This window comes from Manis javanica, chromosome 4, assembly GCF_040802235.1.
Source record: "Manis javanica isolate MJ-LG chromosome 4, MJ_LKY, whole genome shotgun sequence".
In the NCBI taxonomy this organism is placed as follows: Eukaryota; Metazoa; Chordata; class Mammalia; order Pholidota; family Manidae; genus Manis; species Manis javanica.
In genome coordinates this window covers 81,190,696-81,334,874 of record NC_133159.1, presented here as the reverse complement: position 1 = coordinate 81,334,874, position 144,179 = coordinate 81,190,696, and the positions used below count along the sequence as shown (strand labels likewise).

The 144,179-nt window shown below is 37.9% G+C and overlaps 1 long non-coding RNA gene and 1 pseudogene across 2 annotated transcripts; both read left to right on the top strand.

The window, feature by feature from the left end:
• Nucleotides 1-37,286: 37,286 nt before the first annotated feature.
• On the top strand, nt 37,287-105,407 carry LOC140848710 (uncharacterized). 2 transcript variants are annotated; one of them, XR_012129819.1, is made up of 8 exons: nt 37,287-37,754; nt 48,266-48,387; nt 54,680-54,772; nt 55,698-55,792; nt 73,890-73,984; nt 91,346-91,454; nt 96,335-96,409; nt 105,231-105,407. It is a non-coding gene; the product is annotated as an uncharacterized lncRNA (long non-coding RNA). The 2 variants fall into 2 exon arrangements; XR_012129820.1 differs by lacking the exon at nt 73,890-73,984.
• LOC108398037 (rho GDP-dissociation inhibitor 2 pseudogene) lies at nt 76,850-77,620 on the top strand (annotated as a pseudogene).
• Nucleotides 105,408-144,179: the final 38,772 nt, after the last annotated feature.

The following is a 144,179-nucleotide window of genomic DNA, read 5'->3' as shown; positions in this document are numbered from 1 at the left end:
CACTTCTATAACCACTTGCACCAGCCTGTATTGATCCCTCAGCAATATGCTTCTTTCTTTTATGTCCATCTCTACCAGTCCTTTCTGCCACTGAGAATAAATTCCCGCTGAGACAGCCTGGGTAGCAGTTAGAGCATGGATCAGTTTGTCCTGACTCCTTCACTGACCAGGACTATAACTTTGAGAAACTTCTTTGCTTTCTTTACCTCTTTACCTCAGTTGCCTCATGTACAACATGGAAACCTGTTCCTACATCAGATGGTCATGAGGATAAAATGAGATAATACGTGTCATATGCTAAGCCCTGTGAGTGGCTACATGGTTAGGGTCTGAAGATATAATGCTTCCTTTTAGGTCAGCTATAATATTACCTAGCACATAACCACACTGGGTAATATTCTTTACTAATGCTCCTGAAATATAAATATTTGTAGTTAACTCATTTTCTACACAACTCTTAACCAAAGGTATTGCTATGTTCAAATAGTGAGGATGAACAGACGCCAGATAGTTGCTGGGAAATCCAGTTTAAAGGGACCTACACCATCACTGGAGAGATGATATTGGTGAGTACGGTTTGTGATTAGTGGGTGTTTTGAAAGCTATTTGGAATGAGAGGTGGGGAGACATGGGGAGGAGGTGAGAAGACTAAATAGCTTCATTACACACATTCAGCAGTGGGTGGTTCTCAGAGCCCATGGATTATGAGGATGCATATCTGCGGCCAGACCTGTGCTAAAGAGGACATCTAAAAGCTGCCACCAAGGGTATGCGTCTTGGTCCTTCCACCACAGATTACTCAACCTGGCTTCTAAGTAGACAAGAAACACATATTTAAAAAATTTACTTTGGAGAGGTGACAAATATTTGCTGCTTAGGACACCGTCACAACCTTAACCCACCTGACGGTGAAGCTGCTTAAAAACTTCACTTATCACCAAATAATGTAATCAGGCAATTACCAAGAGACAAATGAGTGATGATTATAGAATCAAAGCAAAAGGGCAGAAGGCTTAAACTCCCAGGAAAATCACCTGGAGGTGGAGCTGCATTACAACCCCCCACTACCTGCCCCTCTCAGCAGCTTTTCTCCCAGACACGGTTCCTTCTGTTTCACACAAATAATGATTTTCCTTTCTATCCTTGCCTTTTAGTATCCCTCCTGACCACCTTTTATTTCTCCTTTAATTTTTCATTTTTTAAAAATTCATTCAAACACATTAATGTTTAGGCATCTATTATTTAGTAGTGTATAAAACTATGAGATCTTTGCTAGGCTGAAAAAAGAGATGCTTTGTATTTTTTATTTTTAAATTTCACTTCATTCTTTTATTTTATCATTTTCTAAATTGAGATATAATTGACATATAACTATGTTAGTTTCAGGTATACAATATAAAGATTCAATATATGTGTATATTGCAAAATGGTCACTACAGTAAGTCTAAGTAACATTCAGCATCATTAAATTCAGATGCTCTGTATGTTTGAAACAAGGTTTTAACCCTTTCCCAGACAAGATATTTAAGATATTTAATCCAAAAGCTTGGAAGCCATTGTTCTACTCTAAGATCTGACATCAGCTGTTTAATTTGTTCAGTCATCACTGAACCCCCAAAAATTTTTTGAGCACTTACTAAGTGCCAGGCACTACTTTGAGCTCTCTATAGGGTATTGAACATCAAACAATTAAACATTAAACAAGCAAGGTCTTGAGGAGAAGACAATAATGAAAAAAATACAAGTACATAGATAGGTGATAAATGATGATGATGATGATAGATAGATAGATAGATAGATAGATAGATAGATAGATAGATAGATAGATAGATAGACAGATAGACAGACAGACAGAGATAGAATGATATCAGGTGGAGGTAAGTGCAATGAGGTGAAGGAAAGCCAAGCAAAGGGATAGCTCCACATGGAGCTACTCTAACTAGTGTGGAAAAGACTACAATGAGCAGGTTGAAAATTTCTTTACTAATCACCACCATTTTCATTCTTTTTCATCTCTCTTTGCCTTTCTTCTCTGATAATCTTCAAGGATTAAAGATGACTCAGTCTTTCACATTGTCCATGGTGTCTTACATCACTCGCTATAAGAAAGGTTGGGTGCATTTGCTTCCAGCTTTGGATAGTAAGGTCAAAATAAGAGGGTTAGAGGCCTGTATCTAGGATGAAGGAGTGTGGGACTTCCGAGCTCAGGACATGGCAAGGTTGTCTTGGGGATACTGGAGAGAATAAAAATGTTTGACTCTTCTATAGGTGTTCTAATGAATATCATTAAACCTGCAGCCCCTTTGAAGAAACAAGTAAAATCAGTGAAAAAAACTAATTAGAAGAGAGGCCAATGATTATTTACATTAACTTTCTTTATAAATGTTTATTCACCTAAAAATTAATAATGTTGAAAATTTCAAGTGTTTATAGTGGTATAGTCAATAAACTCATTGTATCCTGAAGTATCAAGTGATGCTCTCCCATCTCTCAATATATCAGTGTCAATAGAATCCAAATATTAAAAATTCATCAGCTTAAATTTAAAGCTTTCATTTAAAATTTTTAGTATTAAATTCTCTCTCTTTAATCTGAAATTTTGTTAGAAACATTCCTAAACTGAAGTGGGAAGGAAAAATGCTACCTGATGCCAAGAGGTTTGCACATTAAATATGGAGTGATCTCAACACATTGTAAATGCAAGTGATCTCATGTATTCAAATGGGCATTATGCAGACAAAATGTCACCTATTGCCTCCACAGGCCTTGTATCTTCTAGGCCCATTCTCTATTTAGACAGGGATTATTTCTAACGATTATAATAAGCAAATGGAATAATGTTATTTTGGGGGTCCTTAAGTCACATTTTAGTTACTTTTAAATTCTTCCAGTTAATATATGAAATTATGGCAAATTTATTCATTTAGAAAGTGTTCTACTGTTATGCTAGGCCTCTAAATTAATCCAATTAAGTCCTATTCGCATTATTATTTGTGCTATAGAGAGATGATTGAATTTCATCAATTTCTTCCCTTACAATCAAATTAGACATAAACCTATTAGACTTAAAATCATAACTTTCTCTTCCCTTGTTCTACCTTTAGCCTCTTCTTGGCCTTTTCCAGGTACTAGAAAAACAATTACTTTAAAATATACAAATGAAGAACTCTTCATCACCATTCCAGTTATATTTTACTTTAGCAAGTTTATAAATAATATTTTTCTCCCTTGTATATATTCCAAATATTTAAACCATAAATTTATTGTTTGTACTTTCCCACTCTAGTTATTGTCACAAAAATCCTCCTCTTTATCTTTGCAATATAGAATTTGTAGCTTAGGAGGAATCTTAATGCTTCCCTGACTAGTCGCTTCACTTGTCAATAAATACTTCTGAGTTAATATTTTGCTTAACAACTAGCCAAAAACATACATATTAGCCTAACTTATATTATCCTCTCTTTGCCTAGAAGAAAATTCCAGGAAGTACAGACATGATGCATTGAGCAATAGCAGTTCTATTAGGTTATGCCAACATTCTCCAGACCTCAGTCCCACGAATGCTGTCCTGGCCAAATCAAAGTGCCAGCATTTTAGGTGAAAGACACTGTTTCTATTTTTTCTAAAATACAGTGTTTGACTCTGAAAATACTATCCCATCAAATAATAACCCTGAACTCAGTTTCAGAGCTTATCACCCAAGCCATGGCCAATCTGCTAAGTCAGCTTCCTCTGTTTCTTCAAGTATTTTTTTTTTCAAGTTTCCTAGAAGTTCTGGGGCCAAAAACTCCCCAGAAGGTGTAAAAGAAGGAAAGATATTTCTTGTAATAAAAGAATAAGAAAATCCATTGCCCAAATCACATGGGTCATTCTATGCTATCAGCAAAGGGGCTGGCTATTCTTGAGATAGAGAAATGAAAGATGGGTGATTTAATAAAAGTTCTGAGGCTTCATTGGTTTTATCTCCCATCCTTTTTATTTTCAAAGATATTTTGAAGGGAGTTCACACAATAGAAATGATCTGTCATCAATCTGGTGCTCTAAAAGCTCAAGTCATCCAAAAGGTTTTCTATTGGCATTCCATCTTTAAGAAGAGTAATTGCCCCAATAGTTCCCCAAATTTCTGATCATTCTATCTTAAACATACAAAGTCAAAGGTGGTATATTTCATACACTTAAAAATGCAAATATATAAAATTTTGAAGCAGGAAGAGTGTTGTCAACCCAATTTTCACTCCATTTACATTCAGGAAGAAAAAGGTCTCTGTGTTCTCAGAGGTGTCTAAAGCATTTTGTTTTTATGGAAATATTAGAAAGAAGGAGCCAATTATGCAAGAATCCATTTAGTTTTGATTGCCTTAAAATACAAACTGCCAAGGCTTTATAGGCTTACACTAAAGAAAGAAAAATATATACCACCTAATTTCAGATATTTTGTAACTTCAGATGTAAAACCATTTACTCTCCAGGGCAAGAAAGGACCTAAAGTGGAAACAAGGAAATCAAGCCATTCAATAATGAACATGAAAAATAAAAATGTTCATTCCTCAATAAGCCTTTTTTTAAGTTTTGCAGGTGCCCTTTTTAAACTTGTGATTCCACCCACATCTGGTCACAGTCTTCTTATTGTTCATTTTTAATGGTTTTCCTGACCCAGCTAACATTTAAGGTACCTAATTCACCAGGCAATGGTAGGGCTTGATAAAAACTAAAACAGTTATATTTTATTTATTTACTTAAACCAAGGTCACCCACTCAAATGCTTTCAGGAGTCAAACTGACAGCCTGTTGCATTGCACAACTCCAAGGCACTCACTCACACTATATTCCATATTAATGGTGGAACGGTAATAAGAAGAGCAAAATTATTATTCAAAGTAATAAGTAAAAATAAAATAGAAACAGAAATGTATATCAGAAATATATTCAAATAATATATAATAAAGATAAATATAAATAATAAATAAATAATTTAAAGAGCCAGAAAACCCAGTGGTATCAGGAAAGGTAAAGTGAGTCCGCAGAGCAGACTTGGACAAATCAGTAAGAAGCAGGGCACCTGTCACCAGACTGGAGGGCACAGACCCTGCACACAAAGCAAATGCTTATCTGCAAGCTGAATTTGGGATCATAGGCCACCAGTTGATTATATCTTTCTAGAATTATTTTAAGGAACTATGTATCTATGGGAAACTGAATTATACTTCCTGTTTTATTAAATTTCAGTGCAATATCTGCTTTTTGGAATGTTTTATTATTAATTCTCTTTTAATTACCTGATAAAATCAAAAGGCAGTACAACAGTAGAGTCTATCCTATGCCAGAAGCAGATAGAGCAGTGAACAACTTACTATTATATTTTCTATTATTATTGATGTGTAATCTTTGTGTTCCCACAGCAACACAGCAACAAATGAAGTTATTATCTGGAATAAAATATCCAATGCATCTCTGCATCTTCCTCCTGTTGTGCCTTCCCAGTGTTTGCTCAATGAGATGCAACCTTGCTAATCTTCCCCAGTCCTAGGGAAGGCACTCTGCAAGGTGGCATGGCCCTTATCTACCAGAAGCGTATATCTGGAGAAGTAACAGACATGTACAGAAAGGACTATAACAAAAGGAATGTGGAATTGCTACACATGAATTGTTTTTAGAATGTGGTAACAGTACAAAGAAAAGGGAGTAATTTGGTGATATAAGAAAGGCATTTAAAATGGTCCTTAAAAATGGACTAGGACAAAGCCTTATCCAGAAAGAGCTGGTTGGCATCAAGCTACACAGAGAAATTCTGTTAGTGAGGATATGGAGACGGGAAAAGCTGTGTGCAGTTTGCACCATGTGGCCAGACCACATGGAACCTGCGGAGGAGTAGGTGGGATGATGAAATTATGAGAAAGACAGGTGGGCTCTTCCCTTCCTGACTGCACCTCTCACACTCCTCTGCTTTATCCTCCTTATCTTCCCCAACTCCACCCTAAATGATGGAGTCCAGGGTTCAGTCCAGGGACCTCTTCCAATTTCTATTTACACTCACACCTTTTATGATCTTATCCACTCTCATGGCTTTAAGTACCATCCTATTCCATTGACTCCCTGGTTTATGCCCCCAGTAAACATCTTGAGCTCCAGATTTTTACATCCAATTGCCTACAGACCATCCTACTTGGGCATTTAATAGGTGCCACAATATTATGAGCACAAAAGCTGCCAGGCTTTCTTTGCCATGTGGCCTCCCCCTCCAACTTTCCTCAGCCTGATTTCCTGTGAAATGGTCAGGCCAAAGATCTTAGGCTCATCCTTGACTCCTTTCTTCTCTCACACTCACAATTATTAGAAAATCCTGTTGACTTTATTTTCAAAATACAACCAGAACTTGACCAGTTCTCACTACCTCCCCTGCTTACGCTCTGAATTGAGCCACACCGTCTCACCTGGATTTCATCAATTCCTTTCTAACAGGTCTCCCTGCTTCTACTTCCCTTCTCACCTCCCACAAGCAGATTCTCAATGCAGAAACCACAGACATTCTGTTAAAATGCCGATCATGTCTTTCTTCTGCTCACAATACTAAAAGGCACTCATCTTGCCCACAGGAAAGACCCAAATCCTTCCAATGGCTGGTCAAGCTCTTGTTCACTCAGCTCCAGCAGAGGTGGGCTCCCTTTTGCTCCTGCAGTCCCCCCTCACCGTCTTATCATCCTCTCTGCTTTGGAGGCTCTTCCTGCTGATAGCTCCCTCGCTTTCTCATGCCTTTTCTTACGTGTCACCTTCCCACTGAGGCCTACTCTGTCCACCCTGTCAAGAACTGCATCCTCTCCAACTCTCACAAGCCCCCTTCTTTGGTTTATTTTTCTCATTTGCACTTACCACTAACATATGTATTTTATATATTTATCTTCTTTATTTTCAGTCTTCCTTCTTTTGATGTAAACTCCAAGAGGGCAGTGATGTTCATGGGTTTTGTTCACTGCTCTATCTCCAGCAATAACCTGTCAAAAAAGGGAAATACATAACAGTATCTCCTAGGTAATAGAATTCAATATTTGGTGACTTGAATGAACAAAGAAGAACCTTAAATGGTTTCAGGCAATTAGGAGATATTTGAATTGAGTCTGAAGAAAGAGCAACAAGTCTGTCAAAACCTTGCACTGTACCTTTGAGGTACAAATGGCATTTCAGGGGCAATGGTTCAAAAACAAAATGTCAGAAAAAAATACCATGACTTCTTCCCCTACCCCATGATAATTCCATTCCTGTTTTTCTCAGACTTGATAATTTCATCAAGTCAGCTTGGCATTATGGAAAAAGTAAGAACATTGGAGTAAAAAATTACCTAAGTTAAAAATGCCTGATTCTAACAGTGAATGTCAATTTCATCTATAAAATGGAGGCTTATAATTTTTTATGGGTTATAAGGATGAATAGTCATTATTAATATATATAAAAGATCTAGTGGATAATAGGTATTTATAAAATCTTAGTTCCTTTATTTTATTAATAAATTAGGAATGACAGAGCACAATTTCTTAAACTTATCTACCTACCTCTTCATACTTTATTCACTAAAATTTCTGCTAATGTTATTAGTAGAAATTATCAACCAACATTTGATTAACATGCTCAGCAATAAACTGCATCTGCTATATAAGTCCTCTTATTATGTATCATTAATTTTTCTATGATACAGGCTTTCAAATTCTGTAACCATCTCTGGCTATACTAACTCCCAATCTCTTTCAGTCCCCTAAAAAAAACAATTTTACCAAGTATTTCATTAAATTATAATTGTATTCATTTCTTTTATTCCATACTTAGTTCATTTAAAAAAAAACCTTTGAAAATTAGATTAAAGAACATGGGAACTCATCCCATCACATACCACTCCAAATTGCCCATATACCTTCTATATTAGGCAAAGTAGAGTAAGTCGTGGTTCTCAAACCCTTTGATCACAAGACCCCTTTAACATTCTTGAAGATTAAGGACTCCTGAAGAGCTTTTGTTTATGTGGGTTGTACCTATCAATATTTACCACATTAGAAATTAAAACAAAGACATTTTTAAACACAAGAATACACAAAGAAACATTCCATTAGACATAAGAGCAATGATATCATCACACATCATACAGCAGGGGAAAAGATCTGCTACGGAAAGATCTGCCACATGATCATGAGAGAATGAGAGAGAAAAAGACAAGTAAAATCTTAGCATCATATAAAAATTGTTTTCATCTACCAAACCTTCTGAAGGGGTCTTAGAGTCCCCTGCAAGCTCCTGGGCCACACTTTGAGAACCACTTGCCTAATCTTTGTTTAGTAACAGATAAACCCCAAATTCTCAATGACTTAACACAATAGGACTTATTTTTTGGTCACACAGAGTCCATGGTAGCCTGCAGAAGTCTTGATGCATCTTATAGCTATTCCATCTAGAACATGGCTTTATCTCGACAAGAAAGTGACAGATGGAAGAGGCACCTAGTAGGCTCCTAGCTGCCCTGATCCAAAGCATATATATCCCTTCTACTCAACAATTCATGTGCCAGGAGTAGCCACGAGGCCCCAATCCACTGCAAGGAAGGACCACAAATTGGAAATCTACCATACTGGACTACATTAAAATTTCTGCCTGAAACACCCTTCTCCAAGTACAGCATTTATAATCAGAATATGTAAGTTTCATTTAGTCTGCTGAGCAGAACCTAGATTTGAGTTGTTCAGCTAGGCAGTGACCAGCAGAGAAGTGGCAAACAAATAGCACAGAGATGAAATTCTCAAAGAACATCAAGTGAATGGATCCAGTTCAAAATCAGTACAATCGAGGACTTTTGTGATTTAATGAGCACTTACTATGTATGTGTCAGAGTTACATATTTTGTCTCATTTAATCCTCACAAAAACCTTATGTATCATGCCATTATTTATCCCATTTTTGAGTTAGAGAAACTGAGACATAGATAGACTTAAATAACTTTTCCAAGGTCATGTGGATAGCACAGGGTATGGGTCGGACATGAGTCCAGATCTGTTGGACTTGAGACAGACTTCTAATCACTCAGCCTCGCAGTGCTATCTCCCTCAGACAGCTTTTTCTTAAGAAAAATCCTTCCTCTACCAACACAAATGATGATATTTCATCAGGTTAACATTATCTGCCAACCCAGATAAGGGACATGTGACCCAAATGCCACAGAGCAATAGCATCAATGACACCTGGCAAATCAAAATCCTCCTAAAGGCCCCCTTTGCTATGTCTTTCTTAGTATGTTTTAACTGCTTCCCTTGAGAGGTCAAAGAATGGAACTTAAAGTGCATAGAATACTGGGTTCTAGACCCATCTCTGCACAAGGCAAATCATGTCACCTCTGTTCAGTTTTCCCCATTTTTATAGATGAGTAGGCATAGGAGGTGCAGAAATTTGGGAATCAGACAAAATTTTGCCAGGATTCCAGCAGTGCCACTCACTGTTTCTGCAACCTTGCATAAGGCAGTTAAGTTTTCCAGGCTGGAATTTCTTGCAAAATGGAATCAGTAATGAGATAATTTAAGTACTAAAGTGAGTTAATACATGGGCAACACCCTTAAAAGTCGATGCCCCTCACCCTACACATTCCACCTGTTCCCTACCTGTGTGCTCCAAACAGTGTGCCAAGGTCTGCTCCCATACAAAACTGTATGGCTCCATTTCAATCTTTACTCAGATTAATGCATCTGCAACCACTCACTCCCCAGAGCATCCACCTTGATAAATATAAGGAAAACCTATTTATATTAACAATTATATAATAAAAATGCTTTATTTTATATAAGGTTCTTTTATATTTTTATATTTTTCAAACAAGTTGAAACACATATCAAGGCAGTTTTTTTCTAAGATGAAAATGCACGGAATTTAGACAACAGAGTTCCTAGATTGTCCATGTTCTATATTTGTGAAACAAGGATAGAGTGCATACAATACAGTGTTTTAAGAGCCAAAATGTTGAGAAATGGTACAAACTTTTTGTAAATCATTTGTTAATATGTGTTAAGAACTTTAAGTTATAGGAAGATCAATCCTGAGTAAGTAAAATAACTATTAATATGTAAAAAGCTTTATATATAAAAAAATCCAACATAGGATTACTTAGAGTGGTGCAATCTAAATTATCCAAAATTGGGAACTAGATATGTAAGCTAGGATGAATCCCAATTATGGTATTTTAAGTGTATAAGAAGATTTATAATGGTCATATGAGTTATATCATCAGTTAATCTATGACAAAGGAGCAAATAAATAGGATGGGGAAAAAGTTTCTTCAACAAATAGTACTGGGAAAACTGGAAAGCTACATACAAAAGAAAGACACCGGACTATATTTTTACACTATACACAAAAATCAATTCAAAATGGATTAAAGACTTAATGTAAGACCTGAAACCACAAAACTCCAAAAAGAAAACATAGGCAGTAAACACTTGGTCATGAGTCTTAGCAATATTTTTTTGACCTGTCTCCTCAGGCAAGGACAACAAAAGCAAGAATAAACAAGTGGAACAATATCAACTAAAGAGCTTCTGCACAGCAAAGGACACCATCAGCAAAATGAAAAGGCAACCTCCTGAACAGAAGATATTTGCAGATGGAATATCCAGTAAGAGGCTAATATCCAAAATATATAAAGAACTCATACACCCAAAACCAAAAAAAAAAATACATTTAAGAAATGAGCAGAGGACCTAAACAGAGACATTTTTCCAAAGAAGACATACAGATGGCCAATGGACACATGAAAAGATACTCAGCTTCACTGATGCTCAGGGAAATTTAAATCCAAACCACAATTAGCATCTATCACCTTACACCTGTCAAAATGGCTATTATCAAATGTATGTAAATGTCAAATCACTATGTTGTACACACGAAACTAATATAATGTTGTATGGAAACTATACTTCAATTAAAACAAGATTTATAATAATATAGTGTGTAATTTAAGAACACATTTAGCTGCCAGTAAGAAAAAGTCCTCACCAATCGTAGCTTTAGCAAAAAGATTTGTTCCTCTTACATAACAAGAAACCAGGAGGCCAGTAGTTGCTACTTTTGGTGCAGCTCTCAGTGATAACATCAGAACTCAGGATCTCTTTAATGGTTCACTCTGTCCCTGACAACCCGTGGCTTTTTATTCTTAAGCTCATTACCTCATGGTAGCAAGATGATTGCTGTGGCTTCCGGCATCACATCTGTTTTCTATGAGGGGACAAGGGGAAGAAGGTACTGTCAGAGGTGTCTCCTCTGTGCCTGTGTCTTTCATCACAAAGTGAAATATCTTTTCCAAAAGACCACCCATGGTCCAGCTCCTTCTCGTGCTACCACTAGCTTTCAGAGAGGTTGAGTATGTGGTTATTTGGCTTTCTCACCTCCGTAATGAAGGCAGTAATGGCAAAAGGAAATAGCAAATCAGTAGTATGCAAAGGAGTGACTGAAGGTGAGTGGGAGGGAGGAAGCAAAACGTGAAAGAGGCTGAAGTACGCATATGGGAACAGGGCAGTATGTTAGGGAGAATGACTTGAAAATCCTGTCCCACTGTTATGACCAATGTTAGCTTTCTCCCAAGGCTGGGGACTGGAGAGTGGGCTGCCTGGAGGGAATCTTTAAATGTAGGCTGAGCAAAGCTGATGGAAGGCTGTTTCCAGTGCCAAGAAGGGTCTTTATTTTTATAGAATTTTCAACTAAATATCTCACTGTGTTGAATCTCTCCAATCTATGCAGTATCCTGGAAGTGTGATGCAGTATAATGTGGTGGTTAGGACTGGTCAGCCTGATGATTAGAATAATTGGAGTCTTACAAATTTAGGATCAAATCCTACCTCAGCCACTTACTAGATGTGAGCAAGTCATATAATTTCTCTGATCTTCAGCTTCTTCATCTTTAAAGTGTGAAAATAAAAATACCATGGGCTTTGTTATTAGCATTATTATATTAATAGCTACCTTACTCTTACTCTTTTGATCTAAGAATAAATATGATCAGAAATGTAAAGGACACATCTATATATTACAGTTCAGCTGATCTTATTTGAGATGGATATGAATGTACCTCATGTCAGAAAAAAAGTAAGAGAGCAGTCAAAGTAATAGCAAATAATGATAATAATAGCTAACACTGTTGAAATTGTATAGTGTACAGGAAGTATTTCACCTGCATTACCTCAAGACTCCCCACCACAATGGCTGTGGTAGTACATTATTCAGGGTAAGTAGGTTATGTTGTGGTAAACATAACTCCCAAATCTCTGTAGCTTAATACAACAAAAGTTTGTATCTTACTTCTGCAGTAATGCAGGAGGCATGAACCCCTAGCAGCAGACCCCCAAGCTGCTTTGATTGTGTCCCTCTCCTTATTAGCACATGCAACCATGCTTTTGGAAGCAGGGGTTAGTAACCATGTTTGTAGCTTCTGTAAGTTTGATGGTTTAACATCTTCCCTGCATGCATATGCTGGACATGCCCATTCTAGGTAACCCATAATATGCCTGAGTCACTGCACTTTGGCCTCTTACCTCCCTAATCACCCCTGACCTCTATTCCTTGGGAAGAATCTTCCCCACCCCAAGGCCCTGACACCCAAGGGCATGCTCTCAAATAAAAACAAGAGCCCACACCTCAACTACCTGTCCTATTAGGCTCTCACACCCAGAGCCACTGTCTGCTTGCCCGAATCACTCCAAGTCCATGGACGAGACAACTTAGGACAGTTCCCATGCCCTAGAGCCAGCTGAGGTCATTCAGAAGAACCAATCCTCAGCCTGCCTACCCTGCCCCACTCATTCCTCCCTGCAGAAACCACAGTAAAGGCTTTTGTTCACAGTTCCTTCCTCTCCCTCTGCCTCCGATCCCACCCTGGTGCTTCCTATGTAGCCCCCTGTGACATGGCGTGCCTCTTTCTCCTGGGAAATGGGAGTAGAAAACTGTCTTTATAAGGGCCTTAGCATACTTCAAGTTTTGCTGTTAATACACTACATTTTAAATACATGGGGAGAAGAACATGCAGAATCACACATCAGCCTTTGAAGGCATCCACCCACACAGGTGCGCACCCACCTGCACAGGGATGGGAGGCTCAGTCCTCCTTTGTGTGCACAGAAGGGAAAGAGCTGGAACCTCCCATGACCACGGCTCTGTCTAGAGGTGGGCTTGCAGCCAATTTAGGAGTGACAAGCCCTGAGACTGTATACAAGGCAGGTGAGGGGATGCAAATAGGTGACTACCTGTGCTGGAGCCCTTAGAGGCTCATGTTTGAGCCAACAGGCAAGTTAGGTTGATCACTCAGCCGTTTTATTAGTTTTAGTAAGAGTTCACCTTGATACCAGTAAAGCCCACCAAATCCACAAATACTCTGTGACCTACTTCAACACACTTTCACCACACTAAAAAAATAAGGATTTTGTACCTTTGCCTTTTCAAATTCCTAGTAGTCCTAGAAAGTTTCAAAAGTAATTGCCAGCTGGCCTGACCACGTCCATTCCCTCATTTTGTGCTCTGGAGTGACTTTGCTACCCTGCATATTCTGAACCCCGCTGCTTGTCTGCACTCTCTCCTCACTGACTCATTACCTTAACTGTTCTGTTTGTTATCACCTTTACCACCAAGCCTGCACCCCCCTTTTTTTCCTGTAATTTCTTATTTGTTCTTTTTCGCTATTAAGAAACCAGTCCGCCATTTCTCTTTGCCATCTATCTTTTTGTTTCTCAAATACTTCCACATTTTATTTTTCTCTCCTGTGACTTTTTTCCCTTTACTAATAGCATCTATTTTATGGATCTGCCATTACCAACTTTGTTCTTTCCTGTCTACTTCTTCCCCCGCCACAGTAATTTTTCATGAACATCTTTTCTATGTTCCTTTTTCCATTTTTTTATGTCTTTTAAAACATCACCCTGTCTCTCATGTTTATGTTTGAAATAGTATAGCATTAAGTCATTAAAATCTGTATCACTTAGCTGTGTCATTTTACTGCCTCCCTGTCAGAGACCTTTAGGTGTAACAGTATAATGGAAAATTACTCTCATGTATACAGTGAAAACCAGAAGGGGAAAAGTGACAGGAAGAGGAAACAGAGACTGGACATAAAAGTAAATTACAAAGGGTCTGCACAATGTGAACAGAAGAATGGAAGCATCAATCAATGAATTTCTTCAATGTAGATGATCAGTTCAAATGATTCTGGTAGGAAGGCAGGCGGGAAGGTAGGCAGGCAGAAACTAGCCAATTCCTTTTTCCTCCTAATGTCATTTTCTTCCTAAATTATTTCTTAATTTATCTTATCACCTTACTTAATCAATATTTACTGTGTATTTATCATCTGCTGGGTGTAAATGAGATATACTTTCCATTTGCACGGATCCTGGAAACCCTGGGGTTTGATCTTGGCTCCAGCTCTTACAGGTATATGTTAACAATGAGCTTCAGACTGAAATTTCAAACATGATTTCTCACTAGGCAAGCTGTCAGAATGCAAGCACTGCATTTCCCAGTGGGCTCCAGGTGCTCCTCTTTGTAGGGAACCAGGAGATCTAAGTTGGTGGAGGGACAGGCAGTATGGCTTTCCAGTCCACCAGCCCCTCCCACAGCCTGGTGAGCCAGCCATTACTCATGACCTCAGGGCACTCCCTCCCTCGGTGGAAGGAGGATAGCTTAACCCATATATGTGAGGTTTCTGGGAGACTTTCAGGGAGTGATAGGAGGAAAAAGAGAGGCTTGTAGAACAGCATTTGAGGTCTATGTGTAATATGCTAAGAAAGGAAGCAGTGGAGAGAGAAGACGACTTTAGTCATTTGTTAGGAATACACCTTCTCTATCATTGCCTTGAAGGACCAAAACATGATTCAAAATACATGTAATTATTCTGTGTTTCTACATTGTGTTTCTTTGCAGGGACAGAATCCCATGGGACAAAGATTGGATCACATGTGGTTCCAGAATGTATGTGGATTACATTTGGATTATTTATGATCTTAAGCAAGTATTTACCTTCCTTAGAGAAAGATTACCCATCTTGGAAAAAATAGATGATGAGATGACATATGAAAATTTTGAAAAGTGATCATTTAATCCATAGATGGTGGCAGGGAACTAGAGGTTGATTTCAGAGCTCATATAGGTAGATCTCTGGGCAAGGCTGATATATTTAGTTCAGTGGCCAGCCTCCATTTGGATTACCTAGTGTCTATGCAGAGTAAGTGATTAAATATTTTTACTACCACACCTGCCTCTGATGATTCCCACAGTTATCTGAATAACGACCTGTTCAGGTAACTATATCTAACCTTAGAGTCAAGGATTGTGGTGGAGAAATCATGTAAGTAGAACCTTTCACATAAACATCACAGTGAGACAGACTTTTGGCTGGGAGTGCTAGCTATAACACAATGGGAATAGTCACTAGCGTGGTTATCATCTCTAGAAGTTATTTGGATTTTGGTGTAAGGCAAGAGAGCCCACAGAGCAGGTTTTGCATGGAATAATTAGATGAAGTTATATCCAGAGATGGAGATATGCTCTCCATGGGTGATCTCCTGAGTGCTTTTCTCGGATACCCGGTGGTGGAGAACTGAATCATAGCACCAGCATAGTGAAACCCATTGTATTACTTCTGAGGTAAGTTCACTAGGCCAGCAGACAGAGCTGAACTGAAATCATCAGGTGCCCTCAGCACCCACAGCATCCTGCAACAAGCTGAGCTGTGCTGTGAATCTCAGCCTTTCTCAGAAGAGAAATGACAGGATTTTTCATCCCTACTCCTGGTCACTGAGATCAGAAAGTTTACCTGCCGGTGCCCCTCCCCCGCTTGGCCTTTGTCGCTGGGGCTCTCAAGGTTTGCTCTGTGAAAAAGCTGCTTAGGTGACTCATGAGCTATGCTACCCAGCCCGCATACCCACTGTAGAGAAGAGAAGTGGATTTCACCCTAAACTGAGGAAAGCATCTTGCTTTCAGCTGAACTTAAACTCCGGCTTGTCCTGAGAGGCTTGTTGGTGAGTGTTTCCACATCACCACCACCACTTGGAGAGGCCAGCAGAAATCTCCTCTAAGGCACGCTTAACACTTTCAAGCCCAGAATGGGCTTGGCTGCTTGAAGGATTGATACAATAGACCTTACAATAGAACGGTACCTTCATGCATCTAACTATTCTCATTGCCAACCCAGTAACGGGGTTTCAGGTACCAAGAAATAAATCTCAGTGTCCAAATAAGGCTGGGGCTATTGACACTGCTTATAGGAGTATAACGACTTGCAGGTATAAAAATCTTGGGGAATGGTGTCTTACAAATAGGTATTTGGGACACTATCTCCAATTTTCAAAAATCGGAGCAATCAAATTGCCTTAATGAATGGCCACAAGGTATCTGGCCAGTGTCAATTTTTCATTTACTTAATTCATTCATTTATTCAAAATATTTATGGAGCTAGGCATTGACTAAGTGCGTGGGATACATCGATGGACACATTAAATAACAAACAAACAATAAATGCCATAAACATTAATTTAATAGAATGGTAAAAGTGTTAAGTAGTATGGAACAAATAAAACACAGAGGAAGACAAGATAATGTGACTAGGGGAGCAAGCTGTAATAATTAAATAGGATTAAACTGAAAAGGTTAAATCATGAATAGGAAAAAGGGTGAAATTGCACTCTAACCAACATCTCTCTCTCAAATGCAAGATCTGATGTGGAATTGCAAAGAGGTTCGCTCGCACAACAGCGATATGTAGGTGCCAGGTCCTGTAGAAAACTTGGTCTGAAACTCATGATTCTAGCATGAGTTAGCCTTTACTGGGAACAGTGGCTATCTCCCCAATATCGATCCATTCTTCCTTCAGTAGTTTCCCCAAACATTACATTGATATCTGCACCTCTGCCATACAGCCCATGTGCTTTGTGGGAGACAGACTCGACCATGGCCTGGGAATGCAGCAGGTGCCTCGGGCCCAAAGCCAGTCAACATAATCCAATGTCCTGCCCAGTTATTAACTCATGGGTGTGTCCTTGACCCAATCATTCTGGAGAAGATGCCCTCATTTTCTTGCCCTCGTATGGCAGGCTGATGAGCCCTGAGTAACTACTTCAGGAATTTTGCTGCCCCAAAGCAGCTGGCCTTGGCCTGAGAACTGTCAGCACATGTGAGGGCAGAGTTAAGAAAATCCCAGAGGAACAGACCCAAAGCCTGGATCAAACCATGACTCTGGACACTCTGATAACACACACCAGTGAATCTGTTTTCTGTAAAGGCTAATCAAAATTAAACTTTTCATTACTTGCAACTCAAAGCATCTTAACTAATAAACCAAACAAAAGGCAGCTATGGACAGGAGGCCCACCTTATGACCTCATGTGAAATGCCTTATCCCAGCAAGCCCACCCAAAATTTAATCTCTTTTTACTAAAGACAAAATGTATAGGCAAAAATCAACATTTTTATTGTGAGTCTCAGAGAAACTACTTAAATCAGTAAAAGAGGTACTTCCGGAAAACTAAAAGTAGTTGAACATATTGAATTAGAAATGAAAGGTGCAGATGTTAGGCAGGTTCAGGAGGATCAATTCTAAGGTAATTTAAGGGAAGGAAATGACGGACGCTCTCAACCTCTAGCATAGTAAATTGTTTCTTGATTCCCTCTTAATGAAAATATTGCATTCTCTTTTCTTTCCTGTAATATTGTCAATGGATTTTCTTGCCTTCTTTTTTTTTTTTGCTTTTACTTTTTGCATAGACTTAGTATTTTGTTTTTAATAAAAATGGAGGTGTTTCTGAGAATTTCTATTGCAACAGCAGGGCTTGAACTTCAGGACAGCTGAAAGGAAGAGTATGTGCTGTTTCCATGGAAACCATAGCAGTATAATGTCAGGTACTAAGAGACATCAAGGATGAAGGGATAAAATCCCTGCATCATTTTAATAAACACGTCCTACTTACAGTTATTTAACCACAGTGTGCATACATATGCTCTATCTCATAATAGCCACTCTTTGTAAATTTCTTCTGACCACATCTAACCTTTATAGGTTGGTTTTGATTATGCTGCTAAGTAAATAAAGATGAAAAGAATGCCCTTCGTTAGAGTAGTAGAAATGCCTTATCATTCTGGAAACTCATTAGATCTATATATGTTTTAATTAGAAAATAGTACTATGGGGATTCAATAACAGGGGTTAATTTTAGCCCTTGTTAGAGCTTTATGTGTTTTAATTAGAAAATAGTACTATGGGGATTCAATAAGAAGGGTTAATTTTAGCCCATGAAGACAAACAGGTAAACTAACAGGACTTACATTTTGTCCTTACTTCCTCATCTTATATTGCAGGCCCTATTCTGGGTTATTTGCAGTAGAAAAAAAAAATAAACAGTTTTTACCCAAACCCTCACCTATTGATGTCTCTCCCTTCACGTTTATGTTCCAAAAAGTATCATGTCCGATTGGGAGCAAGAACACCTCCAAGCTTCCCAGTTTACCGGGCAGCAGGGGATGCCACCCAGGGCTAACCTGGCCTGCCTTGGGGAGGTTGGTACACAGCTCCCAGGGGCAGCCCTGTGAGGTGAATGTCTGTCAACACTTCCTGGTGCCAAACTGACCCCATCTGCCCCAACCAGAGGCCAGTTCTCAAAGGTCTCCTCAAGGTCTTACCTCCACACATATATTAATATGAAGCAGGCAGCAAGGAGGAAGATGAGGAAGAAAGGAAGAAAAGGAAAGAGGGAAAGAGAGAGACAGGGGAGGAGAGAGAGGAAGTGGGAGGGGAAGGTGCTGGACAGCACCATGAATCAAACTGAGAGAAGGAAGATTCGGTGTCTCTCCACTCCATCAGGACCCTGTAAGGGACTTTGGTTGTGATGAATGATTTGTGCCTGAAAAAGTCCCTTTATTTGTCTTCTGAACTCAGTTAAAGTAAATTGTGCAAAATTCCAAATAAACTGAAAAAATACTCTGTCAGGGCTAGTGAACAGAACTCGGCACACAAAACTGCCCTGTGCTGTGGCCTAAGGAGCTACAAACACTAAAGGGAGAAGGAGGCTTCTCTCCCTTCAGCAGGTGTAATTGGACTCGAAGCAGCAAAACCCTGAAGGTAATGACTTCACGAAGCCACTCAGGGTCAGCAGCCATGGCCAGAGGGCTGAGGGCCATATGTAACCGCTGGGCCACAGAATGAGGGGCCGCTAGCCAGCAGGGCGAGAGGGGAGGCAAGTTCTGAGGCAGCAGGCAGCCCAGTAATGGTCACTCAGGCTTTATGAGAGCTCCCCAGGGGTGCCTGAGCCAGAAGAGGGATGCAGGGAGCTGACGACCAGCAAGACCATGGCTAAGGACTACGAGCCAGAGACTAGGACTAGGGGCCCTTCTCCTTAAATATATCCCTCCTGTTGGGTTGTGGTGTAACCCAGAAAAAAACAGGCCCATCACTAAATTATGACCAAATCCAGGGGAACCAAAAGATTAAGGAACAGATTCCTGCCCCCAGAAGGTCATAGGCAAGATGCTAACAGAAAAATCCCTTGCCTGATCTAGTCACCAACCCCACCTCCACCCCCACCCCGACCCCCACCATACACACACCACTCATTTGAAACTTAATTGCTCCAGATTTTACATTTATATGTGACATTAAAATATTCAAACAACAGAGACATATTCACAGACAAAATACCAAAAGATAACCTGAAATCTTGTGAAACAATTTCACAACTTTTTAAAGACACAATGATCTATTTCATGTGATCGTCTGATTCTGCGTACAATTTTCACATGCAGTATTGAAAACTCTTTTGAGTTTATCACATCAGTGGCTCTTGAATCATGACACAAGTCAACCCAATCAATTCAGACCTTAATAATCTGGCCATTTGATCTTTAACAGTGCCTGATAGTTTGAAATGCAAAAATGACCTTTGGATGGGTTTCCTTCTCTAACCCTCATGAAGGTTCTCCTACAAAGCAAAAGGGTGATAACAGCGGAATGAGTTTACTATCTCAAGAACGGTTCTATGGGAGAAAAGGATTCAAGCTCATCGACAGCCCCAGAGAATCTTAAATAATTGTTTTAAGTGAAACAGGATGGGACAAGTTTCCTGATCCTCACTAAGTCTTGGGGAATGGGGAGAGTGGGAGAAAATATAGTAACTGTCTGCAGCTAATTCATTTTGTTCAATCTTAAATATAGTTTAGAGAGCATCTAGTATAGGTGTGGTTAAATCTTGCCTAGGGACATGTTAGATTTGGCCTCTAAAATTTAAAATGAAAAACTGAAGCCACTTGAATAGGCATAGTCTGGGTGTGCACTCTCAGGTGTACCACAGGCCTTTAGAGTCTAGCTCTGTCCACATATTATCTGCCTGGTCTTTGTAACTCAGCCCTGAGAACACCCGAAAACTGAGCACCAAGCCCATTAAATAATTTGCTCAAGATCACAGTGTGATAGAATTAACAATGCATGTGTTTGTGGGGATAGGAATGGAGATGGGCGAGAACAGGACTCACCCGGCCTCTCTCTAGCTCACAGATGAGGTGAGTCAGCTAGAGTTAAGGCAGCAAAGTCATGACCAGAGGAAGGATCATTTCACTGGCTCCCTTCTCTCCATTACTGCGGACTGAATTGTGTCCCTCCTACCCCCACCCCTCCCACAAATCCACATGTTGAAGCCCTACCCCACAATGTGAGGCATTTGGAGATGAGGCTTTGGAATATAATTAGGTTAGATGAGGTCATGAGGATGGGGCCTTATGATGGGGTTAGTGCTCTTCCTATAAGAAGACCCACCGGAAAGCCTGCTTTTTGTACACAGGATAAGGACACAGAGAAGATAACCATCTGCAAGCCAGGGAGAGGGCTCTAACCAGAGAACTGAATCTGTTGGCACTTTGATCTTGGACTTTCCAGCTTCCAGAACACTTAGAAATAAATCTCTATTGTTTAAGCCACCCAGTGTATAGTATTTTGTTATGCAGGCTAAGTTAAGATAGATTTTGGTACCAAGAAGTGGGACGCTGTTGTAACAAACACCTAATCATGTGGAAGCAGTTTGGGAACTGGGTAATGGTAGAGGCTGGAAGTATTTGGGGGTGCATGCTAGAAATATGGGCAATTCAGGGCAATTCTGGTGCAATCTCAGATGGAAATGAGGAATGTGTTACTGGAAACTGGAAGAAAGGCTGTCCTTGTTATGAAGTGGCAAATAACAACTGAACCATATCCTAATGTTCTGTGGAAGGTAGAACTTGTAAGCAATGAAATTGGATATTTAGCTGAGATTCCTAAGCAAAGTGCTGAAGTGAAATGTGAGAAGGGATAAATGAATTAAAGAAGAGAGTATTAAGCAAAAACAATCCAATGTAAAGATTTGGAAAATCCTCAGCCTATCCATATTGCAAGAAAAAAAATGAGGAAGATGTTTAGAGAACACCAACAATGTAGGCCAAGAGAGACAGGATTATTTCAGCAAAAATACTTCCAGTTGAACTAAGGGAGACAGAGCAGGTCAGAATGAAGGAAGACTCAGACGTCTTGGATTTTACAAGACAAGACCATAAAGCTATTTAGGTACAAATGTGCGCTATTCCTTAAGGAAGGGCAGAAAGGCCCTGAAAGCAATTCAGAGATGCTGCTGCTTCTTGAACACAGGCTAAGGGACAGGGCTGGCTCCTCCTGGGTTTCAAAGGATAAGGCTACTTCTCTTGTTTCTGGGGCCAGAATTCCACCCATCCTTCAGGGGTGACACCCCACCAAGCCAAAGGGCAGGGCCTCCCCGCAGAGTTGTGGGAGTGAAGCTTCCACCCCAGTAGGCCTGAGAGGTGGGATATCAAGCCAAAGAGAATGATTCTCCAGCCTTAAGATCCAATGGAATTTGTCTTGCTAGATTTTGGATTTGCTTGGGAAAATGGCATGCAAAGCAGCCTTGCTTTACTATTAATTCAGGGGTGTATGTGTGTGTGTAAGAGACAGTGAAAGTGAGAGAGGCTAGATTAAATGAGAGAGGGAAGGTTTCAATTTACCTGAAAATCGCACTATCATTACGACCTATTTAGAATGAGATGGCATTTGCAAGGTTGTAATAGAAAGGATGGACATGTAATGCTGCAGGACAGAAAGCCAGTATGCTTCAGACGTTTATTTCCAGTTGAACAGTACTGTTTTGGGTTGTAGCTGGCCTCTCCCATCTCAGATCAGCCATTGTTCAAAAGAAACATTTCAGCCTTATTTTTACTGCTCAGTAAGATATTTCTATTGGGAAAAAGTCCCAAAATTAAAACTTATATGAAGACTGGGTCAAGCAAGAAGAAAGTCTTTAAGAAGAAAAAAATTACTAATGGCACAACGGCCCTTCTCCACAATGGCCCGCTATGTTGGCTGGAGCTTCCTGTTTCTCAAACCAAAGCTCACCTCACCAGTGCTTATTTTCAGTTAAACATATTTCCTTATTCTTATTACATAATAGAAAATAAAGTGACAAGTGGATCTCATGCTTCTTGAATTAGCTTAGGACTTCCTTTATTTTTATTTATTTATTTGTTTATTTATTTATTTATTTATTTATTTATTTATTTATTTATTTATTTATTTTAGGAGAGCCAGGGAGACTTTTATTGAGAGATAAAAAGAGAGGACAGACAGAGCTCCTGGCGTGAGCCAGGAGGGGCAAGAGAGCCCCGGACTTCCCTTATAAACATGTTTTTAAATAGGTGAAGTAATCTCGAAAGGCCATGTTTTCCTTTTTTTTTTAATGAACACATTGTTTAAAGATCCTCACTCAATACATGATTTAAACCCAGACGTAAAATTGTTTTTATGACGGTTTTTCATACTAGTGAATCACAACTCAAAAAAGCCTACAAAAGAGGTGTAGAAACCCTGAGTGGGGTCTCCGTGGGCCTTCTCCAGCAGGAGGAGACCCAGACGCACTGCAGAAACAAGCAGCCCACTGACAATGAGCAAGACCTCTGGGCTTACCTCAGTCACCGAATTGAGTGGGGTGTCAGCCTACATTGTGAGAAATATCAGAGCGAAGGCAGAAGTTTGGCATTAGAGTTTACAGTGTGGTATTGAAGATTTACACTATCTTGAATCATATGCCAATTTTATTTGCTATACTTTGAACCAACATCAGAGTCTACCAACCCTGTCTTTGAAATGCTCAACATTATATTATTGGTTCTAATATCACTCAGTTCTTTGTTAATATTTTCCTCATAATTTTAAATTAGTGTTTGCTTTTTTTTAAGATTTAGGGAATAGTCAACATGGTAGCTTCAAGATCAATCACGTCAAGCTTCAGATCCTAGCTCTGCCCTATACTAGCTATGTGACCTTGGGAGTAATATTTCTCTCTCCAAACTTCAGTTCACTTATCTGAAAAGAGAACAGGTAAAAAAGAAAAAACAAAACAAAACATGGTCATGATGTTTAAGTCCATAACAAAGTGGAGGGTGTTACTTCCTCTCCAAAGATTTCTTCTCCAAAGCCACCCTTCTTCTACCAGTTCTTTAAATGTTAGAAGCACCCAAGCTTCAGTCTGAGACCTTCTTTTCTTCCTCTAGGTAGACTCATGACTCAGGAATGGTGATTATAATGTACTTTATTTTGGTCACCCAGTGTGCCTTCACATTCTCTTCATGCCACTAGTTCCTTCGCCACCCCCAGATGACTATTTCAGCTATTATCTTGCTCCTCTCAGCTAACAAAAAGTCCAAAAGTCACTTAAATAGAAAAATGCAGCCATGTCTGTTATTAAAATATCCAATATTGTCTACTCTCTGATGCTCCCAATTCAATGTAGAGTTGCAGTTTCTCATCTCTCTTAGCTGAAACTTGGTTCAGTTCAAAATCAAAAGGAGGCCATGGTCAGCCTTTTCCCTCTTCCCTCTCTTCCCTTCTACTCCTCCTCTCTTGCCTTGCTAACCAAGTCTGGAGCAGGGGTAACAGAGAAGCAAGCAGAAAGCAGGAGAACTCTCAACTGACTGTCCCTGTGTGTTGGGACATAGTGACAGACTCCAGTTAGAACTTAAATTAGGAAAATGTTTAGTCTCTCCAGCAGACACCTGGAACTCAGGTCATCCCAAACCAAACTCACTACCTTGTCCCCAGCACGTGTTCCTTTTAACATTTTTTTTCTGCCTTGTGCAGAAAAAACCACCACTGAGGTAATCTGATATATCCACAGTCATTCTTGTTTCCTGGTAGTCCCTCACTTCACATCAAATTAGTCATCACATTCTTCTAAATACATTTACTGACAGCTTCTCCAAAGCATCGCCTCTTCCACAGCCTCGCTGCCACTGCCCTGTTCTGGCTACTGCTCTCTCTTCTCCAGGTTACCCTCATGGAATAGTAGCTGGGCATCCGTTCCTTCCCAGACACCGCAAAGGTGTTATCTCTTTTCATGTCATTTAATGTCTTTCTTTTTATAAAGTGATCGTCACGTGACAATGTGACCATGTTATAGTCATGCTCCTGCTCAAAAACCTGCCATAACTTCCTGCCAGCACAGTACAGATCCATTATCTGCCTTAAAAGACCCTCCACCTTACATTCTTATCTACTTTCCCACCTCTTTCATCTCACTGTAGCCTGCTTCTCAAAAAAAGCCCATTTCCCGGTCCTTGCAGCGTGGTTCCAGACTCTGTCTTTGTATGCGCTTTTCCCACTGCTCAGGCTACTTCCTCCCTTGTTTCTTTACTTGGACAACTCTTAGCATCTCCTCCAAAAAGACTGCTCTCAGTTCTTCACCAAGCCATGTTTGGTTTTGCCTCTTGTTTGTTCCCACAGCATTTTCTTCATACTTCTCCAAACTAATTAGGTTTAAAATATCCTGTTTATATTTGCCTCCTCCATGAGATGTTCGTATTCTTGATTTGGACAAAAACAGAAAAATTCAAGAAAACTTGATAAATAAGTGAATGTATCTATGAACTGAACAGCTGGAAATGAAGGAAGAGGAGAGAATGCACAGGTGAGGAGGCTATTTTTTTTTTACAGAAAGGACTTTCTGTTCCCAATTCCTAGTCAAAATGTTATTTTTAAATACTGCTACTTATTATCCTTGGAATAGATGGTATAGTGTTCTACATATTTATCTTTCTGCTAATTTTGGGGAAAAGGAAGGAAGAACTGGACATATTTCTTTCAGTTCAAATAATCATGCTACTGTGACCCTGTAGTGTAAGACCCTGGGGGACAAAAACTATATTTTATTTGCTCTGTATGCCACACAAGGTTCCTGGTTCAATGGAGATGCCAAGGAATTGTTTCAAATAAATACAAGAAAATTATATGTCCCCAAGAATAAACTTGTAAATACTATGTTCATTTTCAAACTAATATCTCCAGGATACGTATAGAACACAGCCTAAGTTTTTTTTTTAAGTCCCTAAATGAAATGGATCTTCTGATAAACAATCTTGCATTCATTGGGTATAGAGACCAGAAGAGTCAGCTGTGAACAAACAGGCTTTTTCAAGTTCTTGGTCCCCCAAAGATTTCTTCCAGGAGTACTTGTACAGGAAGGTAGAGGAATGGGGATGATGAGGAGGTAGAATGGTCTCATTTTCACATTGAGAAATACAAAGCAGGAAGTGAAAAGGATGTCCCTCTCAAGAGCAGAATTGTTGGGGAACAGAGGCTGCCCCCGACATTATGATACTACTAGACTTCAGATTTACTCATCACATTTTACAGAATCATATTTCCTACTAAATGGCTCCCTTTAACTCCTCAATACACATTAAATCCATACCAGTGTGGCACTCAAAAGGTTAACATGATGGGCAAAGTAGTCTTGGGTCTTCCCATGTGGGCATCCTGGCATTGATCAGCTAATGTTCTACATTCTGCTAATGTGAATGACAACTGCGGAATATCCCAGTGCCCAGGAAGGAAAAGAATATCATCAAACATTTCAACATCTTCCAATTCTCCCTCCCAGCTCACTGTCTCTCTCTCTCTCTGTGTAAATGGCCTCATTTTTAACAGAAGTATGACAAACACAACAATAGCATCATTTTACGGCAGCACTAAAGCACATTTTTAAAATGCATTTCATTTTAAAGCAATTCGAATTTAAGCCTTTTGGAGTCTTTATTTTCCATCTTTCCAGAAGCAGCCTCTGGTTCTGAACGCCACCGGGAGAACTGAGGAATGTGGATAGCATCTGTCAGGGACAAGACGTTGCCTACCAAGTCTTTAGTGATTCACAGATTGTAAATACTTGATTGTGAGGCTGTGCATTTACACCAGGAATTCACAAATGGGCATTTGCAACTTTCAAATGGTTAGCAGTTAATATCACTTCATTTCTAATACAGTCACAAATGCCGACATTACATTCTCTACCATATCAATTTTGAAAGGTACAATTCAGATTTTTTTTTCTTAGTGCTTCCTTTTATCTAGTATATAAGAAAACACCATTTCACTTACTTTTACTTTTCCCAAAATCCATTTTAAATACATCTTCAGTTGCAAATGCATATTTTCAGACTATTTTAAATTACCCTGAAATACCTCTCATCTAATGGCCATATATACTCTGCAAAACAGGAAGCTTTTTTTAAAATCAATTTTGTGTATGATTTGGTCAACTTGACAGTTATGAACAAATGCTACACAGGAGCTGCTTATGTTGTCCCTGTGACCAAGTATCTACCACACACAGCCTACAGTATCACAAGGATTATAGCTCTAACTGGCAGTTTCTGTTTTTAAAATATCTCGGGGCAGAAGGACAAGCTGACCTAATCAGGAGGTCATTTGAATAGATTTTATAGTGCAAGGCAGAGCTAATGCCTGGTTGACATTCCAACCCGGAGAATTTTTTCATCTGTGATTAATGGACTTGACATCCATTTTTTTCCACTGCTTTTACTAAACATGTAGTTCAGGATTTATTGTTAAATACCACTGAGATCATAGGAAACTAAACTCTTGTGACTGAGAAAATATTGTGCCAGAGGCCAGAGTTTCTCCAAAGAGTTTGGATCACACTAAGAAAAATAAAATGGTTCATGGTCTGGATTCATTTGAATTTTAAAATGTGAGAAACTTTTTGAAAGGAAAATGGATTGTATGGATTAGCAACATGATATACCCATAGATGAGATGGTGATGAGACTTTTAAATAAATTTTACAAGAGTAGAAGAACAAGGAGGGAATGAGATGAAGAAAGAGGTTGTACTTCTAGTTTTACAAATGCTTGACTTTTCCGTTTGCTCTGCTTCTGCATGATATCTCAGTAGTCAGAAATGAAGAATAAGCACGTGAAAACCCAAAACTCATTTCAATGATATGAATGGTCCAGAATTTGCTAGTAGAGACATGAGACACATCCTCTTAGTTAATCTGCCACTTTTGAGACATAAGATGAGACCCTTAAAAGGTTCCCTATTACTTTCTAATAATTAAATGGTCTTTTCATGCACAGGCTAAGATCATCTGCCATTCATATCTCTACAGCAGACATATGACACAGCAATCAACCCTACATGGTTAAACTATCTGGGTGTGAAACCCTGTTTCATCTGACCTTGGGCATGTTATTTCACCACATGTAAAACAGGGATAATTATAATAGGTTGTTGAAAATATTTTTTTAAAAAAACAATGCACAAAAGGACTTAGTATCTCACAAAAAAATACAACCTCCACAAATACTAGCTGTTATTTTTATCAGGTAGCTGAACTAGTTAATTGCTTTTAGAAAGTGAATAACATATTTCTGTTCACAATTCACATTAGACTTAAATATGATTGGCCAAATCTCTCCTTTAATACAAGCAACAAATGACTGTGAATGCATATAGAAACCAACTGCCAGTGCATTGAGAAGAATGGCAATCCTCTTGTCCTTAGTAAGAGGGAAATGACAGTTTCAACATTTTGTTCATTTACTATATCTTAGAGGTGGAGTAGACATCATGGGTGAAGCCTAAACACTGGTTAACAGCAACAAGGAAGTACAATGGACCAATACATGAAGCTGAGTTCAGGTAATTGTTTTATGATAAAAAGAAATTAACTGTTACTAAATTAAACCAACATGTGTGAGTTACCAGTGTCACTACATCAATGTGTTGACTGACTGGGACTCTGCTGTGAAATGAAACATTGAAATTTAAGCATACTTTTGGAACAATATACACTTTTTTTTTTACTTGGGAAGTGTAATGCTTTTGTGAAAGCATAACATCTTACTTAGAGCATAAAATGATTAGTTTCAAAATGAGACGTGTAAACACCATGTGGGTTCATTAATTGTTCATTATTCCTGCCTGCTGCAAACATTAACCCCGTGACCAGGCTCTGGCTGCAGCATACATAACACGCACTCTACATCAGTTCTTCCCTCTTCTTCCATCCTGGGCTAAGAGAGTCCAGAATGGGCACTTACTAGCAATTCCTAATGGAGGCTCTAATTCCTACTTAGGAGCAAACAGTAAGAAATTAAATCAATTCGATCTAAAAACATACAGTGGCAATGCCATTTCACAAGGGATGCTGTTTAAACAGTTAACTCTGACTGAACTCTTCCTGTTCTTTGGGAAGCGTTTCAGACCTTAATTACTGTGTTCTGTGAGTCTGTGACAGATCGTCCCATTTTTACAGGCTTCTTGCCAGGATAAAGCAGGTTTTTTTTTTTTCTTTTAAGAACACTGCACTCAGAGCTAGAGTAATTAACTCTTTGTAGGTTTGATCTCATTTCTCCATTAAATTTTGATTCTGGCTGGAATCACCTGCTTCTGTTGTCTCTGTAGAAATTCATAAAATAAAAACAATTTAGAATAAAAATTTACTATCTGTATCAAAGGTGAAACTTTAAGATTTGTTTTAAGTGCAGTAAAAAAAAAATTGTAAAAATATTTAAAAGCAAATGGGAACATTTCCACAGCAGCAAGAGAGGTAGTGAGCAGGCATGGTGGAGTATGAGCTTTCCCTACAAGCCACATGGCCACAGGCAAATCATCCACCCTCCCCAAGTTTCTGTTTCTTCACATGTACAATGAGATTGGAAACGCCTAACTCACAAGGTTGCCATGACCATGCCTGGTATACAGCAGGCACTCAATAATTGGGAGCCATTTTTTCCTGTCCTCCCCATCCTCCATCAAAAAATGGGGTACTTTGCATTTTAATTCTTTGTACTATAGACCATGGCGGAATGGCTATCAATCTGATGAGCTTTCAAACCAGTAGCACCCCACCGCCAGCTTGCTCCTCAGACAGTGTCTTTTTGGGTGACACTGTCTGTTCATAGATCTAAGGAGATGAGATGACAGCCCTGACTTAAAACAGAGAAGGCTGGACATGAAAGGTTACACTGAATGATACAGAATGCTAGGAGCTGCAAAGAAAAAGAAGTCACTCTTCATCAGTGATACCCAAATAAAAATTGATCACATCAAGCTCACCATGACAAAGAATAATTCAGTCAGTAGTGTCTTTTAAGATAAAGTACAAAGTGTCTTCCTAAAAGTAATTTAGAAAAAGGTGAGAAAAAATTCATCTAGCCAAAGATGGCTCTGTTGCTGTCTCTATTTAATTTTTTCTTCAGAAAAATTGCTTCATGTATTTTATAAAAGTGGTGCAAGTGCATTATAAGAAAAGAAAAGGTCAAGCAATAAGAGAAAGAACAATGTAAGATTTTAAAAATCATCAAAACCTACCATCCCTAAATAGCCATGGTTAACAACTGGAGACCACCATTTTCAGGCATCTCTTTCCCCATATATACAATAGTAATTCTGATTACACTTGCACTAAGTAAATAAGACAAAAAGTCTCACTAAAGTTAAAAGTGTGATGAAAAATGCTGGGAGGTAGGGTTATTATATATTTTAAACTAAATGTGTAATTTTAGATGGAATCTCTTGATTCCTTGCTGCAAGAAAGTATGAAATGGGAACACTTAAATTTCCCCTTTTGATTATTTTATTTTATTTGTATATTGTTAAGGCTTATAACATTTATAATACATTAATTGAGGCAGATTTCTTATTTTAGTTCTTTATTTAGGTGGATTAAATGCTCATCGCTAGTATTTTTTATTGCATTTTCATTATTTCAAAATTTTTTATTTTGATTTATCTCTAGTTTGCCTGGATTATGCCAACCAGTTAAATATGGATAATTTGCTTTGTTAAATTCTGTATCCCTAAACTTATTGAACACAAACATGTTTGTTTGTTACGCTTCAAGGAACACCTACTCATTTGAAAATTATTGAATGCATCAGATACCATTTTCTAGCATTGAGTTTACAGGAATAAATCTAATACCAACCTGATATTTTCCCCTTTGTACATAACTTGGGTTTTCTCTTGAAAACATTCTTGAAAAAAATTGTTAACATTCAGGTACAGTAACTTCACTAGGACATATACTGGTATTGATTATTCTAACATTATTCACTTGGTATATGAGACTAGTTGGCATGATGATTCAAGTCTATTTTTAGAAAGAATTTTTAAAATTTTATTTCAATATCAATATTTCTAGAATCCCAATTAATGCTGCAAGCAAATGTAAGGCCAAGAGAATATAAGAGAGGGTACAAGGGGTGCCCAGTGTATCATGCAAATGATAACCAAAGAAAGCTATCAGGGTGAAACTAATACCAAAGTAAATTTAATGTAAGAAGGATTAGTAAGGATAAAGAGGGGGCATTTCTGAAGTTGAAAAGGTCAATCTCTAAAGAAAATCATATAATTCTATAATTGTGCATACTTAATAACAGTCCCAAAAAGCTAAACAAAAACTGACAGAATGAAAAGAACTAGATAAATCCATTATCATAGTAGATGTAAAAACACCTTTCAATATCTGGTCAGATAGGTAGATGTAGAAATATCATAGAAACACAGAAGATTTGAACAACATTAACAACTAAACCTATTTGACTTATGTGTAACACTACTCACAATGACTCCAGAATGAATATCTTTTTAATGCAAAATAAACACCAAAATTGACAGACACTATGGTTGCCTATAAAACATACCCCAACACATTTCAAAGGACAGAAATCAAAGGGAACATGTACTTTGACCAAGGTGGAAATAATTTAGAAATCAATGACAAAAGGATAACTAGAAAATTCTCAAATACTTGGAAATTAAGCAATGTACTTCTAAACGATTTATGGGGAAAAGTCAGGAAGGAAATTAGAAAATATTTTTAACTGAGTGAAACAAAAATATCAAAACTTGTGATTTGTAGCAGAAGAAGTACTTAAAATAATAAGTATGGCATTAAAATTCATATATATTAGAGAATAAAGACTGAATAATAAGTGATTTAAGTATACCTTTAAAAAAAACAGCAAGTTAAATGAAAAATTAGAAGAAAGGAAATATTAAAGAGCAGAAATTAATGAAACATAAAAGTCACATATAATAGAGAAAAATCAACAAAGCCAAAAGTAGATTGCTTAAAAAACATTAAAAGTAACAAATTTCTAGCAAGACTTTTCCATAATACATCAAGATAAAAAAGAGGGAGAAAAATCAAACACTACAACTTCAATAATGAAAAGAGGGCACCACCACAAATCTTACATTTCATAAAGAAGATATCATGAGGTACTTTATACACATAAATTTGATTAGCTTAGAAGAGATTTCCTTTGAAAAATAGAGGTTACCAAAGCTAAGATAAAAAAATAAAAAATCTGAGTGATCCTATACTTATGAAGCAAATCAAATGCTTTAATTAAAAAATCTTAACAAAGAAAACCTCAGCCCCATATGGCTTCACTAGTAAATTCCATCATTTAAGAAACACAGAACAGTAAATTTATACCTTCTCTATGATAAAGAACGAAAAAGGAGGGACCACATCTCAAAGTGACATTAATTTCCTACTACTGTTGTAACAAATTACCACAAAACTACTGGATAAAAACAATAAATTCACTTTAACAGTTCTGTAGGTTAGAAGTCAAAAATGGGCCTCACTGTTCTAATCAAGGTGTTAGCAGGGCTGCATTCCTTCTGGAGGTTCTAGGGAAAAATTCATTTCCTTGCCTTTTCCAGTTTCTAAAGGCTGCTGGCATTCCTTGGTTCATGGCCCCATTACTCCATCTCCAAAGCCAGCAACACTGAGCTGAGTCCTTCTCACCCTGCCATCTCTGATTCTCTCCCCCAATTCCCTCTTCCACTCTGAAGGACTCTTGTGATTACACTGGGATCCCCTAGATAATCTCCCCAGGATAATCTCCCTGTTTTGAGGTCAGCTGATTAGCAACCTTAATTCTGTTTGCAGCCTTAATTCCCCTTTGCCATGTAACCTAACACATTCACAGGTTCCAGCCAATAAAATTGAAAAAGTGCTCAATCTCATTAATCATTAGGGAAATGTAAATTAAAGTCACAAAGATATAGCACTGTATCCTTCTAGAATGGATAATAGAAGAAGGTCTCATAAGGGTATAGAACAATAGGAATTCTCATTTATTTCTGGTGAGATTTTTAATATAAACATTTTGGAAAACTAGCAATATCTACTAAAGCATAAAATATTAATAATCTAATACCCCAAAATTTTTATCTATAAGTCTATATCCATGAGCAGTGTATACATACATGTACCAAATAACATATATGCAGATATTCAAAGCAGCAGTAATTTTAGCAGCTACAAACTAGAAACTACTGAAATGCATACATCAAGTGGAATGAGTAGGAAATAAATTGTGGTATTATCATACAATAAACCATTATACAGCAAAAAAGATAAATTTCTGTTAAACAGAATATGGATAAATCTCACAAACATAATGTTGAATGAATGAAGCCAGACACAAAAAGGTATAAACTATTGCCAGGGATAAGAATGACCTGAAAAAGTTTAAGTGTGGATGACAGATAAGGTATGTAAATCCCTGGCACATAATACAATAGAGATGATAAGGTAAAGTCCATGGCAAATAGTAGGATTCTATTGCCGTGCATATAAAGTTCAAAGTCAGAGAAGACTAATATCTTGTAATAAAAATCAAAATAGTGGTTACTTTTGAGCAGTATACTTGAAAAACATCATGAATGAGGAGTTGGGGTATTTGCAATGATCCATATAGCAGAAACACACTTATACTTTTGCAATTTTCTGGTTGTTGTATTTCAATTAAAATTTCAATAAAGCTATTGAGATAGTATAAGTATGTTGTGTCTAAAAACTGGGGACCTTATTTAGCTTTCAAAGACATATGAAAAAAACTCCTGCTTAAGGCAAGCTATAATACTGAGACAAACTTCACAGTGGACAGAAGCTCCCTGTCAAGACTCAAATACCAAAGGGCAAGAGATTAAAATAAACTCAAAGCTACCATTATTAAATAAAATGAAAATGTTACAGACCCCAGACACTATTCTTACATTTGGAGTTTTTTGGTGACCTAAAAGTAGCCATTTTAAATTAGTTAAGTAACATATATTTCAAAAAAAAAGACTTCCTGAATTTTTATGAGAAATTGTCATTTTCATCACCAAATAACTACAAAACCTCCTTGACACAGTGATTCTCCAATGAAACCATTTCAATTTCTTTTAATAACATTTCAATTTTTATTTTAATAATGTGGTGACCAAGAGCCCAGACATGATCTGTCAACAGAAAAAGAACAGCAGCAATGTGTGCCAAAGGGAAAAAGAGAATGGAAATTTCAAACTGCAAAACCAGGAACCTAAAGCATTACAGTGAGAATTTCCGTAATAACATGACCAAAACCACTTCCTAATTTGACTGTGGTTTTAGTCTGTTTTTACAACATCACACATGGATATGGATAACAAAATAGTAAATAATATTTATTTTTATTTGGCACTTTATGTTTGTGAACACTTTCATATTGATGGGCTTTACCGGAAAATCAGAGTAATTTGAATGAGATCCGCCTTGGTTTTAATCCCTGTCAGGCCCCTTACAAATTACATAAATTTGGATGAGTTTCTTAATTGAGCTTCAGTTACCACATGTGTAACAGGGGATAAGAATTACATGAAAAGGTTTAAGGATGACAGGTAATATATGTAAATCCCTGGCACATAATATAATAGAGATCATAATGTAAAGTCCATGGCACATAGTAGGCACTTGATAAATGTCAGTACTTGCTATGATTGTCTCATTCGACTTCTGTAACAACCTATGAGAGTAGAGACTATGTTTATTTACTTACCTAAATGCCTACCTCATAGTAGGCATTCAGTAAATGTTTGCTTAATGAGTGATGAATTCATAAGTGGACAAATAAAAGGAAATAAGGCAGGATCCATTGTCCTAGTTTTTAGTGAGAAAAGCAAGGCTCAGGTTTATCTGAGGTCCCACTGCTACTAATTAGAAAAGTTGAGTTGCAAACTCAGTTTTTCTTACTCCAAGCCCAGTGGTCTTTCCTCTATTCCAGCAGCGTTCATGACAATGTTTACTTGCCTTGCTCTGATGTTGGCATTTTATCTTCATTTTGTATGTGTGATTTGTTCTAAGTTAGGAGTGTCTGGACTCAGCACAGGGAGAAGTTCAGTAAACAATTTTCACGCTTATGCCGATAGCATGTGTTATTTTAAATCTACCTAAACTATGATTAAATGCAGATGCACTGAATTTATATAGTATGTATGTTTAATACAAAATAAAAATATCACCACAGAAAGTATTGAGCAAATAAATCCTCCCTGTTTTTTTTTCTTCTTGATGCTATTGCCTTAGAAAATTAAACATAGCCAAATAAATGTCTTTCCTAAAGGCATTATGGTAATTCCAAAGTAGCATGTTAAGTCATTCAACTAAGGTTAAGAGAGTTTCTCCAAATAGCTGATATCTGTGTTATCAATGCCCCTTGCCTTTACTGATGAAAATATGTTCACTGTGGCCAGCATGCTGGGAAACTTATGTGTATGTCTATAGAATCATAAAATTGCATTTTAAAATGTCAATATGTTATCCAGTACAGTATGTGCAGAATGGAAACGATCTAGGAGCATTGGAAACAAAATGAGCTTTTGAGTGGAGAGAACTTTAAAAAGCAAGAATGAGGATAGACAGAATACACTAGAAATGAAGCCAGCCAGATTAAGGACAAGGGCATCAGGAGAAAACAGAGACTCGGGCAATTACCGCGCTTCCCCAGGAACTGAGTTTGGAAGGCCCCAGCCAAACGAACTCCACTCAGAGGAGCTGCTGCTGACCTGCAGAGCTAAATGCCTGTCTCCTTTGTCTCCTTATAGTAAGTGGAGGGAAGGTAGACTGAGAAGCGTATTGGGAGAGAAAACATTTCAATGGAGGCATGAATTGCTCAGAGAATTTTCTAGAAACAGCATGATACGATGAAGAGCACTGGACTAGATGATCTACATTCTTAGAGGGCCTCAGAGTAGAAACTTTGGTGCCAGTCAGAGCACTTCATACATATTTGCCAAGTAGCAAACAAATCCTTTTATCCCAAAAAACTTGTCTGAATATTTAGGCATCCATATGTTTTAAGGAAAATGCTTGTAAACATCAAATTTTTGTTAAAAATAATTAATCTCAATATATAAAAATATTGAACTATTGTGCTGTACAACTCAAACTAATACATTGCATTTCAATTGCTTCTCAAATAAAATAATCGCTTCTGTAGATAACTTGAGGTCTGACCATCCTTAACAATCTTTAAAACATCAGGATTTAAGAGCAGATTGTATTTTCTAATATTAAAACCACAAATAAAACTGGTATTGACATTAGGCCAATAGACACAGAGATTACAGTCCAGGGTACCCAGAGTACTAAAATGAGCAAAATATTCTTCAAAGTTCAGTACAACTATCACTTTTCTTTCCACATCGCATACAAACACTCAAAGGTCACCAAAGATGTAATCATCTTGAGCCCCATTTAAAAAGACCATTATCAGGAGTCCTCTCAAATACTGTAATAGCAAAGCTATCGTATAATGGAACTCACAATGCACACAAGCATTGGAAGTTACTATCCACTCACTCTCAAGCCTTCTCTGTCAACCTTCCCAGAATAACCACCACTTCATCAGGTGGTTCCTGGGCTGTGTGACTAAATGACCACACACACCTTGGAGGCATCCCCTCTGGAAGCCCTTCACTAGCCCTTTGACAGCAGACAGAATCCTAGGGATAGAACTAAAGAAATCAGGGGGCCATGAAGACAGAGCAGAAGCAAGACCTCCCAGGTCCCTAGTCTTCTGTTCTGCAGTTCCTTCCAGCATGGTCTGGACAAGTGGGATAAAAGGTTATTCTAATAAGAGCACCACTGGCTCGGCCTCCCCACACTGGGAAACAGGTTTTTGTCCCCTCTTGTCCATTGAGTTTGCCAACTTTATTTACCTACCCTGAAAACAATCAGAAAGTTTCTTTTAATTCTAGTGATTTTATTAAAAGAAGCTTAGGTGAGTATTACCAAACAATACAGTTTATTAAATAATAGAAATCTATGTTATATAGAAGCTCCCTTTATTACATTGCAGGAGATAAGATTCAGCCTTGATTTCAGTGCCACCCATGATGTGGACTCACCAACACCCAAGGCAGCCACTGCATTGCTAGACAGTGCTAATATTTGAAAGCCCTGTCTTAACCTAAACTCAATTCTCTCTCTTACTTTTAACAGCAACCATTAATAGAGTCATCATCCTGTGTCAGAGACTGTTACTTCATACAACACTTCCAACTAAACCTCAAAAAACCCTACAAGATAGACATTCCCTCACTTCCTAGTTGAGGAAAATATAGTTGAGGAAGTTTAATTTACCTTTCTGAGGTCACAGCAAAACTAGCATTTGCACCCTTTTTCTTTCCTTAATATGTATACTGCTTTCAGCAACAAAGAAATTAAATTCTTGGAAACCAAAACAGTTACTATTAAATAAAGTATCATCCTTTAAAGTCTCATTCCTTTGGGATATTTACATAGGCCCTCTCTCCAAACAGCTGCAACATCTGCTTTTAGGCAATAGAACAACGATATTTTTCCTTTCCTCCCAGTAGATCTGGTGGTTTGGAAGAAATAGACTAGTGCTTGGGTATTAAATTCTGTCTGTATGAAAATATACTTGAATACAAATAAGGACACCATGTGTCCCTCTTCTCATCTATGTACAGTCATGTACATCTACACATAAACACCTACACACGTGACCAAAATCAAGGAGACCTGATGTTCCATTCCTATATAAATGACTGAGGTTTCCCCCACCCACTCACATCAGAGAGAGTCATAATGAGCTCCAGTGACAGTGGAAGGTGGGACCAGATGTAGAAGAGGGAAAAGTGGGGAGGAAGCATTGCAAATGTGAGGCTCTTACATACCAACTCTTACATAGGCAGCACCCTCAAAAGATAAAAGACTGCCCTACCCCACAAAGCCACAAGGTCTGGGACAGAATGCAGGGCTAAACAAGGCCGCATGCTTGGCCCTAAGGAAGTCATGATCTCGTAGGAAGATACCAATATATAATTCCACTAAAAATGGCACACTACACTATTAATTATATATTTTTAAATCTCTATTCAGCACAGAGTGCTCCTCAGCATACTAATTAGAAGCAGGGAGGGTGGGTGTGAAACTTGGATTTACAGGTGGAGCTGTCCAGCCTCCGTGAAGGAGCATGCCTGACCCTGCCTACCCCGCTAACAAGCTGTGGTTGCTCTGCTAGATCCTTCTTGTAAATTGATCCTAAGGGTGGTTAGTGATTCTGATGGAACTTAAGAAGATGACCAGGTGAGTGATTTCTAATCATATGACTGTTATTTTACATATTATTAGCCAAATGATAAAATCCATCCCAGTCCTCCTCAATCTTCAAACCCACGTAATTTCCAGGGATTCAATATTCACCTGTAACTCACAACAACATTAAGGTCAAAAGCCTGATACCTTCAGCACCAAGGCCGGGATGACTAACCATCTCTCTTTGCCTGAGGGGCTGAGGGCTTTCCCAGAATGTGGGAACTTCAGTGCTAAAACTGGGATAGTTTGGGGCAAAACCAAACAGTTGGTCAACCTATCAAGGCCATCTCTTGGTTTAGTAGCAGACCCAAGCCCTTCCAGGTGCACTGATCCACACCTCCTGCTCAAGGGGTCTACGAAAGAGAACCAGGGAACTCATTCAATGGCACTCAGAAGTAAACCACCTGGTGAAATAAGGGGAAAAATTGAAGAGGAGAGTAATATCCATGCCAGAGGACACCTCAAAAGGAACATTTATTGCCAGTGCCCTCCCACACACAAAAGAAAGAGCCCTGTCATGGGGACTGATTGATGTGGTGACATTTCCTTAGCTTTAATATATAGCAGCAATACATTTTTACAAAGCTGCAACTTTCTCTTCTAAAAGAAAAATAACAATAATAAATTACTGAAAAGTTAGGCATATATGTCATTCTAGGGCTCAGTTTTGTGTCCAGAGAACACTGCAAAGGCAAGTTAAATAACTGTCAAAAGTGAATATATACATATTCATTCCTTTAGCAACAATGTCTATTGAGGGCCTATTACACACAAGTCTCTGCACATGGCTCTGGGGACCCACAGAGATGTGAAGAACTCAGTTCTTTTCTGTTAGGCATCTTATTTAAATCCTCCACTGTGCTTCCTAGTTTGAGGCTATTCTAACCTATATAGACTTGTTCTCCAGGGCTTGGGCCATGCACTGAAAATATTCAGTAATTTAATTGCCTCATTTACCATTGCTCCCTCAAGAAGAAACCATAGCCAACGAATTTTTAATGCATTCAGGTTACATTTTCTTCTTTGGGGCCTTATTTCTGTCCACCAACATAGCTTAGGCATCAGCTATCACAGACATATTAAAGACAAATGAAGGTAGAAACCCCAATAGGAGGAAAATTATATTTTTAGCCATTATCTACCACTCCTTTATGGAATCAGTACTGAAACTATTTTCCCCCATCCTAATTCACTATCATTACCTTAGCTCTAAAATCTTTATGGCTTTATCCTGCATGTGGAGTAGCAACCACCTTCTCAGAATCCAGGCAGGGAAACACAAGAGGACCCAACCCCACTGATCAGAGTAACACCTTCCTGTTATCTGATGCAGTCCTCTTTTCAGCTAAACTCAGATACCACTCCATTGTTTTAGCTGATGATGCCTGACAGGGGAGATGACTGATTCAAGTGACAGGGTTTCAATAGAGAGAGAAGCCTATTTAAGTGCTGGCCTGTCTTCTCTAGTAAATCTCTGGTTTTATCAGCTGGGTGCAACTGGCTCATTCTGCCTAGATTGGTGGCAGTCCATCTCTTACAGTCCCTCGTCAGGGACAGCCTTCAGGTGCCTCAGCGTGCCAGGTCCCATATGAGTCAAACCTGGTGTGAACAAGGATTAACCTATAAGATTGTGTGAGACTCCCTTTAAAGTGTATTCCAGGCAGAGACCAGAGAAACTGTAAACTCCATTAAACAAGGTAAACTTTGCTGCATTCCTCGGCAGCATGCACATTTGCATTCCCTCAGCAGTTTGAATAAACATAACCATTGACCTGAGGAGCTCTAGCTGAGCAAACCCCTGGGCCCGGGTGCGAAAGAGGGATATTTCAATGTTGTCGACAGGCAAAACTGGACAGCCTGTCAGAAACATGAAAACGGCTTTTGCAATAGGCATGTCTGGGTGAAGATATAAAATATGCATGCCTCAGATTAAAATATTTTATTGAATTAATATTGATTTATGATTAATTTTTAAATAGATTCATATTTCATGAGGCACTCACAATGAACCTACCAACTAGGCCTCAGTGAGTGAAACCAATTACACAAATCGTTAAGGAAGCCACCAAGAAAGCAACTCTCAATGCCTAGGAAGAGACAGAAAGAATGGGAAAATCTGGTTTTATGAGAAAATCAACAGTGCCCATATAGTGACTGAAAAGAAAATCTCATCGTCCTGCTCACTTTGACACAGCTTTTTCTTCTTAATGCATGCCAGTGGAGCACCCCTCTGTCAATTTCCTTCACAACGATATCTATCTATGTTCGGCCTCACATTTGAAAATTTCACTGCTGTGACATTTTTATTTTTTTCAAAATGGCAATTAATTCTCCCCTTCCAAGAGGACACTGTAATAATAATATCTACCGAAGAGTAAAGCCCCGTTAAAGAGTTCCTCTCTCCAGTATTGGGCAAAGCTTCAGAAAAGTGCTGACAGCCGAAAACAAAAGACATTGATTGCTGCACCCAATTAGCATCTTCAGACACAAAGCAATGGCGGGTAAGATGAGGGTTCCCAAGTGCTTTTGAACGTGTTCTATTTCAATCTGAGTCCGGAAAATTAATGTCCCCCCCCCACCAGCTCTTCCATTATGCTTTCCATCATCATCATACCTGCATTTTTGTCTGAAAACTCTCATCGCCATCACCGAGTTCCCTTTTGGTAGGAAAACGTTTGCTCATTTATAGGAGATATTTTTACAAGCCGAAGTTACAGGCCCAGTTCATCTTTATTCATCCTTCTTTTCTTTTTATATCTCATTCATGTTTTCCTTTCTTATTCAGGCATTCTAAATTGGGCCATCCTTGTTCCATTTATTATAGTCAGGCCTTTTTTGCACAAAGCACCAGTATGTAGTTACAGGACAAAATAAGGATTATTCTTCACTTTGTGATGAAGGATTTTCATGTGAGCATGAGATTTTAAAAGGCATGGGAAATCTGCAGGAGATGCCAGACTGGGTTAGAATAGCCACACGGGGCTGAGATGACGCCTAGGGTCTCCTAATTAGATAAAGCCATTGTTTAGATTCAGACAATACCTGTTTACAGTTCAATAAACAACTTGTCACAGTTGCTTGCTCAAAGCAGACCTAGATGTCAGTGCAAACAGTTAGTACAGAGGTAGTGGAATAAATTGGTCTCCTGAGTAAATAAATTGAGCAGCAATGTGGAACCGCCTCATCAGTACTGAGGAAGGTAATCATTTATAAAGGTTTAAAATGGCGTTTCATAAGTATTGACATTTAGAGAAATGTTTTTACCCATCTAAATGACTACCCCCACCTTCTCCTATTTCCACCAGCTGCTAAAAAAGAGAAACAAAATAAAACAAAAAGAGAGAAGAATGTATTTCTGGGCTCATCCCATCAAAGTTTTATAATGTTTTGAATATAAAATTTAATAGATATCCAAAAGATGTCTGGTTGTGCATTTAAATTATGGATAAGTATGGCACCTGCCTTCAAGGATTTTCCACTCTGTCATCATGGAGTGGAATGAGACAAAAGGATAAGACCGTGGAAAGGTCATTTGGCCAAGCACGCAGGTTTTCTTGTTGCTGAGTGACTGAGTGACAAGGGGAAAAGCAGTAAAAGAGAGAGCAGAGCTGAGCTGTGTGCTGGAAAACCGTAGTCAGGGAGCTGAAGGACAGCAGGCAGGGAGAAGAAATAAGGTGACGCCGCCGTTCCGTGACTTCTTTATGGAGATGATGACGGCACATAGTGGCATCCCCTTTCCCAAAGACCTTTGAAAGAAAGTGTCTGTACTGGGAGATGGAACTAAAGAACTAAATGTAAGATTTTTGCAGCAAACTTTATACAATCAAATAGAGAAATCACAGAGACCCTGTCAGGGACTCCCTACCCCCGCCACACTCAGGAAACCACAGGAAGCAGAGCAGCAAATTTCAGTTCTTCAGAACTTGTAAGAAGAGAAGGCACTAACATTTACTGGCTGCCATATTTAAACCCTTGCTGTAACCTAATACACAATGTACCCCAGCCCGCTATAGGGCCAGAAGGGGAACAGTCCAAAAGCACTCAGTCAGCATTACCTCAGGGTGGGGAGCCAGGGCTGAAGTCTCTATGTTTAACAGGTAGCAGAAGTACTGTTCCCACTACATCGTTTCATTCTTTTCTTCCTTCCTTCTTTTATTTTAACCTGACCTTTATGCACCACCCGACAGAGCCTAAGTGAATGAACTCTTGCCCTAAAAATGGTAGAGAGCACAGCCCCTATTAGATGAATTTAACCATCATAGCACTTACTTCCTAAAGCTCCACTTTACCTGCCCATTATTAAAAGTGTACTGAATTCTGCCAGTATGAATAACATTTACTTCCCTTTAACATATAATTTTAAATCTTTCCCTTGGAGGCCACAGCAACAGAAGCCTTTCTTTGAATCAAGAAAATAAAAGTTAGAGTGCAGTCAGTACTATTACAAACCCCAACGAACCTTTCTTGAGATGAATATTTAACATCTGTGCTTGTAACTCACACTCTCTGCTTTCCTGGCTCTTGACAGCCACACCTGCATTTTCAAGTGGAGTTCACAAACTGACTGGAGGGTTTCTTTCCCTGGCATTTATGTTGTGGTCACAGGCCTGAGAACACATAATGCCAGGATTACTCCTGACCTGCCCTCCATGGAAATCTGAGCTCAGTGGTGTCTTTATAAAATGTCAGCTTTCAAGGCTCCTCTGGACAAAATTGGCAGTGGATGTAGTTTTTCACCTCTATTCCCAGCTTCCATGTTCTGAGACAAAATCTCATTTACTCCATAGTTCTCTGAGGGGCCCACTGCTTTTAGGCTCCTTCCCTTTTCAAACCTCTCTTTGGGGAAGGCTCAGCAATGCAGCAGGAGTGTGGAGGCCTTATGATGAGAAAGCCCAGGTTCAAGCCCCACATCTTCATGGCTGTGTGACCTCATGCAGGCCACTAAACCCCTTCAGCTTGCATTCCTAGCATATAAAGTAGAGATGATAAAATCATTTACTTCCCCAGGAGGGTACACATGTTACAATCACAAAATAGAAAGACTTTGAACCTTAAAGGACCAATCTGGTGCTATTCCATAAATGATTATGCACTCACTCAAAAATTTAACTGAACATCTATCTATTTTGTTTGATGCTGGATCCAGTGATCAATACAATGACATCTCTGTCCTTAGAGAGACAGTCTAATAGAGAATATCATGGAAAGAAAAATATTAACAGCTTAAATTAGAAGCCTAATAGAGGTATTAATCAAGAGTTATGGGACTACAGATATGGAGGCAATTAAATATTCTAGAGCCAAGTCATGGAAACTTAGCATTAAAGCACATATATAATAGGCAAATATTAAGCCCTACTGCTTACTTAGCAGGGGAGAATAGATTTTAACTGCAGTTAGGCTAAATCTCAAGGAATCGAGTTCTAATGCTACCATTTTAAATCTCAAACAGCAATGCAGGGAGTAGAAAAGGATCATCAGGAGCTCGTCAGCTCCTGTCCGGTGCCTCCAAGTCACCTCAGTTAAGGCAGACTCCTTCTGCTTTCAGCCATGGACTTGAACAGTTAGAACCATCTTAAGTCATTTCATAACATTCCCCTTCCTTGGGCAACACTTTTTTGGACATTGGTTCAAATACATTAACTGAAAAAATAATCTGATTCAAATGATGAACCTATTTCTAGTTTAGAGTTTAGGAAATCCTTCAGGAAAGGTTTGAACAGTCTTTCCTCAGCTCATCCCCATATGATGAAGATCCCAAACTCGTCTCAGCTGCAGACACCTTCTGAATGAGTTTACCAATGCCCACCTGCAGATTCTATGTATGGACCTCTAGCCAGGCCACATAGTCAACTCCAAAACCAGACTCACCTCTAAGACTAAGAATCTGCTCTCCTTCTGAGTAGAAGATACCACTATTTACTCTTTTTAATCAAACAGGAAAGCAAGAATTCTTAACTTGTCCCTTTCTCTCAACTCCCTCTGTCTCCCAGCTCCACTAAGTCAACTCCACATCCTTACCATTTTTCATACTTACACCCACTCCCTTTCCTCCCTTGACACCAGAGTTCAGCCTGCGTGCACCTTTATCTCGGCTCAGAAATAGCCCTGTCTCCCTGTCTCTCATCTCACTTCCTCTAATTCATTCTCCCATTGCTACCAAGGTGATGGTGATCTTTAAAAGCTAAGAATTATTATGTAAGCCTCCTTCTTAAAATAATTCAAAGGCTCTCTATAGTTTACAGAAAAAGTGAAATTCTTAAGACACATTGAAGACCCTAAGTTACCTGCCATAGCAGCTATCTTGGCCTCAATATTCTTATATCCCTGACTCTTCCATGTATTTTCATGAGTTGCTGCCTTTGCTCTTACTGACTCTATTGTCTGAAAAGCCTGCCTCTCATCCCCAACTTCCTCTCCTAACAACTACTTATTTTCCAACACTGATTCCAGACACTCCCTTCTCTAGGAATTCTTTTTCTTACCAAGCAAGATAGACTTAACCACCCCTTCCTTTGTGCTCCCTCCCTGTATCTTACCCAGATATCTCCTCTTGAAGAGAAAGCTCCCGATGACAAGGTCCACACCAGTTCATTTTTTATACCCAGAACCTAGCACAGCATCTGACACACATTTGGCACTCAATACGTATTATGTTGAGTAACTGAATGAACTATGTAACCCATTCCAGGAAGAGGAGTTTCATGTATCATCAATGCCTAGACAAGTGGCTGGCATGTAGTAAGCACTCAATAAATACTCATGGAATGACTCCTTTCATACTTAGCTGACCAACTGGAGATTTGGTCACTATTTTTTATGTAATCCTTCTCCATATACTTTTTCTTTAATATAACTGTGCCCACAGCAGGCTAGGGCAGTGTGCATTATGCCACTATCAAATGCTGATACATATTGGAGACAGCCTTGCTGGGTAATTGTTTCATTACCAAAAGTTCCTTAGGGGCTTCCTTCATAGTGTCAGCCTTCTCAAATATACTCCTAGGGACTCAAAATTAAAAATTGCTTTGTTTTTCCACTCAACTGCTGGAAAATAACTAAACCAAGGCAGGGAAAACCAGGGAGAAAACATCACACAAATTCTACTCCTAGTATGTTCAGATCACAGAGATTTACATAAAAATTCATGGTTAACCTTATGAGTGTACAGAATAGACATACTTTCTAGAAGTGAGATGAACTGTCAAATATTTCCTACTACTGGCATGAGAGAATGCTGAGATTTCTATTACAAAAAGATAACCTTTGGATTCTCAGTCTTTAAGAGAATCCTTTTTAAATGCAGATACTCCTGGGTAGGAGCAGCGTTGCTATCTAGTCTGGATGCATGACCAATAAGGGTCAGGGTGGTCATTTATGGCTGGTGGTGGTTTTGATCATTCGGTGCTAGTATATCACCAGGTTTTAACTGTAGGTATAGCCTTTCATTGTCACGCAGAAGGAACTCCCACCCCAGGCCTCACTTCCCTAGATTCAGAGATCAATGTGCTTTGTAGGTTACCTAGTTCCTCTACATTACATTTAAGAAATTCATTTTTCCATGCATATATTTGTACACGTATTCATTCAAACAACATTTGTTGAAGGCCTACTATGTGCCAAGCACACCTCTAGGAACTCCAGACACAGGAATGAACAAAACAGACAAAAATGTAAGTTTTATATAGCTTACATTACACTAGTGAGAGGTGCACATCCAAAAATACTTAAGTACGGTATATTTTCACTTGGCTGCTTGGGTTTATTGAACGATGATCAGCGCTATGAATAGAAACAAAACAGGGAAGAGGGATGGCATGTGCCAGGCAGGAAGTCAAGGTGGCTTCGATTGTAAACTCAATGACCAGAGACGTCATCACTGAGAAGGTAACATTTGAAGGCACACTTGAAGGAGGGGAAGAAGCAAACAAGCAAATATCCGAGCAGGACAGGTATCCTAGGCAGAGGGAACAGCTAGTCCAAAGGTCATGAGGAGTTTGTGTGATTTATTAAAGAAAAAAAAGAGAAAGAATAAAGAGGACAGTGTGTTTAGCATGGAGGGAACAAAGAGAAGAGAAGTAGAAGATGAAGTTGAGAATTAGTAAGGGGTCCAGTCATCACAGAACCCTGAGACATGTTAAAGGCTTGGGGTTTTTGCTATTGAGTTAAATAGGATGCAGCTGGAGGGTCCTGAGCAGAATAGTGGTGTGCTCTGACTTACACTCTTAAAGGAGCATGCTGTTGTTATGTTGAGAAGAGACGAGAGTGGGGCAAGGATAGGAGCAGATCAACCAGGTGAGACGTTATTGCAGTGATCAAGGTAAAAGATGATAGTCATGGGGACTAGAGGGGGGTTGGTAGTAGATAGTGGGGAGTGGGAAGATGCTGGATATATTTTGATGGTAGAGTCCATAGGATTTACTAACAGATTGATTATGAGAAATAAGAGGAAAAAAGGCAAGAAAAGTTGAGGTTTCTTGGCCTGAGCACCTGAAAAGATGGTGTTTTTTTATCAACTAAATGGAAGGACTGAGCAAAGTGCAAGTTTGGGGATATTTCAATGATCAGGAGCTTAGTTTGGGGTATTTTAAGTGTGAAGTACCAATTAGACATCCAAAGAGAGAAGCTGATTAGGGTGTCAAGTGAGCAAATGGGAAAGCAGATACAGAGAAGTTGTGAATCATATCAGGTCATCCAAACACAAAGGCACCATCAGAGTAGGACATAAAACAGCACCGAGAAGGAAAAGTAAGAGACAGTGACAAGTTCCACCTCCGGCAATGTTTGGACAGGAAGTGGGCAACCAGACCAGATGAAAGCTCATAAACCAGAAGAAGAATTGGGAAATGGTACCCAACTGCTAGTTTTAATGTTCATTTTTCCAATAAATTCCTGATGATGTCTACTAAATATACGTTAGCATTAAACCTTCCTTAAAGATTTGTACAATGAGAATGTAGAAAGAATGGATGTGAACTATGATGGCAGAAATCTATTTGAGCTGCTCTACCCACATGGGATACAGACACTCCTTGCATACAAATCCCAGAATGACTAGGGTTCCTGCTGACAACTCCCAGAGTTTAGATTGGGAACCAAACCTCTCCAGGAGATGCAAAGCAGCTGCAGTTGGATGGGTGTTTGGCAAAGGGAGTGAGAAAAACCCACCTATTTGGGACTCTTTGTTCAAAGAATACCCAGGAAAGTGAAAGGTTCATGTAATGACAATACTTTCTTTACAGATATCTAAAAGAGTACCCAATTCACAGCCTTTAAAGCCATAAACCTTCAGGAGATCATTTGGTCCAACTCTGGTCTAGAGTAACTATAAGCTCTGGTATATTTATCAGATTTGCCAAGAGAACATGGCAGAGGGAAAGAAAGAGCAAGTGGACTACTACTGGTGGCCAGACAGAGACTTCTGGGTATTTAAACTATGCACAGCTGTCATTCCCACATGACCAGCTGGCCGCTGGGGGTCTGAAATAGATGATGATCCCAAGTGATCACAACTTTTCAAAGCTTTACCCCATTCAAATCCATCTATCACAAATCTGCTTTTCTTGAGCAGTTTTTAAATGCAAAGTATGCAGTTCATATCAAGCATCAAATACTTACCAGGAAGAGTAATGCAGGGATCTGGACCAGATATGATACAGACTTCAGAGTTCAATGTGAATAATTAAGAAGAGTGATTTGAGAGGTGTACCTGCAAGAAAAACATAAGCTAAAATTAGGCTGTGCCAGTTAGTTACCTATTATCTCTCAGTGCCAAGTCAACCAACCCATCCACAGTCTGCTTCTTTGCACTATATTTTCAACATTCCCTTGCCAAATGGTTTGCTGTTAGTTTCTGTCAGTGAAAGAGACTGGTGTGAAATTGAAAGCCAGGAGGAGGGAAGAATAGAAACTCTTTTTCTATTTACAGCTCCTATAACTTTTCCTCCAGCAGCAGAAAACAGATACCATATCAAAAATGCTATGTTCCCCAGGGGCACAACCACCACCTAGCTGTGCCCCTTCAGTGACAGAGTACCAATGACTGCTTTCAGTTTGCAGAAAGCACCAGCCTCATAGCATCTCTCCCTCAGAGATATGAACACTAGCCCAGGGAGCCTCCTTAGAAATCCATGTCACAGCCATAGGATACCCTTCACTTAGAACAAAGCACTGGCTACCCAGACCAATCTTCTGAGCCCCTACCTATGCTAGTGCGCTTTTTTCCCTTCAATCCCAAGAGTAGTAGCAGCTTTCTGCAAGTACTAATGTTAGGCTCACTTTGGCTTTCTCTTTCTGATTTTTTATCTTCTGATACCAACGTGTGATGGTTTTAAAATCTGTCACAAATTCAACATTATTCTCTCAAAAAAGTGGACCCTAATTCATCTCCTCTTATGTGTGGGACATAGTGACTTCCTTCAGCTGAGTAGACTATGACAGAAGTGACTGTACGTGACTAGGCCGTAAAATATATCACAACTTCCTCCTACTCTGTCTCTTAGATCACTTTGAGAGAAGCCAACTGCTACATCATGAGGACGCTCAACGGGCGTATAAGGCCTGCGTGGTAAGAAACTGAGGTTTTTTGCCAAAGAGATAGCTGAGGCCTCCTGCCAATAGCTATGTAAGTGCGCCATCTTGGAAGCAGATCCTCTATTTTCAGCCAAGCCTTCAGACAAGTGCAATCCCATCTGACTGTTTAACTACAACCTCATGAGAGACCCTAAGCTACTCTGGATTCCTGAGCCTCAGCAACTGTGTGAAATAATAAATGTTTGTTGTTTTAAGCCACTAAATTTTGAGGTAATTGGTTATGGTACAATAGATAACCAATACACCAAGTAACCAATTCCTTATATTAAAGTCCCCCATTTGAAATATCTGTCATGGTTTATTGCTAGACCTTGATTGATAGAGTTCTCGGTGTCATGAATGGACCTGGGAAACTGACCCTCAAAGATAGGATTCTATAAGAGAGTTATTTACCTCTTTGACTCTGAGCACAGTGATAATCTCCTTGCCAATGGCAAATGGGGTACTGGTAATCTATAACATGCAACAGTGTCAAGATGATGTAAGATATTACCTGTGGCTTCTTGGGATGAACTTCCTATTGAAGGTATTTCTTTGAGTGACAAAGAGGCTGAGGAATTTGACAGTTATAGTAATAAGTGTTAACTACAAGAACTGGCAATGAGCTTTCTCTGACATCAAGTCACAGAGGACCAGAAAGTATCTTTGGTGACCATAAAAGAACCTCTTATTTCTCATCATAAGAAAGGTATCACTAATCAAAGTATAATTTTGTGAGCTGCAGAATTACAGTATAACATAAATTTATAGATAGACTAAATTTCTTATATCAAAGTTCAGGAATTGTTGGAAGGAATGGGATGCCTGACACTGGGAAGGAAGAAATTCGTTCAATTAAACAAAGTTGAATATTTTTCATCTAGAATTCCTGGACCTCACTTGACAGCAGAAGCAGCTCCCTATATGTTGAGGAAAGAAACTCTATCTTATCCGCAGCCCCTAATGGTAACCTCCTCTAAAGCTGGTGTCTTCAGAAAGAATATCTGTCCTCTGCGGCATTACTCGCTGCCTCAAGACCTGTTAACAAGAGTCAGATCTCAGCACATGCCAAGGAGGCAAGTGCCAAGTCATATTTGGGAGAATAGAGTTCATATTCCAAAAGAAAAGCTAAATTTTGAAAATAGACATTGGCAGAGACTTGGAGAATAGATGTGGGAGTAGAGTATAAGGATATCAGACCCAGAAGGATAAAACATAATTTTGGATAAAATCGAACTTATTAGTATGGTTCAACTTCTCAGAAAATTAAGTAACTGTGAGGAGTTCCAAGAGTTTGCTTGGATGGTAACTGAAATATAGACTCCAAGGTAACCTAACTTAATCAGGATGAGATGCCAGAATTTCTTTGGCATAATATAGAATGAAAGTTCAAATGGCTTAGAAAGATAAGGACATTGGAGTGACCCTGAATACCCACCAGGACATGTTCCCTGAGTCCAGAGGACACTGTAGTCACTAAGGCATTGAGAAATGCATTTGTGGGCCACTATCCTCCTGAAAGAGCTTTATAGCGAATGGCAGTCTTTTGTAAGTTAGGGGTAATGGTGAGAAATGCCATCACTGAAATGGGCTTCCTGATTTTAAAGGGGTTAGTGGGATTCTGGAATGTTAAGGGCCAAGTAGTAGCATTTAACCACTAAAGGCAAAGTAGACATAATTACCATAATAAGCAATTGTGTTTGGCCTGCAGTATCTGCAGTAGTAGCTACTTGATCAGTATGTTTCAATAAAACAAATAGACAGCCTACTAAATAATTATATACACAATATAATTATAACAAAAACATCGTAGGCTGCATAAACAGAAATCTGACTTGGAACACAATGACAGTAAAGCAAACCTTCTACCAGTGTAGCCCTAAGCAAGTTCACAGGCTGAGTTCTTGGTCCCTTTGCAGAAGATATGTTCAACCCTGTCACAATTATATTTTAGAATATTCTTCTAAGCCTTCCACAAGGGTGCCTATATCCAGGGTGATCACACTGTGGGAAAAGGCAAACATCCAGGCCTATTTTGAGGTTACTAGATCCTAGTTCAGTTGATGCTAGTGCACAATGTCACTACAACCCATGAATCAATGTAGAGCTTTAGAGGTCAACTGACAAAAGTTGATTTTTGGATCTCTCATTATATCCCCAGATGTTGAATATATAATTTAAGTCATCATACTTGGAAACTCACAGAATCACCACATAAGTTTTCTTGCCTATGGAGGCAGGGTTGTTACGGTATAATGGGGAGGTAGTGGCCTCTGAAACACCCTCTGTCCTCTCCCAAGCAAAAAAGTCAGAGCTGACCCTTGGTGGAATTACAGAAATCACTGTCTTCATCAAACATTTGAAAGGTGAAAGGATGATGATTCATGTCATATTGCAAGTAACTCTTCCTTTCTGGCCTCTGTAAAAGACAGATGAATCATGGGTTGTTGTAAAGTTTTCAGGTGATGATTCCAGTTACAGCAGCTACTCCAGATACCTTTAAAGGCACAAATTAATACAAACTCTGAGTCCAGGTATGTACCTATTGATCCAGCAAATGTCCTTTTATCTGTACAGAATTGCAAGACCCACCAGTTTGTTCTAACCTAGCAGGGACAACAATGCACCTTCATGATCTTGCTTCTGAGCTAAACCAATTCTTCTATTGTCTGACATAATATCACACACAGGGACCTTGATTATCTTGACATTTCTCAGAATATCATGCAAACTACACTGATGACATCATGCTTATTGGCCTTAAAAACAAGAACTAGAAGGAGCAAATGTCTTAGTAACATGCATTCCAGAAAGTGGAAAATAAACACCACACATTTTCAGGGACCTGCAACTTAATAGAGTCTTTTAGACATCTAGCTTGCCTACTAATATCATTGACCATAGAAAATCCACCAAGCAGAATGGTCTGAAATAGATGACCCTCAGTGAGTTCAACTAGTAAAGACTTTATCAAAACATACATATCAAAAACATGCAAATAAAGAAGCAGTTCCTTCCAATATCTAATATTTGCTAAGATAATGATGGTTCAAGAACATAAACTGTGCAATTTGCCCTCGTGGGCAATTTATAAGAATTAAGGAGGGTGATTTTAGTGTAATGCAGGGAAGGGGGATTGCACCATCCATGTGAGTCAACAGTGCACACCATAAGGTCCTGCCACCACCACTGTTTCTCCATGCTCCCTCACTACTGATTATTGCCAACACTCTCTTCTGAACTTAAATTCAGTCTCAGAAGCTTTCTAAATATAGTGTATCAAATAATCTCTACCAATCCACTGTGAGAAATAAAAGTTTCTCTCAAAATAGAATCCAGGTACAAGGCCACTTAATGGAGATCACAAAAAAAATGACTGAGAGGAGGAGGCAGCACAGTGAAGGGTGGGAAGTTAAATCTAACTTGTATCAGAGTGAAAAAGAGAAGATCCATAGTGTGTAGAGTAGTCAGGGAGAGGACTATTAGCTCTAGCAGTGAATGCAGAAAATTCCTTTGGAAGAAAGTTCATTTGCTTAAAACTAAGCTACTTCCCAACAGAGGAACCCTGCCTCTGAAATGACCGTGGCAGCCACGCATTAGTCTGCACATTGCTGCAGGTGCAAAGCATCCACTCTACAACAAAGTACAACACAGGCATCTAAGGACAAACACTGGCAATCACTCTCCTACTCTGCTAAAAAGAAAAAATTGAGAGTAGTATTTAATAGCTATCTTCACAGAGGCATGTAAGTTTCTATGTTAAGGGAACATAGCTTACAAACATAGTAAGCAAGAATCTCAGAGTAAAATAATAGTAAACGGATCAATATTATTAGGAGAGATTATTAGACTCCTTTGTTAAAGAGCCTTTGAATTGAAAAAGTTCCAGTCCATGGCTTTTGCTAATCATATCCCAAAAAGGAAACAGCAGTAAACTTTTTACATTAGAGGATCTTCTACAAATGTCTGCTGAATTAAATTGGAGTTGGAAAAACATTAAAGATTTTTTTGTTCTGCTTTTCAAATTGTTACACATTCCAATTTATTTAACTAAAACACTAGAGCTTTTCATTTCCCAAAATCCTTTCTTCAACCAAAGTCAAGGAATAGACTAACAAAGTAATTTTATTGTGGTTTATGTCAGAAATAACACTTCTCTTAGAAATGAAAACTAAGTAAGCAGTACTAAATGCTGGCAAGGATGAGGAGCAATAGGGAACTCTCACACATTGCTGCTGGAGTTGTAAACTGGTGCAGCCACTGTGGAAGATAGGTTGGCATTTTCTTAGAAAACTAAACATATTCTTACTATATGATTCAGAAATCACACTCCTTGGTATTTACCCAAAGGAGCCAAAAATTTATGTTCACACAAAAACCTGCACAAGGATGTTTATAGGAGTATTATTCATAATTTCCCAAACTTGGAAGCAACCAAGATGTCTTTCAGTAGGTATGTGGATAAAAAACTGTGGTACATCCAGACAAGGGAATAGTACTCAACACTAAAATGAAAAGACCTATCAAGCCATGAAAAGACATGGAGGAAACAAGTGCATTTTACCAAGTGAAAGAGGCCAGTCTATAAAGGCTACATACTATATGACTGTATTACTATATGATTCCAACTATATGACATTTTAGAAAAGGCAAAATGATGCAGGCAATAAAAAGATCACCACTTGCAGAATGGAGGAGAGAGAAATAGATGGAACACAGAGGGATTTAGGGCAGTGAAAATAAAGAAATGATAGATATATGTCATTATACATTCATCCAAACTCACAGAATTCATAGAATGTACAACACTATGAGTGAACCCCTAAGGTAAATATGAAATTTGAGTGATTATTATGTGTCAATGTAGGTTCTTCCTTGTCCAAAAAAAAAAAGGAAGGAAGAAAGAAAAAAGTCTACCATTCTAGTGAGTGATGTTGACAATAGGGGAGGCTATACAAATGAGGCAGTAGAGGTATATGGGATATCTCTCCACCTCCCTTTCAATTTTATTGAAAACCTAAAACTTCTCTTAAAAAATAAAGTCTTGAAAAAGGAAATAAATAAAAAGTAAGTATGCACTGGCCTAAACTAATTTATCTTACAATGCTTTCAGTTGGCCTAGATCTGGAACTACTATTGAATGGTAGGAAAACATTCCGTTAGACTACAACATAAATTCTTATAGTCACATAGGCAGAAAAGGAAGATTGACAGCTTCATTGGCTCAATCATTCTATTCCAGTCAAATTGGCCTTCTCATGTTCCGCAGACACCAAACATGCCTAAGATTTTCACACTTGCTGTTTTGCCAGCCTTGAACACTCACCAAGTAACAACACGGCCGACTCTCTTATTCCTTCAAGTCTTTGCTTCAAGTCACTTTCTCATTGAGCCCTCCCTGGTCAGCCTATTTAGAAGTTCAACACCCTTCCCCACTTTGTTTTTCCTCAGTACATACTGCTACCTAACATATCATGTCTGTTTCATTCCACTGTGAATCTCCCCTACTGGACTATAAACATGAGGACAGGAATATTCTTTTATTACTATATCTTCAGCCCTGAGAATGGTGTCTGGCATATAGCAGATCAAGAAATATCTGTTAAATGAATAAATAGATATGCAATCCTGTTACAAATCATGAAATGAAAAATGCCAGAGAAGTATGGTATATAGCCTTCAAATCTTCTCTTTCTTCCTAAGCTGAGGCAATATTTTACCTAGATCTTGAATACAGTCTACTTTATAATTTTATTTCCAAAATACCAACCTGTTTTGGTAGAAGAGAGACAGTACTGATAAATTATAAATGCCCTAGGAAATTTCAAATATTCTATTCTCTGCATTGCTCATAATACATTATACTTTGACATTTATAAAAATGGAAAACAAATAGAAATTAACCTGATCTTTAAAATGTGAATTATATAAATGTTATTGGACTGTATTTAAATCACACATTTTAAAAGTTCATATAATATTTAGCTTTAAGATCTATTACTACTTCATAACTTAGAATTCTTATATCAATGGATATTTATCTTTGATAGTTTAATATTTCTGCAACCAGTACATTTGCTAATCTAATAATATTCTTTTATATTCTTTGTCTGCACTATAAAATCTGTTTTAATACTAAATTTTTAACCTTCTTCCAAAGGCCACTCTCTGTAGGTAGATTATATACTCTAGGAAATGAGAACAAGCTGTTGGGAGGGTAGGATTAGAGAAGACAAGGAGACATTTAAGCAATGTAGATAATTAAAAATGTATATTGCCAGTAAGCATAGCTACTGGGCCAAAAGTTTTACTTGCATGCCCACTGACTACATGCCTGTTAACAGGTTTTTATGGACAGAAGTCTCAAGATTGAGATAAGATTGCCACAAGGAAGTCCACTGATGTATCCCATTGGGAGTGGATTCTTGAAGAAGACAGTGAGAGAGCATTATTTTATGATTTCAAATCTAGGGGATTTATGAGGGAATGGGGAGAGGGACACAGAAAGCAACAACCGTAGTTAATATACCCCAGGCACTCCAAGGTGTGACACTCTCTCCTGAGGATGTGTTGATTCAGAATGGATTTCTACTTTAACAGTTTTTCCCGGTTGAGTAAATTAACTCCTGTGGCTGACGATAAAGCACAGATAATTCAGATCAAGTTCAAAGAAGACTGTACTCATTGTCTGCTAATTATTCCACATGAAAACAAATGTAGTAATATTCTTTCCCTTTCAACCCCACATAGCTATTCTTCATTGTTTTAAAACAGATCAGAGAATCCATATCTAAACAGAAAGTTAAATTATTTTATAAAATGGTGAGGCTTACATTTCAGCTAAACTACTGAGTTCCTTTTCTCCTTCAAATTTATGTATGGCTATTTAACATATTTTTTATGTGTTTGTTTTAGTATTTTATAAAATTGGTTTTGTCTGTCAGTACCCCAAGAACAGGCTCAGAAAAATGAGATATTTTTGTTGTTATTGTTGTTTTATTCACTTATGTGTTCTCAGCACACAAAACAGTACATGGCACATAGAAGGCACTCAATAAATATTTATGAAATAAAAGCATGAATTAATGATGCTGTTAAAGTAAGTGGGTATGTGTATAGATATACCTACAGAGATCAATCCATAATCTTTGTATATCTATATAAAGACTGAGCATCAATAGATTTTCCTTTCATGTCTGATTTAGACCAACTCCTCTTAGCAAATATAAAAGGAATCCTGGCTGAGGTGCTTATACTCTGTTAGGGAGACAAAACTACACCATGAAATAATTGGAAAATAAAGGAATATAAAATAAGCCATGAAACTGTTACTTACACCATCTATACTGTCAACATTCGTAGGAAGAACAAAAGCAATGTGACCATTATGGAAAGCTTCATGGAGAAGAAGATTTGAATCAGGTCTTGAAGGATAAGATGACTTCAGCATAGAAAAGGTAAAGACAAAAAGCATGTACAAGTTTTTCAAAATCATGATTCATTATAAAATACAATAAAAATATAAGCTTGAAGGAACCTAAGGATTCACACTACAGAAATTAAGGAACAACAGATTATTATGTATTCTTACTGTCAAGCTGAGTATTCATGAAGCATTGGTTCATCAGAAAATATTTATGGATTGCTTACTATATGCTAGGAACTATGTTGAGTACTAGGAAATCATAAAGTGAACATAATGAAGTCCTGCCTTCATGAAGTTTACATTCTGGTGGGAGAGATAAGTAAGAAACAAGTGAAAAATAAGACCATTTTGAAAATTACTTGAGAGACAAACATGTCAATGCCTGGGAAGGTTAAATATTGCATAGGATAATCAGAACAGGCCATCTGGGTGGAGTCCTTCATGAGCATGGGAAAGGAGCAATTAATAGACAAAATATTTCAATTAGTTCTTGGGTATGAATACAGAAAGGGCATAGAGAAGTGATCACTGAGGAAATGGGGCTAAGGAAACCACATCACAAGGTATGCAATAGAAGGAATTACAGGTAAGTAGGGAGCTGACCTGCTCTACAGAGACTTAGGGAGGTCTAACACACAGATGTGGTGACTGTGAGTAAGACTGAATTTTACATATAAATAAAAAAAATATGGGGATTAAGTGAAACTCAGGAGAGAGTATAATCAATTTAAACAACTCCAGAAAAAAAAAGTTTTAATATTTTTCCAAATTTGTTGAAAACCATAAACCCATGGATCTAAGAATCTCAACACAAGCAATGCAGAAGAAACATGAACAAAACCATACCAGGACATATCATAACCATGTTGCTGAAAATTAGTGATAAAGTCTTAAGAGCAGTCAGAGGAAAAAGACATATATTATGAATAGTGATGGAAAGATAAGAATGGCAGCTCACTTCTCATCACAAACTTTGCAGGCCAAGTTAGAGGAAAGCAGAGAGATATTTTAGAGCTCTAAAAGCAGGGGAGAAAAAACTATAAAATTATTTACCCAGCTAATTATTTTCTAAAAATAATGGTGAAATAAATATTTTATCAGAAAAATGAAAGCAAATAAATTTAACAATCTAGATGAAATGGATAAATTTCTAGAAATCCACTATTTACCAAATTTCTCTCAAGAACACATATATTAACCGAATAGTCTTCTATGAATTTTAATGTGTTATAATTAAAACCCTTCCCACAAAGACATACCTGGACCTAGCTGTCTTCCCTGGTGAATTCCATCAATTATTAATGGAAGAAATAAGAATTCTATACAAACTCTTCTAGAAAATAGGAAACGATAGTACCCATTTCATTTTATGAGCCTTTATTGCTCTAGTACCAAAACCAGACAAAGACAATATAAGAAAACTACCTCATGAACATAGACTCCTAAATCCTTAACATAATTTTAGCAAATTAAATCCAACAGTTTTTTGGAGGAAAAAGATGGCAGTGTGAGTAGTGTGGCAGAAATATCCACCCAAAACCACATATATTTTAAAAATACAACAAATACAACTATTCCTAAGAGTGACCAGAAGTAAGAGTGCACCAGCCAGTCTACATCTGGGAGAAGTCAATACCTCATGGAAAAGGGTAAAGTAAAAAGCCATGACCCAGTGGGACCCAAGCACTCCCCAACTCCAGCTAACCGGCGGGAGGAAAACAACCAGAGCAGGAGTGGGTGGAAGCAGAGGACTGCTAAATACCTAGCCCTAGAAATCTACCATGAGAGCACAGACCCACATTGCTTGGTGCTCTGGAGACTGGAGGGGATGAAAAGCAAAGTCTGAGACTAAGACAACAAACAGGTTCCCACAACCGGCTGCCCTGGGACAAAAGAGAAGCAGGCACTTTAAAAGTCTTAAAGGGGCAAGGGTTTAGAAGAAGGAAGAGGTGGACAAAATTATCTTGGCACACTCAGCCCAGCAGGCTGGGAACTTTCAGGAGCTTCAGGTACCCTATACCCCTGGTAGGCAACATAGCCCTGAGGCCCCTCACTGAGGTAAACAGCCTACCACTCCTCCCTCCCTGCTGGCACCTGCATGCAAACTGGCTGTCCCCACTGTTGCTGCAGACTGCACGGCAGCCCCACCTACAACAACTATACAGCTTAGCGAAGAGGCTTCTCCCTGCATGTGACTAACCAGCCAACTCAGAGGCTGCTCCCTGCATGTGGTTGACTGACACAGACAGCAGAGACAGATGCTGAGACCTGGAGGCATAAAAAGGCTTTGTTCTCACGGAAGAACCGACGCCACTCACCTATGACCCCTGCCAGCTCCCTAGGCCATCCCGAGGGCTACCCTACCCATGCAATTTAGGGGATTAACCCAGAGGCAGCTCCCTGCATGTGGTTAACCAGCACAGACAGAAGAGACAGGCACAGCAACTGCCAGCAGGAAGGAACTTTGTCCTTCCAGCTGATACCTGAGCCACTCGCTGGGGGCTACTCCCACAGTTCCAAGACTATGAAAAGGTAGAAGAACTTTGTTCAATCTAAAATCCCTCAAACACAAGAAAAAGGCTTGGTGAGGCTGAAATCACTGATCTTCCTGAAAAATAATTCAAAATAAAAGTCATGAGCATGCTAATGGAGCTACAGAAAAATAGTCAAGAGCTAAGGGACAAATTCAGGAGGGAGGTAACTGAAATGAAAGAAACAATGGGGGATTGTCTCTTCTCCACTTCTACACTGAGTCAGGATCCCTGTCCTCTCACTTTATCTCTAAATAAAAGCCTCTCCTTTGCTTTCCTAAAAAAAAAAGAAAGAAAAAAACAATGGAGGGATTTAAAGGCAGGTTAGGTGAGATGGAGGAAATAGCTAATGGAATAGAAATCAGAGAACAGGAATACATAGAAGCTGAGGCACAGAGAGAAAAAATGATCTCTAGGAATGAAAGAATATTAAGAGAACTGTGTGACCAATCCAAACAGAACCATATTCTCATTATACAGGTACCAGAAGAAGAAGAGAGAGAAAAGGGGATAGAAAGTGTCTATGAAGAAATAATTGCTAAAATCTTCCCCAATCTGGGGAAGGAAATAGTCTCTCAGGCCGTGGAAGTCCACAGATCTCCCAATACAAGGGACCCAAGGAGAACAACACCAAGACATATAGTAATTAAAATGGCAAAGATCAAAGACAAGGAAAAAGTATTAAAAGCAGCCAGTAAGAGAAAAAAGATCACTTACAAAGGAAAACCCATCAGGCTATCATCAGATTTCTCAGCAGAAACTTTACAGGCCAGAGTGGCATGATATATTCAATGCAATGAAACAGAAGGGCCTCGAACAAAGACTATGCTACCCAGCAAGACTATCATTTAAATTTGAAGGAGGGACTAAACAATTCCCAGATAAGCAAAAATTGAGGGAATTTACCACCCACAAAACATCTCTACACTGTATTTTAAAGGAACTGCTCCAGATGAAAGTGTGCCTAAGGCTAAATAGTTGTCACCAGAGAAAATGAAACTACAGCAAAGGAAGCAGACCAACTGAATACTAATCAAAAGCAAAATTAAATCAGCTACCCACAAAGTCAGTAAAGAGATACACAAAGAGTACAGAATATGACAGCTAATATATAAAGAGTGGAGGAGGAAGAAAAAGAAGGGAGAGAAAAAAGAATCATCAGAATGTGCTTATAATAGCTTAATAAGAGAGTTAAGGTAGACTGCTAGATAGTAAAGACAAGGATGCCCACTCTCCCCACTTTTATTCAACTAGTTCTGGAGGCCCTAGCCCCGGCAACCTGACCACACGAAGAAATAAAAGGCATCCAGACTGGTAAAGAAAGAGTCAAACTCTCACTGTTTGCACATGACATGATTTTTTTTTTTTCAGTTTTTCTATTTTTTTTTTTTTTTTTGAGAGGGCATCTCTCATATTTATTGATCAAATGGTTGTTAACAACAATAAAATTCAGTATAGGGGGGTCAATGCTCAATGTACAATCATTAATCCATCTCAAGCCTAATTCTCGTCAGTCTCCAATCTTCTGAAGCATAACGAACAAGTTCTTACATGGTGAACGAATTCTTACATAGTGAATAAATTCTTACATGGTGAACAGTACAAGGGCATTCATCACAGAAACTTTCGGTTTTGATCATGCATTATGACCTATAAACAATCAGGTCAAATATGAATATTCGTTTGATTTTTGTACTTGATTTATATGTTGATCCCACATTTCTCCTATTATTATTATTATTTTTATTTTTAATAAACTGCTGAAGTGGTAGGTAGATGCAAGATAAAGGTAGAAAACATAGTTTAGTGCTGTAAGAAGGCAAATGTAGATGATCAGATGATCAGGTGTGTGCCTATGGACTAAGTATTAATCCAGGCTAGACAAGGGCAGCAAGACATCCACAGATGCAGAAGATTTCTCTCAAAGCACGGGGGGTGAGGTTCTAAGCCTCACCTCTGTTGATCCCCAAATTCTCACCTGATGGCCCCCCTGCGACTGTGCCTGTCTTAGGTTGTTCCTCCCTTGAGGAATCTTACCCGTCTCTGGCTAACCAGTCATCTTCCGGGGCCGTACAGGGAAATGTAAAGTTGGTAAGTGAGAGAGAAGCCATATTGTTTGCAAAGGTTAGCTTTTTACTTCTTTGCAGATTTATGCCCTGTGGCTTCTATGCCCAGCACTTGTCTCGAGGTATCTTTACCACCTGGAGGAATTATGATACTCGGTAAATTCGATATGAGGCACGAATTCTATTTAAGGGTTGTAATTAGGAAGGAAGAACAAAGCTATAGATGTAGCATATGAAGGAAACATGGGAGGATTGATTATTTCTTTGACATATCTTCTTGTATAGTACCTTAAGTATGTATAGGTTTTAAACTACTAACTAATTTGCACACACATATTAACATAATAGGAATACGGTGACATAAACAAAGCAAATCTATAATTACCATCCATCTCCAGTGAAGCCAAGAAAACCATTTAGGCACCCTAGGCATTTGTGAAAAATTTATCTATGATATGATGGATATTGTCCAACTGTACTTGAACCATCAGACAAATTAAAGCAGCCCATTTCTGGGATCTGTTCACATCCCATATGTTCTTTTAACCATAGATAGTCTATAGTCATGAGATTTTGGAGTGCTACAACTTGCACCCCTCCCAACTCCTGGTTGAGTTCCAACAGTACAGATCCGGTCAAATTCATTGTCTCACTGTATGCACATGCCAGCCTAGACATCTCCCTCCTCATTCCTATGGCAAGTCCAGGAGACGGTGGGCTGGATGCAGCCACAACCGCAGCATCGTCCGGATCCCTGTGGAGGCTTTTTGATGATCATCCCCCGGCACAAGTCCTCCAGAGAGTGCTGATGCCGGAAGCTCCTCCTCATATCGTATCTTAGTTCATTTTCTGGGTATCCAAGCTAGGCCTTGATCTTCTGCGTAGAAACAAACAGACCCTTTGCCCACACTTTGACATGCCCTCTATACCACTGTGCAGAACTCATTGGAGGTCAGCACACAGTAACTGCTTTTTTTTTTTTTTTTTAATTAAGAGAAAGGAATATTATCAGAAAAGAGTACCTCCATAGCTGATCATCTGACACCCTTTAAGTGATCAACATTAAGGATATTTAAAGCATGCGTTGATCTTTGATTTACCAATAGTTTTATCCTGTTAAGGAGTAATCCCCCTTTTCTTTCTTACTTTCTTTTTTTTTTTTTTTTTAATTTTTAATCTACACTTAACATGAAGAATACTATGTTTACTATGCTCTCCCCTATATCAGGTCCCCCTTAACAACCACATTACGGTTACTGTCCATCAGCTTAGCAAAATGTTGTAGAGTCACTACTTGTCCTCTCTGTGTTGTGCAGCCCATCCTCCCCTTTCTCCCTCCCCCCCATGCATGCTAATCTTAATACCTCCCTTCTTCTTCCCCCCCCTTATCCCTCCCTGCCCATCCATCCTCCCAAGTTCCTTTCCCTTTGGTACCTGTTAGTCCATTTTGGGGTTCTGTAATTTCACTGCTGTTTTGTTCCTTCAGTTTTTCCTTTGTTCCTATACTCCTCAGATGAGTGAAATCATTTGGTATTTCTCTTTCTCCACTTGGCTTATTTCACTGAGCATAATACTCTCCAGCTCCATCCATGTTGCTGCAAATGGTTGGATTTTTCCACTTCTTATAGCTGAGTAGTATTCCATTGTGTATATGTACCACATCTTCTTTATCCATTCATCTACAGATGGACATTTAGGTTGCTTCCAATTCTTGGCTATTGTAAATAGTGCTGCGATAAACATAGGAGTGCATCTGTCTTTCTCAAACTTGATTGCTGCGTTCTTAGGGTAAATACCTAGGAGTGGAATTCCTGGGTCAAATGGTAGGTCTGTTTTGAGCATTTTGATGCACCTCCATACTGCTTTCCACAATGGTTGAACTAATTTACATTCCCACCAGCAGTGTAGGAGGGTTCCCCTTTCTCCACAGCCCCGCCAACATTTGTTGTTGTTTGTCTTTTGGATGGCAGCTATCCTTACTGGTGTGAGGTGATACCTCATTGTAGTTTTAATTTGCATTTCTCTGATAATTAGTGATGTGGAGCATCTTTTCATGTGTCTCTTGGCCATCTGTATTTCTTTTTTGGAGAACTGTCTGTTCAGTTCCTCTGCCCATTTTTTAATTGGGTTATTTGTTTTTTGTTTGTTGAGGCGTGTGAGCTCTTTATATATTCTGCACGTCAAGCCTTTATCAGATCTGTCATTTTCAAATATATTCTCCCATACTGTAGGGTTCCTTTTTGTTCTATTGATGGTGTCTTTCGCTGTACAGAAGCTTTTCAGCTTAATGTAGTCCCACTTGCTCATTTTTGCTGTTGTTTTCCTTCCCTGGGGAGATATGTTCAAGAAGAGGTCACTCATGTTTATGTCTAAGAGGTTTTTGCCTATGTTTTTTTCCAAGAGTTTAATGGTTTCATGACTTACATTCAGGTCTTTGATCCATTTTGAGTTTACCTTTGTATATGGGGTTAGACAATGGTCCAGTTTCATTCTCCTACATGTAGCTGTCCAGTTTTGCCAGCACCATCTGTTGAAGAGACTGTCATTTTGCTATTGTATGTCCATGGCTCCTTTATCAAATATTAATTGACCATATATGTTTGGGTTAATTTCTGGGGTCTCTAATCTGTTCCACTGGTCTGTGGCTCTGTTCTTGTGCCAGTACCAAATTGTCTTGATTACTATGGCTTTGTAGTAGAGCTTGAAGTTGGGGAGTGAGATCCCCCCTACTTTATTCTTCTTTTTCAGGATTGCTTTGGCTATTCGGGGTCTTTGGTGTTTCCATATGAATTTTTGAATTATTTGTTCTAATTCATTGAAGAATGTTGCTGGTAATTTGAGAGGGATTGCATCAAATCTGTATATTGCTTTGGGCAGGATGGCCATTTTGACAATATTAATTCTTCCTAGCCATGAGCATGGGATGAGTTTCCATTTATTAGTGTCCCCTTTAATTTCTCTTAAGAGTGACTTGTAGTTTTCAGAGTATAAGTCTTTCACTTCTTTGGTTAGGTTTATTCCTAGGTATTTTATTCTTTTTGATGCAATGGTGAATGGAATTGTTTTCCTGATTTCTCTTTCTATTGATTCCTTGTTAGTGCATAGGAAAGCTACAGATTTCTGTGTGTTAATTTTGTATCCTGCAACTTTGCTGTATTCCGATATCAGTTCTAGTAGTTTTGGAGTGGAGTCTTTAGGGTTTTTTATGTACAGTATCATATCATCTGCAAATAGTGACAGTTTAACTTCTTCTTTACCAATCTGGATTCCTTGTATTTCTTTGTTTTGTCTGATTGCCGTGGCTAGGACCTCCAGTACTATGTTAAATAACAGTGGGGAGAGTGGGCATCCCTGTCTGGTTCCCGATCTCAGAGGAAATGCTTTCAGCTTCTCGCTGTTCAGTATAATGCTGGCTGTGGGTTTATCATATATGGCCTTTATTATGTTGAGGTACTTGCCCTCTATTCCCATTTTGCTGAGAGTTTTTATCATGAATGGATGTTGAATTTTTTCAAATGCTTTTTCAGCATCTATGGAGATGATCATGTAGTTTTTGTCTTTCTTTTTGTTGATGTGGTGGATGATGTTGATGGATTTTCGAATGTTGTACCATCCTTGCATCCCTGGGATGAACCCCACTTGGTCATGGTGTATGATCCTTTTGATATACTGTTGAATTCTGTTTGCTAATATTTTATTGAGTATTTTTGCATCTACATTCATCAGGGATATTGGTCTGTAATTTTCTTTTTTGGTGGGGTCTTTGCCTGGTTTTGGTATTAGGGTGATGTTGGCCTGATAGAATGAGTTTGGGAGTATTCCCTCTTCTTCTATTTTGTGGAACACTTTAAGGAGAATGGGTATTATGTCTTCTCTGTGTGTCTGATAAAATTCCGAGGTAAATCCGTCCGGCCCCGGGGTTTTGTTCTTGGGTAGTTTTTTGATTACTGTTTCAATTTCTTTGCTTGCAATTGGTTTGTTTAACTTTTGTGTTTCTTCCTTGGTCAGTCTTGGGAGGTTGTATTTTTCTAGGAAGTTGTCCATTTCTTCTAGGTTTTCCAGCTTGTTGGCATATTGGTTTTCATAGTAGTCTTTAATAATTTTTTGTATTTCTGTGGGGTTTGTCGTGATTTTTCCATTCTCATTTCTGATTATGTTGATTTGTGTTGACTCTCTTTTTCTCTTAATAAGTTGGGCTAGAGGCTTATCTATTTTGTTTATTTTCTCAAAGAACCAGCTCTTGGTTTCGTTGATTTTTGCTATTGTTTTATTCTTCTCAATTTTGTTTATTTCTTCTCTGATCTTTATTATGTCCCTCCTTCTGCTGACTTTAGGCCTCATTTGTTCTTCTTTTTCCAGTTTTAATAATTGTGATGTTAGACTATTCATTTGGGATTGTTCTTCCTTCTTCAAGTGTGCCTGGATTGCTATGTACTTTCCTCTTAAGACTGCTTTCGCTGCATCCCACAGAAGTTGGGACTTAGTGTTGTTGTTGTCATTTGTTTCTATATATTCCTTGATCTCTATTTTGATTTGTTCATTGATCCATTGATTATTTAGTAGCATGTTGTTAAGCCTCCATGTGTTTGTGAGCCTTTTTGTTTTCTTTGTAGAATTTATTTCTACTTTCATACCTTTGTGGTCTGAAAAATTGGTTGGTAGAATTTCAATATTTTGGAATTTACTGAGGCTCTTTCTGTGAGCTAGTATGTGGTCTATTCTGGAGAATGTTCCATGTGCACTTGAGAAGAATGTATATCCTGTTGCTTTTGGATGTAGAGTTCTATAGATGTCTATTAGGTCCATCTGTTCTAGTGTGTTGTTCAGTGCCTATGTGTCTTTACTTATTTTCTGCCTGGTGGATCTATCCTTTGGGGTGAGTGGTGTGTTGAAGTCTCCTACAATGAATGCATTGCAGTCTATTTCCCTCTTTAGTTCTGTTAGTATTTGCTTCACATATGCTGGTGCTCCTCTATTGGGTGCATATATATTTAGAATGGTTATATCCTCTTGTTGGACTGAGCCCTTTATCATTATGTAGTATCCTTCTTTATCTCTTGTTACTTTCTTTGTTTTGAAGTCTATTTTGTCTGATATTAGTACTGCAACCCCTGCTTTCTTCTCACTGTTGTTTGCCTGAAATATGTTTTTCCATCCCTTGACTTTTAGTCATGCTTATCTTTGGGTTTAAGGTGAGTTTCTTGTAAGCAGCATATAGATGGGTCTTGCTTTTTTATCCATTCTATTACTCTATGTCTTTTGATTGGTGCATTAAGTCCATTTACATTTAGGGTGACTATTGAGAGATATGTACTTATTGCCATTGCAGGCTTTAGATTCGTGGTTATCAAAGGTTCAAGGTTAGCTTCTTTAGTATCTTACTGCCTAACTTAGCTCGCTTATTGAGCTGTTATATACACTGTATGGAGATTCTTTTCTTCTCTCCCTTCTTATTCCTCCTCCTCCATTCTTCATATGTTGTGTGTTTTGTTCTGTGCTCTTTTTAGGGGTGCTCCCATCTAGAGCAGTCCCTGTAGGATGCCCTGTAGAGGTGGTTTGTGGGAAGCAAATTCCCTCAGCTTTTGCTTGTCTGGGAATTGTTTAATCCCGCCATCATATTTAAATAATAGTCGTGCTGGATACAGTATCCTTGGTTCAAGGCCCTTCTGTTTCATTGCATTAAGTATATCATGCCATTCTCTTCTGGCCTGTAGGGTTTCTGTCGAGAAATCTGATGTTAGCCTGATGGGTTTTCCTTTATAGGTGACCTTTTTCTTTCTAGCTGCCTTTAAAACTCTTTCCTTGTCCTTGATCCTTGCCATTTTAATTACTATGTGTCTTGGTGTTGTCCTCCTTGGATCCTTTCTGTTGGGAGTTCTGTGTAATTCCATGGTCTGTTCGATTATTTCCTTCCCCAGTTTGGGGAAGTTTTCAGCAATTATTTCTTCAAAGAGACTTTCTATTCCTTTTCCTCTTTCTTCTTCTTCTGGTATCCCTATAATATGAATATTATTCCTTTTGTATTGGTCACATATTTCTCTTAGTGTTGTTTCATTCCTGGAGATCCTTTTATCTCTCTCTATGTCAGCTTCTATACGTTCCTGTTCTTTGGCTTCTATTCCTTCAATGGCCTCTTGCATCTTATCCATTCTGCTTATAAATCCTTCCAGGGATTGTTTCACTTCTGTGATCTCCTTCCTGACATCTGTGATCTCCTTCCGGACTTCATCCCACTGCTCTTGCATTTTTCTCTGCATCTCATCCCACTGCTCTTGCATTTTTCTCTGCATCTCATCCCATTGCTCTTGCATTTTTCTCTGCATCTCTGTCAGCATGTTCATGATTTTTATTTTGAATTCTTTTTCAGGAGGACTAGTTAGGTCTGTCTCCCTCTCAGGTGTTGTCTCTGTGATCTTTGTCTGCCTGTAGTTTTGCCTTTTCATGGTGATAGAGATAGTTTGCAGAGCTGGTACAAGTGACCGCTGGAAGAGCTTCCCTTGTTGGTTTGTGGCCTTTTCCTGGGAGAATAGCGACCTCTAGTGGCTTGTGCTGGGCACCTGTGCACAGACAGGGCTTCTGCTTCCTGCCCAGTTGCTTTGGGGTTTATCTCCGCTGTTGCTGTGGGCTTGGCCTGGCTGGGGCTGTTCCTCCAAAATGGTGGAGCCCCGTTGGAGTGGGAGCGGCCGGGGGGCTATTTATCACTGTAAGGGGCCTCTGTGCTCCCTGCTGCCCAGGGGGTTAGAGTGCCCAGAGATCCCCAGATTCCCTGCCTCTGGTCTAAGTGACCTGTCCTGCCCCTTTAAGGCTTCCAAAAAGCACTCTCCAAACCAAAACAACAACAGCAACGAGAGAGGGAACAGAAAGAAAAAAAAAAGGAAAAAACACGCGATTTTTTTTTTTTTTTTTTTTTTTTTGTCCTCAGGTGCCGGTCCCAGGCACCCGCTCACTGGTCCTGCTGCCCTGTCTCCCTAGCACCAGGGTCCCTGTCCTTTCAAGGCTTCCAAAAAGCACCGACCCACCGGTCCCACAGGGAAGGAACGCTCGATATTCTTTGTCCTCAGGCGCCGGTCCCAGGCACCCGCTCACCAGTCCCACCGCCCTGCCTCCCTAGCACCGGGGTCCCTGTCCCTTTTAGGCTTCCAAAAAGCACTCGCAAAAAAGAGAAAAAAAAAAGGGAAAAACGGGCGATTTCCTCTGTCCTCAAGTGCCGGTCTCAGGCACCCGCCCCCCCGGTCCCGCTGGGAAAAACGTGGGATATTCTTTGTCCTCAGGCTCCGGTCCCAGGCACCCGCTCACCAATCCCGCCACCCTGCCTCCCTAGCACTGGGGTCCTGTCCCTTTAAGGCTTCCAAAAAGCGCTCGCCAAAAAGAGAAAAAAAAAGGGGGGGAAACGCGCGATTTCCTCCGTCCTCAGGCACCGGTCTCAGGCACCCGCCCGCCGGTCCTGCAGGGAGAAACGTGGGATATTCTTTGTCCTCAGGCACAGGCATGACATGATATTTTATGTAAAAAATCCTAAAGAATTCACTCCAAAACTACTAGATCTAATATCTGAAATCAGCAAAGTTGCAGGATACAAAATTAATACACAGAAATCTGTTGCACTCCTATACACTAACATAGAACTAGCATAAAGAGCAATCAGGTAAACAATTCTACTCACAACTGCATCAAAAATAATAAAATACCTAGGAATAAACCTAACCAAGGATATGAAAAACCTATACCCTGAAAACTACAAGACACTCTTGAGAGAAATTAAAGAGGACACTAATAAATGGAAATTCATCCCATGCTCTTGGGTAGGAAGAATTAATATTGTCAAAATGGCCATCCTGACTAAAGCAATCTAGAGATTCAAAGCAATCCCTATCAAAATACCAACAGCATTATTCAATGAACTAAAGCAAGTAGTCCTAAAATTCATATGAAATCACAAAAGACCCTGAAAATTGCCAAAGCAATCCTGAGAAGGAAGAATAAAGCAGGGGGAGTTACACTCCCTGACTTGAAGCTCTACTACAAAGCCCCAGTAATCAAGACAATTTGGTACTGGCACAAGAACAGAACCATACACCAATGGAACAGAATAGAGAGCCCAGAAATAAACTCAAGCATATATGGTCAATTAATATATGATAAAGGAGCCATGGATATACAATGGGGAAATGGCAGCCTCTTCAACAACTGGTGTTGGCAAAACTGGTCAGCTACATGTAAGAGGATGAAACTGGATTACTGTCTAACTCCATGCACAAAAGTAAACTCAAAATGGATCAAAGACCTGAATGTAAGTCAAGAAACCTTAACACTCTTAGAAGAAAACATAGGCAAAACTCTCTTGACTATAAACATGAGCAACTTTTTCATGAATGTATCTCACAAGGCAATGGAAACAAAAGCAATATGAACACATGGAACTATATCAAACTAAAAAGCTTCTGTATAGCAAAGGACACCATCAGTAGAACAAAGAGGCATCCTACAGTATAGGAGAATATATTCATAAATGACATAGCTGATAAGGAATTTACATCCAAAATATATAATGAGATTATGCACCTCAACAACCAAAAAACAAATACTCCAATTAAACAATGGGCAGAGGATCTGAACAAACACTTCTCCAAAGAAGAAATTCAGATGGCCAATAGGTACATGAAAAGATGCTCCACATCGCTAATCGTCGGAGAAATGCAAATTAAAAAAAAATGAGATATCACCTCACAACAGTTACAATGGCCACCATTCAAAAGACAAGCAATGACAAATGCTGGCGAGGATGCATAGAAAGGAGAACCCTCCTAAACTGTTGATGGGAATGTAAATTAGTTCAACCAGTGTGGAAAGTTGTATGGAGGTTCCTCAAAAAAGTAAAAATAGAAATACCACTTGACCCAGGAATTCCACTCGTAGGAATGTACCCTAAGAATACAAGATCCCAGATTCAAAAAGACATAAGCACTCCTATGTTTATCACCACACTATTTACAATAGCCAAAAAATGGAAACAACCTAAGTGTCCACCAGTAGATGAATGGATAAAGATGTAGTACATATACACAATGGAATATTATTCAGCCATAAGAAGAAAACAAATCCTATCATTTGCAACAACATGGATGGAGCTAGAGGGTGTTATGCTCAGTGAAATAAGCCAGGTGGAGAAAGACAAGTACCAAATGATTTCACTCATCTGTGGAGTATAACAACAAAGCAAAAACTAAAGGAACAAAACAGCAGAAGACTCACAGAACGCAAGAATGGACTAATAGTTACCAAAGGGAAAGGGATTGTGGAGGGTAGGTGGGAAGGGTGGGATAAGGGGATTAAGGGCCATTATGATTATTACACATAATGTAGGGGACTACGGGGAGGGCAGTATAACACAGAGAAGACAAGTAGTGACTCTATAGCATGTTACTATGCTGATGGACAGTGACTGTAACGGGGTATGTGGTGGGGACTTGATAATGGGGGACTGTAGTAACCACAATGTTGCTCATGTGATTGTATATTAATGAAACTATAATAAAAAAATTAAATCCAACAATATATCAAAAGAATAACACACTATAACCAAGAATATTTCATTCCATGAATGCATGATTGTTTTACCACTCAAAAATCAGTTAAGATAATTTACCTTATTAACCAACCAAAAAAGAACAAAATAAATTTTTCAAAACACCATGTAAGAACTTATTCACTATGTAAGAATTTGTTCACCATGTAAGAACTTGTTCGTTATGCTTCAGAAGACTGGAGACTGACTAGAATTAGGCTTGGGGTGGATTAATGATTGTGCATTGAGCATTGACTCCCCTATACAGAATTTTATTGTTGTTAACAACCATTTGATCAATACATATGAGAGATGCCCTCTCTCAAAAAAAAAAAAAAAAAACAAAGTGAAAATAAAATCATCATCTAAATAAAAAAAATAAAAAATAAATTTAAAAAAAGATGCAGAAGAAACATTAACAAAATCCCATGCTCATTCATGACAAGAATTCTCTGCTCTCCACAAACAGAAGGAACTTCTATGACCCAATAAAAAATATCTACAAAATTCAGGAAGCATTGTGCTTAATGGTAAAAGAGTCAATAACTTCCCCCATAATCATGAGAAAAGAAGTATGTCCATACTCAGTGATTCTATTTTACACTTATAACTATTATTATATTCATATTGTACTGATGGTTTTAGATAATGTATGAAGGCAAGAAAAAGTGGGAAAATATTTTAAAAGATAAAATAGTAAAATTTCATTTTTATACAAATGATATGATTACCCATGTAAAAATCTCTAAACAAATAATGCAGATGATTTTAGAAGTCCACAAAATACACAACTAATATGCAGAAATTGTATTTCTTCATCCTAGCAGAATATAATTGGAAATTTAAATTTAAATAAAAACACTGCCACTTACAGTAGCTTTAAAATTATGAGCTAGTTAGGGATACACAATGAAATACGTACAAGAGATTTATGCTAAAAACTAGAAACTTTGTTGAGCAAAATAAAAATGACCTACGTAAATGGGAAGTAATACCATGTTCATGGATGAGAAGACTCAATATTGTTAAGATGTCAATTTCTCCCCAAATTGATCTACAGATTCAAGATAATCTCATGGAGAAATTGACAAGCTTTTCCTAAAACTCCTGTGAAAAACTGAAGGGCCTATAATTGCTGACATAATTTTGAAAAGGACAACCTTGGAAGATTCATACTACCTGACTTCAATACTTAACTTAAAACTACAATAATCAAGTATGGTACAGACAGATATGCAGATCAGAGAAACCAAATAGAATGTCCAGAAATAGACCTACATGTATTTGGTCAATTGATTTTTGACAAAGATAACACAGTAACTCAATGGGGAAAGGATTGCCTTTTTAATGAATGATGCAAAAACTGCTAGACATCTATATGCAAGAAAAAATAAACATTGACCTATACCTCACTCCATACAAGATAAATTAACTAGAATTGAATCATAGATCTAAATGTGAAAGCTAAAACAATAAATTTTCTAAAAAACAAACTAAGAGAAAATCTTTGTGACCATGAGTTAAAATTCTTACATAGGACACAAAAAGCATGAACTATAAGAAAGAATTAATAAATTAGGCTTCATCAAAATTCAGTACTTGTTTTCAAAAGACACCATCAAGAAAGTAATAGTCAAGCCATATATTAGGAAAAAATACTTGTAAAATGTATCTTATAAAGGACTTGTATCTGGAATATGTAAAGAACTCTTACAACTCTATAACGAGATGACACACAACTTGACTAAAATAGAAAGAGAGAAAGAGAACAAAAGGTTAAAAAAAAAATTTCCACAAAGAACATGTTGAATGGCAAATAAGCATATGAAAATAAAAGGTCAATATCATTCATATCATTAGTCACCAGGTAAATGTAAATTAAAATAATAAGATACAAATACACAGCCATTAAATGTGACAATATCAAATATTGACAAGAATAAGAAGCAACTAGAATTCTCATAAATTGCTGGTAAAAAACTAAAGTGGTATTATAATTCTTATTTTGTGTATTTATTTCTGATATTCACCCCAAGTAGTACAGTTGCTATCTGTCGACAAAGATGTTAGAGAACTATTGACTATATTCTCTATGCTATACTTTCATTCACATGACTAATTTATATTATGATTGATACGTTGTGCCTCTTAATCCCTTTCACCTATACCACCCACCCACCTCAACCCTTCCCCCCATAGGAACGAGTCACTTCTCACTGTCTATGAGTCTATACAATTCTTATTTTTAAAAAGTAGTGTGGCAATCTCATAAAGCTAAATATTTGTACGAATTTCCAGAAATTATTACTGCTAGGTGTTTACCCCAAAGAATTTAAAACAGATATTCATACAAAGACCCATATGCCTACATTCATAAAAGCTACATTCAAAATAACCAAAAATTGGAAATAACTCTATCAACTGATAAATGGATAAACAAACTTTGGTACATCCATTTAAGAATAATGTGCTTCAATAAATAAAAATTACACTGAGATTTGCAATAAAATGGATGAATATCAAAAACATTATGCTAACTGCAAAAGACCAGACACCAAAGACTATATACTATATGATTCCATTTATATGGAATTCTAGAAAAAACACAAAACTTGTGAGAAAAAGTCAACAGTGACTGTCATGGTATTAAGATAACTAATATGACTGTATTGATGGTTACACAACTGTATACATTTGTCAACTTATACTGCACACTTAAAATTGTTAATTTATCTTAGGTAAATTATAAAAATTATTTAAAATATGTAATTTATATGTCCTTTGCATGACTCTGTGAACCCCTTGACTGCCAGAACTATTGTATCACTAATGCTTGTAACAGTTACAAAAATATAATAGAAATTTAATAAATGAAGAAATGAGTGAATGAATGAAGAAATGAGCAATTGGTACTGAACTCAGTGTCCTATAAGAAATCATAAAGGAATGTTTGACAGGCCTTATGCCTACCTTAAATCCTGAAAATACTTCTACATGAGAGTTAGGTTCTTGGGAAGACATTCGGAACTTCTTCATACGAGTCCTACTTTCTTGTCAGTCAGTCCTTTATAAGGCATTGTGCTGCCTGATATTAGGATTCTTTCTTAACTTTGGCATCTATCCAGTAAAATCTCCTAGTGAGATTTTATACAACCTAAAGTATATTGATATCCTTATTATTACTGCTCCAAACTCCTGACATTTCATTTCATTTATTGTCAGTTTACCAAATGACACTCTCCAAGACCTTGATTCATCACGTTTCTTGGGCCATTTTAGATAGCTGTTTGGACAACATGGGAATAAAGTTTGATTCCAAGGTGAATCACTTCATATATAATTCAATTTTTAATAATCACAAATAGATTCTTTTAACTACTTTCTCCTCAAAAAACTAATTTTACTTGTCAACAAAGTCTGAGCCAGCAACACATATTTAGATTTCACTTTGTTTTTCACTTTTAGAAAAACATTTAAGGCTTATTTTTTCACGAGAACAATATATGTGTTGCACAAATATAAATCAACGTTCCAAATGAGCAGACTGCTTAGATGCACTACACTCTGCCTTCTGAGAGTGAGATGCGCATCACAAGAGGCACTGGGGCCTCTTCTGCCACTTTCATCAGAGCAGATCTTAATGAAGAACTGAGCTGCTGTCAAAAGACCAAACACAGTAGTCATCCTGTCTACCAGGCTTACCCTCTCCCCACCGGCTGTGGCTGAGCAAGGCCCACCTCAATCCTGGGGAGAAATGAAAGTATGTGCTTCTGGCAGTCACACCTTAATGGATGAACCACCAACATGCAAATGTCAGTTAAATGGTAAGTTATATTGACAGAAATATTTGTGATTAGCAAATGTCCTCTGTTGCTTAAATTAGAAGAGTAGAAAGTCTGTCATTTATATGGGAGGCCCACTCTGGCATGAATTCTTATGTGGTGATCACAAACAAATGCTTTGCAGACCCCCAGAGACAGGAGGAGGTGCCATTCAAGCCTTGACCTGTTATCCACCACAAGATACACATGCAGAACCATGAGAACTGATCTCCATGGGAAGTAAGTCTGGATTTAGCAAGAAGTTCATAAAGTTTATTATAGGTGTGTAACTGTATTTGGACAGAAATGTGAATCTGTTGAATTATCCAATAAGCACTCAATAAAAACCTGAATTGAAGTAAGGGTGAGGTCTACTATAAAATATCTTCCCCCTGTAGCCGTTCAGGCTGTTACAATTTGTACATTTCACTTCCAAGGTGACAGGCGCTGCCAGTTCATTACAACCTTCCTCATTAGCCTGAATGTAATTGTATGCTATCCAAAAAAACACTATTTGGGCATGTAATGAAAATCTCAAAGCCCAGCAGTTGAAAAAGATTTCATTCTTTAAAACGTTATTTTAGAAAAAGTGGACCTTTGTATTTATTGACTGATGTGTAAATCGAACAGGACTGGACAGACATGTACCATGCAAGCCCAACATGTAATTCAAGAATGTGGAAATCTGTGCTTAGGTTCCCGAACTTTTTCCAGATTACATTGCCAACAGAGAATTTTAGGTTTCCTTGTGTCTCCTCAAATTACTTTTTTGATGTTTTCTACATTTTGGAGCAGTTTATACCAGCTTGAATACTTGCCAAAACAGAATGATGAATCACTGTTTCTGTCTTATGAGTAAGATGATTCACAGGAGGGATCCAAGCTACCACCAACCGTGCCATGCCATGCACTAATTCACTCCCATCTTACATTTTCTGGCTAACCACTACTATGTTTTCAGACCTCTTCTTACTTTGCATTTGATGGAGAATTACTCTGTATATAATGATGTTAAATGAATAAGAAAGAGAAGGTTTGCACTTTCAGGAAAAAGAACACATCACATTAGTTACATGTTGTGAGAAAGCATGTTAGGAATAAGAGGCCACTGGAATCTGAAAATGGATCATGTTTACATTTAAGTTCAGTGTCCAGTGAATCATTTTTTTTGACATAAAGCTACAGATATGGATGGACATTGGCTATTTTTCCACAGTGATCACTTTAATTTACTGCAGAAACTAAGATGTTTCCTTGAACGTATCTTTTAGTTTATGGTAGTCATTTCTTCTACTAAATAATTAGCTCAAATGTAAAAGTATGCTGAAAAGGAAAGCATGAAATTGCATTCAGATATTTTACAGTAAATTTTTCATACCCTCTCATAGAATATTTAACTTATAAAGAAAAGAAAAGCAATAGTATTTTTTAAAATAACTGAAATTTTCATAGATATAATAATTATTGGGCCATCTCTTATCCACTGGCTCCTGATTCTATAGAATTTACTCAGCTATCCCTCATCCAGGAAAGTGCACTGTCACTGCTTTAGAACAATACAATAAAGAAAGCCGAAAGACCAAAACAACTTAAATCAATGAGCCTCTTCAGAAGGTCGGTAATATTGTTGTAGTTTTGAAGCAGCACACCAAGCAAATTTGACAAATAGGTGCTCTTACTAATGTGCTTCTCTTACATGGGGATAGGAGCTGGGGCAAGCAAGGGAGGCTCTTAAGAAATTAGTCTCCATTTATATTTATTTTCTAAAAGATTAATTTTCCATGGTACAATTTATGTTAAACTTCTGCTCCCATAACAAATTCTAATAACATCTACTGCTTAACTACTCTACTCTTTGAGTCAACCCAGTGACTGGTAACCCTTCTACCCAGTGAGATCTTGGATTTACACTGCAAAACATGCACATGCACATGGTTGTAAAGCCATGTGATATGTTCAGATGTAAATATTAGGAGGTAGTGAAACTGGCTCAGCGAAAGCATATGTATGTATGTATGTATGTATGTATGTATGTAAGAAAAAAAGTAGAACAGCCTGAACTTTCAGACACTCATGATCCCTCCAAAAGGAACTTTAGTTCATTTCATAATGCTGGCCCTCCTAACAGGTTTGTGGTCATCAATCAGGCCCACCTCTCCATCCACAGAGGAGGAACAGTGCTCAGTTATATCTGAGCATCTGATAACTGATAAGCATGAAATTGTAAGAACTTGTTTCATAGAGGGTAGATAAGCGGCTGACTTACAGACTCTGGGAACACTGTACAGCAGAAAATAGTAAGTAAGACCACTAGCACTGGAGTCAGTTAAACCCAGGTTTGAAGCATTAACACTTCCAACAAGCTTAACTTGGGGAAGTCATGTTAATCTCTATGAAAAGCTCCCAAGCCTCAGTTTCCTCATCTCTAACATAGGAATTAGGAGGCCTCTGTTGAGAGGTTGTTTTAAGAACCAAAAATAATTTATGAAATAATTACCACAATGCCAATTTGATAGATAGCTCTCAGTAAGTGGTCACAAGTATTGTCCATTTTATTTAGCATTTTGGAACTCCAGACAGGCTTTCCAAACAAGTACTTAGACACTAGTTATAAAAAAGGACAGAGAGGAAGGCCTGGTCTACCTGCAAAACTCAACTGGAAAATGAATGATAATTCCATGAAATGAATTGCAGTCATTTGGAAATAATTTTTTCATGTTCCAAAAACCTTGGGGGAAGACATATGGGCCCTTTGAAATATGAGAAAAAAGAATTGTGCTGAGAAATGGAGGCAAATTCTGATTCTGACAAATATACTGAATGATTTTGAGAGGACATGAGGCAATCACGGAGACCGAATCTATTGCAAAATGGAGAGTGGAATTTTTGAGGGTGGCAGTGTCATTCATAGGATGTCCTGTGAATTTAGGAAACCAAGAACTATCAAATAAAGATTCCAACAGAAATGTCAGCCAACTTGTGAAGTTAAAATAAGATGGATCAACATACCATTTAAACAGCTGAAGCCCATAATATTAAACCATCCTTGCATTGCTGAGATAAATCTCACTAAATCCAAAGTACTCAGAAGTCAGAGTTGAGAGACAGGAACCACTGAATATCAAAATGACTGAAAAGGCCCCAGAACCACACGTGGAGGAGGATGACGACGATCTGGACGGCAACTCAATTACAAACCTCTGCCACAGGAGATGGACAAAGATGATGACAGTCTGGCTAAATACAAGAAAATGCTCCTGGGGGATGGTCCCATGGTAGCAGATCCATCTGCTCCCAAAGTCACTGTCACCTGGCTTACCCTGGTGTGTGAGTGCCCCAGGACCGATTACCATGGACCTCACTGGGGACTTTGAAGCCCTCAAAAAAGAAACTTTTGTGCTAAAGGAAGGTGTTGAGTACAGAGTCAAAATTTATTTCAAAGTGAACAGGGATATTGTGTCAGGCTTGAAATATGTTCAGCACAGCTACTGGACTGGGGTGAAAGTGGATAAAACAACATTTATGGTTGGCAACTATGGGCCTCGGCCAGAGGAGTATGAGCTCCTGACTCCCGCTGAGGAGGCCCCCAAGGGCATTCTGGCCAGAGGCACTTGCCACAACAAGTCCTTCTTCACAGACGATGACAAGCACGACCACCTCACCTAGGAGTGGAACCTGTCCATTAAGAAGGAGTGGACAAAAAGAGTACTTCTGCCCTTCCCTTCCCTACCCTTGCCACCTGAACGATGCTCTCAGTCATGCCACCAGCCTGCCCCTCCTCCCTGTTCACAGCTGGGGCTCTGTTCCGATACTGCCCACGTTCTCTTATTGACACATCTTATCCTACACTGTCTCTCAAAGTGGTCCTTAGCATAAGATGCTTAAAACCCAGGCTTTACTCCTGCCTACTCCTTCTGATCCTCCATCATGGCCAGATCTTCAAAATTCTCTCTCTCAAAACACAATCATTTAGTAACTCTTTCTCTTACTCCCATTTGAGCAACGAGAGGCCAAGAAATGGGCTAATTGCCACTAACAGTCCTTTGGTCTTGGCTTCCAGTAGTTCATCCCCCCTGTGGATCCTTATGTGGTTGCTGCTGGCTCAACAAAGGCCCCTAATCACATTCCCTGCCAGTTGGGGTTCTTCGAGACACTGTAAATGGCATAAGACAGTAAATAAAACAGTTGTATGATCTGAAAAGAAAAAGAAAAAAAGGACAGAGATTCATTTCCATAAATTAGGGTATGAAATAGTGGTGTTGTGACAAGAACAGCAGGAATTAGGAGGTGCCTGGATCTATACCCTAAATGAGCATTGTGGGGGGAATTCAGATGCAGGTGAGGGGAGCCAGGAGGAATCCATCTCATGGAGATCAGAGTCAATAAACAGGCTGGTAGCAGCACCACAGAGATGCCCAAAGAGGTGCCAGCAGGCTATGTCAAGGTAACCAATTAAATATTTTCTTGCTCTCTTATCTTTCCAGTGAAATGAAATAAAAGACATGTTAAAAGAACAAACTTGAAAGACCAGCAATGTTTAATAAATTCTGGACTGGACTACTGAAAGCAAATTCATTCATGCAATGAAAAAATATTTATTGAACACCTACTAAGTGCTAACCACTGTTATAAAATCTGGGGATTGAGCAGTACAAGACAGGTATGAAACCTGCTCTCCAGAAGATTATTCTAGGGAAGGTTGTGGGAATTGAACAAAGAAGTAAATTAATGAATAAACTGTACTAAGGGGATAAGTGCCACGAAGACAGGTGGAATTATGCTATGGATGCTGTACTGTGCAGCTCAAATCCCCCTGTCTCTTAGCCCATTCAGGCTGCAATAAAACACCACAAAACAGAAGCCTATAAACAACATAAATTTATATCTTACAATTCTGGAGGCTAGAAGTCCAAGATTAATGCACCAGCATTATCAGGTAAGGACCCTCTTCCAGATCGAAGACTTCCAGGAGGGGCAAGGGAGAGCTCTTTGCCTCCTTTACAAGGGCATTAATCTTATTTAATGCCCTCATGACCTATTCACCGCCCAAATGCCCCATCTCATACTACCATCACGTTGGGCATTAGGATGCATCATATGAATTTGGGAGGGACACAACATTCAGACCACAGCACCCTGTTGGGGCTGAAAACTCACTCCCTCAGTTGTGAAAGTTGTAGGCTAAACACTCTTTACCCTACCAGAGGAGCTCCCAGGATAGCTTGTATTCAATAACTAGCCAGAGAGAGGTTAAAAAAATACAGCCTCTTTCCCTAACTCAACACAAATCTAAAGCACCATCCCAGCTTCTGAACTCCCCGTGCTGTTGTCTGAGGTTTTTGATGACTGTAATAGCACCAGCTTCTCCCTTCACTCAATACTCCTTCACAGCTGTTAATCTTGACAGCACTCAAAAATGAACTTCCATCATGGGAATTCTGTCTCAGATCCTAGGGATCTGTGGTAGGCAGAATTCTAAAATGCACCCTAACATTTCTCCCACCTGTTGTAAATGCCTTATATAATCCCTTCCCCTTGAGTTCTGAAGAATTTGTGAATGTGATGGAATATCACTCTCACGATTAGCTTATACCGTAGGGCAAAGGTAAAGAAATTTTTCAGAAGTGATTAATATCTCTAGTCAGTTAACTTTGAATTAATAAGAGGGGAGATTGCCTAAGTGGGCCTGACCTAATCAGGTGAGCCCTTAAAAGAGATGTTCTCAGGTCGGCTTTGAAGAAAATAGCTGCTGTGCTGTGGGAAAGCCATGCGGCTAAGCCCTGAAAGCAGCCTCAAAAACCAAGAATAACTCCCAGCCAGCAGGCAGGAAGACAGCAGCAACCTCTGCTTATGACCACAAGGAATTTAATCGTGCCAGCAAACTAAATGAGCTCCGAAATCGATTCTTCCTTAGTCAAGCTTCCAGAGTAAACAGGGTCAGGATAACACCTTAGTCTCACCCTTGATTTTAGTCCAGAGTTCAGACTTTGGATCTACAAAAACTGTGAGGTAATAACTGGGTACTATTTTAAGATATTAATATTTTGGTAACTTGTAACACACCAATAAGAAAACCAATACATGAACACAGCCTGACAAATTACATCTGTGAGAAACAAAATAATGATGGCTGAGGCCCAGGACACACATGAAGATGGCTGCAGAGAGACAGGGCACTGTTTTCCTGGCGAAGTCCCAAAGAGGCTCAAAACTTGAAATCAATAGTTACATAGGACAGGAGAGAGCTCTGGGGCTGAAATCAGGAGGCATAATGGAGAAACTTCTATGAAAAATTGGGCCAGAGGGTCCCCCCCTTGCCCTGTATATGTATACAGGACAGCTGATAGTAAAATTTGCCCAGCTAAGCTTTCTGAAATAGTTTTTAATAGAATGGGCTTTGTCCAGAAAAGACTCAAGACATCATGCTAGAACTAGATACACATACAGCAGCAGAGCCTGCGGTAACTCCAGACCTCCACTAGGGCCTCAGAATAGGGAAAACCAGTGCACTCAGTGTTAGAGTGACTGTATAAGCAAGCTATCATCTAAATCAGTCTTCTTTGGAGAGTGAAAGGCGGACACTATTAGTAATTATGATATAACAATAGGAATAAATTGAGAAGTATGGTCACCCTACACAGGAGCAAAATACACTAAAGCATTTCACCCCACAGTGAAGTCTTCCTTTAGCTATGGTAGGAGTTTCTAGTCCATCAGTCTATTCCTCTACTATCTTTTGACACAGTCTACTCACATACACAGAGTCTGCGAGCAGTCCTTCCTCCCGTGGGGAGTAAATTTACTTTGAGTAAGTAGACCTAAAATGAGCACAGGAAGTACATGTCAGCTACCTTTATTAGTGAAGTCAAAACAGTCCTTTATTCATATAAAGAGAACCCCAGAAGCTAATTTTTGTGGAAAACAAAGAACATGAAAAAAATATTTCAAGATGAATAAGCATATTGACTGGTCCTATATGAAACATAGTGATATAATAATAGAAGAAAACTTTGTAAAGAGGGTTTAGGTATTAGATAGATATGCTTGCTGAAATTAAAAACTCAATAGAATGGCTTAATAAATACAATGGTTATGAATGACAGAAGGTAAAGATAAGGAAATCTACCAGAACTTAAAGCAAAAAGACAAAATGGGAGAATATGACAAAAAATGAGTTAGGAAATATGGATGACAAGCCCAGAAAATCCAAGAACTATTTAAAAGCAGTAAAAACAAAGAAAACCAAGGCAAATTAACAGGAAGGAAAAAAGCATTGAAAAAAGATAATATTCCTGAGCTTAAACACACACACTGAGGTTTTCATATTGAAAACGCCATCTGAGTGACAAGCACCAAAAGTAAAGACCCATACTTAGAAATATTCTGGTAGTATTTCAGATCTTCAAATACAAAGAGAAAATCTAACATTTGGGAATTTGGGAGGGAGGCAGATTTCTTTACACATGAAATCTGAATATTTAAAACGATGTCACAATTCCTCTGAGATTCCTTGTGAGCCTATATTTCTATGACCAGCTAATTATCAGTCAATGTAAGGACAAAATCAAGACCTGACATGCAAGAAATTAAAAATCTTATCTCCCATATATACTCCTCCTAAAAAATTATTTGCATATGTATTTCTATAAAAATATGCAATGATGGAAGCATATGTCTCTTTTGCCAATAACCAAAAAAAGGTGAACCATTAGAAAAATCAGAAAAGGAAACAAAATGTTTTATCAAAGAGTCATTCAAGGGTGAATAAAATTACAATGTAGCATGATTTTGTATTATTGCCTGAGTTCAAAGAAAGAGATGCCGCTTTTCCTTGATGCTTAGAGCATTTGCCACTTAAATGTCACATGTTTAATTACATGGGATTGCACTTCCCTCTTTTGGGACACAAACTACTTAGCTCTTTAGTGAATATGTACATAATAAAATTGCAAATGCTATTTGAGGATATTCAGCTTCTCCAATCGACTTATATACAGCACATAGAAATTATAAATAATAGTTATAGACCAGACGGTAAAAGTTATAAAATCTTAATCATATGAATATAATACAGAGTCTAAATATCAGAACTGGGAAATAGAATCAGCTGGGGCTGGCAACAATGTTTATGTAATTAAACATTCTTTGAGTTATTGATTTAAAGCTCATTAATTTTAGCCTCCTTTGCAGTAAACAAGGACAGCCAAAGTAGATCCAAGCGATCAGGGAGCCCCAACTGTGGGTATTCTCATCATTAGAGAAATAATTTATCACACCTCTAATACTCCCACCCACTCCCAAGACTCTTCCATGAGCTCACTCACTTTTCCTTTTTCTCATATGTTCCAATAATAATAACATATAATTTGTGACTCCTAGATTTCATAGCTATCTTTGTACAACAAAGTCTGTACTTATCTTCCATAATGATGAGTCTCATACATACCATGAGCCTCATTTTCCAAAATGAAGGTACACTATTGACTTCCATGAGCTGGCTCAATTTTTTTAATTCACTAGTACATTAGTTATTGTAACCCCAGAATTTGTAACAGACAAACCTTGTAATCTCATTTGCTTAACACATATAGATTCATTTTTCAGCAGGGAATGATGAAATAGACAGTTCAGCTTTATTCAGGAATCTAAGCTAACAGGCTCTGCCATCTTAAACACATGATTTTCAGGTAGCCTCAGGCATAGAGGTCCAGCCAGCAGATGGCATAAGAAAGAGAAAAAAGGATTGTATAGACGTCTTATGGGACAGCTTTAAATGTGGGATTCATCACTTCCATCTATATTGGAAGTCCATTGGCCAGGACATAGTCAGATGTCCGCACCTAATTGCAAGAGAATCTGCAAATAGCTAGCTAATTGCTAAGAAGAGTAGCAGAAACTAGTTGGTGAGCAGCTAACCAGCTTGCCACATTAGAGAGATGTTTAAAGTTGTAAGACAAAAATCTGAAATGCTAACAGTGTGGTTAACCACTGGTTCAGCCTAACCTCATCATTTCATTTGCAAGCAGCTATAGGACATGAAACGTGGCTCAAACATCTTTGCTTTCTTAGCACCTTCACTTGCACAAGAGGTGTTTGAAAAAATCTTGAAGGAATTAATTTACTTAATTACATTCTAGTAGCAAAGGCAAATTAATGCAACTATCACAGTGAAAAATAACCTCAACGAAAAGATCAAGCCATGTATTTTGAACCGATTATATTTTTATTAAAATAACTATAGCACAATGAACCCATAATTGGTTATTCCAAATAATAGCTGAGCTAGTGAATTTCAATATTTGTTTTATTATTGAATGCAAACACAATGGTAAAGACTGCAAAACATAAGTATTCTCTCATTTTTCTTTAGAGAGCAAAAACATGCAGGAAGTGTTTAATGATACAATGAATCAGTAATTTCCTAATTTGCTACAAAAGAAGAAGCATTTATCAGGTGATGTTTGCACGTGTGTGTCACAAAAAAAAAAACCATTAAAGTAATAGGCCAGAATCCTATAAATCAATCCAACAAATAGGTCTTCAAACATAGCAACTGTTACAGAGGTACCTCAGCCTCCATTCAGAGAGTCCAGTGAAAGAATGAAAGAGTGACAGTAACTGATACAGGGAAAACTTCAAACATTAGGTAATAAATTGTATAAAACGAGGGACAGTTTTTAAATCTGCAAACCAAATTGGGAGTAAAGTAGGACTGGGGAGAGATGCAAAAGAAATTCCAAAAGACATCCATTGTCTTCTCTAGTTAAATTATGAGCCATTATAGTATCCATTAAACATAACTGGAGAATGGAAAACAACAAAAGAAAAAGTTCAGTGATGAGAAGGATGTGAATATGAAAATTTATGTTTGATAAATACATGACATGAACACCCTGAATCAAACTGTGGTTATTTAACCATGAATATCATTAAGCAGATATCAAAAGTGTGGGTCAGAAAGTGGGCTGCTTAAAACTGTGATGGTGGAAATTTGTAAGAGAGTAGATCTTATGTGTTCTCACCACACACACACACACACACACACACACACACACACACACACACACACAGAGGTAGTTATATGGCATGATGGATGCATCAACTTGATTGTGGTAATCATCTCATAGTATATGCCTATATCAAATCATCACACTGTATAAATATATACAATTTTTACCTGTCAATTATATCTCAATAAAGCTGTGGGCGGAGGGAATTGTGATGTGGAGGGTCACAGTAACAGGTAGGGTCAGGTCTAGAGTGTGGCCAAGGGGTGAGTGGCTGAGATGGGTCTGAGGATCAGATTGTTGTAGGAGAGAAAGCCAGGAACTAGGGGCCAGTTGACAAATGGATTATTCACACAAATGATCCGCTCACTAAGAAAGATGACAGGAATGAGCCACTGGAGTGACAGGCATGGTGCTGAGAGACAGACAGAGCGTCAGGAACTAATTCTTGTGAGACTCAAGAGACCTAGGCTCCGTAGATGACCACAGCTGGAGAGGTGGGGTGGGGTGGCATGGCCTGATGCTGCGTGATCAGCTTTCTTTTAATGGAGTGGTTTGCAAATGGCAATGAAACTATAAAGAGGTAGGAAAGGTGTGTGAGAGAATATAGACACTAAAGCTGCAGGGGAAGCAGTGTCTTTAGGAAAGTAACAGCAGATTTTGCTAATGGCAGACTATTGTCTACACTCCGCATTAAGAGCCTTTCATGAGGTAGCCAGATGCCTTCACTAAATAGTGCATCACCATGCTTTCCATAACTGAGCAGTGGGAAAACCAGTTTCAGGCTCCTTTTCTCAAGCTCGTCATACTCTGAGGAAGAAGAGCCCATGGAGAACTTGAAGCCTGAATGTATAGCTCTGTAAGCCCAGAAAAAAACGTTGCACTTCGGGGACCAATTGTGACACATCACCTTTTTATTTTATTTGTTTTATATTTGGGAAATGCTTAGCTTGTTAAAGTAGAAACTTAGAGCTCCAGGAGTGATGAGGCCATTCAGTGATGAAAGCTAAACAGATTTGTGAACTCACTGGACTGCTACGCCAGGGACTGAAGTCAGACAGATTTCAGTAGGATTTCAGAATAGCACTCACACTTTCTTGTATTTGACATGTTATAGTTTGCCTTATTATAAGCTGGGGAAGGCCGTCAAGAAAACGTGACTGCTGGTTGACCTGTGAGCTGGACCCCAGTAGTCAGAGGTTCCCCATCTCCTCCCCTGTCCGTGGAATGTAGATTCTGCTTGCCTTCCCCACTCCCAGAGGCTGCCCCAAGAACACAGCTTGGAGACTGTAATGTGGTGTGAGACCATCGGGACTGAACATGTAATCGAACCCAGTGAAGCCTCTATAAAAACTTTTAAGATTTGATTGGTAGGTGTGGATATCTTTCCTCTTGCAGCCACTGAAGGCAAATCTCATCCATAATGTCCCCTTGCTTGTTAAACATACCACCTGCCAGTCTGGAGTGTCCTGCCTCTTTCTTCAGTCACTCTGGCCCTCCTTTATCCAGTTTCAGATTTCACCCCAGAAGCTCCTGAGGAGCTTGTGAACCAGTGTTCTAAGTGAAACCACTGGATTTGGAGGTGTAAAATTGGACAGAGAGAACATTCCCCAACCCATTACTTCTTTTTTTTTGACCCTAGAAAGCCATTAAAACAATTTTCCATCACTTCTAGTATTTTACATCCATAGAAGTTAAATGTATTTTATAAGAACAGTTTTGGAAAATTATCCTCAAGAGATACTCAGGCATACCTTGGAGAATGGGGTCTTTTGTAAGCTGAGACCCATGTCTGAAACCCTGAGACTTATTTATATAATAATGACTTTCAAACTCTATGACCACATCTCAGAGTAAGAAATGTATTTACCTTTTAACCCAGTTAAATGTGTTAATGTACATTAATGTACTAATTCATATTAACAAAGACACATAGTATACACATGAGATAACATTTTCACAAAAACAATTTGTTCTTGGATGTCGAATGCACTCTCATATTTCTATTCTATTTCCTATTTGAAACGCTAGTCATGACTTATTAAACTAACTTCATAACCCACTAATTGGTCACAAATGACAGTTTGATCAGTGATGATGTTTTGTGTGGCAATATGGAATTGCCTTGCTTTTTGTATTTTCCTATCAAAGGTAGAATATTTCCTCAGTCTCTGAAACAGAACACCACGATCTTTCAAAAAAATCAAACACCAATAACCAGCATAAGAAAAAAAATATTGTAATTCTAACAGCTAACATTTAATGAGTGCTGAACATAGAGCTAAATTCTTTGCATTCATTATCTTATTTAATCATCATAGCAACCCTATGACGGAGGTACTTTTTGAAGGTACATTCTCCACTTTACAAATGATGGAATTGAGTAGTACCCTATATTGCCCACACTACCCCAGTTTTTCCCATCACAATCTACTGGCTACACATCCCACAGAAAGCACAATTAAAAGACTACAATATATTTCATGCTTTCCATGTTCGTTATCTTTACAACTCCACTTCTTAAGGTACTACAGCTTGAACTTCAGAAAGCTCACACAATACATAACTTTCAGGATTCTGATGCTTTTATCTATTTCTATTTTCTATTCTCTGGTATCAGACGGCTTCTATCTCCTCAAAATGCTGCCGCTAGTTACCTAATTTAACATTGTTAGTGGCAGCCAGAGAAACTTTGAGATACAGCCATTTCATCAATTATCTCCAGCTGGGAGGATTTAGTGCTTTTTAAATAGGGCCACAATATCAAGTTCATCTACACTATTAGTGAGGTCTTTATCACTGCCAAGTTCAGAAAGTGCTAAAGCATTTAAAATGTTTTGCTTTTTGTATTTGGGGTGCAGTTCATTTTCTTGCTTTTGCAGAGCTTGGGTTTCATCTCTAAGAGAACCACCACTCAAAATCAAATCCAGAAAGAATTGTGGTATGAATATACCTTAGGTCAGGCAAATAGCATTTACTGAGGGCCGCCTATACAAACCTTCAAAAGGAAGAGAAGTCTTACATGGTCATTCGTGCTCTTCATCAAAGACTTCTACTCTTTCTAGGTATACAATAATGTTGCATCTCTCAAGCCCTTGGAGTTCGGTGAGGTAAAATGACTTGCTTCACAGAGAAGTGTCACTTCCAGGTTTTAAGAGCCAGTGCATGATCTGTGGTGCTCTGTTTCCCTCTGCTATGCTCAGCAGTAATGATCCAAACAACAGCTGCTCTGTCAGCTTGGGTCCCAAAGTAAGACAAAGTGGAAACAAGTTCTAAATAACCCACAATAGAGATACACTATGAGTGATTTTTTTTAAACAATAGATAAACTATATGAATGATTCAAAAAAAAAAAAAACGCTTTTGAGTTCTGGGAATTGCATCTTGACTGATATGACTTTGACTCTGTAATCTGAAAATCTCTGAAGTTTTTAAGACATTAAAAAACACACCAAGAAAATAAAAAGTAAAGAATAAGTATAAATGGAAAATTTTAATTATGTAAACAAGGCAAAAGAGCAAAGAAATCACTAAGTAAATGAATAAACATAAGAGTTGGAGGTTAAGTATGGGCAGGAATTTCAACCGAGTTCAGGCTTAGCAATTACCAACCCAAGAGTTCAGGTACTGACATCAATTCACTCACTCATTCATTCATTCATGTATTCAGTAAGTATAATGAGCTAGGAAGTCAGCTAGCCAGACCCTTGGAAAACCAAAGATAAATCAGTTATTATCACTAATTTAAGATCTCCTCATCTTGTAAGCTTTTCATAAACAAATATCCCCATATTTGATAGTTTTATACCAGACATTTATGCTACAAGAAACAATGCTAGGAAGGAGTTAATTTGCATATAGAGTAGGGTGTAAATGAGGAGAAGATGAAGGGATTCAGCAAGGCTTTAAAACAAAATGTGACTTTTGAGCAGATTCTTCAAGGGTTATTTGTCACAGAGATATGGGAAGGAAAGACATTTCAGTCAAGAAGAGAATCAATTCTTTATTCATTGGTTCAACAGCTGTTTTGGGGTAGGCATTTTTTTAAAGTACTCCGTGTGTTTATCTTGCTACAAGTCTACTAAGTGTCTACTTATCAACCACATCCTACCTGCCAGGAACTGTGCTAGGCTCAGGATATACAACAGGCAAGATATCCTTCCTTACCTCACATTCTAGCTAGGGAAACTTGTGATACTTAATTAAACAAGTAATTACACTTAACTGTGGTCAATGTTCTGACAAGGGAAAGCAGGTTGCTATGCCAGAACATCACAAGGGCACCTAATATAGTCAAAGATGAGAAGGAAAACTGACCAGAGGGAGTTACCTTTAGCTGAGATCTAAAAACTAAGTAAGAGTTAGCCAGGTGAAGAGGAAATGGAAGATGGTTCCAGGGAGAAGCACCAACTATGTGAAAACTTGACTGTAAGAGAGAGCCTCTGATGTTAAAGAAATGGGAAGATATTCTATATGGGTAAAGCACAGAGGAGGCAGGGCTAACATAGTAGAGGACATACAGCTGAGGAAAGGGCAGGAACCAATTTCAGTTTAGTTTTTATCCTGAAATCTGTGGAGAGCCTTTGAAGTGTTTTTAAAATGAGGGCATGATAAACTGTGCATTCTAGAAAATAGTTTGTGTAGCACACAGAGAATGGGAAAGAAGCAGGCCCAGAGACAGCGAGATCAAGTAAGAGGCATTTGTAGGAATTCAGGAGAAAGACAGTGGTAGTTTATTAGTTTAGCAATAGTAGAGATAGAAAGTCTTGGGCATATTTGAGAACTATCTGCAGTAATGAAGTAATCTGGTTTAGGGCTGTATATGAAAAGAGAGAAGATTTGAGGATCATGGTGAAGCTTTGGTGTCCAGTTTTGGCAAATGGATGTAGAGCAGTACCCACTTGATTAGGCAGGGGACACAAAGTTTGCAAAATCACTATGAATAAAGAAGAATCATATATGTAGGGAACTAGATTTGCTCCACATAGTAAGAAATGGAACTCTACTTGAGACAGATGAGACTGATATTTGGTTTAGGTTGAGAGTACACATGCCTTTGAATGTAAATTCTAAGGCAGCAGGATCTGAGCAGGAGATTAAAATGATCTGATTTCATGTAGAAAGATAACTATGGAGATATATGGATTGTGGTGGTGGATTGAAAGAGAAAATGGCTAAAGATGAAATAAGAGATCACTTCAGTTGTCCAGGTGAACAATAGTAAGATCATAAACTGAATCAGCTATGGTGGGGATCAAGAGGAAGGAAAAAACTAGAGATTCAGAGGAAAGAATCAATAGATTTTGATGATAATTGTATCTAATGAGGTCAGGAAAATAGAGGTGCTGAAGATTAGCCAGGAATTCTAGCTTGGTTGACTAGAGAAGTGGCCATTCTCTTAATAAAGGAATACTCTGAAACAAAGGAGTTTCAGAGAAAACATTACATTTTTTTTTTGGACTTGTAAGTTTGACATACCTATGGGATACAGAAAGTACTCAATAGTGTTTTTTGTAATCACAAGATAAATCTGAAGTTTAGGAGGAAGGTTAGGAATGGGAGATGTGGCCATGGGAGTCATCCATACCTACTAAAGCCAAGGCAATGGGTGGTAATCGCCCAGGGAGAACAAATGGAAAGACAGGAAGAGGAAAAGAACACCATGGAAAAGTCTGGTATCTAAGGTGTTATTGGGTGGAGGTAGATGAGAACTATTCTAACCTTTTAAGTTGGAGACACACTGAAAGACAAAAAGATTTCAAGAATCTTGCCATGTATGTATCTATGTGTTAAAGGAATTGCAAAGTGAGAAGCTGATGGAGGGAAGACCGACCCAAAAATTCTAATGGCAAACCAGCCTCAATCTATGGTAATTTTCAACTCCATCATAAATAACACTTAATAGGGATATAAATGATAATAAGTCTTTGACCATAATGAATAATAAAAATGTCACATTTTAGTTCCTTTCTTCACACAATTATTTTCGCATAAATTGGACTATTTTTTATTGAATAAAAAGAAAAATGAAAAGTGACTGTGCAGTCACTAGTAGAGTCAAGAATTAACATTATTATTAGCTGGGCAAATGGGCAAGAAAGAATAGAAAAGGAACTTTTAGTGAATTTGGCTATTTGACTTCTCAAGTGGGAACCTGTCATAAAGCATTAACTTAAAAGTACCTATAACAGTTATCAGCCAAACAAGGTCAGTAAAAAATGGCAAGTGCACAAAGAGACTCCACCTATTCACTCATAATGCTCATTCCACAGCCATCTGGAGATTCCTGGGAATGTTCTAGTGTTTTAGTTTTACAAGTCCTGGTGCGCATGTGTATGACATGATAACATGACATAGCATACCAAGTGTCAGTGTAAAATATTAGTTTTGACTTTAACCAGGTATCTCATTAAAATTAAAAATATACTGTAAATATTTTAAAGAACATAAGCCTCTGTCTAGTTTTTACATACATCAGGAAAAGCCATAAATGTAAAGATGTTTGTCTATATACATGACCAGGGCCCCAAGTAAGTACTGTATAATAGAATGAGTCATTTCCCTGTAAGCAATGATTTGAAATATGCTGCAATTACCATCCTGCCCATGTCACAAGGAGCAAACAAAGCATCAGAGTAACATTTCTATTCCTTACAGACTGTCAAACATTCATCAATGACTTCATGACATGCTGGTAATGACTATTCAGCACATTTACAATAACAGACCTACCAGTTTGGTTTGTAGAGAAGAGGATACTTGGAAATTTGGAGTATTGGGATCATAATTAGTTTCATTACTGCAATCCAAGCAAAACCCAGAAGCTTATATTTTAATTGGCTTGCTAACATAAAACATTTCTAATGAAATTATTTCCAAATTCAGAAATGATGAGAGAAAAGAAGCAAGTTGTATTTCAAAATATCTTAATACTTCATATTGGGAGGTTAGAAACTATTATCTATTTGGCATAAATCATCCTGACATTCTCCTAAAATGAATACTTTCTTCAGTGAAAAAGTTCTTGGAGCCTATGGTACAAAGAGCTGAATTAACAAACTGGAAAACTGGAGTAGAATAAAGGGCTGTTTTAGTTTGCTAGGGCTGCCGTAACAAAATACCCCAAACAATGTGGCTTAAACAACAGAAATTTATTGTCTTGCAGTCAATGGAGGCTAGTAGTCCAAGATCAAGGGGTCAGCAGATTGGCTCCTTTTGAAGGCCATGAAGAAAAGATCTATTCCAGGAATCTCCCTCCTCTTGGTCTGTAGTTGACTATCTTTCCCTGTGTCTCTCCATATCATCTTCCTTCTATGAATGCCTCTGTGTCCAAATTCCCCCATTTTTATAAAGACACTAGTCATATTGGGTTAAGTCCCACCCTAATGACTCACTTTAACTTGATTACCTCTGTAAAGACCCTATGTCCAAAAAACATCACAGGCTAAGATACTAGGGGTTAAGACTCCAACACTTCTTTCTGGGGAAGGCACAATTTAATCCATAAGAATGGTTAGAATAATCCTTTGGGGAATGTAAATGAATGGCTTCAAGTCCATCCACTTACCTGTTATCTGCTTTCAACTATCCACAGGAACAAAATAAAACAGACACATCAGAGATACATTACCACAGAGTTAAGTTGCTGAAAGAAGTGAATTTGCAATGCCAGCTCAGTTGCTTAAAGATGCAAATATTAACAGGTAATTTTCTTATAGACTCACCCCATTATTGCCTCAGCAAAACTGACTAGGGAAAATATCATCTACATGCTTAGCTATCTGATATCACTTGCAACCATTACAATTAATCACAATTTTAAGTTCTAGTGGTATGAGACATTGAATTCTACATTAAATTTTCCTATCACTGACACTCCAGGGCATTATAAAAAAGTATCATCTCTAACAAAGTATCTTCTCTCTAAAGCTGAACAAAACAGCAATGCATCAAATGAAGATGAATTTGGTCTTGTATCTGACAAAGTCTGAAGAGACTTTGGCTTACTCACCTGTTGACCTGGGCTCACAGAGAGATTTGTTCTAAGGAGAGGCAATAACTTTACAAAGTGTTGCCATTGTAGAGGCTTGAGTGGACTATTTCCTACTATACTGCATCTTCCTGACAAACTCGGAAAATGAACTCTGTTCCAAGGAAATAATATAACCATTGCAGAAAGATGTCCATCTGATAATTATTTCTAGTAACAGAATTTTAAATACATACTCAGTATCAATCAATAGCTCAATATCAATCATTAACTATGTTACATTTACTCTATGACAGATTTTTCTCAGTTATTAAAATTAATAAACATAAAGATTATAGAGTGGCCTGACCATATGATACTATAGTGAAACACACAGCTGAAAACTCCATTCATGCTGTCAAAATTTGCTTTCAATCAACTTTTGAGTGTCCTTAAGGAGTAATTGAGAATTACTAGACAACTGAAAATTTTTTCTAACATAAAATGCATTGCTCCAAACAAAGAGGGATGAATACTACTTGGAAAAAAGAGACTATGGAAAAACAAACTTCAAATGAAAGCTATAATTTATATCCTTAGTGAGATATGGATCAACAAAATAAGAATAAATAATATTTTAAACATTTTTAAACAAAAAATAAGAATTCAAAAAGCTGTGAAAGTCAACCTAAGGTATAAGGATAGCAAACTCAATAGGATAGTTGAATGAACAAGAAAATCTCAATAAAAAATTAAAGCAAAAAAGATACATATGGAAAAGAAGTAGAAAACATTAAGAAAATTAGAGAATAGTACAGGAGGTCCAACACCAGATAATAGGAGTTCAAGACAGAGATGACAGAATATGGAGGGAAGAAAATTAGAAAAATAAATAAATAAATCAGAAGAACATCAAGATTTGAAGGATAAGAGTTTCAAGAATTGGAAGAGTTTGATCAGTGCCTACTATGATTAAAGAAAATAGACTTACACTACAATTATTATGAAACTTTGGAACCCTGGAGACAAAGAGAAGGACCTAGAACATCCAATGAGAAAAAAATCAAGTTACATGAAACTTATCAGGAATCACAATGTGTGCAACTTTTCCAAATTAACAAAAACTGAAATAAAATGGAACAGTGGCTTCAAATTTCATAAGATGACTTCCCATGTAGACTTCTATATCTAGCTAAATTAGCAACTAAGATGAATGTCAACTCTAAAGGTCTTTTTAGACATGCAAGGTACCTCAAGTTTGTGTTCTCTCAGAAACAACTCCTGAGACAAGGATTTTAATACAAATAGTTTATTGGGGAAGTGACTTCAGAGAGTACCACTAAGGGAGTGGAAAATCAAGACACGGAAGGGAAGGAAGCAAAAAAAAAATAAAGAATGCTTTGCTATGTACCTCTACAGACAACTAGGAGTCAGTCCTCCTGAGAAATTGCAGGAGACTCATAGACTGTACATCATAATTATCCTTGCCAAAGCGGTAAAAAATCTGATCCATCATTGTCTGTGGACCTCACCTGTGTATGAACCAGTTGAAATTCTAAGTTGGAGAGTCAGAGGTACTTGTAGTCATATCTAACAATGGATATGTAACTTTGAATATCAAAGGAATCTGGGGAGAGCATCAAGAGCATCTGCTGCAGGTTACAAAACACTTTCTCATGAAGTTCTGGAAGGAAAAGAGAAAGGCATGGTGTTCTGGAAACAGAAAATGCAACTCAGGAGAAAGGTGAAGGATTCCCCTTGGGGTAATGGAAAATGGAGATCAAGCTGACAACTCCAGAACCACCAACTGAGAATTGAGATCAGTAAGCCCCAGGAATGTTGTCCCCAATAACATAAAATTGATACAATGACTGATGTTTCATCAGAGGAAATTGAGACAACTGAGGAAAACTTTAAAGCTGAATAATGGAAAAGGACACAGAAAACTAAGAAAACAAAAGAGTAAGACAGTTATTAACTTGAAGGAACAACAAAAAAGATGCAAGAAAAAGTAATTATAACATACTGCATGAATGAGGTGCTATTCTATATTTTTTCTCAACAGTTTATCATATCTGTACATAGACACCTACTTGCCAGTTTTTAAAGCCATATATTCTTAATAAGAATGCATTATAATTCATGCAACACCTCCTTTATGATAAATATTTTGCTTATATTGTTTTTTTCTATTACAAATAATGCTATAACAAACATCATTGAAATTTCTTTAGGATAATTAAAATTTTCTGTAGGATATATTAATAAGACTAAATTTTGAGTCAAATGGTATACACATTTAAAGTTTTGATAGGTGTTTTTTGGCCAAATTCTTCTCCAAAATAATTTTCACCAATTTATACTCCCACCAACAGTGCACAGTAGTCTCCATATATTCTCCTACAGTGGATATTATTAATCTGCATTTTGTGACTTTTTTTTCTTTTTGACAATTAAAATTAAGATGGTAAGATGGAGAATTTCTCTCTTTTTTTTACTTAATTATACATATGAATTATTTTAATTTTGTTTCAATGCACTACTTTTAAATTAAACTAACACAAATAAGCTAACACAATTGATTAATTTAATTGAATCTTCATACTGTACAGTTTTTCAAACTAGTGCTCTAAAGTCATGAAGAATTATAGTTGTCTTTAATGCTGAGTTATTTTACTCCATAAATTCACAATCTATTCTGTCATTGATAAGACAGCTGCCAAATAACCAGTACAGTTATCAAGAGATCATCTTTGATATTTTAAAGAATCCATATATCTTGCACTGTTCATTAATTTCTAAGTACCTGACTTTGTAAAATTCCAGATCCTTCAACCAAGAAGCACGTATACGTAAGGAGAAGGAAAATATATAATTCCCATTTCTCAAATGAAATACAGGGTGATTAATGAAAACCAGTGACAATAAATGAGGAATCATATTAAATTATGTAAATTGATGATCACTCCTTATTCTGTGAGGTCTCTTAGTTCTGTACTAAAGATTCTGCCATCCACAGGTGTAGACCAACTACTTTGTGTCATAGAATTTTACATACTGTCTCCTAAATTTCTAAAAATATCCATTAAATGTTTTCTGGCATAATAACCTCCTTTATTAAAACAAGTAATTATTTATTTGCATTGATAATTTTTCTGACAGGATTTTAAGCTAATTATTTTATCCCACACATAAGAAGATAGACTCCAGTGTTTTATCAATTTCACAAAACCATGGACCATCCTCCACCAAAAAATCCCAAAATTTAACAATAAAATCTCATAATCATAAAATAAGAGTTTAAACATTAGTCGTTTTTAATAACTATTGGCTGTCAAACTAAGTAATCTGAGCAAAAATAAGTCACATGTTATTTGGCCTTTTTTTTCAGATTAACTATTTCAAGCTTTAAAATCTCAAAAATCCTGAGACTGAGTTTGTGAACATCCCAACTGTGACTTTAGAATAGTTGTGGTTCCAGTCATTGTTTTGAAATGAGTTCTGCTGATAACTTTTTAACAAGGTCCAAAATATGATATGGGCACTGTTGCACTTGATATGTGTAGGGACTTGAGAAGCAGAGCAACTTCCCTGTCCATGCAGTGAATCTTACTTACCTTCATTATTAAAGGGCCGCTGTTGAAAAAAAAATGCCATAGATACAAAGACAGAGACAGGGCAGAATGCAAGCTGGGAGCCTGGACACTGCAAACAATCACACAGTACATGAGGACCAGAAGTGCTTTCCCATTAATTAGGCTCAGACTCTTATTGCAATATTTGTTCCATTCTGGGCTCCACAGCAATATAGAGATGTTGGAGAGAGTTGGGAGGTGAGCCCTGACAATGATTAAAGGGTTGGACTAAGAAAGGAATGAACAAATTGCTAAATTTGGAAAAGAAGGGACTTCTATTTTAAAATGGCTTCCAAGTAATGGGAATGATTAATAGATAAAAATAGAAACTCAGCTGCTTTTCATTCCCACTATGAACAGAATAAGAGAAAACAGGTGAAACTAAATATGAGCATTGAGGCTGCCAACAGTTTAGCAAGTCACAAGCAGCAGTGTGTACAGTGACCAGTTGTGATATTTCAATCCACACAATCTGTAAAGTAGAGCAACGATGGAGGTAAATGTGCCATTGCCACCAGAAATTATAACAAATGAGTGTGTGTTGGAGGGAGGCAGGAAACAGTCCTAAAAGCATTGAGCATTAATCCCCATTCCAGACCATCACAGTATTTGTGTGGCAATCCTGATGTATAAGCTAAAATACCCTGAAACTAGGCTGTCTGAATTTTGATTCCTGACTCTTCTATACTAGCTTTGTGTCCTTAGGCAAGATTCTTAACCTGTCTGTTCTTTCATTTCCTCATCTGTAAAAAGGGGGAAATAGTGGTATGTTGGACCTTATAGAGCTGTTGAGAGAATTGATGAGTGTGTGTGTCTGTGTGTGTGTGTGTGTGTGTCTGTGTGTGTGTGTGTGCACACTCATGTATTTTTTTAAATTATTCCTCAATCAGAAGATAAGTGAGTTTGAGGAATGTATTTTGGGTAAGTTTTACTTTATTTAGCCTCAACATTCTAATGTTCAGAATTCTCTCTTCACCAGCATTTGCAGCAAGTGCACTAAATGCAGATTTTTATGCTGATGGTGACTTTGAGGCAGAATCCATGAAACCCTCAGGTATGAATAATGCAAAACATATTCACATTTATCAAATATTTGCAATTTAAAATTCAGTTGTCTCTTTATGATAGGTAACCCATGTTATTTTATACAGTAATTCTTTCTTCATAAGATATTACCTAGAGCATTAATTTCTATTCAGAATACCTAATAGAGATCACAGTACATAATATATATCAATTAATCAATGGCTGACTATGGATCTAGAGTCCTGGCCTTTGGCCAACTCCTCTGCATATTCCCCTTTGCTGGTTTGTGATTGATGACAAAGCAGTTCCCTGTTACAGTAGAGTAAATGCCCACCCACAATCTTGACCAGATTGCCTAATGAATTGCAAAAATTGGTTAAAGAAAACAACAACCAGCATAAAAGAGGGCTTTATATACTGGAAGAAAACTAAATCTTTTGATGTATTTATTTAAAAGCCATGGATGGTCACTGCTTAGGGGGAAAAAAAACCTCCTACAATTTCATATCTTATCTCTAAAAGATTATAATCTAAAATGAAATGGTAGGACTATATTGGATAACTAAAACCACTTTAAGATTTAGTATTTATGTCATTCAGAACAGAGAAATAACATGGTCTACATTCCTTCTGTCAGTCTGCAGTAAAATCACGTCAATTGTTCAATCCAGATTTAAAGTAAATAAACATGCTCTATTATGCACCACTCTGCACACAGAAATGCTTCCCCTTACAGTAATGATTTAAAACTGTTCAACTCATATGCACAAATTCTGTACTACGATTTTCCTTTTCACAATTATGTGGGAAAAAAAGCTTAAGAAAAATATAAGTAAGACTAATTTCTGAATGTAGACTGAGGATCTAAAGGAGAGATAATATATCCAGGGTCTTTCTTTTTAGGCAAAAACAGTCCTTGGTTTCTGTTAGTTGACCAGGGTGGTCGGGAATAAGCCATACCAGGAACAGATGACACCTGTGGTGGAAGGGGACTGAGTTCATGTGTGTCTGAGCCTGGACATCTCCCTGAACATCACATAGCAACAGAGCAAACTGGGAGGAACTCTATTTACACACTCTAAACCATGTGGCTTCTGAGGATGAGCATTTTAAATATATTTCTAGAGATACACATAAATACCAATAACACTTTCACCCACCTCTCTCAGGCCCGTGAGACTGAAATTTATTTCTACATTTAGAAACACTCCTTCACAGAGCTTAACATATACTTCTTTTAAATGTTATAAATGATACCATAAATGAAGTCAAGAGACCAACAATTGGAAAAAAACTTCCAACATATATGATGGGGAATAGATAAGTATCCCTCATACACTCAGAGCTCCTAGACATAGGACTAGAAGATAAGGAACAATGGTAAAATGGGCAAATGATATAAAGTAATATTTCACATAAGAATAAATACATATTTACCAGCAATAAAGTTATGAAAATATACTTAATCTTACTAGTAGTCACTGGAATGCAAATCTAAACAATGAGATGTCATTTTTCAAATATCAGATCAATAAACATAATTTTTTGTTGTAATAACGAGTGAAATGACAATACAGAAAACTCAGCAACCTCAAGGGCTGCTGATGAGACAAACCAGAATCGACAAAAACAAACATTTTGGAAAGTAGTCCAGCAATATTTCTGAAATTTTAAAGATACAGATATCCAACCCAGCAAAGCACTCTGGGAAATCTGTACCTGTAGTGGGCATTTGTTGCCTTAAGATCCTAGTATTAATTTCTTTTTTTTAATTTTATTTTGATATCTTTCATGTACAATTACTTAAACAACATTATGGTCACAAGACTCCCCCTATTATCAAGTCCCCACCACATACCCCATTATAGTCACTGTCCATCAGTATAGTAAGATGCTATAGAGTCACTACTTGTCTTCTCTATGATATACTGCCTTCCCCGTGCCCCCTGCCAGCTACGTTATGTATGCTAATCATAATGCCCTTTTTCCTATTATCCTTCCCTCCCTTCCCACCCACCCTCCCCAGTCCTTTTCCCTTTGTTAACTGTTAGTCCATTCTTGGGTTCTGTGAGTCTGCTGCTGTTTTGTTCCTTCAGTTTTTTCTTTGTTCTTATACTCCACAGGTGAGTGAAATCATCTGATACTTGTCTTTCTCTGCCTGGCTTATTTCACTGAACATAATACCCTCTAGCTCCATCCATGTTGTTGCAACTAGTAGGATTTGTTTTCTTCTTGTGGCTGAATAATATTCCATTGTGTAAATGTACCACTTCTTCTTTATCCATTCTTCTACTGATGGACATTTAGGTTTCCCCCATTTCTTGGCTATTGTAAATAGTGCTGTGATAAACATAGAAGTGCATATGTCTTTTTCAAACTGGGCCACTGCATTCTTAGGGTAAATTCATAAGAGTGGAATTCCTGGGTCAAATGATATTTCTATTTTGAGTTTTTTGAGGAACGTCCATACTGCTTTCCACAGTGGTTGAACTGGTTTACATTCCCACCAGCAGTGTAGGAGGGTTCACCTTTCTCCACATCCTAACCAACATTTGTTGTTTGTCTTTTGGATGTTGGCCATCCTAACTGGTGTGAGGTGATATCTCATTGTGGTCTTAATTTGCATTTCCCTGATGATTAGCGATGTGGAGCATCTTTTCATGTGTCTGTTGGCCATCTGAATTTCTTCTTTGGAGAAGTGTCTGTTCAGATCCTGTGTTCATTTTTTTATTGGATTATTTGCTTTTTGTTTGTTGAGGTGTATGAGCTCTTTATATATTTTGGATGTCAAGCCTTTATTGGATCTGTCATTTATGAATATATTCTCCCATACTATAGGATATCTTTTTGTTCTACTGGTGGTATCCTTTCCTCTACAGAAGCTTTTTAGTTTGACATAATCCCACTTGTTCATTTTTCCTTTTGTTTCCCTTGCCTGGGGAAGTATGTTCATGAAGAAGTTGATCATGTTTATGTCCAAGAGATTTTTGCTTGTATTTTTTTCAAAGAGTTTTAAATTTTATGACTTACATTCAGGTCTTTGATCCATTTTGAGTTTACTTTTGTGTACGAGGTTAGACAATAATTCAGTTTCATTCTCTCACATGTAGCTGTCCAGTTTTGCCAACACCAGCTGTTGATTAGGCTGTAATTTCCCCATTGTATATTCATGGCTCCTTTGTTGTATATTACCTAACTATGTATGCATGGGTTTATATCTGGGCTCTCTATTCTGTTCCACTAGTCTGTGGGTCTGTTCTTGTGCCAGTGCCAAATTGTCTTGATTACTGGGGCTTTGTAGTAGAGCTTGAAGTCAGGGAGAATAATTCCCCCTGCTTTATTCTTCCTACTCAGGATTGCTTTGGCTATTCAGGGTCTTTTTTGGTTCCGTATGAATTTTAGAACTGTTTGCACTAGTTCATTGAAGAATGCTGTAGGTATTTTGATAGGGATTGCATTGAATCTGTAGATTGCTTTATGCAGCATGGCCATTTTGACAATATTAATTCTTCCTAGGCAAGAGCATGGGATGAGTATCCATTCATTAGTGTCCTCTTTAATTATTTTAAGAGTGTACTGTAGTTTTCAGGGTATAGGTCTTTCATTTCCTTGGTTAAGTTTATTCCTAGGTATTTTATTCTTTTTGATGCTATTGTGAATGGAATTGTTTTCCTGACTTCTCTTTCTGCTGGTTCATCATTAGTGTATAGGAATGCAACAGATTTCTGTGTATTAATTTTGTATCCTGAAACTTTGCTGAATTCAGATATTAGATCTAGTAGGTTTGGAGTGGATTCATTAAAGTTTTTTATTTAGAATATCATGTAATCGGCAAACAGGGACAGTTTGGCTTCTTCCTTGCCAATCTGGATGCCCATTATTTCTTTGTGTTGTCTGATTGCTGTGGCTAGGACCTACAGAACTATGCTGAATAAAAGTGGGGAGAGTAGGCATCCTTGTCTTGTTTCCAATCTTAGGTGAAAATCTTTCAGCTTCTTGCTATTAAGTATAATGTTGGCTGTGGGTTTATCATATATGGCCTTTATTATGTTGAGGTACTTTCCCTCTGTACCAGTTTTGTTGAGAGTTTTTATCATGAACGGGTGTTGAATTTTCTCAAACGCTTTTTCAGCATCTATGGAGATGATCATGTGGGTTTTGTCCTTTTTGTTGATGTACTGAATGAGGTTGATGGATTTTCAAAGGTACCATCCTTGCATCCATGGGATGAATCCCACTTGATCATTTTGGATGATCTATTTTATGTATTTTTTAATTTAGTTTGCTAATATTTTGCTGAGTATTTTTGCATCTATGTTCATCAGGGATATTGGTCTGTAATTTTCTTTTTTTGTGCTGTCTTTGCCTGGTTTTGGTATTAGAATGATGTTGGCCTCGTAGAATGAGTTTTTGAGTATTCCCTCCTCTTCTACTTTTTGGAAAACTTTAAGGAGGATGGGTCTTAGGTCTTCACTAAATGTTTGATAAAATTCAGCACTGAAATCATCTGGTACAGCGGTTTTGTTCTTAGGTAGTTTTCTGATTATCAATTCAATTTTCTTGCTGGTAATTGGTCTATTCAGATTTTCTGTTTCTTCCTGTGTCAACTTTGGAGGGTTGTATTTTTCTAGAAAGTTGTCCATTTCTTCTATGTTATCCAGTTTGTTACCATATAATTTTTCATAATATTCTCTCATAATTCTTTGTATTTCTGTGGTGTCCATGGTGATTTTTCCTTTCTCATTTCTGATTCTGTCTTTTTTTCTTGTTTAGTCTGGTTAGGGGTTTATCTATTTTGTTTATTTTCTCAAAGAAATAGCTCCTGCTTTCATTAATTCTTTCTATTGTTTATTCTTCTCAATTTTATTTATTTCTACTTTAATCTTTATTATGTTCCTCCTTCTACTGACTTTGGGCCTCATTCATTCTTCCTTTTCTAGTTTCATTACTTGTGAGTTTAGACTGTTCATTTAGGATTGTTCTTTCCTGAGGTAGGCTTGTATTGCAATATACTTCCCTCTTAGCATGGCCTTTGCTGCATCCCACAGATTTTGTGTTGTTGAATTATTGTTGTCATTTGTCTCCATATATTGCTTGATTTCTGTTTTTATTTGGTCTTTGATACATTGATTATTCAGGAGCATGTTATTAAGCCTCCTTGTGTTTGTGGGCTTTTTCATTTTCTTTGTGTAATTTTATTTCTAGTTTCATACCTTTGTAATCTGAGGAGCTGGTTGGTACAATTTCAGTCATTTTGAATTTACTGAGGCTCTTTGTGTCCTAGTATATGATCTATTCTTGAAAATGTTCGATGTGCACTTGAGAAGAATGTGTATCCTGTTGCTTTTGGATGGAGCTTTCTGCAGATGTCCATTAGGTCCATCTGTTCTAATACATTGTTCAGTACCTCTGTCTCTTTACTTACTTTCTGTCTGGTTGATCTGTCCTTTGGAGTAAGTGTTGTATTGAAGTCTCCTAAAATGAATGCATTGCATTCTATTTCTCCCTTTAATTCTGTTAGTGTTTGTTTCACATATGTAGGTGATCCTGTGTTGCGTGCATACATATTTATAATAGTTATATCCTCTTTTTGGACGGAACCCTTTATCATTATGTAATGTCCTTCTTTGTCTTTTGTGACTTTCTTTGTTTTGAAGTCTATTTTGTCTGATACAAGTACTGCTACTCCTGCTTTTTTCTCCCTGTTAGTTCCATGAAATACCATTTTCCATCCCTTTACTTTCAGTCTGTTTATGTCTTTGGGTTTGAAGTGAGGCTCTCGTAGGCAGCATATGGACAGGTCTTGTTTTTTAATCCATTCAGTGACTCAATGTCTTTTGGTTGGTGCATTCAAACCATTTACCATTAGGGTGGTTATCGACAGGTATGTACTTATTGCCATTGCAGGTTTTAGATTCGTGGTTACCAAAGGTTCAAGGGTAATTCCCTTACTATCTAACAGTCTAATTAACTCACTTCATGTGCTATTACAAAAAAAACCTAAAGGTTCTTCTTTTTTTTTCCTCCTTTTTCTTCCTCCTCCATTCTTTGTATGTTATGAATCATATTCTGTGCTCTTTGTCTATCCCTTCAGTGACATCTATTTAGCTTTAGGAATACTTCCATCTATAGGAGTCCCTCCGAAATGCACTGTAGAGGTGGTTTGTGAGAGGTGAATTCTCTCAACTTTTTCTTATCTGAAAATTGCTTAATCCCTCCTTCAAATTTAAATGATAACCTTGCCAGGTATAGTGTTCTTGGTTCCAGGCCCTTCTGCTTCACTGCATTAAATATATCATACCACTCTCTTCTGGCCTGTAAGTTTTCTGTTGAGAAGTCTGATGATAGCCTGACGGGTTTTCCTTTTATGTGATCTTTTTTCTCTCTTCAACTGCTTTTAAAAGTCTGTCTTTATCCTTGATCTTTGCCATTTCAATTATTGTATGTCTTCATGTTGGATTCCTTGGGTCAGTTGTATTGGGAGATCTGTGCACCTCCATGGCTTGAGAGACTATCTCCTTCCCCAGACTGGGGAATTTTTCAGTAATTACATCATCAATGACACTTTCTATCCTTTTTTCTCTCTTCTTCTTCTTCTTCTGGTACCCCGATAATATGAATATTGTTCTGTTTGGTCACACAGTTCTCTCTATATTGTTTCATTCTTAGACATTGTTTTTTGTCTTTCTGCCTCAGCTTCTTTGTATTCCTCTTCCCTAATTTCTATTCCATTTACCATCTCTTCTACGACATCTAATCTGCTTTTAAATTCTTCCACTGTATGTTTCATTTCATATATGGAATTTCTTAATGATTGAATATCTGACTTAAATTCATTCCTGAGTTCTTGAATACTTTTATGTACCTCCATGAGCATGCTTATGATTTTTATTAGGAACTCTCTTTCAGACAGATTGGTGAGTTCAGTTTCATTAGGTCCTTTTTCTGGTATCTGTGAGATTTTTGGTCTGAACCATGTTCTTTTGATGTTTCATATTTCTGTGTGGTGCCCACTAGTGCCCAGAAGCTCTAGTCTCTGGAGCTGCTCAGCCCCTAGAGTGAGGCTGGGTGTTGTAGGGGAGTGGAGCTGGTGCCTAGGGAGAGGAAAAATCTGTTTCGTTATTCCCGTCTGTGATGCCTGTCTCAAGTGTCAGAGCCAGTGGGCCAAGCACACAGGTGTAAGTCTCTGTGCTTTGCATCTATAGTTGTTGTAGGCTGAGCCTCCTCTGGCTGGCCTGATGCCAACGCAGTGATTGCCAGTTTACGAACCAGTGCTGGCAGGCTAGGAGGAAGGCGCAGCAGGCTGCATGTCACATTGGGGGGCCTCAGAGCTGAGTAGGCAGCCAGGGGGATGGGGCACCTGAAGCTCCTCAAAGTTCCCAACCAGCTGGGCATAGCATGCCCAGACAACCTTGTCCAGCTCTTCCCTCCCCCACACAGCAAGCTCAGTGCAAACCCCGCTCCTTCAGCAGCCCTGCAGCCCTCTCACAGCTAGGAAGCCTCTTAGACCGCCTGCCTTTCCTTTGTCCCAGAGCGGCTGGGTGTGGATCCCCTCCTCCAAAAATGGCCACAATCCATCTCTCAAGCACTCCACCTGTCTGAACTCCCCATCATCCAGAGCACCACACAGTGTAGGTTTCTGCTCCCAAAGCAGACCTCCAGGGCTCGGTGTTCAGAAGTTCTAGGCTTCTACCCCTTCACCCACTCTGTTTCTCTTCCTTCAGCTGGTAAGCTGGGGTCGGGGAAGGGCTTGGGTCCTGGCTGATAAAGGCTTTCGTATGTTACCCTGTGTTCGTGAGGTGTGCTCTGTTCATGAGGTCTGCATGCAGTCTGGTTCAGCCTTCTTTCTTGTTGCTGTTTTAGGGTTAGTTGTAGCAATTAACTATATTTTCATACTATTTGTGGTTTGGGGAGGAATTCTCTGTCTCACCTCTCACACTGCCATCTTGAATACTCTCATTTCTTTTTTTAAAAATAACTGCACCTCATTATTTACAATAGCCAAGTAATGGAAGCAACCTCATGTCCATCAGTAGATGAGTGGATAAAGAAGATGTGGTATATATACACAATGGAATATTATTCAGCCATAAGAAGAAAACAAATCCTACCATTTGCAACAACATGGATGGAGCTAGAGGGTACTATGCTCAGTGAAATAAGCCAGGCAGAGAAAGAGAGGTATCAAATGATTTCACTCATATGTGGAGTATAAGAACAAGGAAAAAAACTGAAGGAACAAAACAGCAGCAGACTCACAGAACCCAAGAATGGACTAACAGTTACAAAGGGAAAAGGATTGGGGAGGATGGGTAGGAAGGGAGGGATAAGGGCTTGCAGGGAGGAAAGGGGCATTATGATTAGCATGTATAATGTGGTAGGAGACACGGGGAGGGCTGTGCAACACAGAGAAGACAAGTAGTGATTCTACAGCATCTTACTACGCTGATGGACAATGACTGTAATGGGTTTGTTGGGGGGACTTGATGATGGGGGGAGTCTAGTAAACATAATGTTCCCATTGTAATTGTAGATTAATGATAGCAAAATATAAAAAATAAAAAAAATAACTGCACCTCAGTTGTCCTTTGGGTCACCACACTTCCTTCATTTTCAGTCCATCTGCTTTGGTAAGGCTGGCCTCATGCTCCAAAGGCTAGAGGGACCATGACCCCTATGCTTGGTCAACAGAATACTGGCCCCTGCTCATAATGACTTGTTCAGGGATTGGCAGCCAGGCCAATGAAAGTCCTACCCAGGACTCCTGATAAAACTATTGGGAAAGAAAATCTCTCTTAGCACCGTAGAATGAGATTTAAGACTGGAACTGATGATGACTATTTTGTCAGTAAAAGGAGAAGGACTGCCTGAGAATGAAGCTCACAGAGAAGAAAGCTGAAATAAGAACCAGAAGGAAACAGGACTCCTGAAAGCTTCATTTCAGTCCCTGGATCTAACAGAACCCGAATCCTATATTTCTCCATGCTTTTCAACTACCTGGGCTGATTGAGTTGAACTGATCTTGAGTACCCATGTTATAGAATATTATGCAACTTGTTAAAAACAAAGAGCTAGAACTACCTATATTAAAAAGAACTGGCAAACTTTAGTCTTTAAAGAGATGTATATAGTAAATATATTGGAGTTTACCACAAAAAGGTTTCTGTTATGAGCACTCGACTCTGCCTTTGTAGTGCAAAATAATCATAAACAATATATTTGGCATAGCCTGATTTCGCCTGTGAACCATAGTATGCCTATCCTTAACCTAGAAGAATGCTCATGATAAATCACGAAAAGAAAAGTGATATGATTTTAATCAAAGAAATTATTTCAAGAACAACCTATATATAAACATGTATTATAAGTATGGTGAAAACAATGGAATAATATTTATTAAGCAGTTGTCACTGATCACTGCAGGAGGATTAGGGTGGGCAGTTTTAGAAGACGATTTGGTAGAGAGATTTACATTTGAGCACATTTTTTCTACATCTCTATATTTGACTTGTTACAATGAGCATATATTATGTTTTTATTTAAAAACATCTAATGGCATAAAAGAAAAAGGGTGGTGCCAAATATCTTTAGAGAAATGTGGTTCCTAAGCATCGACTTTGCATAATCACTCAGCTAGAATCAGGGAAACTCCTGAATAGTCAACCTACCCACCTCTTTTAGAACATGGTACCCTCAGTTTAACAGACCATTTTACAGATAAGGCCTCATGAGGCCTTGTGCCTTGGTGAAGGACAGAGAGCCAAATAGTGGCAAAGCCACAGTTAGAAATGAGGCCTTTTGACCACCACCTACCAGTCCAGTTCTTCTTCCATCCATATTACAGGTCCATAGATGCTGTTACCCTTTCTCATCTGAGATTAATGCAGAGAAAATAGATGCCTCTCCTAACATAACATCATGAATATGTTTATAGCTTCCAGCTCCAAGCAACTCTGCCTTCAAAGATTTTTATGCCTCAGTCAGATTTTCTCTTCTGTAAATTGTTAGCACTATTTTTAGGAGCCCTTTTCTCTGGCAGATCCAGGCATTCTCGCCTTTGAGCCTGTCATCTCTTCAGTGTGTATTTAGTAGTTGCAGCACTCTGCTCACTGTTTGCATATCATGACACTGAGCAGAGTTCAGCAATACAGAACGTCTTATCCATTTCCTCTTAATCCATTTTAAATTCATCCTGAACCCACCAGAGCAGGAGATGGAATGAGAGTTTTATAATTACCTTTTGCAAACAGAACATTAAATTATTATACAGTGGAATCCTCTAGTTTCTTAGACATAAGATAGCCTTCACTTGCTAGTGAACAAATGTGCCTGTCTCTATAAGTACACATATGTACTTTGGAAATCAGCCCTGTTAGCTTGAAGTTATTGATCGATTTTGGTAGATTACTGCAATAGATTCTTAAAGTGCTTTAAGATTAAGAGATGTGGTTGGCTTTCTTCTGTCATGTGTCTCACAGGAAAACCATGAGACGAGACACACAATGAAAAACAGCAGGTAATACCATATGAGACTCCTTATTAAAAACATCAAGTGCCTTTCACTCCTGCTTTTATTAAGTCTACTTTTCAAGCTAAATGGGGGTTAGGTGAGGCAATTATAATACAAGTCACATCTAACTATTTCATTATCTGTGTCCTACAGCAAGATAGCCCCCAGAATGCCTTTGAAAGCTCCAGAGTGATGGCAGCAGGTTCAATATAATGAACAATGTTACAAATGGGAACATGAGACGGCAGGTCTGGTGGGGACGGAATCACCTAGAAATTGCAAGGCTGTAATTATTGAATACCAGCTTGGTCTCAGTTGACTTTGAATACTGGAAACCATCTTTGGAGGATTATATTTTTCTCAGCTAGTTAAAATGAAGCCAGTCAGAAGGATTGAAATTTATAAGGCATAATGCACAAGCAAAGGTATGGTCAGCTTTCATTACTCTAATTTTTATCTAGTTTCCAAGCCCATTCCACTATACACTGTACACCTGAATTAAAACTGAGTTTAGAAATATATTTCTTCATCCTAGGGCTGAAGTGCTGTGTTAAATTTTATAAGAACTGAGTGGTCTAATTATGGTGGGGGGAGAGAAGTAACACAGAATTCCAGCTTTATGTGTCAGCATGTTTTCTAAATACCTTATTTGAAATGATCACTAAATTAAGGAAGGAATGAAGGGAAGTGCATGAAGAGAGAGGCAGGGAATGACTGGGAAAAGGAAAAAGTATAAATGGTAGTCTGAGGAACCACTGAGGCTGAGACTAACATAACCAGTTCCACTTCCTTGACTCACCTTATACATTTAACCCAAAACAACAAGGAAAGTGAATATTGCTGGCAATACCTACTTGAATCTAGTTTGAGTGCTAGTCCCAATTTTAAGGGGCAGGGGAATTAGTACAGTTTTATTAAAGAGCTCGAAAAAACTCTGTTAGTTGACCCACTGCGTGGATAAGCCAGAATCCAGCTAAGCATATGCCTGTTTTCTCATCTGGAAATACCTGGATAAAGTTCAATTCCACTCAACTCAGAGAACACAGCACAGGGAGGACCATACCTAGCAGGCAGACACAGGCCTGGAGGTAATTACAAAACGGCTTCTACACTGTCACCTATTCTTTGGACAATTTCTCTCTGGTAGTACAGGGAACCTGGCTAAAGGGAACATTGTGCCCAAGGAGAACAATGCCCCGTGGAGCAGCTCTTGAGGGGGATGTGTGGAAGAGGGTGCCATTGCCAGGGAATTAATCTGGAGCCACCAGCTTCTTCTCTCCTAGAGAAGCAAAAGATACCCCTTTATTAATCACACTGCTACTTCTCCCAAGACAAAGCCAATTATTTCACCAGGCCAGGTATAGGGGGAAACTGCAGCTAGCTGGGGCAGAGTAGGCTTCTCTGAAGTCTCCTCTTAAAGGGGTAGTCCCTTTTAAACCCCTACACTAGTGCTCGCATTTCACTCTGAAGCAATGTAATCGGAAATGCACTGCACTCAGAAGTGAGCTATGGATGACATGAGTGACTTACCGTGTGCCACATTAGATTCCACTGCATTGTAAAACTGATAAAAAAAACTCACTTTAAGCCTGAATATAAGATATGAGTAATATAACTGCAGTTTACCATAATTCTCTTACTGTCCCAAAGTAACAGACCAAACAAAAAACCAGCCAGGGCTCCTCACCACCTGGAGTGGCCTGCAGCCCCCCAGTTTCTCATGTAGGTCCCTGTTTCTTTTTTAGTGAAGTTCAAATGAAATGACTTTCAGAATGAGCATGTGTGTTGAGTTGATGGGCAGCTGTGAGTCTTTGTCTGATTAGCATGTTTGGTGACAGGGGGCTATGGTAATGATAGGCTCTGCTGAGATGTTTCTAGGTCCTACTCATGACGTGGGTCCACTGGCTGGAAGTTCTACCTGCAGCAAATGTTCAAGTCCAAGGGGATGTGTAGCTGGAGCAGAAGCTCTAGGGTGAGCAACCAAAATAAGAAGAAGAGGCTGTAAGATGTGTAGCTGGGTTAAGGGAGTCAGTTCAGGAGCCAGAGACAGAACACTTGAAAGACCTTGGAGTCTGGCAAGCCTAAGGAAGCCACGGGGCTGCACTAATGTCCAACACGGTGACAGGTTAGCTGCCCTTTCTGCAGCTTCATCTTTTCTGTCTTAGATGAAAGATCCCACCTCCCATATCACAAAATCTCTGTTGGGATGAGGGATCAAACAGCAGATTAAGGAATTCTAGAATCACTACTATTCTGAGGCTGCCATTATTGAGGATCCCCTGTGAGTCTGGGAAATGGGCCAGTTTGTCTTCAGCTGCTTCAGCTACTCTTCTCCATGGCCCCCTCCTCAAGCCTTGGCCTACTCAGGCTTATACCCTGTACCTCAGTCCTATCCTGATCACAGAATGTCGCCGTTACTTACTGAGCAACTGCTAAATTCTGTGCCAACAAAAATACACAATCCCAGACGTCATGGAACTTCTGTCTTTTGGGGAAGACAACATTTATCAAAGGTTCACACTAATCAATGTTACATGGCACCTGTGGAAGATATTGTGAAGAGCATGCTGTCATAAGAGGTATGAGGGAATTGCTTACAAGAAAGCTCAGAAAATGAACTGAGCAGGTGATGGCAATACTGAATTCTGAAAGAAAAGTCAGTCTTAAGAAATGAAGGAGTAGGGGCAGGATGGGGCATGGGAATGAAGAAGAGCACTCCGGGCAGAAGAAACTGCATGTGCAAAGGGCCTGTGGCTAAAGAGAGAGCAGTGGGACATCACTGAAGTGTTAAGAAGCACCCAGATGGAGGAAAGAGCGGGATGAAGTAGGAACCTGATCAGATTTATGTTTATAAGACCACACTGGCTCAAGTATGAAATATAGTTTTGATAAGCAAGAAGGCCTGCAGACAAAGCAATGGGAAGGCTTCTGCAGTAGCCTGGAAGAGATACTAGTGGCGTGATGTAGGAGAGTGGCAGTAGGAATAGAGCACAGGGAAGTTTTGAAATAGATTAAATGGGTAAATCAGTGGGAATTAGCAAAGGAACAGAAATGAGGATTGAAGTAAAAGCAAAGAAGAGTTTCTGGTTTGCATAACTGGGTGGATGGTGGTGAAAAGAATACTAGAGATCAGGTTTGAAGAGGAAATTCCTGAGTTTGCTGTGGATATGAGGTACCTTCCAGTCATCCAAACAGAGACGACAACTTGGCAGTGAACTAATGAATCTGCAAATCTTTTAGTACATGTCTTCAGAATGCAAGAGTCTCTTCTACCACACTCCCTGTGGTTGATTGCCTAGTCTCATCTTGTACGCTTACTTCCACAAGACATCTTAGTCCACGACTAGATGGTTACAAGAGAAGAGAAGCTAATTCCAAATCTAAAAATCCAACTCTTGCCCTAATTCTGCCCTTCTAAGATACTCAGAATAAAAATAGTCCAGCTGCTCTTCCACATGATATTTAAGGGTGGTTCTCAAGGTTCCCCTCCCCCAGTCAAACCTTCTTGTCTCCAAATGTTCTCTGCCCTTTTGTATGTCTCCTGTCTCCGTTTCTAGAACCTCCACCATCCCAGTTACTGTTCTCCAACTGGATTCCATTTTGTTGACCTTTCTCATAAATTTTCTCTTTTCTGACTCAACTTTGTTTTCCAGGATATCTGTCCCCTAAGGCTCTGTTGGTGACAGTCATAATCTCAGCACAGCTCTAAGGAGCATGACAATATACAAAGGGTCTGATGTTACCTTTTCTCTAGATTAGTCTCAAATATCCACATGCTATAGGTTATAACCATCCATAAGGAATCCTAGCAACATTACCCCTTACATTTTTCAAACAACTATTAGAATGAATTAGAGGTTCTCATTCTTTGGGGAACCTTGAACTCCTTTGAGGATCTGATGAAAGCTGTATGCCCACCACACCCCCAACAAAATGCAAATAATTCTGCATAAGACATGGATGGATTCAGTGTTCTTCCAAAGTCCATCTCTGGACCCAGACTTAGGGTCCACATTTCCACTTAAACTCCTCCTCCAGCACCCTCTCCCCAAGCCCCACAGCATATGTACTTCATTACTGTCAAGATAAGGATCCAGGCATAAAATTAAATTCATGAGTACTATGCAATTGGGACTTGCAGAGACAATTTCATTAGCTCTAAGACAAGATTCTGCCTTGTTAAGCTTCATGTGACTGAAGCCTAAATCCTGGTGGAAGATACTAAGCAAAATAACTGCCTTTTTGTTTCTCACCATACAAAAAGAACCCACACACTTAAAATGCCTTGCTACATAAGATGACTTCCCACAAAACCTCCAAGTGTTCTTTGGGAACTTGCCAAAGTTCTGGCTGGAGTTTAGAAAATTGTAATTACTGAGAATTGGGTACACTTGCCTTCAGAAAAAAAAGCTCTCTCTGCATAGGATCATTCAGCTGGAATGAAAGCTTATTGATACTGTGACTACAGCTCCATTTCTTTTGCAGCACCAAGAAACCAGCGGATTTCAATCTCCAATGCCTAGACCAGATACTCAAATAAGTGACAAACGAGGTTGAAAAACATTTTGGCTCTCTCTGAAGCATGTGTGCTATGCATGATTACATAATGTTTCAGCAACCTACATTCACAGTTGTTTATACATTCAGTCTGGAGGAAATTAAGAGGCTGTAACTAGAGCTAATGTCTTATCTTTTTTTCTTCTCTTCTGTTTTTTTGGTTTTTTGTGCAGAGCATTCTACATGCATGTGTATGTGCATGTTCCTCTTTTTTAAACATTTGTTAAAGGCCTACTGTGTGCACTGTGCGGTATACAGAGATAATCTGTCATTAATGGTATTTTTTTATTCTAGTAGGAGAGATAAGGGTCAAATGCAGTTCAGTTGTTTCAAATCAAATGGAACAATTGACAAAGGAGACAAACTCTTTCACATGAGATTTGCCAATATTTGAAAAATAGTGTTTATTTTATTTGTGATCAGCAAATGAATTGCCCCCAACTCTCTTTCTTATAAACAAAATGCTGAGTGAGGGGAGTCCAGTTAGTTTTAGAAACAAAACAAACATTTAGCAAAATACCATCTGCATGGGGATTCAAGATGGCAGCATGAGAGGTGAGACAGAGAACTCCTCCCAAAACCACATATACTAAGAAAATATACTTAATACAGCTACCCCTAAGACAGCAACAGAAAAAAACACTGCACCAGACTGAATTCAGACCTCACGAACAGAGCAGACCTCATGAAGCAGGGTAACGTATGGAAAGCCTTGATCCAGTGGGATGCAAGCCCTTCCCACACCCCAGCTCAATGGCAGGAGGAAGAGAAATGGAGGAAGGAGGGGGTGGAAGCCTAGAACTGCTGAACTTCCAGCCCTGGAGGTCTGCTTTGGAGTGCAAACTTTCATTCTCTGGTGCTCTGGAGATTGGTGGGGTTGGGAAGCTGGGACAGGCAGAGTGCTTGAGAGACCAAGATAAAGGCAGGCAGTCTGGGAGGCTTCCTGGTACCAAGAGGGCTGCTGAAGGGGCAGGATTTTTATGGAGCTTGCTGTGTGGGAGAAGGGATGGGTGGACAAGGTTGTCTGGGCACGCACTCTACAGCACACTGGGAACTTTGATGGGCTTCAGGTGCTCCAACCCCCTGGCTGGCTACTCAGCTCCAAGACCCCCCACTATGACATGCTGCCTGCTGAGACTTCCTCCTGGCCGGTGCTGGCACCAGCTTACAAACCCACAGTCACTGCGCTGGGGTCAGGCCAGCCAGAGGGAGGCCCTGTCTACAGCAGCTGGAGATGCAAAGCACAGAGACTTACACCTGTATGCTCGGCCCACTGGCTCTGATCCTGGTGACAGGAACTGCAGATGGAAATCAAGAAACACCTCTATCCTTCCCCCAAGCAGTAGCGCTGCTCCCATATGACCCCCAACCCCACTCTAGGGGCTGAGCAGCTCCAGAGACTAGAGCTTCTGGGTACTGGAGGGTGGCACATAGAAATATGAAATGTCAAAGGAACATGGTCCAGATCAAAATCTAAGAAACCCCAGAAAAAGTGCCTAATGAAACTGAACTCACCAATCTTCCTGAAAGAGAGTTCAAAATTAAAATCATAAACATGCTTATGGAGGTACAGAAAAATATTCAAGAACTCAGGAACGAATTTAAGATGGAGTTTCAATCAATAAGAAATTCCATATCTGAAATGAAACATACAATGGAGGGATGTAAAAGCAGATTAGATGCAGTAGAAGAGACAGTAAATGGAATAGAAATTAGAGAAGAGGAACACAAAGAAGCTGAGACTTTGAGAGAAAAAAGAATCTCTAAGAAAGAAAGAATATAAAGAAAACTTTGTAACCAATACAAATGGAATAATATTCGCATTATAGAGATACCAGGAGAAGAAAAGAGAGAAAAAGAGACAGAAAGTGCCATTGAGTTGGTAACTGCTGAAAACTTCCCCAATCTGGAGAAGGAGACAGTCTCTCAGTCTCTCAGGGTATGGAGGCACACAGATCTCCGAACACAAGTGACCCAAGGAAGACAACATCAAGACATATAATAATTAAAATGGCAAAGATCAAGAATAAAGACAGACTTTTAAAAGCAGTTAGAGAGATAAAAAAGATTACATACAAAGGAAAGCCCAACAGGCTATCATCAGATTTATCAACAGAAACATTATAGGCCAGAAGGGAGTGGCATGATGTATTTAATGCCATGAAGCAGAAGGGCCTCAAACTAAGAATACTCTACCCAGCAAGGTTATCATTTAAATTTGAAAGAGGGATTGAACAATTTATGGATAAGCAAAAGCTGAGAGAATTTTACTCCCACAAATAAACTCTACAGTGCATTTTGGAGGGACTGCTATAGACAGAATTATTCCTAAGGTTAAATAGATGTCACCTAAGGAATAGACGAAGGGTATGGAATATAATACCTAATATATAAATAATAGAGGAGGAAGAAAAAGAAGGGAAAAAAAAGAACCTTTAGGTAGTGTTTGTAATAGCACACAAAGTGAGTTAAATTAGACTGTTAGATAGTAAGGGAATTACCCTTGAACCTTTGGTAACCATGAATCTAAAGCCAGCAATGGTAATAAGTACAAACCTATTGATAATTACCCAAAGTGTAAATGGTCTGAATGAACCAAGCAAAAGACACAGAGTCACTAAATGGATAAAAAAAACAAGACCCATCTATATGCTGTCTATAAGAGCTCACTTCAAACCCAAAGACATACAGAGACTGAAAGTAAAGGTATGGAAAAAGATATTTCATGCAACTAATAGGGAGAAAAAAGCAGAAGTTACAGTACTTGTATCAGACAAAGTAGACTTCTAAACAAAGAAAGTAATAAGAGACAAGGACATCATATAATGATAAAGGGGTCATTCCAACAAGAGGATATAACTATTATAAATATCTATTCACCCAACACAGGATCACCTACATAATGTGAAACCAATACAAACAGAACTAAAGGAAGTAATAGAATGCAATGCATTCATTTGAGGAGACTACAACACACTACTCACTCCAACGGACAGATCAACCATACAGAAAATGTGTAAAGAGACAGAGATATTGAAAAATGTATTAGAACACACGGACCTAATGTACATCTACAGAACACTCCCTCCAAAAGCAACAGGATACACATTCTTCTCAAGTGCACATGGAACATTTTCAAGAATAGATCATATGCTAGACCAGAAGAAGATCCTCAGTAAATTCAAAATGATTGAAATAGTACCAACCAGCTTCTCAGATCACAAAGGTATGAAACTAGAAGTAAATTACACAAAGAAAACAAAAGAGCCCACAAACACATGGAGGCTTTAAAACATGCTCCTAAACAATCAATGGATCAATGACCAAATAAAAACAGAGATTAGGCAATATATGTAGACAAATGACAACAATAATTCAACCCTGCAAAATCTGTGGGACAAAGTAAAGGCCATGCTAAGAGGGAAATACATTGCAACACAGGCCTACCACAGGAAAGAAGAACAATCCCAAATGAACAGTCTAAACTCACAATTACTGAAAAGAGAAAAGGAAGAAAAAATGAGGCTGAAAGTCAGTAGAAGAATGGAAACAAAAAAGATTAAAGCAGAAATAAATAAAATTGAGAAGAATCAAACAATAGAAAGAATTAATGAAAGCAGGAGATGGTTCTTCAAGAAGATAAACAAAATAGATAAATCCCTAGCGAAACTTATCAAGAAAAAAAGAGAATCTACACACATAAACAGAATCAGAAATGAGAAAGGAAAAATCACTACGGACACCTCAGAAATACAAAGAATTACGAGAGAATACTATGAAAAATTATATGGTAACAAACTGGATAGCCTAGAAGAATTGGACAACATTCTAGAAAACCACAACGGTCCAAGGCTGACCCATGAGGAAACAGAAAATCTGAATAGACCAATTACCAGCAACAAAATTGAATTGGCAATCAAAAAACTACCTAAGAACAAAATCACTGGACCAGATGGTTTCACTGCTGAATTTTATTAAACATTTAGTGAAGAACTAACACCCATCCTCCTTAAGTTTTCCAAAGAGTAGCAGAGAAGGGAATACTTCCAAACTCAACTGAGGCCAACAATACTCTAATACCAAAACCAGGCAAACACACCAAAAACAAAGAAAATTACAGACCAATATCCCTGATGAACAGAGATGCAAAAATATTCAACAACATATTAGCAAACGGAATACAGAAATACATCCAAAAGATCATCCAGGGATGCAAGGATGGCACAACATTCAAAAATCCATCAACATCATCCACCACATCAACAAAAAGGACAAAAACCAAATGATCATCTCCACAGATGCTGAAAAAGCATTTGACAAAATTCAACACCCATTCATGATAAAAACTCTAAAATAAATGGGTACAGAGGGCAAATACCTCAACATAATAAAGGCCATATATGAAAACCCACAGTCAACATTACACTTAACAGCAAGAAGCTGAATGCTTTTCTTTAAGACTGGGAACAAGACAAGGATGCCCACTCTCCCCACTTTCATTCAACACAGTTCTGGAGGTCCTAGCCACAGCAATCAGACAACACAAAGAAATAAAATGCATCCAGATTGGCAAGGAAGAAGTTAAACTGTTCCTCTTTGCAGATGACATGATATTGTACATAAAAAACCCTAAAGAATCCACTCCCAAACTACTAGATCTAATATCTGAAATAAGCAAAGTTTTAGGATACAAAATTAATACACAGAAATCTGTTGCATTCCTATACACTAATGTTGAACTAGAAGAAAGAGAAATCAGGAAAACAATTCCATTCACAATAGCATCAAAAAGAATAAAATACCTAGGAATAAGCCTAACCAAGGAAGTGAAAGACCACTCTGAAAACTACAAGACACTTACGAGACAAATTAAAGAAGATACCAATAAATATAAACACATCCCATGCTCATGGATAGGAGGAATTAATATTGTCAAAATGGCCATTGTGCTTAAAGCAATCTACAGATTCAATGCAATCCCTATCAAAATACCAACAGCATTCTTCAATGAACTAGAGCAAATCATTCTACAATTTATATGGAACCACAAAAGACCCCGAATACTAAAGCAATCCTGAGAAGGAAGAATAAAGCAAGGGGAAATATGCTCCCTGACTTCAAGCTGTACTACAAAGCCACAGTAATCAAGACAATTTGATACTGGCACAAGAACAGACCCATAGACCAATAGAACAGACTGGACAGCCTAGATATAAACTCAAGCATATACGGTCCATTAATATATGATAAAAGAGCCATGGATATACAATGGGGAAATGACAGCCTCTTCAACAGCTGGTGTTGGCAAAATTGGATAGCTGCATGTAAGAAAATGAAACTGGATTATTGTCTAACCCCATACATAAAAGTAAACTCATAATGGATCAAAGACCTGAATGTAAGTCATGAAACCATAAAACTCTTGGAAAAAAATATAAGGAAAAATCTCTTGGACATAAACATGAGCAACTTCTTCATGAACATATCTCCCTGGACAAGGAATATAAAATGAAACATGCAGAAGTGGGACTATATCAAACTTAAAAGCTTCTGTACAGCAAAGGACACCATCAGCAGAACAAAAAGACACCCTACAGTATGGGAGAATATATTCATAAAAGACATATCCGATAAGGGGTTGACATTAAAATTATATAAAGAGCTCATGCTCCTTAACAAACAAAAAGCAAATAAGCCAATTAAAAAATGGGCACATGATCTGAACAGACACTTCTCCAAAGAAGAAATTCAGATGGCCAACAGGCACATGTAAAGATGATCCACATCGCTAGTAATCAGAGAAATGAAAATTAAAACCACAATGAGATAACATCTCTCACCAGTTAGGATGGCCAACATTCAAAAGACAAACACAAACAAATGTTGGTGAGGATGTGGAGAAAGGGGAACCCTCCTATACTGCTGGTGGGAATGGAAATTAGTTCAATCACTGTGGAAAGCAGTATGGAGGTTCCTCAAAAAACTCAAAATAGAAATACCATTTGACCCAGGAATTCCACTTCTAGGAATTGACCCTAAGAATGCAGCAATCCAGTTTGAAAAAGACATATACACCCCAATGTTTATCACAGCACTATTTTCAATAGCCAAGAAATGGAGGAAACCTAAGTGTCCATAAGTAGATGAATGGATAAAGAAGATGTTGCAGATATACACAATGGAATATTATTCAGCCATAAGAAGAAAACAAATCCTACCATTGGCAACAAAATGGATTGAGCTAGAGGGTATTATGCTCAATGAAATAATCCAGACAGAGGAAGACAAGTACCAAATGATTTCACTCATCTGTGGAGTATAGGAACAAAGAAAAAACTGAAGGAACAAAACAGCAGCAGACTCACAGAACCCAAGAATGGACTAACAGTTACCAAAGGGAAAGGGACTGGAGAGTATGGGTGGGAAGGGAGGGGTAAGAGGGAAAATGGGGCATTACAATTAGCACACATAATATGGGGGGAGGGAGAGACATGGGGAAGGCAGTGTAACACAGAGAAGACAAGTAATGATTCTATAGCATCTGACTGCGCTGATGGACAGCGACTGTAATGCGGTATGTGGTGGGTACTTGATAATAGGGGAAGTCTAGTAACCATAATGTTGTTCATGAAATTGTACATTAATGATACCAATATAAAAATAAATAAATAGATAGATAGATAAATAAACCATCTGCATATCCTAGTGAAGTTAATATCCTTCAGAAAAATAAATAAATCAAAATTTGAAAATAAGTAAAATTTACGTAATTAGTAATTATCTATAGGCATGAGCTAAAAATATGGGGGAAGCAAAATCCAGAACTTCTCATTTAAGTGGAGGGTACAGTCTTTGCCAAATTCACTCTTGATCATTCCATTTGGAAATAACAAAATTACAGCAAAAATGCACACTAACAGATCCAGCATAACAAAAATTCAGATACAACTAACGTTTTACTAAGGTGAAGGAAACAATGGAGCAGAAATGTGAAGGAGGTGGATGGAAGTAAGAGACAACCTCCTCTAGGGACATAGGGAGGTGGAGAGTGGTTCTGCAGGCCTCCAGAGTTCTCCTGGCTCAATCTTCCCAGATGACACCTAGGAAATGGGTACGAATTAACCAGGAGATTTCTGGAATTGCTGCTGCTGTCCTAGAACTCCAGCCTTATCCAGGACACTGGATCAATGTTAATGACACTTGTTAGAGGACAGCCTTCACTAGTGGCATCACACTGAAGCTGGGATGCAGACAGATTTGGATCCCTGAGCCAAACCCCAGGAACTTTGTGGCAGCAAACTGAACAGGCTGCCACTCTCATTTCATTAGCCTCACAATATCTTGAACCTTTATATTACAAGATTGGATTTTTTGGACCCCACGTATCAGGTTTTGGCAGGGTTTTACTTGGTTTGAAATATCATCTAGATCATCATTTTTATTCAAAAACAAATTTATGAAAAGGTCAGCTATCGTTTATAGGAATGATGAACAACTCAAACAGAAATTGAAATCTGCAATATTTTATAGAGGAGATTTGAAGGCAAGAAACAATATTGAATGAGAAGTGTACAAATAGGAAAGTTTTCTCAATATATTTTTATTCAGGTTTTTAAACCATATCTAAGCACTTCAAAAGTCTGCTATTATAAGCTTAAAGAAATTCAGAAGTAACCACTATCTAAAAACACAGCTTAACATTAATAAAAATATTAGAATCATGGGGCAAATTTTAATTCAATAAAACCAAGCCCAAGATGTTCTAAAGAGATGGCATCCAGGAGACATAAACACACACACACACACACACACACACACACACACACACACACACACACTCACACACTCACTCAAGAAAAACGCATGTGATCATGAAGTATGATTTCCTAACCTTTGAAATTTCAAAGTATATATTTTCTCTTAGTGATATAACTAGTTAATTCAATAAATATTTAGGTAGCATCAATCAAATCATTTTAACATGGTAGCAAAGAATTTTTATATAAAGATAAAAAGTGAATGAAAATAAGGGATCATCACCTATGTCGATCCCACTTTTACTGACTGCACTGCATTTTATCTACAGATTGTTTCTCTTTCTCAGCACCTTCCCCAAACACACACAACAACAACACAATGGCTTTTTGCTATTGGCAAAATAATAAAGCAATATCACAGAATTGGAATAAAATGTGACTAGAGTTCTTTATAAAGAATTATCCCTTGGTTATATATTTTATAAAAAAACAAATCCCGTTATCAAACGATGGGGCATCAGAGGTATAAAGACGGACTCTGCTAATATACTATGAGGGATTCTGTTAACATACTGATGAGCACCCCTGACACAGCTAATGAAGATGTCAACATTTTAAGAAAGAAAAAAATGTCTTATTAGAGTTTAAAATGAGCATTTTTGGTACCAAAATACTTTACCTCCCAGCTAGTTTCCATGGCTCTTGTGATTATGTCACTCAGTCAAAAGCAATGCAAGAAGAATGTGGCCATCCTTTTTATACCATCTGGCATACTGAAGTTCTGAGGAAGGGGAATTAATTGACTATATCTGAGTAATCACAAGATTTATAGGCTTGATTATCCAAAATAGATGCTTTTACCCTGATATATATATGGCATTTTCACTGTTGTATTAATAATAAAAAAAGCACACCAAATGAATGAAACAGCATCATTATAAATGGGACTTGTGTGTGCAATGAAACAGTATGAGTGTCTCATGGTTCCTACAATGAAGATGTAACTATTTTCATACACAAGTTATTAACTCAAGTTGTTCTTTATTATACCATAACTTTGCTCCTATAGCAACATGGTTGCCGTAGAAAAATTATTGAGCCTCAGTGTTACATGCAAGATGTTTCTAAAGCAAAGGTGGCAGTTTAATTTAAGCTAGTTTAAATGGTAGATATAAGCAACCCCAGAAAAAAAAGTATAGAAATGTAAGGTGTGCTTAATTAAAAGTACTTATTTCTAGATATCTTTCTTCTAGACCAGAACTATCTAAAGGAAATATACACAAGCACATATGTAATTTTAAATTTTCTGGGAGCCACATTTTCAAAAATAAAAAGAACAAGAGTGCTTAGTTTTAATAATATATTTGAACCTGATGGATCCAAAATATCATTTAAGCATGAAATTATTATAAGAATTTATTAATGAGACATCTTACCCTCTTTTTTTCCTATTAAGTTTTCTTAATTTGGTCTGTATTTCATCCTTACAACACATGCCAAGTCAGACTAGCTGAATTTCAAAGTTCTCAGTAACCACATACAGGTAGTGGCTTCCATAATGAACTGCATGGTTCTGTACTTTTCCCATGTTTACATCTAGGACTATAATTAATTCCTCCCATGCAGTTCATGAAAATATTCATAGAAGATAACCCTGGGAAGGCTCTCCAAGATTAGTTAATCACTCTGAAATATCTGCATGTGTCCTCTTTACAGAGTGTAGCTGAGTACTTTCATTCAGTCAAAATGATCACAATTCTAAGTTCAACCCAGAAAGTTTTTTAAAAACTTCTTTAAAAATCCTGGAGTTGAATAACTATGCCTTGATTATTATGTCTGCCTATAGAAAGGAAGAAAATGCAGAAATCAGAAGTGACATAGGGCTAAGTAGTATGTTCAATGTTCTTACCCAGCTGTGAGAGGCAGGTGTTCCATGCAAATGTAGTGAAAATTAAAGGAAATAATGTATGAAAAGTATTAGGCCTGTAAAGGGTGGCCTTACAAGAAATTAGCAAAAAAAGGAGTTCTCAGTCTAACTGGATCCAGGATAATAGGACAGAAGCCATGACACTGGGAGAACACAAATATAACCCAATGAAATGGAAGTATAGGTTAAATCATTTCTGAGTATGTGTAAATATAGTGTAGCATGCCACCACCATCTACCACCTCTTATGTCCCTCCCTGGAACATCTGTATATGAATAAAATTAACTGTGTTTTTGCTTGTTCTTAAGTGAACATCAACCTTCAAAGAGTAAGTCACAAGAGAGCAACTTGCAGCCTAAGATGGAAAGTAGAATAAATCTTATTTATTAGAAAAGCAAATACATAGTACAGGTACTGAATTATTTACTTATAAAGCTAGTATAAAGGTTAAAAGATAAATGCAATAAAAATAAGTATCATTACAGTAATTAGCTAAGAGATACACAAGATAAAAAGATGTAAAATGTGACTTAAAAAACATAAAACATGATGACAGAGAGTAAAAAATGTAGAGATTTAGAATGGGATCAAACTTAATTACCAATTTAAAATAGATTATTATAGATATAAGTTATGTGTAAAACTCATGGCAACCACAAAGCAAAACTCTATAGTAAATACACAAAAGATAAACAGAAGAGAACATTAGCATACCACTAAAGAAAGTCATCAAACCACAAAGAGAACAAGAGAAAAAGAACCAGAAACTATAAAAGAGCTAGAAAACAATTAGCAAAATTGCAGTGAGCACATATCTATCAATAATTACTTTAAATGTAAGTGGACTACATGCTTCAATCAAAATACACAAAGTGGCAGAAAGGATTAAAAAAGAAGACCCATTTATATGCTGCCTACAAGGGACATACTTTAGATGTAAGGGCACATACACACTGAAAGTGAGGGATGGAAAAAGATATTCCATGTAAATGGAAACCCAGAGAAAGTTAGAGAAACTATATTTATATCAGACAAAACAGACTTTAAAACAAAGACTACAATAACAAAGAAAGGTATTATTGATATAAATAGGTTAATCCAATAAGAACATTTATAAATATTTATGCATCCAATATAGGAGCACATAAATATATAAAACAGATATAAACAGACCTAAAGGAAGAAATTTACAGCAATACATAATAGTAATGGAGTTTAACACCTCAATTACATCAATGGATAGATCATCCAGACAGAAAATCAGTAAGGAAACATTACCCTAAATGATAAGTTACACCAGATGGATTTACATCAGAAAAGTTATACCAGATATTTAAAGAATATCCCACTCCAAAGCAACAATATACATGTTCTTCTCAAGTGCACATGGAACATTTTCCAATATAAATGGTATATTATGTAACAAAATAAATCTTAATAAATTTAAAAGGATTAAAAATATATCAAGCATTTTTTTCTGACTATATGGTATGAACCTTGAAATTAATTATAGGAAGAAAATTGGAAAATTCTAGTATGTGGAGATTAATTAACATGCTACTAAATTACCAATGCATCAAAAATCAAAAGAGAGATTTAAAAAATACTTACAGAGAAATAAAAATGGAAAGATAACATACCAGAATTGGTGGGATGCAGCAAAAGCAGTTCTAAGAGGGAAGTTCATAGTGATAAATTCCTCTCAAGAAACAAGAAAAGTCTCAACCTAACTTCACACCTCACAAAACTAGGAAAAGAACAAAGCTCAAAATTCATAGAAGAAAAAATACAAAGATTAGAGAAGAAATAAATAAAATAGACCCTAAAAAGATAATAGAAAAAAATGTAATGAGCAATTTCTTTGAAAAGATTAAAAAAATTGATGCATCTTTAGCTAGACTCACCAGGAAAAAAAAGAGAGAACTCAAATAAAATCAGAAATGAATGAGAAAATATTACAACTGAATACAAAGAAACATAAAGGATCAAAGAAACTACTATAAACAGTTGTGCACCAAAAATTGGAATACCTAGAAGAAATGGGTAAATTCCTAGAAACACACAATTTACCAAGACTAAATCATGACAAAGTAGAAAAATCTGAGCAGACCAATTACTAGTAAGGAAATTAAAACAGTAATCAAAAACCTCTCAACAAACGAAAGTCCAGGAATAGATGGCTTCATTGGTGAATTCTACCAATCATTCAAAGAGCAATTAATACCAATCCTTCTCAAACTCTTCTAAAAAATAAGAGGGGAAATTCTTCCAAACACATTTTATGAGACCAGCATTATCCCAATGAAACCAGACAATGATGTCAAAAGAAGAAGAGAATTACAGGCCAATATCCTGATGAATATAGATACAAAAACTCAAGAAACTATAAGCAAACCAAATTCAAAAATGAATTAAAAGGACCATACCATAATCAAGTGAGATTTATTCCAGGGATGCAAGGATGGTTCACCATCCACAAATCAGTCAATGTGAAACATCACAGTAATAAAATGAAGGATAAAAAGCATATGATCATATGACAAAGAGAAAGCATTTGATAAAATTCAACATTCATTTATGATAAAAACTCCCTACAAAGCAGGTATAGAGGGAAGGTACCTCAACATAATAGAGGCCACATATGACAAGCCCACAGCTAATGTTATACTCAAGGATGAAAAGCTGAAAGTTTTTCCTCTAATATCAGGAACAAAGCAAGAATGCCACTCTCACTAATTTTATTCAGCATAGTATTTGAAGTCATAGAAAGAGTGATTAGACAAGAAAAAGAAATAAAATACATATAAATTGGAAAGGAAAAAGAAAAACTATCACTCTTTGCAGTTGACATATTATTGTAAATAGAAAACCCTAAAGACTCCATTAAAAAATTGCTAAAAGTAATAAACAAAGTTAGTAAAGTTTAGGATCAATACACAAAAATCTACTGTTTTTTACAATAATAACAAGCTATCAGAAAGAGAAATTAGGGGGAAAAATTCCCATATATAATTACATGTATTTATAATAACATTAAAAAGAATAAAACACCTAGGAATAAATTTAACCAAAGAGGTGAAAGACCTGTGTATTAAAAAACTACAAGATATTAATGAAAGAAATTGAAAATACAAATAAATATATATTCCATGCTCATGGGCTGAAAGAATTAATATTGTTAAATGTTCATACTACACAAAGAAATCTACACATTCAGTGTAATCTCTATCAAAATACCAATGAAACTTTTTTACAGAAATAGAAAAATGCTAAAATTTATATGGAATCACTAAAAGAACAAAGAAATCTTGAGAAAATAGAGCAAAACTGGACACCCCTCACTCCCTGATTTCAAACTACATTACAGAGTTATAGTAAAAATAGTATGATGTTGGCATAACAACAGACACTTTTATGAATGCAACAGAATAGAGAGCCCAGAAATAAACTTATACATATATGGTCAATTTATGACAAAGGAGCCAAGAATATACAATGAGGAAAGGATAGTCTCTTCAATAAAGAGTGTTGGGAATATTGGACAATCACAAGCCAAGGAATGAAATTGGACCACTCTCTTTCACTATATACAAAAAATAACTGAAGATGGATTGAAGACCTGAATATAAGCCTGAAATCATAAAACTCCTAAAAGTAAACATAAGCAGTGAGTTTTGACATAATCTTAGCAATTATTTTCTTAGTCTGACCAAAAGCAAAAACACTAAGATGAAAAAGAAACAAAGGGAACAACATTAAACTAAAAGCTTCTGCACAGCAAAGGAAATCATCAACCAATAAAAAGGCAACCTAATGAATAGTAGAAAATAATTATAAATAGTATTTCTGAAAAGGAGAAAATAAAAAAAATTATACAAAGAACTCATACAATTCAATAGCAAACGAACAATCTAGTTCAAAAATGACACAAAATCTGAATAGAAAAGTTTTCCAAAGATGTATAAATGGCCAAAAGGTATATTAAAGATGCTGAACATCATTGATCACTAGGGAAATGCAAATCAAAACCACAATGAGATATCACCTCACACCTGTTATAATGGCTTTTATCAAAAAGACAAAATAACAAGTATTGTCAAGAATATGGAGAAAAGGGAATCCTTGTGCCTTATTGATAGGAATGTAAATTCATGCAACCACTATGGAAAACTGCATGAAGTTCCTCAAAAATTTTGAAATAGAGCTACCATATGAACCAGCATATGGTATTTATCCAAATAAAATGAAAATACTAATTCAAGAAAATGTATGCACCCCCATGTTCATTTTGGCATTATTTATAATAGCCAAGATATGGAAATAGCCTAAGTTTCCATTGATGGATCAGTGGATGAACACACATATGTATTGTGCAGCCAAATAAAAGAATGAAATTTTGCCATTTGCAACAATATGGATGGCCCTTGAGGGCATTGTACTGAGTGAAATAAATCAGACAAAGAAAGACAAAAACATATGATCTCTCTTTATGTGGAATCAAGAAATAGCAATCCAAGCTCATAGATATTGAGAACAGATTGGTAGTAGTTGCAAAAGGCAAAGGGTGGGACATAATAGAAAGAGATGAACTGAGTTTTATTTAGTTTAAATAAATTGAATAAAATTTTTTTAAAAAGGAAGAAAGGAAGGAAGGGAAGTAGGGTTGCAGCAAGGCTTATATTCCATTCTATCATAATGGTGTTTCTCCCTGCTACCTGTCTTGTAGGGTTAGCTCACAACCAAGAGTTACTGTGCTCTCCCAGACAGAACTAGAGAAAGAATTCAACCAATTCAAGCAAGAAATATGGCCAAGTGGGGTACCATCAAAGTCTAAGTTCAGGCTCTATAAGAAAAATCTCAGCCTGGGTGGCTCTAACAACAGACATTTCTCACCATACTAGAGGCTGGAAGATTCAGTGACTGGTGGGAATCCACTTCCTGGTTGGAGGCTGTTGCATCCTCACATAGCAGAAAGAGAGCTAGAGAGTTTTCTGGGGTATGTTTTATAAGGACACTGATTTCATTCATGAGGGTTCTCTCCTCATGGCCTAGTCATCTCCTAATACCATCACTTCAGGGGTTAGGATTTCAATATATGAATAGGGTGGGGGATGGGCCCAGTGGGAACAAAAAAAATTGGTCCAAAATAATCGGTAATCTTCTAGGATATAAGCTCCCTGAAGACAGAGCCTATGTTTTTCTTGTTACCCAGTGCCTACACTTGAGAGGCACTTGAAAGGTGCTTAACAGTAAATCCTTAATAAGTATGTATTGAATGAAGGAAGCAAAGGAGACCAGCAACTGTGGGTTTGGAGAATCAAGGCTGTCATTGTAAGGTCCCCGGAGACAAGACAAAAAAACAACCAAAATTTACCAAGGCCATGTATGAGTGTAAATGGGAGAGAGGTCCAGGTGGGTACTCCAGAAAAAAATGACACTGGAAGAAATCTGGGAACTCTCGTTCCTAGCTTTTAAATACAAGTGAAATCAACTCATTTGCACATAATGTTTTCACCATATTTATCTGTGTTCACTTTGTTAAGAGTCTACCTAGAAATTTAATCACTTTTCTTTCAGTAAGCTAATTCTTGATTCAGCCCAGAGTTCCTTGTTAGCTTCTCTCAATCATACTATTTTCTAACAAGCTCAATTATTTCTACCCATCTTTGATGTTTATGTCACCCAAATATTTGTAGATAGTTATCCCACCTTCCATTAGTTGTTTCTGAACTACAAATTAAGGATTAGGCATATTTAGATCCTTTAAACCTGTAAAATGCCTCAAATCAATACTTCCATTACTCTAACCATTTCAGATTCCCTTGTTAAGAATGTCTTTAGGGACATTAAAGATGGCAGCGAGAGAGGTGAGACAGAAGCTTCCTCCTAAAACTGCATATAATATGAAAATTAATTAATATGACTAATCCTGAAAAAGCAACAGGAAAGAGGGTTGTGCCAAACTGCATACACCTGGAAAAAAAGAATAAATCTCATGGAACAGGACAATGTACCAAGTCCATAGCCCAGCTGGACCCAAGCCCTTCCTCCTACCCCAGCTCACTTGTGGGAGAAAGAGAAATGGAGCAGGGAAGGAGTGGAGGCTTGGGACTGATGAATACCTAGCTCCGGAGATTTGCTCTGGGAGCACAAACTTACATTTCATGGTGCTTTCATGGTACTCTCATGATTAGGGGGTTGGAAAGCTAAAGCAGGCAGAATACATGGGAGAGACTGAGATTCCAGCCACTTGTGGAAAGCAGGGATCCATATCCAGCTGCTCTGGGACAAAAGAAAGGCGGGAAGTCTGAGGGACTTGCTAACAGCAAGAGAACTGCTAAAGGGGCAAGAATTGCACAGAACTTATTACTCAGGAGAAAGGACAGGTAGACAAAATTGTCTGTGTGCACTCTGCTAGCGGGTTGGGAACTTTCTCAATCTTCAGGCACTCCAGCTCCCTGGATGGCTTCACAGTGATGGACCCACTCTGTGATACGCAGCCTACTGCGCCTTTCTCCCAGCCGGCCCCACCTGGCTTGCAAATCAGCAAACCCTACCCTGGCATTAGGCCAGCCAGAGGGAAGCCCCATCTACAGCAACTACAAATGCAAAGCATAGAGGCATATACCTGTATGCTCAGCCCACTGGTTCTGGCAGTAGAGGCACGCATAGCAGCTGGGAAGCAAGAAACAGCTCTTTCCTCCACCCAGGCACCAATACCCCACTCCCTGCAATCACCAACACTGCTTCAGGGGTTCAGCATCGCCAGAGTGTAGAGCATCTGGGCAGTAGAGGGCGCCACATACAAATATGAAATGCCAAAGGAACCTGGTTCAAAACAAAATTATAAATACAACACCTTAGAAAGATTCAAATGAAATTGGCTTCATAAATCTTCCTGAAAGGGATTCCAAAAAAAAAAGTCATTAACATGCTCAAGAAGGTACAGAAAAATATTCAAGAACTCTGAGATGCAATCATTAAAGAGCACAATGGAGAGTATTAAAAACAGATTAGACATGGTGGAGGAGAACATAAATGAAATAGAAATTAGGGAAGAAGAATACAAAGAAGCTGAGGCACAGAGAGAAAAAGGATCTCTAAGAATGAAAGAATATTGAGAGAACTGTGTGACCAATCCAAACAGAACAATATTCTCATAATAGGGGTACCAGAAGAAGAAGACAGAGAGAAAGGGATAGTAAGTATCTTTGAGGAGGTAATTGCTGAAAACTTCCCCAGTCTGGAGAAGGAGATAGTCTCTCAGGCCATAGAGGTGCAAAGAAATGCCAACACAAGGGACACAAGGAAGACAACACCAAGACATACAGTAATTAAAATAGCAAAGATCAAGGATAAGGACAGACTATTAAAAGCAACCAGAGAAAGAAATAAGATCACATACAAAGGAAAGCCCATCAGGCTATCATCAGACTCAGTAGAAACATTACAGGCAAGAAGGGAGTGGCATGGTGTATTTAATGCAATGAAGCAAAAGGGCCTCAAAGAGTAAAGAAAGTAGAACAGTTAATTACTAAGCAAATGCAAAATTAATTCAGCTATCCCCAAAGTCAATCAAGGGATAGACAAAGAGTACAGAATATGATACCTAAAATATAAAGAATGGAGGAGGAAGAAAAAGGAGGAGATAAAAAGAACCTTCATACTCTGTTTGTACTAACATATTAAGCGAGTTAAGCTAGACTCTTAGATAGTAAGGAAGTTAACTTTGAACCTTTGGTAACCACAAATCTAAAGCCTGCAATGGCAGTAAGTACATACCTATTGATAACCACCCTAAATGTAAACAGACTGAATGAACCAATCAAAATACATAGAGTCACTGAATGGATAAAAAAAAAACAACACCCATCTATATGCTACCTACAAGGGACTCACTTTAAACCCAAAGACATAAACAGACTAAAAGGGAAGGGAAGGAAAAAGATATTTCATGCAACTAACAGAGAGAAAAAAGCAGGAGTTGCAGTACTTGTATCAGACAAAATAGACTTCAAAACAAAGAAACTCACAAGAAACAAAGAAGGACATTACATAATGATTAAGAGGTCAATCCAACAAGAAGATAGAAACATTATAAATATCTATGTGACAAACACAGGAGCACCTACATATGAGAAACAAATACTAACAGAATTAAAAGGGGACATAGAATGCAATGCATTCATTCTAGGAGACTTCAACACTCCACTCACTCCAAAGGACAGATCCACCAGAGAGAAAATAAGTAAGGACACAGATGCACTGAACACACATTAAATAGATGGACCTAACAGACATCTACAGAACTCTACACATAAAAGGAGCAGAATACACTTTGTTCTCAAGTGCACATGGAGTATTTTCAGGAACAGATCATATACTAGACCACAAAAAGAGCCTTGGTAAATTCAAAAAGACTGAAATTATACTAACCAGTTTCTCAGACCACAAAGTATGAAACTAGAAATAAATTATGCAAAGGAAATGAAAAATCTCACAAACACATAGAGGTTTCACAACATGCTCCTAAATAACCAATGAATCAATGACCAAATAAAAACAGAGATCAAGCAATATATGGAGACAAATGACAACAATAACTCAACACCATAAAATCTATGTGACACAGAGAAGGCTGTGCTAAGAGGAAAGTATATTGCAATACAGGCCTACCTCAGGAAAGAAGAAAAATCCCATCTAAGGAGTCTATACTCACAATTAAAGAAACTAGAAAAAGAAGAACAAATGAAGCCTAAAGTAAATAAATTTGAGAAGAATAATGCAATAGAAAGAATCATTGAAAGCAAGAACTGGTTCTTTAAGAAAATAAACAAAATAAATAAACCCCTAGCCCAACTTATCAAAAAGAACAGAAAATCTACACACAAAAACAGAATCAGAAATGTGAAAGGAAAAATCACTACAGACACCACAGAAATACAAATAATTATTACAGAATACTATGAAAAATTATATGCCAACAAACTGGATAACCTTGAAGAAATGGACAACATTCTAGAAAAATACAACCTTCCAAGGCTGACCAGAAAGAAACAGAAAATCTGAATAGACCAATTACCAGCAACAAAATTAAATTGGGAATCAAAAACTACCTAAGAACAAAACCCCTGGACCAGATGGCTTCACCATTGAATTATATCAAACATTTAGTGAAGACCTGATACACATCATACTTACATTTTCCAAAGAGTAGAAGAGGTATTACTTACAAATTCATTCTATGAGGCCAGCATCACTCTAATACCAAAACCAGGCAAAGACAGCACAAAAAAAGAAAATTACAGACCAATATCCCTGATGAACATAGATGCAAAAATACTCAACAAAATATTAGCAAACTGAATTCAAAAATACATCAAAAAGATCATCCATCATGACCAAGTACAATTTATTCCAGGGATGCAAGGATGGTACAACATTCGAAAATCCATCATCATCCACCACATCAACAAAAAGAAGGACGAAAACCACATGATCATCTCCATAGATGCTGAAAAAGCATTTGACAAAATTCAACAACCATTCATGATAAAAACTCTCAACAAAATGGATATAGAACAAAGCCACAGTAATCAAGACAATTTGGTACTGGCATAAGAACAGAACTATAGACCAATGGAAAAGACTAGAGGGCCCTGATATAAACCAAATCATATATGGTCAATTAATCTACAATAAAGGAGCCATGGACATACAATGAGGAAATGACAGCCTCTTCAACAACTGGTGTTGGCAAAACTGGACAGCTACATGCAAAAGAATGAGACTGGATTATTGTTTAACCCCACACACAAAAGTAAACTGGAAATGTTTGTCTGAATGTAAGTCATGAAACCATAAAACTCTTATAAGACAACATAGGCAAAAATCTACTGAATATAAACATGAGTAACTTCTTCCTGAACGCATCTCCTCAAGCAAGGGAAACAAAAGCAAAAATGAACTCATGGAACTACATCAAACAAAAATTTTCTGTATGGCCAAGGACACCATCAACAGAACAAAAAGGCATCCTACAGTACGGGAGAATATATTTGCAAATGACATATCCGACAAGAGGTTAACATCCAAAATATATAAAGAATTCACACACCTCAACACCCAAAAAGCAAATAACCCAATTAAAAAATGGGCAGAGGCTATGAAGAGATGATTCTCCAAAGAAGAAATTCAGATGGCCAACAGACACATGAAAAGATGCTGCACATCACTAATCCTCAGGGAAATGCATTTTAAAACCACAGTGAGATATCACCTCACACCACTAAGGATGGCCAGCATCAAAAAGACTAAGAACAACAAATGCTGGCAAGGATGCAGATAAAGGGAAACCCTCCTACACTGCTGGTGGGAATGTAAGCTAGTTCAACCATTGTGGAAAGCAATATGGAGGTTCCTCAGAAAACTTAACATAGTAATACCATTTGACCTGGGTATCCCAATCCTTGGAATTTACCCAAAGAATACAACTGCTCAGACTCAAAAAGACATATGCACCCCTATGTTTATTGCAGCACTATTTACAATAGCCAAGATATGGAAGCAACCTAAGTGTCCATCAGTAGATGAATGGATAAAGAAGATGTGGTACATATACACAATGGAATACTATTCAGCCATAAGAAAGAAATAAATCCTACCATTTGCAACAACATGGATTGTGCTGGAAGATACTATGCTCAGTGAAATAAGCCAGGCAGAGAAAGACAAGTGCCAAATGTTTTCCCTCATTTGTTGAGTATAACAACAAAGGAAAACCGAGGGAACAAAACAGCAGCAGACTCACAGACTCCAAGAAGGGATTAGTGATTACCAAAGGGGAGGTGTGTGGAAGGGCAGGTCGGTAGGGAAGGAGGGAGATGGGGATTGATGGGGTATTATGTTTAGTACACATGGTGTGGGGGGTCACAGGGAAAACAGTGTATCACAGAGAAGGCAAAGTGAATCTGTGGCATCTTACTACACTGATGGATGGGGTATGGGCGGGGACTTGATAATAAGGGTAAATGTAATAACCACATTGTTTTTTCATGTGAAACCTTCATAAGAGTGTATAACAATAATACCTTAATAAAAAAATTTTTTTAATTGTCTTTAGGTCTTTGCACATCTACACCGAGAAATCTGTGGCTCAACTTGATATTCCAAAAAGAACCTGTGAAAAGTCATACAATAAAGTATTTTTTTGGATCACCTTCAACAAAATACTCCGAGTGATCATTTAAAATTATTCTTGGATCATACAGCCACACTTAATAAATCAGAGCCCCCGGGAGGTGGGTCTAGAAATTCAAATTGTCAAATTAACAAGAAACTCCGGGTTATTCTTAGGCACACTAAAGCTTGAGAACTACCTACAAAAAGTCATTATTGAGAAATCCTCAACATACATTTGAATATCTTTTCTATATAGGTACCTAGGCATGAAAAATAAATTTTAAAAACATTATTCACTATTGATTGTGACTGTTCCCCAAGTGAAGGCAGCAGGGAGAAAGCAGAAAGGATCTCAGACATGCAAGAAGAAGATAAATGCAACTGCAGGAATATTACTTATAATATTTTATCCCAGTACACTGAAACTCCCAGATACTCTTGTTTATTGTCAGTTCATGGAATTAGATTACTCATACCCTTGATTTTTATGGCACACTTCCATCACTGGTCCATGTGCCTCTTGCTTATTTATTTGTTTGTTTACTTGCTGATTTAGAATATAATAAATACCTATGATCCCCGTTCCTGACATAGAAATTAAAACATCGACAATAATTACATCCTCCTGTGTGATCATTTGTCTACTGTCCCTCTGTCCTAGACCTCCTTTTCGTTCAATCTCCTTATACAATCCACAAGTGCAAATTTTGAGGCTGACAGGGAATGTCCTGGGATATTTTAAGGTTCTTTCTTCCCACTGAAAATAAAAATTCTGAACAAAAAAATTAAAAACATTTAAGTTATTCAATTTGCATAAAACATAGAGGCTTTGGGAGAGGAGGCCTGAAATATAGTGTAAAGTCAGACTATCAAGAACTTGGAATGCTGAACTAATTCATATGGACACTCATTTTAATAGATGGTGTAGATCCACCATGTATTTTTTTTTTTCAGGAAGATTCACTAGTCAGTTATTTGTAGTCTTAGAAATGGTGAGAAACAATAAGCAGGAACAATGGCTAATATGCTGTTTACTCAATAAATGTGCAGTTAAGTGCCCACCATGTGCCATATGACATGGCTAGTCTCCAGGGATACAAAGGTGGTTTCTGCCCTTGAAGAACTCAGTTAGTTAGAGAGACAAATAAATATAACCAAGTACCATAGGTGAAATGAGATAAATCTATACAAGTGAGAAGTGAGACCCAAATGAGAGTCAATTTAGTTGACATCAGGGAAGGGTCTCACAGAGAATGTCATGTTAGAGCTCAGTCTTGAAAGATGACTTTGAAAGAACTCAAAAAAAAACAAAAATTTAAGACTCCAAAAATAGGATTGGAAAACATCTAGTGTCAGTGCTTTAAATCCAAATTCTACCTGATGCTCTCTGAGTTTCTAGAACTTCACTATCATACACGTAAGCCTGTTGAAAGCAGATGTGTTAACTCATTCTTAACATTGTACAGTCAGTGAAACACTGGTCAGCAACCAGAGTGATTTCAAGATCACTCAATCCTTTTGGATTGCATTTGACAAGGAAATATAATCGTAGATGTATGGTTTTTAAAACTTTAATTTCTTTTCCAAGTTATTTTCTTCAAACCTTGGAACACTTCTCATGCCACTGTCCTTAAAATACTCTAAAAATCTCTCTTTCTCCTCCACACCTCATCTGAACACTGGTTGTTCTACCCGTTCCACCTATCTTTGCCATTTTGCATCAAAACCCCCAAATATCCTGGCCTGGTAATAGCAGAATACTCTTCAGGGGGCAAGAAAGGCAAAGGAACTACAAGCGGAGCCAAAACCCTTCTTTGCTGAGAATACCTTTAGGTTGTTTTTGTCTTCAAACATCATAGTACCCAAATACTTACTCTTCTTCTAAAATTATGATTTATCAAAACTGTATAACTTGTGTCATCTAGTCAACCTATTCCCTGACAACTTGGAAAACTAAAAAAAAAAGAGAGAGAGAGAGAGAGAAAAGGGTGGAAAGGTGGATAAGAAGCAGATTATGGGAGGCCTGAAATCCAAACTCAGAAGCTTGAATTTTATATTTCTATTAATGGAGTCAGTCACCAAAGTGTTTTGACAAGGGAACATCTTTAAAAGATAATACACTAAAATGATTGGAAGAAAGAGAGTTGTTAGGTCAGTAATAGCCCATTATTGTCTTCCCCAGAGTTAGGTAGAACTCCATACTTAAGGGTAGGATTATTGTTTCTTTTCTCAAGAACCTGAGTTTATCACTCATTACAAGGAAGGGCTGGACTGTATAGCATCCATGTTTTCCTCGATTCCAAAGCTTTTTTCTAATCAACACCCATTTTACTTCCCCTCTGCACCTGAAATATCCCTTTCTCTGTACAAATCAACCAACTAGATTCCTTTTCATCAAAAGCAACCTCAAAAAACATTTTCTCTATATTCTAAGTGAATAACTGGCATGTACAGGTGCTAAATTTTTTATTTTGCTCTTAACATTTCCATTAATTTCAAAATATCAAATCGTCCTTTCCATGAAATCTCCTCCATGTAAATTATCCTAACTTTGTTGTTGCCATGTTTTAGAAATATTACTTTAATAGTTGGTAGTGAAAAAACATTTCCCCGCTTTTCTTAAGTCATTCCAAACTCAACACCTGTGAAACTTAGCCCAAATATATGAAATTGCCATTTGTCAAAATACAAGACAAAATTACTAAAGTTTTTAAAGTAAAGTGAAACTGATAGTCTTCAGTGTATTAGAATTTAATCACTGACATCACTCTCTCCCTTCTGAATGGGCTGGAGATGCCCACTTTACTTCTGCATGTGCTCTAGAGATGGACTTCAGTTCTGCATGTGTTCTAGATACGCATATTATTTCTGTATGTGTTCTGTATGCACAACTTCCTACAACCTTCTGTTGCAGACAGCATATAGTTAGATAATTTTTTCTAACCTATTCTGACAGTCTATCTTTTAATTGGTAAGTTTAATCCATTTACATTGCAGTAGTTATTAATAAGAAATTACTATTTCTGCCATTTTGCTGCTCTCTATAAGTGTTACATCGTTTTTGCTCCTCAATTCCTCTGAGAATGCCTTCTTTTGTATTTGATTCATTTGTTTTTCTAGCACACCATTTGGATCCTCTATTCATTTCTCTTTCTATACATTTTTAAGATATTTTTAATGGCTATCATGGGGATTATAATTAACATACTAAAATCTAGTTTATACTGATACTAACAAAACTTCAATAGCATACAAAAACTGTTCCCATACTTCTCCATCTCCTTTTATGTTCTTATTGTCACAAATTACATATTTATATACATCCATTAACATACATTTTTAATTAATATTTTATGCATTTGTCTTTTAAATCATACAGGAAAACAAAAAAAAGTTACAAACCAAAAGTACAATATTGGCTTTTATATTTACCTATGCAGTTACCTTTACCAAAGTTCTTTATTTCTTTGCATGGCTACAAATCACTGGCCAGTTTCCCTTCATTTACACCTGAAGGACTCCATCAGCATTTCTTATAGGTCAGGTCCACTGGCCATGAACTCTCTCAGCGTTGGTTTATTAGGAAATATCTTAATTTCTCTTTCACATTTGAAGCATAGTTTTGCCATATATAGAATTCTTGATTGACCTTTTCTTTTGCTATCAGCACTTTAAACATGTCACCCACTACCATCTGCCCTTCATGTTTTCTGATGTGAAGTAAGCTGTTAGTTTTATTACAGATCACTTGTATGTAATGATCACTTTTATCTTGCTGCTTTTAAGATTCTGTCTTTATGTTTAGCTTTTGATAATTTGATAATAAAGTTTCTCAGTGTGGACTTCTTTGGAGCTTATCCTACTTGAAGTTTGTTGAGCCTTCAGGGTGGATAGATTCATGTCCTTCATCTAATTTGGGAACTTTTAAATCATTATTTCTTCAATTATTACTTATTTTTCCTTCTCTATCTCTGCAATTACCATAATGTGTATACTGGTATATTTGATGGAGTCTCACAAATCGTCTAGGTTGTGATCACTTTTCTTCATTCCTTTTTTTTCTTTTTTTCTTTCTGCTCCTCATACTGGACAATTTCAATTCTTCAATCCTTAAGTTTGCTGCTTATTTCTTCTGTCTATTCAAATGCTGTTGAATCCCTCTAGTGAAATTTTCATTTCATCTGTTTTACTTTTCAGCTCCAGAATTTCTACTTGGTTCCTTTTTGTAATGTCTGTCTTTATTAACATTATTTATTTGTTCATATATTGTTCTCCTTTTCCTTTAGTCTTTTATCCATAGTTTCATTTAGATCTTTACATTTAAAATCTTTGTCTAGTAAATCCAATGTCTAGCTGGCTCAGGGATGCTTTCTGTCAATTTATTTTTTCCTGTGAATAGCCATACTTTTCTATGTCTTTGAATGCCTTGAAATTTTTGTTGAAAATTTGTTGACACTTTGAGCATCATAATGTGGTAAGTAGAAATCAGATTCTCTCCCCAGAGTTTGCTGTTATTGGTTATTGAGGGTTTCAGTTATCTATTTGTTAAGTGATTTCTTAGAATTATTTTTTTAAGAAAAATATTTTTTTAATATTCCCTGTAACATGTGATCCCTGAAGTCCCTGTTTGATTCTCAGCAGTCAGTAATTTGACAGAGATTTCCTTAATTGCTGTAATTTAGCAATCACTTTCTTCATTAAACTCTCCACTAGTTGTTGTAACTTTTAAAATTAAATTCTAGAGTTCTAAAAGATATGATTCTATCAGTTTTTTTTATCAGTTTAACAGCTTCTTCAGTAGAGTGATAAATTCTTAGAGCACCCTACTTCACCATTTTTGTGACATCACTAATGCACCTCATTTCTGAAGTTCTCTAGATGCACACCTCACTTCTGTAAGTGCTCTAAATACATACATTACTTCTTAATGTGCTCTCAATGTTTGTCTTAATTCTGTGTATGCTGTAGATGCACACATCACTTCTGAATGCACTCTAGATACATGTCTCCATGTGACTAATTAGATTTGTATTTGTCTCCAATCAGGTCATCTTATAAGGGGCTATATGTAAGAGGATTAATGTAGTTTGTTTGTCATTCATTCTGTAGCAAAGGTCAATTCCTTTCATATCTACATGTTTCTTCTTTTTTATCCTTTTCTTAGAATGGGCCTTAGTAATTGTTCTTTACCAATTTTCCTATAAAGTAGAATTTGTAAAGTATGCCAAAAACCACTGTTGACAAAAAAAAATGCTATGATTTTTTTTTCAGTCTTCCAACAGTTCTCTATGAGGAATAATGAGTTGATGCTTGCAAACCCCTCTGAAGTATTAGGATATTACATATTACTGAGAAGAGGCGAGAGCCCTATGTTAAAAATTAATTGGAGGAAACCACTTGCAGATTGTAATAATGAAACATCCCAAGTTCCAAGGGCACTAGGGACTTCAAGTAAACAAGCCCTCATTAATTTGGCTAATTAGTCACTTGCTGTATTTGCTGCTTTATAAGCAGCACCCTTTTAAGCAGAAAATTGAGCTGTAAAGTGCTGAGAGCCATATGTGTGGTAAAGATGGCATCAATATCCTTCACCTAGGATTCAGAGCTCATCTCGTACATTCAAAAATACAGTTAAGAGATTTATACTTTTCAGACTCATCCATGTAACATGGCTGAACAGAGGGAATATGAGAAAACAGGTCCTATCCTGCTCGGTAGCAGTAAAGAGGAAAGGTATTGAGAAACTGATGGAAATCATTGTTAATTTTTTTTTCAAAAAGGGAGGCCAACTAGCTGTTTCAGACTAGGTTTCACATCCATGGGTAGTACCTTGTGATTGGTCAACACTGGGGTAGGAGAAAGGGAAGAGTAAAGTTTGATTCCCGTGTCTGGCAAACACAAAACCCCACACACTCCAACATCTGGGACCCTTGAGTCATAAGGAGAGGGAGGAAGTCAGATATCTCATATAAACCATGGCAAAGCCAAGTGAAATATTCTGCCCTCCAAATAGAGTCTTAGTCTGTTGGGATGAATCCTTGTGTCTACCAGATGCAGTGTCTTGCTTTTAGACTGGCCTAAAAGCTACTGGGAAAGTCTTACTTTCCATTTCCTTTTTATATCAACTTATAGTAGCACTATCATTTCTATGGTTTCCTGATTAGTGCTGGAGTCTCCCTGTTTCCAACAGCATTACACTTGTAAGCCAGCTCTCAGGTTGAGTCAGACCTACAGGTAGCTGATATCATCCATGATGCGTTCAATTTTATTAGTGTTTATTATGTGTTCAATCACTGAAAATTTTTCTTGATCTTCTTCTCAAACTCTAGTGATCCATTAATTCAAATTCAATTAAAAATTTGCTAACACTTATTATGCACAAAAGCACTAACTCATAAGGAGTACAAAGATGAATAAGATTCTTCCTATCTTAAAGGGCTAAAAATTTGCCTCTGTAATGATTATCATCTGCAGGACAAAGAGTGTGTTACTGTAGTAGAATACACTGGCTAATTTCTTGTCATCCAGGAAACCACAATAGCTTCCAAATTCCAGGCTCACTTAGAAATCCATGATTCCAAATGCATTAATTTAAATGAGTTCTCATAGAGCACTCACACTTTTCATCACCATGATTGTCCCAGAACAGCTCTCTGCCTGCTTTTCAAACATAGTTCAGGTGGACCAAAGTAGCAAAGAAGCCATGGGAATAAACAGCGTTTATTTAGCTTGTGCAAAAAGTAAATGTAAATATCCTTATTAGCAGGCAAGGAGCTAAAATATATTTTTGAGCGCTAATGAATGGAAGAAGCAAGCTGCTTTTATGCAGTGGTGCAAATTGGATATTTATGGGTTTCCTGTGGTGTTCAAGGTGTTGCTCCTTTCCAGTATTTTAGGAAGGAAAGCTTTGTGTTCTAAGTACAGCTTCATTGATGATTCTCCCTTGGGCACAAAGATATTCTAATCTGGACTAGTCAATTTTATCTGAAGGGTCTGAAACTCTCAGAGTGTATGAAGTATACCCTTAAGCCTTTGAAGCTTTTAGTGATTTTTTAACAGCTTTATTGAGATAGAATTCACATATCATACAATTCACCCATTGCAAGTATATAATTCAATGGTTTTTAGTGTATTTATAGAAATGTACAGTGATCTCTACAGTCAATTTTAGAACATTTTAGTCATCTCAAAGAGAAACTTTGAACCCTTTATCTTTTGCTCCTGTATCTTCCCATTCACTCCATCCCCTAAGCAACTACTAATTTACTTTTTGTCTCTATAGATTTCTCTGTTCTGAAAATTTAACATAAATATAGAATCCAATAATACTTTTTCTTGCAATTTATTTCTTCCACTTAAACTAATCTTTAAGATTCATCCTTGTTGTGGTGTGTATCAGTACTTCATTCCTTTTTATGGCCAAGTAAAATTCCATTATATGAATATATCATATTCTGTTTATTCATTTGTCAGTTGATGGATATTTGGTTGTTTTTGCCTTTGAGCTATTATCAGTAAGGCACTATAAACAGTTGTGTACAAGTTTTTATGTGGATATATGCTTTCATTCCTCTTTGGAATATACCTACAGATAGCATTGCTTGGATATATAGTAGCTCTATGTTTAATCATTTGAGAAAGTACCAGACTGACGATTTCCAAAGTGACTGTGCCATTTAACATGCCATTTATATTCCCAAAAAAATGTGTGAGGATTCTGAGTTTGCCACATCTTTTCTAATACTTGTTATTATCTGATTTTTTATATTACCCATCCTAGTAGGTATGAAAGGGTACCTGATGATTTTTATTTGCATTTCTCTGGTGACTAATGATGCCAACCTTCTTTTAATTTGTTTATTGGCTATTTGTATATTTTCCGTGTAGAAATGTCTATTCAGATCCTTTTCCTCTTTTTTAATTGAGTTATTTGTCTTTTTATTATTAAATTTGTAAGAATTCTTTACATATTTTGGATATAAATCCCTTATTGGATATACGATTTGCCAATATTTTTTTTCCATTCTTTGGATTGTCTTTTCACTTTCTTGATGGTGTCTGTGGGGTAAAATCACAATTTCCAGAATCTCTCTCCTGGCCTCGTCTATTTACATATCAGTACGTGTGAAGCTTTTCTCTCCTCTCCTCTGTTGTATAATTGGTCTAGGCCTGTTAGTTGCTAAGGATCTGCCAGTGGAGTTTCTCCCAGAAGGGGTGGGTGGAAAGGCAACTGCACGCCAGGACTGGGGAGACATGGGAGCTAGAGTGGCTGTCAGAGGGGAAGAATGGCATCATGAGCAATAAATGGATTTCTCCCAATCTAGTTTTTCCCTAGACTAATTTCAGTTACACAAGTTTATTTGTCCCAGGCCAGGAACATGCTTCCCCTGGGGCTACAGTGTTCCTTTAGAGCACAACCATTTTTAATGTTGATGAAGATTTGGAGAATGTCTGTAGGATGGTGTTTTCAACACCCCAGCAGCATGGATCAGCTTTTGATATTGCCTAACTCCCTCTCTGACAAGACCACCTGGGCTCCCCTGCCACTCATCTCCACATCACTTTTGTTTTCTTTCCCATTCAGCCTCAAGCTACACTGTCCTCTTCATCATTAAGACACTAAACATTTGCCTACATTTGAATCTTGACATCTGGATATCAGTTCAAAAGTCACTTCCTCAAAGAGGGTTCCCCTACCATCTGACTCTGAATCATCTCCATCTAGTCATTATCACATCCCCTGTTTAATTTCCCTCATAACATAAGTCTTGGTTGTTTATTTACCTACATAAATACTAAATTATTCCTCAAGGATATAAACTCTATTATTACAGGAATCTTAACTATTTTCTTCACTGCTGTATCCTAAATTCCTTGACTAATACCTGCCATATGATGGTGTTAAACAAATAGTTGAGTAAAAATGAATGTATCCTTTGGCTCAGATATTATGCTAGGAACTAGGGGCAAAAAAGTAAATTAAGACAGATGCCCAAGTAAGAGTAGAAATATGTTTTGTGGTCAGTGTTCTTGGGATAAGTATTTGATTGTCAGCAGGAAATCCATTCAACAGGGTGAGCTAATTTTTAGCTGTTCATTTTTAAATAAACTGCTTTAAAGATATGCAAGTACTCAGAACTCCTTTCATGAACTTTCTTCTGATCACACAGATGCTTTCATTGCATTTCACTCCTGCTAACTCACCTTGCAAAAATTTTTCATGTTTTCTCTAGTAATAGAAAGAAGTGAATGGATACTATTGTACTTTCTTCCTCTACTTCTCACTGACTGATACAATAATTCATAATCATAATTACAATGATGGTTTTTAGAAAAACTTTTCTACTCTGGTCTAAGGAGGGAGGGAAAAGCTAACCCCTCTTTGATGCATCCAGAAGGCCCAGGCTGGCCCGCAGAAGGCTGGGTTTTAGTTCCAGCTCACCTAGAATTAGCTGTTTAATCTTAAATCTTGTGTACTTCAAAAAATTCCAATTTCCTCCCCAGTCATTTTCATTACATTTCAATCCTCCTTATAGAATTTGTGTGAGAATCACACAGGTCAGATGCAAAAACATTCCTAGCTCCTTCAGGGCAGGGAATTTGGTATTTCCAGGGACACCTGGATTTAATCAAGTGAAAAATAAGTCTTCAAAGCATCCATACTCGTGTGCACTCCACACCCTTGCCTGATCAGTTTCCTCTGCCTGGAATGTCCTTCCCTTCTGTTTCTCCCCAACTGCCCTCTTTGCCTCAATACTTGTGTAAATATCCTGTCACTCAGAGGAATGATGATTCTAATTATTCTGGGCTCCATAAACTTCAATATTACAGTCATATAAGCACCAACAGCTTTAAAATTAATGAGAATGACTGAAGATATGCTCTATAATGAGAGCCATACACACATACTCTATAATAGACTAGAAAAGAAAAGATGGTGGCATGAGATGTAAGACAGAGGCTTCCTCCTAAAACCACACATAATGTGAAAATATAATAAATATGACTAATCCTGAAAGAGCAACAGGAAAGAGGGCTGCGCCAAACTGCATACACCTGGAGAAAAGAATAAACCTCACGGAAAAGGGTAACATAACAAAGCCATAGCCCAGTGGGACCCAAGTCCTTCCCCCACCCCAGCTCACCAGCAGGAGGAAGAGAAATGGAGCAGGGAGGGAGTGGAGGCCTGGGACTGCTGAATACATAGCTCTGGATATCTGCTCTGGGAGCACAAACCTACATTTCATGGTGCTTTCATGATACTCTCATGATTAGGGGGTTGGAAAGCTAAGACAGGCAGAATACCTGGAGAGAATGAGATCCCAGCTGCTTGGGGAATGCAGGGATCCATAACTGGCTGCTCTGGGACAAAAGAAAGATGGGCAGGCAAGAGACATCCTAACAGCAAGAGGGCTGCAAAAGGGGCAAGGATTGAACAGAGCTTACTGCTTAGGAGAAAGGACAGGCAGACAAAATTGTCCAGGTGCACTCTGCCCAGCAGGTTGGGAACTTTCTCGATCTTCAGGCACTCCAGCTCCCTGGATGGCTACACAGCTCAAAGGACCACCCTACATGATACACAGCCTATTGTGCCTTTCTCCCGGCCGGCCCCACCTGGCTCAAAAAGTGACAAACACAACACTGGCACTAGGCCAGGCAGAGAGAAGCCCCATCTACAGCAACTACAAATGCAAAGCATAGAGGCTTTTACCTGTATGCTTGGCCCACTGGTTCTGGCAGTGGAGGCAGGCAAAGCAGCCAGGAAGCAGGAAACAGCTCTTTCCTCTGCCCAGGCACCAATACTCTGCTCCCATGCAACCCCTGACATTGCTTCAGGGGCTCAGCAGCTCCAGAGAGTAGAGCTTATGGCACTAGAGGGAGCCATATACAAATATGAAAGGCCAAAGAAACCTGGCTCAAAGAAAAATTATGAATACAACAGCTGAGAAAAATTCAAATGAAACTGACCTCATGAATCTTCCCAAAAGGGATTTCAAAATAAACATCATTAACATGCTCATGGAGGAACAGAAAAATATTCAAGAACTCAGGAATGAATTCCAATTGGAGATCCAATCATTGAAGAACACAATGGAGGGTATTAAAAGCAGATTAGATATAGTGGAGGAGAAAATAAATGAAATAGAAATTAGAGAAGAGGAATACAAAAAAACTGAAGCACAGAGAGAAAAAAGGATCTCTAAAAATGAAAGAATATTGAGAGAACTGTGTGACCAATCTAAATGGAACAATATTCATGTCATAGGGGTACCAGAAGAAAAAGAAGAGAGAAAAAGGGATAGCAAGTATCTTTGGGAAGGAGATAGTCTCTCAGGCCATGGAGGTGCAAAGATCTCACAACACAAAGTACCCAAGGAAGACAACACCAAGATATATAATAACTAAAATGGCAAAAATCAAGGATAAGGACAGGCTATTAAAAGCAACCAGAGAGAGAAATAAGTTCACATACAAAGGAAAGCCCATCAGGCTATCATCAGACTTCTCAGCAGAAACCTTACAGGACATAGGGAGTGGCATGATGTATTTAATGCAATGAAGCAGGAGGACCTCAAAACAAGAATATTTTATCTGGCAAGATTATCATTTAAATTTGAAGGAGGGATTAAACAATTTTCAGATAAGCAAAAGCTGAGAGAATTTACCTCCCACAAACCATCTCTACAGTGTATTTTGAGAGGGACTGCTATAGATGGAAGTGTTCCTAAGGTTTAATAGCTGTCACCAGAGGTAATAAAATGACAGAGAGAAAGTAGAACAGTGAATTACTAAGAAAATGCAAAATTAAATTAACTATCCACAAAGTCAATCAAGGGACAGACAAAGAGTACATAATATGATACC